The 144,179-nt window shown below is 41.8% G+C and overlaps 4 protein-coding genes across 4 annotated transcripts in view; 1 reads left to right on the top strand and 3 right to left on the bottom strand.

The window, feature by feature from the left end:
• Positions 1–27,979, bottom strand: part of cadps2 (Ca++-dependent secretion activator 2) — a 342,906-nt gene extending 314,927 nt beyond the window's left edge. Inside the window, 1 exon segment of the mRNA XM_080438413.1 lies at positions 26,865–27,979. Within this exon segment, the coding sequence (XP_080294539.1) occupies positions 26,865–27,290 (426 nt within the window). The 5' untranslated portion in view covers positions 27,291–27,979.
• Positions 27,980–33,314: 5,335 nt separating this feature from the next.
• slc13a1 (solute carrier family 13 member 1) lies at positions 33,315–71,927 on the bottom strand (the record flags this gene model as incomplete). The annotated part of the gene is made up of 16 exons (XM_080437257.1): positions 33,315–33,461; positions 38,131–38,268; positions 40,049–40,210; positions 42,163–42,257; positions 43,319–43,410; positions 45,498–45,599; positions 47,016–47,090; positions 49,469–49,588; positions 53,929–54,092; positions 58,839–58,894; positions 61,400–61,581; positions 62,299–62,435; positions 63,609–63,737; positions 68,251–68,357; positions 71,549–71,600; positions 71,706–71,927. The coding sequence occupies 16 exons, from the start codon at positions 71,925–71,927 to the stop codon at positions 33,315–33,317; spliced, it is 1,980 nt and encodes a 659-aa protein (XP_080293383.1).
• Positions 71,928–75,488: 3,561 nt separating this feature from the next.
• On the bottom strand, positions 75,489–97,353 carry iqub (IQ motif and ubiquitin domain containing; the record flags this gene model as incomplete). Its single annotated transcript, XM_080437256.1, has 13 exons — positions 75,489–75,713; positions 76,556–76,741; positions 77,613–77,870; positions 79,676–79,852; positions 81,298–81,468; positions 83,552–83,727; positions 84,904–85,114; positions 86,245–86,403; positions 91,952–92,133; positions 93,525–93,692; positions 94,372–94,506; positions 95,858–95,996; positions 97,225–97,353. The coding sequence occupies 13 exons, from the start codon at positions 97,351–97,353 to the stop codon at positions 75,489–75,491; spliced, it is 2,316 nt and encodes a 771-aa protein (XP_080293382.1).
• Positions 97,354–101,130: 3,777 nt separating this feature from the next.
• Positions 101,131–128,932, top strand: LOC308091592 (uncharacterized protein; the record flags this gene model as incomplete). The annotated part of the gene is made up of 19 exons (XM_080437254.1): positions 101,131–101,234; positions 101,362–101,414; positions 102,454–102,588; positions 103,438–103,602; positions 104,816–105,065; positions 105,693–105,860; positions 106,790–107,315; positions 109,510–109,663; positions 111,063–111,237; positions 114,635–114,811; positions 114,998–115,035; positions 115,806–115,937; positions 117,722–117,880; positions 118,968–119,213; positions 122,438–122,609; positions 124,078–124,383; positions 125,415–125,652; positions 127,479–127,632; positions 128,688–128,932. The coding sequence occupies 19 exons, from the start codon at positions 101,131–101,133 to the stop codon at positions 128,870–128,872; spliced, it is 3,537 nt and encodes a 1,178-aa protein (XP_080293380.1). The 3' UTR covers positions 128,873–128,932.
• Between the last annotated feature and the right edge of the window lie 15,247 nt (positions 128,933–144,179).

Below are 144,179 nucleotides of genomic sequence, written 5' to 3'. Positions count from 1 at the left end.
GTCGTTTGAGGACTCTGTTAAGTCTGGAGAACGAACGGCCTGAGGCCGGGATGAGGTTTCAAGATAAAGCCGAGCCTCACACGCCTGTCCTGTTGAACCTCACACCCTCGTGATAGCTTTGGGGCTGGAAGATCAACATCGAGAGGGATTTAATCGTTTAAAGAGAGAACCTCAGTGTAAACATTCTTATCATGGGTCTGGCTGTTGTTGACCCAGCCCCGTCGGGGGGGTCCATTTGTGTCATGTTCAACTAACTGCGGGGGGTTCTTTCTGTCCTGAATTATCTGTGAGATCAGATATACCAGTTTGAGGGCCAGTTTGGTTGGAGGTTAGAAGTGCCCTGAATCATCCCGTTTAAATCCAGTCTCAAAACCCTTCGATATTCACAAGCCTTTGAATCCCCCTGATGACTGAATTAGCACCATCCTATGATGCTGCTTTTAATGTTTTTCTACCGTTTGACTACTCTGTCTGTGTGTCGTTTTTTTATTGATTGTATCTTGATTGTTATGTTTTGCTGTTTATTTTGACCTGTAAGGCACTTTGGTACAATGCGAGTCGTTTTTAAATGTGCTATATAAATACATTTGATTTGATTTGAAGAGAGATGACCTGGTCTTTGGTTGGAGGTGAGAGGTGCTCTGAATGAAGAGAGATGATATTGGTATAAGACGCTCATCTGAACGGCGTCTGGGGGGGGTTTCACGCTCCAGTGCGTTTCAACCCATCAGTCCCACATTGCTGTGACTGTCTGAGAGACGCGCACAGCTACTTATTAGGGAATGTGACATGAAATCAACTTTTGATTCGATTAACAATTAATTGGTCTAATAAAATAGTTTAAATGTGAATTGAAAATAAATATATGTTTTTCTTCTTCCTTTAAGTTGCTGCTGCTAGGCAACTTTGTGTGTGTGATGTGGAATGACTTTGACAAACTAAATGAAAAAAACAAAGTGTGAAATACGCAGCGTAATGTGTGTATAGTGCATCAGTCATTGTCCATGGCAGCGCTCCTTCCTATACCTCAAGGAATTAGTCTACCCACAACCCTTTTTTCCCCCCAGCAAACATCTATGCATAATCCCTTACAGGTGAAGCAGTCTAGCAGCAATGGGAATTGGGCATCATCTCTGAGAAAATCAATGTCTGTAGCCTCATTCCCACAAACCCCTACTGACATCCTAGTACTCCTGGGTTTTACATGACATGACATGAATCCCGAGCTGAAATTCATAGAGGTGCTCCATCTGCAGGAATCATGGGAATACAATGGCATTTGAACCTTGAAGCCTTGTTGCCTGCCAGATCCGTCATGGGTAACTGAGTCAGCAAAGGTCTACTGAGGACTGGCTTTACTGAGAAGTCCTCAGAGAAACAGTGAAACATCCAGTGGATGCAGCAGCATGCATTATATGCTTCTGTCTTAACCCATTAAGACCTGAGGCCGATTCTACAAATGCCTTCTAAATCAGTAGTTCCCATACGTTTTTCGTGCCAAGTACCCCCAAAATGATATGAAATGTCGAATGCCCCCAGAAGAAAAAATAAATCTAAATTATTAAAAAATAGCAGATGTACAAGCTCGCAGCGCGGCACTAAGTGATACGCTGTGAGCTTGTACATCTGCTATTTTTGAGAACCACTTTTCTGAAAAACATATGTTGCTACAGTCAGGGTCCCCACACATTTTTAGCAATGAATTTCCAAAACTTTTCCAAAACTTTTCCAGAATATTTAGCCCAATTTCCAGGCCTATATAACAATCGTTCAGCGCAATAATGTGTCTTTTACTCCTATGTACAATGCCCCAAGATAGGCAGTGTAGCAAAAATAAAGCATAGAATAGTACAATTTCCTTCAACATTTCGTGCAAAATTAGGGCATAGCTCACTGGAAGACTCATTATGGCATCCGTAATAGCGGCTGTGGTGGAAGTGGAAAGTAACTAGTACATGTACTCAAGTACTGTAGGCCTACTTAAATACAATTTTGAGTTATTTTTACTTTAGTATTTCCACATTTCAATACTTTTACTTCTCCACTACATCTCAGAGGCAAATATTCCTACTTTTACTCCACTACACAATTATTTGAAAATTTTAGTTAGTTACTTTGCAGATTTACAATATTAAATTATAAAACATACATTAACCACTTTAGCCCAATTTTATACATTTGAAAATAGCCGATCTACAAGCTCACAATGCATCACCATGTGTTGTGAGCTTGTAGATCTGCTACCTATTTTCAAACATTTTAGTAGCCTACTTTTACTTTAGGTACTTTAAGTATATTTTGATGCCAATACTTTTGTACTTTTACTGAACATTGGCCTTTTACTTGTTGTAACAGAGTAGCCTATTTCTTCCCATGTTTGCTACTTTTACTTAAGTAAAATATGATATCTGCCAACTTCTTCCACCACTGAATAGCGGAGCTTTTTTCACTCACTGTAGCCTACTGTTTGATGGTGGTCGTTTGAACTTTATAGGCTATAAATAAAATATGAAGTAATGAGGGTCTCACTATAGGCCTAGCCTACTGTGTTTAGAACAATCCTCAAATATGAAGAACAAAGTGATGTGCAGTATAGATGATGTGTTGTCCGTCCACCATAGGTATTTGAAAATCCAAGTTCCTCCACTCTTTATAAAACGTCTGACGATAAAAAATAATAGCCTATACTATAGATGTATATCGAACAGGCACAAAGCAAAAAAAAAAATTCACTCTATGGCAAAGCAGTGTGCAGATCTCAACCAGGTCCACAATGGAAACACGTTCCTTTAGGGTTTTTTGTGTTATCCTTTTAACAACCATTGTCAAATCCTACCTCTGTACCGTTTACAAATCTATTAATAAAGTATTTAATCAATAAATAAAACGGGGGCGGGACAGCCGCGAAACCTCGCTCAAATAGAGACCCTGCGAGCGAAAATAGGAGGGGTGGACGACATCGTTGCACGGTTCGTTGTCGCTCCCGTAGGTCAGGACGGTCTCATTCAAAAACATGTATTTTAATGAGATTTCATTGCCCACTCGCGTCGCATCGCTGGCAGTGCGGATGGGTGTTACACAGCCCGTTCGGCGAAAAACTACTTATGTTACATATTTCGTTAATGTTATACATGCTTATGAAAATGTTTTGTATTAAAAAAAATCAATAGCCAAAAACAATGCATAGCCAAATATTTTTCCAGGACCCTTGATAAATTCCAGGACCTTTGATCAATTCCAAAACTTTTCCAGTACTGGATTTTTTTTATTTTTATTTCAAAATATTTCCAGGAATTTCATGACCGTGGGAAAAATGACACAGATGCTTTCCCGATTTTGATGGGATAAACACACCCAAGTGGAACACTAGCCACCTGTTATATACCAAAACAGCGAGTGTACAATAAAACAGAACTACAACAAACAACAGCTGTTCAGCACCGGATCATAGATACTGTAATGTTATCTCTTAACGTTGACCGTCTTGTATGTTGCAGACAGATTGGTGTAACACATTAAGCTGGATCTGCACACTGTCAAAGATGGTCTATTAAGGTAGTACTATGTAACTTAAATGTAATGAATACAATGTAATTCTGTCCAATTTGTATGGTAGAGTATGTTAATACAATATACCGCAACTTATACAATCAGGGTGGTTGTATTTTGTCTCCCTGCTCTTCTCTTGAGACATTTAGATCGTGTCAAAGGTCATGTCTCACCTAGACACAGGATCTGACACGAATTTTGAGCAAGCAGCAATGTCAGCGATTGCGCAGGAAACCGAGTTCGAATCCGGGGTAGAAGAGGGCAGTGCAGCTTTAAAGGGATAGTTCACCCCCCAAATGGCTATTTTTTTTTTTTTGTCGCATTCCTCAGGCAGCCAATAATTTGATGACCTGCAGCGGTTCCGGTCGGAGAGTCTCCTTTTATGTCTCCTACCGGAACCGCTGCCTACCGGTCCGCTGGTCATCAAATTGTTGGCTTAATCCATGGGGTGACTAATCGATAGGAAACAAAATAACATTTTTGCAAGCCAAAATATATGATCTTACTGGATTCTGAATCATCAACTTGCATAGTGACTGACTGGCACCCTGAACCAAAGGGCTTCCACAGTACGCTGTGTAATACCCTCTGGTGGTCTAAGCCCAGTTCGTCAAGGGGTTCATCCTGTACAGCGAGATAATGAGCCAAAACAAACATACCTCCAGGCTATGGCTGAACTGCCGCAGAATTAAAGAACAAGTCAATAGTCTTAATACCACAGAACGGCCTGCACAGCCTGCCAGACCTAACCCCCCATGGAGCTGCTTTGGGATGAACTTAGCCCTGGTCCAGAGCATTAGTGAGTTCTCTCTAACGCCCTAAAAATAAACAAAACCACTTCCCTACTCACTAAAACAAAAGGCTGTTTTGTGTTGTTGAAACTCTGTTCTCGGAGGTGGGAAGCCTCTCAGCATCCCACCTTCTCTGTAAGATACACTTTTTGGCCAGAAAATTAAATATTTCACCGGAAGTAAACATTCCATTGACCAGATCTGTAGAGGGCCAGATCTGTAGAGGGCCAGATCTGTATAGGGCCAGATCTGTAGAGGGCACAGTGGAGCAACCAACAATATTTTTTCCTTCCGGTGAAATATTTTCTTTTATGGCCAAAAAGTGTATTTTACAGAGAAGGTGGGGTGCTGAGAGGCTTCCCACCTCAGAGAATAGACTTTCAACAACACAAAACAGCCTTCGTTTTAGTGAGTGGCAAAGCGGTTTTGTTTATTTTGACTACAGATTGGAGCCCTCGCAGGGCAGTGTAATTCCTTGTCTATGAGCCGAGCCGAGCAGCTGGCAGGGCGTTAGAGAGAACTCACTAACGCTCTGGACCAGGGCTAGGATGTACAGAACTGTACAGAAGGGTGAATGAAAGGCAACACCATTTGTGGGAAAGTTTTTTCCAACAGTGTTCGGTAGAACTTTTCAAACAATATTTGATTAATATTAACCCACTCAATCCGGGAACACATCTGTGTCACTTTAGATGCCTTTGGCTATTCAAAAATAGCAGATATACAATCTCATAACGCGGCACCGAGTGCCGCGCTATGAGCTTGTAGATCTGCTATTTTTGAAAAGATATCGTGAAAATGTTTGCAAATATTTGTATACTGTATATACATTTTAACTGAAATCTTTGCTTCTGGGGGTCCCTGGAACAAAATATTTTGAGATTGGGGGGTCCGTGGACAAATAAATATCATTTTGGGGGTCCTTGACATGAAAAAAGTTTGAGAAGTCCACTGATATTATAGCAACATAAGTTTTTTTCCAAAAAAAAAATTAGGATTTAGAAGACATTCGTAGAATCCCTAGAAGCAAAGATTTTGCAGATTTGCACAAACTTTTAAAAAAAATAGCAGATCTACAAGAAACCAATGGGGTGATGTCACCGTTCCCATAGTCCATTGCTTCTCAAAGTGGGGTCCGGGGACCCCCAGGGGTCCTTGAGGGAGTTCCAGGGGGTCCCCAGCTATATGGTGGATAGTTAGGAACCAAATGGACCCTTTTGGGTCTGTAAGTCTTAAGTTAAAATTAACATTGATTTTACAATATAAATTGGGGTCCCAGAGATAGAAATGGCATTAAATGGGGGTCCGTAGTCTAATGCATGTCAAACTGGGGGTCCTTGAAATCAAAATGGTTGAGAATCACTGCTAGAGCCGTAAAAATCTTCCCTTATGGGGGTCCCTGGCATATCTTTTCAAACGGGGGTCCGCGGGCTTATAAGTGTCAAATTGGGGGTCCTTGACATGAAAACGTTTGAGAACCAGTGACTGCCCTAGTCCATGTGTCTTACAGTCTATGGCACGCACGCACGCGCATGTGTAATGTGTATATATGCCAACATGTAGATATGTGACTAGCCGTCTTACTGAATGTACCATGATGTGTGCAAGTAAGTTTCATTAGTGGAAGATGTCCTTGTACCATTATGGCATCAAGTTAAAATCCTATGTATCCTCACTGTACTATTCATATTTTCTGAATAATCATCAACATAATAGACTGACTTTCCAAAGGGACTATTTTGGGTCGCACAGTGTTGCGAGGTTCTGCGAGGTGTTCAAAGCATTTATTATATCCATCTGGCAATGATACAAGATGTCTTGTTAAGTGAAAAGAGATTCAAGGTCTGAATGACAGGAAAAGATACTCTTTACTGTACATGGAAATTAATGTTCTGCAGCAGCACACAGACCCAAGCGGATTCAAATATCGCTGAATACGCCGAGGAGAGCATTACGACCGACCGTCTCCATGTAACTTTTCCTTCTGCTTCATTGTTTCACCCGATTCTGGATGTGAACTCACTGCCTCTTTGCTTCAGGGGGATTCTACAAATGTCTTCTAAACAGTTTTCTGAAAAACGTATGTTTCTATATCAGTGGTGCTCAAACTTTTTCATGTCAAGGACCCCCAAAATGATGTGTATTTGGCCGCCGACCCCCATCTCAAAATGGTTTGTTCCAGGGACCCCCAGAAGCAAAGATGTGAGATAAAAATGTTTGCTTTAAAATAATAAACATTCAAAGATTTGCACACATTTTCACGATTTTTCGAAAATAGCAGATCTACAAGCTCGTAGCGCGGCACTCGGTGCCGCGCTATGAGCTTGTATATCTGCTATTTTTGAATAGCCAAAGTGTAAAATAATGCTTTTTTAGCTCAAATCTAAAAATGACACAGATGCTTCTTCAGGTCTTAATGGGTTAAAAGTAGTCACCTCCCCCAACAGTGTAGGACACTGGTTCTCAACGACCCCCAACAGGTCTGTAACTCTGAGAGTGTACAAATAGAACCAAATGCACCCTTAAAAAAGGTCCATTTGGTTCCATTTGTACTGAAATTATAAACTTTTTTGGTGAAGATCCAATATGCAGAACAGGCATGGCTTATTATTATTCTATAACTGATGGTACTAGAGAGAAGATGACAGTATGAAACCAAGAATAATCATCACGTTAGAGAAAGGCAGCATTTAACCACTTTCAACCTGGCATCCCTATTTTGGGCACGACGTCGTTATACGTGGGTGAAAACGTTCGAAAATTCTAACATTACCATTTCATTCACTGGCTGAGGCTGTGCATGACGTGCTGATGCACCATCTGAGACTAGCGGTCTAACAACTGCCACTCGTCTGAAGAAACTGTGGCACATTAAAAGTTGAAGTTCAATGCACTTATTTTTTTGCCAAATATAGAAATTATTTTACATTCATTCATTCAAAAACTGTTTTAAATGAAAAAGATGCATTTGCTCAACTATCCAACATGGCATATCTTGAGAAGCTGCCGGATGTACTGTATTGTATGCACTCACTGAGTGCAATCTTTCTAGTTATACTCCCTTAATCCATTTTGACCGGGAAATAATCTGTGTCATTTTTAGATTTCTTTGGCTATTAAAAAATAGCAGATCTACAAGCTCATAGATTTGTCGCGCGCGTGAGGAGGGAGCACGCACGCGCGCGCACACACACACACACACACACACGTGCTCGCCGACTTCGCACAGGGCCCCGCATTTCTCCCAGACGGCTCTGCCCAGAAGCAAAGATTTGAGTTACAAATGTTCCCTTTAAAGAAAAAAAGAAATTCAAACATTTGCACAAATGGTCAAAATCTTTCAAAAATAGCAGATCTACAAGCTCATAGCGGTGCCGCTATATTCATATTTTTGAATAGCCAAAGTACAAAATATGGATAAAGTGGTTACACAGATGCGTTCCCGGTTTGAAAGGGTTAATGAGGAGTCAGTGAGTAGTAGATTCTGCACTGTGTGTGTGTGTGTGTGTGTGTGTGTGTGTGTGTGTGTGTGTGTGTCTGTGTGTGTCTGTGTGTGTCTGTGTGTGTCTGTGTGTGTCTGTGTGTGTCTGTGTGTGTCTGTGTGTGTCTGTGTGTGTCTGTGTTTTGAAGGGGAGGGGGGCGAGGAGGTGGGCGTTTATCAGCTGAGAGCAGGGGACCTGTGGGGGAGAAGGAGGAACCATGACAAAACCTAGGAGACAGTTCCACTCGCGCTCCACAGTTGGCCAGGGTTTTTGTGCTTTTTAGCTTCCCCTTCTTTCCACGGAATTTATTTTCTCCCTCTCTGACACCGTCTCTCTGTGCCGAGCTGCTTTACTCTCACGTAAAAACCAGCTCATTATAAAGAGGAAAAGAGACTTCAGTTTTCATGGTCACAATGAATCTAACGAGTCAAAAAATGTGTTGTCACAGTTACAACACTTTGACATGCAGTGGCAGTCCGTCATTTAACCATATAAGACCGGGGAAGCATCTGTGTGTCATTTTAAGATTTCTTTAGCTATTCAAAAATAGCAGATCTACAAGCTCGTAGCGCGGCAATCGTGAAAATGTATATTATATTATTTTTTTTTGAGCGAATATTTTTTACTCAAATCTTTGCTTCTGGTGGATTCTACAAATGTCTTCTAAATCCTAACTATGCTATAATATCAGTGGTTCTCAAACTTTTTCATAATTGTCAAGGACCCTCAAAATTGTATTTGGCTGCTGTATTTGGACACCCCCCCCACCCCCCCCCCCCATCTCAAAATATTTGGTTCCATGGACCCCCCAGAGGCAAAGATTTGAGTTACAAATGTTCGCTTTAAAATAATATATTCACACATTTTCAAAATCTTTCAAAAATAGCTGATCTACAAGCTCGGTGCCGCGCTACAAGCTTGTAGATCTGCTATTTTTGAATAACCAAAGTATAAAATAATGGTTATAGCTAAAATCTAAAGTGGCACAGATGTGTTCCCGGTCTTAAAGGGTTAAATAACCACAGGCTGGATAGATGTGAACGGCCTCGCTCATCTAGAACCGGATATCGTCTCCGTTGTTGGATTGGGAAGCTTGTTATGTCCAAAAAGAACTGTTACTTTTCAGGAAATGGAAATGGAAAAAAAGAACCTGTGCTCCAATGGATAATAACTGTGGCAGCTATGGACAGTATTTCCGGCAAGCATTTCGTAGGGAGAAGAGACAGAGAGACCCCAATGCATTCAGTAACGTCCTTGGGCTTAATTCATTCTCTAGCATGTTTCCTTTCTCAAGGAAACATTTAGTTATTATTCTGTCACAAGCTATTGTAAATACTTTGAAAGTGGTTACGTTTGTCTGTGGGTTTGAGGACACGGTGTGAGCTTGCAGATCGGCTATTTTTGCTACTTTCGTGTGAGATCTAGCATGACGAAGTAGGGCGTTGATTTACGGGGGAGAAGAATAAATGAAATGTAGAGATAGGAGCCGAGACAGCTTTTGTTTACATCCACGTCCACATCGTGGCTTCCGTGGGTCTCCGTGGATCGTCAAAATAAGGTAAAACCGCTGGCCAGGCGGATTAATTAATTAATTAATTAATTCCTGGCAGTCAATGTGTTAAAGGGGAAGACCACTCATTTTCAACATTGAACTGTGTCTTTAATACACCTTAGAGCTGTTGTGTGGAAATAAGAAAAAAGTCCCCCCCCCCTCTATGTTGCCTAGAACTGGATAATTGATTGAGGTCATGTGATCAGTGACATACGCAGGGTGTACTTTTGGCTGAGGGGGCGGAGCCAAAAGTACACCCTGCGTACGTCCCCCAGTCATTCAGTCACAGCTGCTTCTTTTCACCCAAAAGCGAGAGAGTTTCACCTGGAAAGCGTAATGCATGCCGAGGTTTGCAAACAATCCCCGAATACAAACATTTCAGAAGCATCAGGAATTCAGTCTGCATTCACCCAAACAGATGGGACGACTAGGTGTGGGTTCACTCAGTGAAGTTAACTTGAGAGAGGAATTAATTAAGCCCTAAGATTATCAGATCTACAAGCTCACAGCGCGTCACTTCGTGTCACGCTGCGAACTTGTATATCTGCTATTTTTTTAAGATTTTAGAAAAATACAAATCTTCTCTTCTGGTGGTCCCTGGCACAAATCATTTTCAGGTGCCGGTCCGCGGCCAAAAACGTATCAATCTGGGGGGGTCCTCGACTTGAAAACGTTTGAGAACCACTGATATACAGGATACCATTGCGAGGCATTAGAGGACGGTGCAAAACCAACCGAACCCTGAGATCCCAGAAAGAGCTGAAAATGATGAGACAATAATGCCAGATGTGATGAGATATAGACATGATAGGCAGATAGAAATGTAAGGGTGTCACGCAGGATGACTCACTCATTACTCCAGTGAGAGGAGCAGGGCCATGATGCCACCATGAAAGACACACTGAAATAGCTCATATAAACAGAGCATCGTTTTCAATTTCACAGGCCGAGCTCTCCAGACATGGGCATTACTGATTTCGTCGACTAAAACTATGACGAATAATGTCTGTTGACTACCTTTTTTCACTTCCGAAAATTAAATAAAAACTAAGCTATGATGACTAAAACTAAGACTAAATATACTGACAATTTCGTCAACAAATAAAAACTAGACTAAAATGTTTGGGAGGGACTATAGTGGAGAAGAGATCCAGTAGAACTAAAAGACGAGTCATCATGGGTGTGCGCGGGTGTCACAGACCCGAAAATAGTTGATCTACAAGCTCACAACGCGTCGCGTCGCAGCGCAACGCGTTGTGAGCTTGTAGATCGGCTATTTTCGGCATGCAGCTAAGGGAAAATCATTTCGATGCCATCACGGCTCGACAAAAAAATACATTTTAATCGACTAAATCAACTGTAGTTTTAGTCGACTAAAATCGTATGATATTTAGTCGACCAAAACTAGACTAGAAGTAAAACATTTCAGGTGACTAAAATATGACTAAACTATACAGAATTTTATTCAAAAGACTATGACTAAAACTAAATAAAAATGTGCTGTCAAAATCAGCACTGGTTAGCGCAAATCAACACCCAATGAGATGGCATGGACAGATATGCCATTTTTTTATAATTGAATGCTGTACAAATGATGATTCTGTGAATATCATTCTACTGTATGGGAATCGAAAGCTGCGAAAAGCCACTCTAGCATTTCTTCTCAGGTTGTATTCTATTCCCCTAAAGAGAGGTGGAAGCCAAGCATGGAGTTACAGAGCGAGTGAGCAATCAATAAAACCAGGAATAGAACAGGTCCACTTTGTCCCTCGAGGAACCCTTGTGCTGTCATGTTTTGTTGTCGGCTCTCTCTATTAAAACTTGTTTTCACACTATGTTACTTTAGAAAACTACAGTTTAACGGGACTCTGCGGACATTCATTCTTGAACTCTGAGTCTGATTAACACAAATAAGTCATGTTTTGCAATTTGTAAAACTGTCCACAATGCATGATGTAGATCGGCTATATTTGGTATTTTGTGGGGGGGGTGGGGATTTGAGTTTCAAAATTGACAACCAAAAAAAACTCAATTTAAATTAATTTGACCCTAAAATCGACATGGACAGTGACGATGATGGAGGTGCGTGTGGGGAGACTGGAGGATACACACCACCAGCTGAAGTTTACTACCCGCCAGCCTCTGATACTGAGCCTGAATCTGAACCAGACCACGTTGCAGCACCCGAACTCCCGCAGCCCGTGTGTGGGTTGGAGTCTGAGTCAACCACCACTGCTGAGCTTGGTAAAGAGTTTGGTCAGACATGAAGGCCGGAGCTGGCCGTGGCAGGGCATCAAGGCGCAATCATTTCACAGACAAACCGGGTCCTACTGTTATTGTCAAGGTCAAAATTCGTGACGAGCTGAGCAGTCTTCTGTGTTTGTTGGACAACGACATGTTAGAGCTGATCAAAGACTGCACGGTTGAGATGGCCCGCAGTGAAGAAAATAATCAACATTGGAATTTGTCTGTGATGGAGCTGAAAGCCAGTCGGTAATGTCAAACCGACATCAGTGTGTTTTTCTTGCGTTCCATGCTCACCCCCGGCTGTCCCTTGAACCAACTGTGGGCCAACGAATTTGGTAATCACCTTGTAAAGGAAACCATGGCTCGCGACCGGTTCAAATCAATCATGCACAACCTGCGATTTGATGACAAGGACAAGGCCTGCCCGCAAAGAAACAGACAAGTTCGTGGCAATGACTGAGGTCTGGAATCAGTTCACAGATAACTGTAAAGTGTGCCATGTGCCTGGAATCAACATCACAGTGGATGAGCAGCTCTTTCCCTCAAAGGCAAGATGCAGATTTACACAATACAGACAAGTTTGGGATTAAGTTGTAGATTGTTGCCGACTTGGAAACTATATATTTCCTAAATGGATTTCCCTACCTCAGAAAAAGGCCAGTACCGCAGCAGGTCATTTAATGTTCTTTTCATAAACATGTATTTAAATTGTCTATACAATACACAATATCTAATAAATACCTACATTTATTGTGTTGCCCCCCCCCCCCTCTCTCTCCCTCTCATTTGCATCAATGGCAAGCCAGTTGCCTCCAAGCTGATGAAAATCTCAGATGTGACTCTGACCATTTACCACAAAAACTTTTGCATCTTGAGCACCATGCACCCCACCGTTGTGATTGGCACAGACACCATGCCATCTGATCCAAAACGGACATTTTGGATCAGATGGCATGCAACTACACGGCGAAAGTTGCCACCAGTCGCTGGCAGTGTTCATTTCGTCGACTACAACTATGACGAAAAATGTTGGTTGACTACCTTTTTTCACTGACGAAAACTAAATAAAAACTAAGCTACAATGACTAAATGAAACTAAACTAATGACTAAGACAATGTTGTCAACAAATAAAAACTAGACTAAAATGTTAGTGAGGGACTAGTGGAGAAGAGATCCAGTAGAACTAAAGTCATTTTATGTTTGGTTGCGCTCGGGTGTTGTGCTCTGAAAATAGTAGATCTACAAGCTCACAACTATTTTCAGCATGCAACAAAGTGTAAAATCTGCCATTACGACGCCATCAAGGCACCGCCAAAACACATTTTAGTTGACTAAATCAACTGTAGATAAAACTAGACTAAAACTAAAACATTTCAGATGACTAAAATGTGACTAAGACTAAATTAAAATTTGCTGTCAAAATCAACACTGGTCCCTGGCCAGTGGCTGTCTTTTACAACATTCTGGACCTGGCTGCCATCAATGCCTATGTGTTGTTCAAAAAGTGCATGGACACGTTCCCAGTTATAAATTGGATTGTATTTTTCCGCCTCCAAGCCAAATGATAAGCGTAGCCTACCTGTGAGGTGTGAGTGGGATTGAAATGCTTATCGATATTTCAAAGACAATGGTATCCCAGAGTCCCCGAGGGGAGACAGTGGCCAATAAAATCGCAGGAAAAAAAATGTCAATTTGATCTCAAGTGTGTGATAGGGCGATTTAATGCTGCCATGGAAGTGTCAAGTCGTACCGGATATGCAACTTGGCAAAAGTGAATTGATCCCAGTGTATGGCGGAGGACAATTTTACGATACATTTCAATCTCTGCGATACAATTATTATGAGCGTTTTTCTATCACGATAAATGATAACAGTTATCGCCCCATCCCTACTACTGTTGAATGAATGACAACCATCTCTGTCTCTTCCCCCAGGCCTGGTCAAGGCAGATGCCAGCCCACCCTAGGGCTTAGTTCTGCTCCATGTGTCTTCCCATGTCACTGTCGCCACATGCTTGCTCAGGGGGGAAATGTCAGGCTTCTGTTGTCTTGAGAGAACTCGATGTGTTTTGGCACTATAATAAAATTGAAATGAACTGAATTGAAGACTTCTGTAATGTAATATTTAATACTTGGGTGTGTTGAATGCACTGTGAGCGAGTCAGTTATGAGAAAGTGCATTACCCATTTACATTTCTGCTCAACACTAGCCAGGGGGTTAGGCTTTATTTACCGACATTATGCGCACAGTATTTCTACAAATATCTGAGCAAATAGAGGCCAGTGTATAAGCCTTTCCCCCAAGAGGCCCCATATTCGAGGACTGTGAATTTGGGGAGATATTTTTGTCTTTCACAAATGAACGTTTGCACTACAGTGAGTTGCACAAGTACCTCAAGCAGCTCAACAGGGCATAAATCTCAGGAAGGAACAGATGACAAATCAGGCGATTGTCTCAGCAAATGTGCAGCGTATTGAGGGGTGTTAGAGGGGGTCCTGGGGGACTTAATTAGCCACAAGAAGCAGTGACTGAAACTGAACACTGCTACAACTCCAAGATGGGGGACATGACGCCGCTTACTCAATCTGTCAATACACATTTATAACCGTTCAAACCATCAGTGGCCTTGTGGGTGTTGGAAAAGCAGATTGTTGTTTGAATGCTTGATGTAGCCTAGTTTTTATCTTGGCACTATAACCTATACTATAAAGAGAAACACGTTACTTACCAATTGAATAATTACGGCAACATTTGGCATTTTGACATCAAACAGGCTTTAGCTTACATAAGTGTCTGAAAAACAGTACGGACATGCAGTATATCATGTCTTTCACCACCGTATATTTTTCATTTCTTTGACAATTTTAATATAATGACATGCCCGAAATAGCGAAGCCAGGTTGAAATTGGTTAAAGTGTGTAAATGCAATTAATGTTGTCTGTCGTGAGCACAAAACAATGACTTGGGAGCTGAAATGTGATGCCTTCATGAGGTTCCTTTACTTGTATAGCAGTACAAATCTAGTATCTACCACAATTATGCGTCTCAAACATAGTCTCCGGCCTGGCGGAGACAACAAAACTAGCGATACGAGCTAGCAGCACAACACATTATGCTACGAAACATACTAGAAAGTTTACGTTCACTATGGTTGGTAATAATTTACCACACCATATAATTGATTGATTTTTCTTTTTAAACATTTGGTCGTATTTTAAGTTTTTAACTGTTCTATTATACTGTCATGTAATATATTTTCATGTTATGTAAATGTAATTTATTTCTGTGTGGACCCCAGGAAGAGCAGATGCTGCTAAGGCTAGTAGCAAATAAACAATAAACCATCTTACACATGATACGTTTTTTAGTTTATTAGTGACTATGAGTACATCAATTTTCTTTTTGTTAAACTTTTCAAACATTGCAGATCAGCTGTACCAACTCTTTTACACCTGTAAACTCGAGAAGTTGAGTTGAAGTGCCGTTGACGGTTCTGAGTCTGACAGAGTCTATATTGGTCACTAAGGGCCATCATCATCACTGTCCACATGGGTTTCGTTGATAGCCCTAAACTAAGTCTCACACAATAAGCTGTCATCATAAACCCCTGCTAAGGCATCCCTTCATTTCTTGGGCAAAAAAGGAAGTGGGTGCAGTGAGTGTTACATAACCCTTTAGGAGGAAGATCCACGTCTCAGAGGGAGAGGGAAAGTGACAGGGGAAGGCGACACCACAAAAGGAGGCAGGATGTCTGCCTCCAGCAAACTGCAGCGCCCACCGACATCCAACAAGAGCTTCACACAGACAGCCTTCATCAGCACAACAGGCCGCTTAACCCATTAAGACTGGGAACGCATCTGTGTATGATTTTTAGATTTCTTTGGCTATTCAAAAATAGCAGATATACAAGCTCATAGCGCGGCACTACGAGCTTGTAGATCTGCTATTTTTGAAAAATCTTGAAAGTTTGTGCAAATCTTTGAATATATATATTTTTAAAGCGAACATTTGTCACTCAAATCTTTGCTTCTAGGGGAATTCTACAAAGGTCTTCTAAAATCCAACAGTTTTTTGAAAAACGTATGTTGCTATAATGTGTGGTCCTCAAACTTTTTCATGTCAAGGACCCCCAAAATTATATGTTTGGCCGTGGACCCCCATCTAAAAATATGTTGTTCCAGGGACCGCCATGAAGCAAAGATTTGAGTTACAAATGCTGTTCCCTTTAAAAAATATATATTTAAATATTTGCATAAATGTTCAAGATTTTTCTAAAATAGCTGATCTAAAAGTTCTTGTAGATCTGCTATTTTTGAATAGCCAAAGCAATCTTAAGATGACACAGATGTGTTCCCGATCTTAATGGCTTAAAGCAGGCAGGGGAAGGAACGTGTCTATTTTTCTCTTCATTTGTGTAATCAACGGGTGCCAAGGAATTAGACAAGTGGAGGGAGGGAGGGGGGGAGGGAGGAGGGAAGCGTGGGACTTCCCATCATGTGGCTTATCTTCTTTTTGCTGTCACTAAGACATGGGGATCAAGGGGCTGGAGAAAAAAGAAGAACTGGGGGAAGGACTTGATGCTCGATCAGTCTCCTCCTGCGTGTTGGACGTGAGAGCTGCTTTTCTTGTTAACCCATTCAAAACGGGAACGCGTCTGGGTCATTTTAGATTTATTTGGCTATTCAAAAATAGCAGATCTACAAGCTCATAGCGTGGCACCGAGTGCCACGCTATGAGCTTGTAGATCAGCTATTTTTGAATTGCTCTGCATTTGTGCAAATCTTTGAATATATATTATTTTTTTTGAAGCAAACATTTGTAACTCAAATCTTTGCTTCTGGGGATTCTACAAATGTCTTCTAAATCCTAACAGTTTTCAGAAAAAAAATTATGTTGCTATAATATATCAGTGGTGCTTAAAACCTTTTTCATATCAAGGACCCCCAAAATTATATGTATTTGGCCGCGGACCGACATCTGAAAATATTTTGTTCCAGGGATTTGAGTCCAAATTTGTCCCTTTGAAAAATATATATATTCAAATATTTGCAAAAATGTTCAAGATTTTTCAAAAATAGCAGATCTACAAGTTCATATATCTGCTATTTTTGAACAGCCAAAAGTATAAGATATGGATAAAGTGGTTACACGGATGCGTTCCCGGTTTGAATGGGTTAAAAGCCAAGAAAAGGGAGCTGCCTTTATAATCTTCATGGCAGTCTTTCAAATTAAAACAAAATCCTCTTATTTCCGACGTGTTACTTCTTCATCTAGCCCTAATCATTTTATCAAACTTCCATGCTTCCCAGTTATTTTAATCAGTGATGTGAGAAGACTGCGTACGCAATGTACATGAGTAGCTGCTGCAAATCAGCCTTGATTGCCAGAGACGGCAAAAAGGAACAAGATTAGAGCAAAGAATAGAGATGGGAGGGAGGGAGGGATAAAAGCTCTTTTTTTTTACCGTTTCAAAAAAGGGACAGCTCCTTTTTAAACGTAAGTTTAAAAGAGGAAGAAAGAACAAGACATGGTGTGTGTGTGTGTCAGCAGTTGTGAATCTAAAGCTTAAGGTTCCTCGGGGGAGTCGAGCTGCTCTCTCTCCCACATTGAAGCAGAGTGATGCTCACATAATCGTCTCTGTCCGGTGGAAACCAAAACCGTGACTTTTCATGATTCGAATTCAAAAGTAGCAGATCTACAAGTTCGAAACGCGCCGCTTCGCGCCGCGTTTCGAGCCGCGTTTCGAGCTTGTGGATCTGCTACTTTTGACGCTTTTGTGTGACGCTGTAGAATGATCAAGTACGGCGTTGATTTATGAAAAAAAAATAAGAAAAGTTAGAATATGGAGATAAGAGGTTTCTGCCTCGACAGCGACGATATCGTGGTGGTGGTCATGACAAGGAACTGGAGCAAAGGTTCCTGACACAACACTAAAGTGACCTTTTCGCCCCATGAATGCCAACCCCCCTCAGTGCAGTGGACTGGGCAGGGACTCCCTCTTTCTTTGGTGTTTCGCCCAGGTGGGTGTGGTTATATGCCTAAACCTAACCGCACAGAGAATATGCCTTAACACACTTTTTTGGTCGTGACCCAGAAGAGAAATTTGATGCCTTCCCGGGGCCCAAACTAGTGAAAATATAATAAGTCAAACAACCTTCCTCTTCCCCACACCAGGGCATGCTCCAATCGTGTTAACCCATTAAGACCTGAGGCCCATAATGCCTTCTAAATCCTAACAGTGTTCTGAAAAACGTATTCAATTGGTTCAATTTGTACACTCTCAGAGTTATGGTGGTCCTTGAAGCTCTGACAGTGTGATGAAACCGGTTCCGGAAATGGTTCCAAATGTGATGGAACCGATTCCCGGTTCCTCAATGTTGGATCCGGTTCCGTATCCCAAACCTATACCTCAGAATAGCAGCAAAGTTATTTGGTAGTAGGCTGGGTTGAACTCTTCACCTACTGAACATTCCATGTGGCTGTGTTGTTGTTGGGTGCCAAAATTGAATGAGTATGAATGAATGAGAATGTCTGCAACTTGAAAACATCTCTCTCTCTCTCACACACACACACACACACAAGCACGCGCACACGCACACGCACGTAGTCCCAGAAGATAATTGATCCCAGTCTAAGCACACAAGTAAGACGCGCGAACGCGGGAAGCGAACGCAAAAAAATAAAGATAAATATGAAAAATAATATTTAAAAAAAAGTAACCAATAAAAAAATATGTAAAAATACAAAAAAAATCTGCGTTAAAAGGAGCATGTTAGAAAAATACAAATTCACAAAAAAAAAACTTTGAATGTTTTTGAACAATTCAACAAAGTGTTTGAAGTGGCTGTTTCACCCACTTCCGGGGGGCGGAGCCAAAATCCGAGCCCGAAGTATTTGTTCGTAGACCCCCACTTAGGGGGGGTAGAAAAAGTTTCGGAGCGATTCGGGCACTTTTCATTTAACATGGGGTTTCAATGGGGAGTTTGTAGGAGCCTTCTCCGGGGCGTGGCTTCCGGGGGAAGGGGCGGGCTTAAACGCAACCTTGACAGGTGTGTTCAGTTTTCAAAGACCTTTCATTTGATGTATGGTACGTCTAAATTGGACATTTACTTATCTCAGAGGAGCTGCACACAGGCAGTGCACACAGAGAGAGATTCAGAGACACAACCCGAGCACGGTTTCATAGTAAGCTCCACTTGCGCGGAGGCGCGCCTTCGGCGCGCCTCCTTCCGCTGCGTTCGCAACGACAGCTGCCACTGCCAGTCAAATAAAACCAAAGACGACTAATAAAAACGAAAGGATTGGACTGAGGCGGTCATCAACAATGCTTGTGTTTCTTCTAGCGCACACTTGAAATCAGGTAAGGTTAAATAAAATATGATCTGTTGTCTGGACGGATGTGTGTCTATAGGTTTGTCATGACCATCATTCATCAGAAACATATTGGGGGAACTGAACTAGGAAGAAGAAAAGAATACTTCTTACAGAGTAAAACATCACTTCTTACAGTGCACTAGTTACACTTGACCTGAGAGATTATTAGCCTGGTAAACCCCCCTCCCTCCGGAAATCTCATTTGCATTTGGTTTCAGGAAGGAGGGTCTGGGATTGCTCACAGAGTAAAGCTGCCCGAACCACTGCGCATACGAACCAATCAGTGGCTGCTAGGGGCGGGATCATCCAATCACCTGCCTAGTAGCTTGAAAAAATGAAACTCCGTCTGTCATCGATTCTGCGCCCGGAGTCTCAGATGCAAGTACGCTGTGAAACAAAATGTGTGTCGCAAGCTTCTTCCATTTGACGGAGTGAGGTTAAGAGATTATCAGGTAGCGATAAACTGAAGAGAGTACACATAATAAACGTCACCATCTGGTGAATTCAATGCAACAACGACTCAACTATGTAAACAAGATGAGAAAAATATGTTGCAGAACTTGTTCCTCTGCTTTGGGTTAATTTCCTTAAAGCCATTGTATGTAACTTTGGCTTGTGTTAGTGTTTACATCAGTGGTTCTCAAACTTTTTCATGTCAAGGACCCCCAAAATTATATGTATTTGGCCGCTGACCCCCATCTCAAATTATTTAGTTCCAGGGACCCCCAGAAGCAAAGATTTGAGTTACATATATTCGCTTTAGAAAAATATATAAATCAAGGATTTGCACAAATTGTCATGATTTTTCAAAAATAGCAGATCTACAAGCTCATAGCGCGGCACTCGGTGCCGCGCTATGAGCTTGTGTATCTGCTATTTTTGAATAGCCAAACTATAAAATAAAAGTGTTAAAGTGGTTAAAATGATTGTGACGCTGATTTAACTTATTTTGCTGTGGGCCCTCTGGTACCTCCCCAAGGACCCCTGGGGGTTCCCGGACCCCACTTTTAGTACCAATGTGGTTTACACACATAAATATACGCTTTTTTTTACCCATAATTTCCCTCTACACCAGCACTGGAGTAGTAGTGTGGTGGCGTTTACCTGCAGAAATGCATTGCCCTCTCTCGCTGTATTTTGGTGTTTTCACCGTTTGTTTTGGTTGGCCCAAGAGGGCAATTCAGTCTCTGCAGGTAGGGCAATGTGTCTCTGCAGGTAGGGCAATGTGTCTCTGCAGGTAAACACCACCACACTATACGCCAGTGGGTGATAACTGCTGGTACAGTATACAGTAGAAGGAAATTATTGGTGAGAAACATTATTTACGGTTTTGTTTTGTAAACGCACAGCAATGTTACATACTCATGCCTTCAAAGTCACATGGTTTATGGTCAACGTCAATCCATATCTGATCTCTGAGCCACTCGTATGATTTACACATCATATTGTTTCTTTAGAGAGAGAAAAAACAAAGTCAAACTTTTGTCTCTTTGCTGCTAAACCCATTGCAGTAGCCAAGCGAATAATATCTGAATCATGATTGGTCACGCAATTAGTGTATAACTACCAATGGCAATGCAACACCTTGAAGACAGATGGTGTCGTTCATAATCTATAAGCCAGCTTTTTGAAGTCAATATATTATGTTTGCTCATCACAAGCACAAACGTACATTTATTTTTACCTCGTATAGCGGCCCACAATCTGCATTGGACTTAAAAGTACCAATTACCTATCATCTGTAAGTCCACACACTACACATAATTGTAACTCTCCTCGAAAATCTCTTCTTCACCCACTGGTGTTGTGTGGCATCTTTCAATCGCAGTGGCGGTCTCTGTATTTAATAAGAACGATCAGTAATGAAACACTTTAAACCAGAGTGCTGTCTGTCTCTGCCTCGCCTGTTCACAGCCTGTAGGTGTGGGTGTTATAAATGGAGGCCATGTAATGAGAAGTTCAGATAGAGGACACAAATAATATAGTACAAGATTGTAGTTACAAACGATGTAGAATTGCCCCAGATCCCAGATCCTTTCCCATCCCACACTAAAAAGGTAAACATTATTGGAAGCAGTTACGCTATAATACACGTCTTCTCAGAGGATGTTTAGGCTAGTGGTGCTCAAACTTTTTCATGTCAAGGACCCCTAAAAAATGATATGTATTTGGCCGGGGACCCCCCATCTCAAAATATTTTGTTTCAGGGACCCCCAGAAGCAAAGATTTGCGTTACAAATGTTCGCTTCAAAAACATATATATTCAAAGATTTGCACAAATGTTCACGATTTTTTTTAAAATAGCAGGATAGCCAAAGTATAAAACATGGTTAAAGTGGTTAAAATAATGTTGACGCTATATTAACTAATTTTGCTGGGGATCCCCTGGTACCCCCCCCCCCCAAGTACCCCTGGGGGTCCCCCGACCCCACTTTGAGAACCAATGGTTTAGACCAGTGGAGTAATATCTGGTCATATATCAACACCGCGTTTCAAATATACATTGCCGTCGTCATTCTTCACCATTTAACCAACGTTGCATGAACGTTAATCCTTCGATTCAGAGATGGTTGATGGAAATCCTTCGTGATCCTTTTAGATTAGAGTAGATCTATTTAATCGCGCAGTGGAAATATTTGCGCACACAAAGTGCCTGCTGTTGTGACAAGTGGGCTAATTAAACGAGGCTTATCGAACAAGCTGAGAAACCTGTGCATTTAACCAGCTCAAATGGGGCGCTCGGGTGGCGCAGTGGTAAAAGTCCCTGCCCACCACCACGGAGGTTGTGGGTTCGAATCCACCGTGGTGCATCCGGGCTCTGTCGGGTGTCTGCACGAACACAATTGGCCCGTGTTCAGGAAGGGAAGCCGGGCGGGGAGGGTGATATCGGTCATTGCACGTACTCCTACGTGCTGGGGGCGGAGCCTGTCAGCAGGGAGTGTTGGGCGGGAGGAGTAGTCCTCCCAGTGGGGCTCCTCACTGGCAGGTGAGTCAGTAGGATACGACAGCAGTGACGGCACAGAAATGTGTGTGGGGAGGAATTAATTGGCATAACGACTAAATTGGGGAGAAAAAAAATATTGGCTACTCTAAAGAAAAAAAGAAAAAAAGGAACTCAAAGGAACAACAAATGTTTATGTCCGTGTTATGTGTCCTCTAAGGTTTTCTCTAGCTCAAGAACTCGGCTCTCGGCTGGCAGAGGGAGAGTAGCGCCCAGGATTACATAGGCAATTGGCACTGGGTGAAAAAAATATGGGTTACAAAATCGTGGGATAATAATTTAAGAAATTAAAAGAACTCAGCTCTCAGATGCGTCCCAGCAACAGGCATTTGTGTTGAAAATAAGTGATGTGAATGAGGCGGGGGAGCGAGGGGCCTTTTGTACTGGAACTAGAACTGGAAAAGCAGGGATGCAACACCACCACAACAAATAAATAAATAGATACTTCAGGGGCTTAATTTAAAGACATGAGGAAAGGTGGACAGCCAGTGTGGTTACGGGAGCTCAGACTGCATTATTAACCCATTTAAACCGGGAACGCATCTGTGTAACCACTTAAACCATTGTTTTATACTTTGGCTATTCAAAAATAGCAGATCTACAAGCTCGTAGCGCGGCACTAGCTTGTAGATCTGCTATTTTTGAATAATCTTGAACATTTGCATATTTTTTTTTTTTTTTCGTTTTTAACTAAAATCTTTGCTTCTGGGGGGTCCCTGGAACAACATAATTTGATGGGGATCGGCGGCCAAAAACAATTTTGGGTGGTCCTTGACATGAAAACGTTTGGCACCACTGATATAGCAACAATATTTTTTTTGTTTCAGAAAAATTAAGACATTTGTTGAGACATTTGACAGTTGTTCGACAAATGTTCGCTTAAAAAATATATATATTCAAAGATTTGCAAAAATCAAAAAAATAGCAGATCTACAAACCGACGCGGCACTCTACCGAGTGCCGCGCTATGAGCTCGTAGATCTGCTATTTTTGAATTATAGCCAAAGAACTCTAAAATGACACAGATGCGTTCCCGGATTGAATGGCTTAGGGGCATTGGAATCCAATTTGTTGTGGTCGGCTGAGCCTCCAGCAGCGGCAGCAGCATTACTTGATACGAGTGTTCTGTGGCGATCCATGTCCCTCTGGGATGTGATGGGTCATGTTTGTTTGTAATATTGGATTTTGCTTATTTGACCAACTCTCTGGGGAAAAAGGTAGGACTTGAATGTTCTTACTTTCTTTTTTATTTAGCAAACACTTGTACTGTAAACAACAGGCTATAGACTGATTTGGACCTGAGGCCGATTCTACAAATGCCTTCTAAAATCAGTAGTTCTCGAACTTTCAAGATTTTTCAAAAATGTAAAAAAAAAATGCATATATATATAATTGTATATCTGCTATTTTTGGATAGTCGACGCGACGCGTTGTGAGCTTGTCGAACGGCTATTTTCAGCGAAAGCTTTCCCCACAATAACACAGAAAATACCCTAGTATAGAGCCCTGAGGGACTCCGCTCAAGTGGTTAAGTAAAGTGTTACCCAACACCTTGACCCTTGAGTTATTTAAGTGAATTGGAATTAAACATTAGAATGGGTTAATTACAAGCCGTCAGACACCCGCCCTACATACTACAGTATAATCACATTCCACATCTCTTACTTCTCTAGGGAGATTAGACATTCCATATTCTCCTGGTGTACTATTATCCAGTATATGCAGTATCGACTTCACAAAAATGGGCGTACAGAAAGACAGCTCGTGGGTCCTTAAATAATTGATTTCCCGGCAATTTATGGCAAATATTTTAGAGAGCCTCCTCTGGTGAATTTCTGGAGAGTTACAGTACCTTGAAAAAGGTACAGTGCGCAGGGTTTGTGTGTGCTGTTTTATACATACAGGCTAAGCATGCGGAAGTTTGTGCATCATGGGACGCACGTGCCACACACACACACACACACACACACACACACACACACACACACACACACACACACACACACACACACACACACACACACACACACACACACACACACACACACACACACACACACACACACACACACACACACACACACACACACACACACACACACACACACACACACACACCCCCACACACACACACATATGAATAAAACCAAAACATTGCTACTTTTTAAGCAGGATCCAATTAAATGCAATGCTTACTTAGGAAAAGTTTGGAGAGGAGAAAACGATAACACATTCATTAGAGTCCAAGTTTTAAAAAAAATGCAAGGAACTTCAAGTGTACATCAATTAAATGCACTTGAATGAAGTTGACACTGTTTTGAAAATAGCCCCCCTCATCAGACAAGCGTTGGACTACATAAAATAATCTGTGTAATGTTTAGGCATCACACATGAAATACATTTCAACTCTCTCAGTCTGCTCTTCATCTAGTCTCGCGTACCCGGAAAACTATTCCACAATCTCAGAATGCTGTATAGACTCTGGAACTACACCTACCGAAATCCGAGGCAGAAAGCCGTCATATGTTGGTCATTACCGGTCATGAACATATATCTTAGAAAGTCCTTATATATTTTTTTTCTATTTCCATTTTTTCTAAGCCGCAAACTATATATGCTTAGATGATTATGATTTATATTCGGATTAATTTGCGCGACTGTAAAGACGAAACGGAAGCGGAGGTGTTACATCCACTTTATCGCTTGATCATTTTCAGAGCTTCAGTTGCTCCAGACTGTATGACGGAAGCATTGGAAAATTGTGGGAGGCAACAGTCTGGCTTGCGAGACTACTGTACATCCTGTACCAGTGGTTCTCAAAGTGGGGTCCAGGGACCGCTAGGGGTCCTTGCAGGGGTTCAAGGGGGGTCCTTGGCAAAGTGAACAGGTGTTTCGCCATTATTTGACCAGCTAGTTAGTTAGTTAGTTAGCCCAATGACTTAGTTAGTTAGCCCAATGAGATAATTATACAAATGACTATACAAATCATGAGTTTCATTCTGCACTGTTATCTCCCCACCCAAGGTAGACAGTCGTAGAAAGATATTTTCTCATGGTGGTGCTCGGCACAAAACATTTTCAAATGGGGGACCGCAGCCTAATCTATCTCAATTATTTGGAAGTCCTTGGCATGCTTGAGAAACACTGCACTATTTCTAGTAAAGGCATGGCTACTATTTTGAGGTAATCATAACCATAATTAATGCAGCTAGCTAATTGTTATTGGTGCTCAGATGGTAGCTGATGGTCTTCACAGTAGGTATGCCACTAATGCCAACTAGTATAATTCTGATCCAGGTTAATAACTCAAGCAGTAGAGCAGGGGTCTTCGATGTTTTTTCAGGCCAAGGACCCCTTAGGTGAGAGAGAGAGAGATGAAGCAGGGACCCCCCACCACTACATATTGGATTCATGTTAAATGTGTGTGTTCAGACATTTAACCACTTAAACACTCAATACTTTGTAAACTTGACCTTTGGCTCTGTACTTGGTCTGCTCTTTTTTTTCCCCTCTACACCAAACCTCTTCTCCGAAAATAGCAAATCTACAAGCTCACAACGCACGTCACAGATGCGTTGTGAGCTTGTAGATCAACTATTTTTGTCCCCCCCCAGAATAGGGATGCTAGCGTTCACGTGGTTAATATAAAAGTAAAAATAAAGTCCCTATCACACAAAGATGTGGCGGCCCCCTCTGCAGTGTCTCTGAGGAGTGAGGACCCCCTAGGGGTCCTGGAATCCCCCTGTTGAATACCCCCCCCCCCCCCCCCTGCATTGGAGAATGGAAAAGGTGCTTTTGTTTCCGACTTGTGGAGGAAGCACCGGCTTAGACGGTAGATGATGGTCTCCACAGTCTATGTATGTATGCCTACTAGTATTCTGTTCCAGGTTAATCATACAGTGGAGAATGGAACACAACAGGTGCCTTTTGTGTCGACTTATGGAGGGGCTGTTACTGCCTGCGGTGGCCTTTTACATTGGCTATTCAAAAATAGCAGATATACAAGCTCATAGCGTGCCACACACTTTTTTTTTAGGTGGGGGTACGCAGCCAAATATCATTTTGGGGGTCCTTGACACGAAAAAGTTTGAGAACCACTGGCTTGGATGGTAGCTGATGGTCTTCACTCTTCACAGTACACCAGGTATGCCAACTAGACAACTACAACTCTGTTCCAGGTTAATCACACAAGCAGTGGAAAAATGGAACAGATGCCAACCCGAATTAACCTGAATTAAAGTATAAGCTATTTATTTAATTAAAGCAGTGGTTCTCAAACTTTTTCATGTCAAGGACCCCCGAATTGACACTTATTAGCCCACGGACCCCCATTTGAAAAGATAAGCCAGGGACACCCCTAAGAGAATATTTTTACGTCTCTCTAGCAGTGATTCTCAACCATTTTAATTTCAAGGACCCCCAGTTTGACATGCATATTAGGCTACGGACCCCCATTTAATGGCATTTATATCTCTGGGACCCCAATTCATATTGTAAAATCAATGTTAATTTAACTCTGAAGAGTGTCCAAATGGAACCAAATGGACCCGTTAGGGTCCATTTGGTTCCATTTGGACACTCTCAGAGTTACAGACCCATAAGGGGCCATTTGGTTCCTATCCATCATTTAGCTGGGGACCCCCTGGAACCCCCTCAAGTACCCCTGGGGGTCCCACCCAGACCCCACTTTGAGAACCAATGAATTAAAGTAATGCTATGCCTGCCTATAGTCCCTACTAGTATTCTGTACCAGGTGGTTACAACAAGCAGTTGAGAATGGAACAAACAGGTGTTTCTTACAGTGGACAATGGGACACAAACAGGTGCTTTCGCCTTGTTAGAGAGAGGCTGCACTGGAGAACTCACCTTCTGCTGTCTCCTCGCCATGTCGGTGGGCTGCTTGGCGTTGAACGGGTAGGCGATGCAGCGCAGCACGAACACGTAGATCTGCAGCTTCACCTTCCTCTCCGCCTCCTCCTGGCGGAGCCGCTGCACCTCCTTCCTCTCCTCCTCCTCCTCGGCCTTGTTGTTGGTGGTGGTGGTGGTGTTGTTGTTGGGAGAGGAGGGCGGCTTCTTGGTGGCGGTGCTGGTGTTGTTGTTGTTGTTCTCCGGACGTCGTCTCTTCTGTTGGGGTTGTGGTTGTTGTTGTCTCCCTCCTGAGACGACATTAGAGGAGGTGGTGGTGGTGGAGGAGTTGTTGGCAGCTTGTTTCGGGGGGTTGTCGTCGTCCTCTTTACAAACTTCGGGGTCCGACTCCCCGCCGGTGTCTTCACTGGAGGACGGGTCCAACATGGTGGAGGAGGAGAAGAGGAGAACAGCAAGCAGGTATGAAAAGAAGTGAAGAACTGAAGAAGAGAGGAACAGCAGCAGGTATAAAGGTATGAAAAGAAGTGAAGAACTGAAGAAGAGAGGAACAGCAGCAGGTGGATGAAAAGAGAGGGGAAAAAAACTCTTCTTCGTTTGTTTAGTCGAACTGAGGAACGCAGCAGGTGCAGCAGGTACGAAGAGAAGAAAAGAAGAGAAGAACGCAGCAGGTAAAAGGTATAAAAAAAGAGGGAGAACAGCAGGTTACAGTTTATATAGGAATGGAAAGGAGGAAGAACAGAAGATAAGCAGGTTATAGGAATGAAAAGTGGAAGAACAGAAGATAAGCAGGTTGTATAGGAATGAAAAGAGGGGGGGGGGGAAACTCCTGTTCGTTTGTTTAGTCGACGTGGCGCTCGAGCGCTTCCACTTTTAGTTGCCGCTGTCACACACTTGTTGTATATCCTCTTGTGTGTGTTTTTTTTTCGGAACGGGTCGCTCGAGCGGCGTGTTTGAAGACACAACCCCGTCGTCCTCCTCCTCCTAGTCCGTTAAATAATGTTTCTTTTTGTTGTTCCTTCCTTCCTCCTCTCAGACAGGCAGGCAGTAGCAGGGTTTAGAAGGGAGGGCGGAGTTTTTCTTTTACAGGAGCTCCAGTCTCTCCTCTCCTCTCAACGCTCCTCTCGCTACTTGTGCTGGAATGAGGAGGCAGCTCTGTGTGTGTGCAGTGGAGCGGTGCCGTGTGTGTGTGTGTGTGTGTGTGTGTGCGCGCGCGCGTGATGCTGCCACACAAACAGGTGAGCAACCTGTAGCTGAGGGAGAGAAAGCAACATGTGGGAGGGGCTTCTACGGAACCAGCGTGCGCTGATTAGACACACACACACACACACGCACGCACAATGCACACACACGCACAATGTGAATGTGCATACTATACACACACACACTAAATTCTCTCTCTCTCTCTCTCTCTCTCTCTCTCTCTCTCTCTCTCTCTCTCTCTCTCTCTCTCTCTCTCTCTCTCTCTCTCTCTCTCTCTCTCTCTCTCTCTCTCTCTCTCTCTCTCTCTCTCTCTCTGTCTATATTTTTTATATAGATATATTATTATATATATACAATGATTTAATATTTTTTGGATAGGGGGCAGGTAGTAATAAGAATGTATTCTTCTTCCTGCTCCTTTTCGCTCATGGGTGTATTGGATGTAATGAATTATTGAAGTTATGAATTGTGTGTACTGTAATGCACTACCATATGCGAAATGAAATGATATATATATATATATATATATATATATATATAGAGAGAGAGAGAGAGAGAGAGAGAGAGAGAGAGAGAGAGAGAGAGAGAGAGAGAGAGAATTATATTTTCATTGTACCTTTCAACCCATTGGTGTTTTTTTGTTGCTTTCTACCCCTTTTTCTCCCCAATTTAGTCGTTATGCCAATTATTTCCTCCCCACACACATTTCTGTGTGTTGTCACTGCTGTTGTATCCTACTGACTCACCTGCCAGTGAGGAGCCCCCACCGGGAGGGTGGGGGCCTCGCGCCCAACACTCCCTGCTGACAGGTGCCGCCCATTGAGTTATAATATATCTAAAGAAAAGGTCGACCCCGCCCCCCCACCTATTCATTTCAATGAAGTTGCTCACCCAGCGCATGAAGCACCCGGAAGACGAAGACGATAGAAGCATGCGCAGTAGCCTTTTAAATGCGGAAGTCTTGCAATCCCCAGATGTGTCCACCAGGTGACGGCAGCTTCACTGTAGGGCTGCACGATTCTTGCTCAAATGAGAATCACGATTTTCCTCCATAAGAATTGAGATCACGATTCTCACACGATTCTCACACAATTCTCTTGTAAATATAAAAAAAATTAATTGAAAAAGAAATTGTCATAATTTAAAATCGAGATCGCATATGGTGTCTGAATCGAGATCACGATCTTTTTTCGATTAATCGTGCAGCACTACTTCACTGTTCTACCACGGTTCTGTGGGCTTGGTGCCACCCCAGCCCGTAGGATTACATGCAGTGACAAATATCACCCTCTCCACCCTCTTCCCTATACCCCGGAAATTGGCCAGTTGTGTTCGTGTCTATATATACGCTCGACAAAGCCGGGTGCACCACGGTGGATTCGAACCCACAACTTCCGTGGTGGTGGGCAGGCACTTTAGCACTGCACCTTTGTTTAACTTTTATTCCAATATGAAGATTATACCCATTGCTTAAATTGAGCACTTGAGGATTTTTTTTTTGAGACAACGTGGCAATAATATCACCACCATCAATTCCTATTGACAGGTACCTTTCAAGATTATTGCACTTGCTACAAAATCATTATTGTGCTTATCAGATCCCTCCCTTTCCCCCCTCCTCCTCCTCCTCCACCTCCACCACCACCACCCACCAGCCAATAATGGAGCCCAATAGTCTAGGAGAAAATGGGTGTGAATTGAATCATGGGTCTCTGACAGACATGAACTCTCGGCTCTCTGGTCCCTGGGCTGGCTGTGCTGCGTTCACACATGGCAGCTACAAAGATACAAGGCTATACAGCATATTTGTAGCTTTGTAGCTGGTAAATGGTGCATTTATATAGCGCTTTCTATCCAAAGCTCTTTACATAGATTGTGCATTACATACACCCATTCACACACCGACGGCGGAGGAAACCATGCAAGGCACCAACCTGCTCATCGGGAGCAATTAGGGGATCAGCGTCTTGCTCAAGGACACTTCGACATTAACTCTGAGCCCGGGCTCGAACTGGGAATCGAACTGAGTTTCCCAACTGGGAATCTCACGGTTCCCATCCGGCTGCTCTACCGGCCACTCTACCTCTGAGCCACTGCTGGCTGAAGTTGAAACCACCCCACCTTTGTTGTAGCTTTGTAGCTGTTGCAGCTTTTGTAGCAGCTACACACATTGGATTTATCTTTGTATCTTCATGTCGCTGGCTCCCATTGCAAGATAATGGTAACCTGTACCTTTTGTATCTGCCTGTGTGAACGCAGCATACTACACACACGCCTGCACTGGAGGGAGGTGGTGAAAGTTATTATTCCACAAGATGTCAGAGACACAGATCTTGACGCAGAGTAGATGTGAAAAGTTTGAGTTAGAATCGAACGAACGCCCCTAGGCTGACAGCCTCCTTCCCCCAAAGGATGCCAGGGTGGATATCATTTTAAAGTAGTGTGTGCAATAATCTACTCCCCTTTGGTTTACTTTTTATACAGAAGGAAATCTGAGTGACTGTAGAGTCCTCTACGTGCGGCACAAGAAAGCTTCCTCTGGGTTTGTTGTTTTTTTCCCATCCAACCCACACAAAGCCACAGCTCCTGTTTGGCAGAACAGAACAGAAGGGGACCGGTACTTTTTTTTGTTTGAGTGCCTGTCCCAGGTCAGACATGTCATCCATGTATAAATCAAGTTTGTTTCCCTTCCAACGCCCATGTAATAAAACCCTGAGTCCCAGGCACTGTTCCACAGACTACAGGACTGTGCGCCAAAAACCAGACAGGTGTTTGTACAGCGTTATTGTTCTGCCAAGCACTTCTGTCTGGGTAAACAAAACAAAAAAACACTCTCTAACACTCAGACACCGCCTTCAAGAGACATACTGAAGGAAGGAAGATACAAAGAACCTCACCCACAGGTCTCTGTGTGACCGTGACCTGTGGGGGTGAGGACTGTCTTTCAGAGCCTTCAATTGACAGAGAGAACAGGAAGAAAAGGTTAGAAGGAGAAGCCGCCTGGACTTATCATCACCATGGTGGAGAGAGTAGACAGCTTCACGTTCTTAGGAGTTCACATCTCTGAGGGCTTTAAATTGAAAGGCAGAGGATGAGTACCACATGAAGAAGATTTGATTTGAAACATCAGTTTTCTCGCTATCGGACAACATTAAAACAAATGTGTATTTCTGTTGCTGTTGTATAAAGTTATGGAATGCTCAAAGCAAGGAGTTGAAGAGTTGTTGAACGATGTTTCAGTTTAAGAAGGCGTTCAAAAGGGGGAAAATAATAAATTATGAATTGGATAGTTAATTTTCTTTCTCTTTTTTTTGCCCCTTTCCTTTTTATTTGATGGATCATGGTAGCTTGTATAGTAGTACTGTATATGTAGTGATGTACTGGTTGGTAGCCATTGGACAGATCATATATTATTTGATGACTTATGATTGAAGATATAGGGGTTGGTATAATAAGATGTATCTTCTTCCTGCTCCTTTTCATTTGTGGTAATATGTAAAAGGAAAAAATAGTTAATGAAGGTAATCATGTAAAACCATAAGTAAAAATTAATTGAAAGTGAACACTGCGTATGATGTGAAGACGGCGCCGCAATGCCTCTTCCTGAGTGCTGAGTAACTTCTAGACTTCTTCTACAAGTACTATTGAGTATTGTGTTTTATTTTATTTGTATTTATTGGAATGCAGTCCGAGGAGCCTGGGCAAATGTGTTCTTTTTGCCCTTCTTGTTACTGCAAAGTATTTGTTTTAAATGTAACAATAAAGTCTTTCTGATTCTGAGTACTGGTCCACATGTGAGGTTTGTTTACAAGAATAGAGTGAATGGTGCTGTAGCCACTAGGTGGCGTTCTTTCTCTGTATGCCTGATGTGAGATTATTACACATTCCTTATCATATAGTACAGCCTACAAGGAGTTAACACAAATATGATTTTTCCAGCAGTATAAATGATATGATAAAATTGCCAGTCAAACAGTGTCATTCACCTCCTCAGTTGAAAAAGGCATCTAATGACTTTGGCCTTTTTTTTATAGGCAGGTAATTGTAATGTTAAAGCTGCACTATGTAACTTTCCTCTTCTACCCCGGATTTGAAACCGACATTTTTGCCATTGAGCTAATAGAGCCTGCCTGCTTGCTCAGGGGATAAATTGAATCTGGGCCATCAGGTCAAAATTCGTGTCAGATCCTGTGTCTAGGTGAGACATGACCTTTGACACAATCTAAATGTTTCAATAGAAAAGCAGGGAGACAAAAAATACAACCACCCCGATGGTATAAGTTATATTGTATTAACATACTCTACCATACGGATTGGACTAAATGAAATGTTATTAATTAAAAAATGTTACATAGTGAGGCTTTAAACGTGAGGGAAAACAAAACAGAGTTGTGTAATTGACTGCTGTATTTGTAAGAGGTTTCAGAGGGTTACATGACAGTGTATTCACTCTCGTTTGCTTCCATTCGGTAAACAGAATAATGAGGGTTCATGCTTCAGTTGATAAACATTAAAAATTCATGGTTTACTGACACGACCCGACATGAACACAATTTTGTTCTCGCCGCAATACCGCCTCGTATTTACAAGACGAAAATGACTGCATTTATTTTCCCGTTGCTTTCAAAAACAGCTTTGCTAAATAAACAATGTTGCACTGCCGATGAATAAGTCAACAAGGGCAGTGAAATGAGTAATTGAATCCATTGTTTGGTTAATTACATGAATGTAATTTTGAAGGGCTTAAACTAAAGGGATAGTTCACCCCTATCATTAGTCATCCCATGGAGACTTGAATTCATGGATATTTTTTTGTTTGTGTCGCATTCCTAAGCCAATAATTTGATGACCGGTAGCGGTTCCGGTAGGAGACACAAAGGGACTCCTTTGTGTCTCCTACCGGAACCGCTGCCTACCGGTCCGCTGGTCATCAAATTATTGGCTTAGGAATGCGAAAATATCCATGAATTCAAGTCTCCATGGGGTAACTAATCGATAGAAAAAAAGTATATTTTTTGGTTGAACTATTCCTTTAAATCAGTTCCACACTAATACCCGCCGCCTGCATCCAATACTGTAACATGATTCTTCCCATCCCGAGGATTCCAGACCCAGAAATGGCTGCTTATAGATGTTCAAATCTTCTGACATTGTTGAGGATAAACCATTGTTTCTCAAAGAAGGGTCCGGGAACCCCCAGGGGTCCTTGGGGGGTCCCAGCAAAACAAGACATCATCATCATCATCATCGTCACTGTCCCATTGTTGAGTTGGAATGAGGAAGTGCAGGTGCCCAATCAGGATAAGTGTTGAGAGCAAACAGTGGAGTTCCCCACGTGGTCACAGCCAATAGGACAGCAAGGACGCCGATCACGTTCACACCAAGCCCCGCCTTCACCTGGAACAACCATCAACATGAAGACATCAACACACGCACACGCACACACGCACACGCACACGCACGCGCACACACACACACACACACACACACACACACACACACACACACACACACACACACACACACACACACACACACACACACACACACACACACACACACACACAATGAGGTTTTCAACTGACTCATACCGATAACGTGCAGATGGAATACATACTGTGTCCAGCATCTACTGTAAAAAAAAAAAGCAGAAAGTATAACATATAGTGGTAAACATCAGTTGTATAGATTTATTTGTATTGTTCACATGTGTGAACTGTAACATGTACAGAACAGTACACGCCTGGTTTCCTTGCTTTAATGATGATCATTAATAACATTACTGGCTTCTCTCTTCTCTGCGTTTTGCCCAGAACATTATCAGTAAAAAATATATATATATATTGCCTCAAGCGACAATTAACGGAATCAAAGCAGAGAAGATGATGACTGTGAGAGGATGAAGAAGATAAAGATGAAGGAGAGATGAAGATGAAAAAGAAAAACATATTTTGGTTGTTCACAGTGAAATTTCAACTCACAACCCCACATGTATCACTGCTGTTGCATTTATCACAATATTACTTCATTAATTCATGGTTTGGGAGTGGCTGCAACAGCTAATCGGACTAATCAATTTAGTCGATTGTAAAAGATAAATGTTTTGGTCAATTTGTTGGTATATATAATTAAAATAAACTATTAAAAAGTGTGCATCTCGATTATTTGATTAATACAAACAAAGTGATTGATATAATAATCAATAGTTGAAGCCTTTTTTGGAAAGCTGGTGCATTGTCGAGCTCTTTGGTGGTCTTTATGTCCAAGAATATTGTTTGCCACTAAATTATAACTGACAGAAGCCTTGAAAGAACAAAATTGATATGTATTTGGCCGCGGAACCCCTTCTGAAAAAGTTTTGTACCAGAAGAGAAGATTTATGTTTTAAAAAATTCAAGATTATTCAAAAAATTTGAAACATTTTCGATAGTGCGGCACCAAGTGATGTGCTGTGAGCTTGTAGATCAGCTATTTTTGTATTATTATTTTTTAATAATTTTGTGTCGACCCCAGGAAGCCTAGCGACCACTTTGTGGAAGCTAATGGGGATATATTCTAATAAAGAATAAGCTCAGCTCATTGACATGTGTACAGAGTGTCAAGAGGCACATGTATGAAACACAGTCCGATGTGAAGTTCTGGATGAGTTGTCAGGCAGAATCCCCAGAGCTTACAGTAAAAGCAAAGTGGTTTTCTTTTCTCCCTTTTACAACTATGTAGGTATCTGTGAGAGTGTTTTTTTTATTTTGTGAGAGTTTGGAGATGTGATTTTCTCTCTCTTTCAATCACAGTTCCTCTGGAAAGTTTTGATTAGGGCCCAGCTTCCTTATCGTCGCTGTCGGGTAGAGAAACCTTGTAAGTCCAACACCCTTACAGTTCAGGAAATGAAAAAAGAAGACGTAAGTGCACCAAAGAAATTGATAATACTTTTCAGTGGTTCAATATTTATAAAACCCACTGACACACTTAACCACTTTCCCCTTAATCTTTTTCCAAAATAGCAAAAGTAGCAGGTCTACAAGCTCACTATATGCGTTAGATCCGCCCATTTTCGCTACTTTTACGCGTCACTCTTGTATGACGAAATACGGCATTAATTTATAATGCCCTATTCTGTGTCATTTTAGATTTTAGCGTTGGCTATTCAAAAACAGCAGATGTACAAGCTGAAGCTTGTACAAGCTTGTGCATCTGCTATTTTTGAATCTTTTTAGAAAAATCTTGAAAGTGTGAGAACTACTGATTTTTGTAGAATCGGCCTCAGGTCTTTAATAAAGTTGAAAACACAGAGATACAAGGTTTCTGCCCGGCGACAGCGACGTCATTCAGATACAGCTGCCATCTGGATGGAGGCGGACATGAAGAGACTCAATTGCACCACGGCTCTTAGTGACAAAGGAAACAAACTGGGAGATGATTGGTAGGAAGGCTTCAAGGACTTCCTCTTCATCAAAACTCAGGACATGAGTTTTGATGAAGAGGAAGGCATATTAATAATGAGACATATGAGTCATCATCATTCATCTCATTATTCTCATATAGATGTGACAATAAGCCTGCAAAAAAGAAAAACCCAGCTGGGGCCTGAATGTGGTGAATGGATGATGTTATTTCTTTGTGTCCTGAGAGGATGTTCAGACCATTCTGTAGGAACTTGTTCAGAGCTGATTCACTGACTGTCTAACTCCACTTTGCTGCTTTTTTTTGGGTTTGGTACAGGAGTGCAGCAGACAGTGGTGGAAGAAGTACTCAGATGATATTTCATGCATTTAAAGGTTAAGTAAGTAAGGTAAGTGATATTTTTTGATTAAGCCATTTCTTTTGTTAAAATGTTAAAGCACTACATTCTGATATGAATCATTGCTATAGTGCTTATTCAGTAACAGGCGTCTCCCTGTCTCTCCAGCTCTTTAATAAACAGAAAATACATTTTCAGGTAGGTGTCAGCTAAATGTCAGCCAATCAGGAGAGAGTACCCATTTATCAGCTTCATTCTTATTGTGTTCCAGGTCCAATTCTGTCTGCTCATTTCTTTGTGTCATCATTTCCAATTTCACTTTTTTAATCTGTATCCTGGCTGAGTTCTCTATCCTGATTGGATACAATTGGTGTCCCGACCTGAAAATGCATTCTCTGTTTAATAAAGAGCTGGGGGACACGGAGACTCCTTTTACTGAACAAACACTCTATAGCAATGAGTACTATCAGAATATAGAGCTATTTAACACTTATTTTAACCAAATAATATCACTTACCCTACCTTTAGTAAAAGTAGCAATACCACAATATAAAAAATACTCTGTTACAAGTAAAAGGCCTGTGTTCAAAATGTTACTTGAGTAAAAGTACAAAAGTATTGGCATCAAAATATACTCAAAGTACCAAAAGTAAAAGTACTAAAATGTTTGAAAATAGCAGATCTACAAGAGTTGCGAGCTTGTAGATCTGCTATTTTCAAATAGCCTATGTATAAAATAGGGCTGAGGTGGTTAATGTATCTTTTATGATAGAATAATTTATGTCTGCAAAGTAACTAGAAACTAAAGTTTTCAAATAATTTTAGTGGAGTCAAAGTACAATATTTGGAACCGAGATGTAGTGGAGTAGAAGTAAAAATATTGGAAATTGGAAATACTCAAGTAAAGTACAAATACCTCAAAATTGTACAGTACTTGAGTAAATGTACTTAGTTAATTTCAACCACTGGCAGCAGAGACACGGTGCCACAGATTCAACATTAAAGATTGCTTTATTTTAAATTTGTTTTCCATCTGCAAGCAGCTTCGGGAAAAAAAGAAAAAAAAATTAAGTTTCTCGTAATTAAAGACAGCAAAGATTCATAAAAGAATAAATAAATAGTGTGGAAAAACCCACTGTCATACCCTCCTCATATCATCACCATCCCATCAATCATGGGCCTGTCAACCTGTCAACCTGTCAAGTGGCAGGAGGGTCATAAATCACTCACTACCTGTCAATCACGTGCACCTGAACTCATGTACACACGCACGTATGGTTTATTGAATCTGTTAGTGAGCAGAAAACAGATGATACAGAGTATATTTAGCATAATAATAAGACTCACCGTTAGGGCTGTCTGTCACAGTCATGACATTGTACAGCCATATTTAACTCTTTCACTGCCAAGAGTATTTTCATAAAGTACTCCCCCAGTGCCAGCAATGTGTTTTTTCAAATTTTGTAATTTTGTAATTTTTCATTCAAATAAATGATCTGATTGGGTTTTTAAACCCATAATACAGTTCTACCAGTAGAGAGCAACAAATCGACACATTGATGACCTCGCTGGCTCACTCGCCCCCTCCCAAACAGGCACACGTCACATCCGGTCATAACCGGATGTTGACATTTTCGACAATCGTTGATCGGGCTAAATTACGATGTGATACACGACTACGATGACTGATCGTCACCCAGACCAAAGAGAGTAGACGTGGACCTCTCCGTTCGTTTTTTATACCATGTGAAAAACCGTGACTTTCCCTATTCTGGCCGAAAATGATCGCGGGAAAAAAATTAGAACCGGAAACGGAATCTGCGTCATGAAACCGGAACCCAATGAGTCTGAAGGAGTCAGGAAGCGAAAGTGATCATGAAAAATAAACAGCATAGCGCGACCACAGTCAAAAGTAAAAACTCGGGATTTCTCGTGCTGGCACGGAGGGTACTCGGGAAAAACTCGGGATATCTCGGGGCGTGGCACTGAGAGAGTTAATAATGTTATATTTTCATATTTTACAAGTAGCAATACCACAATATAAAATATAAAATCTGTTACAAGTAAAAGGCCTGTGTTCAAAATGTTACTTGAGTGAAAGTATTGGCATCCAAATATACTTAAAGTACCAGAAGTAAAAGTACATTTTTTTTTAAAATAGCAGATCTACAAGCTCACAACGAAATGTGAGCTTGTAGATCGGCTATTTGCGCTATTTTAGAAAAAAAAAAATCTACATAGAAACGATCATGACGATTATGACGATTTAGCAAAAATAACTGAAATTAAGTTATTATGTAATAATCTCGACAGGCCTAAAATACTCACCATATCTATGGTGTTCAGGTGACCGTAGGCGAACACCACAGCGTTGGGAGGGTTGGACACGGGGAGCAGGAAGGAGAAGGATGTGCAGAGGGTCGTGGGTATCAACATGTAGAGTGGGTTCACTTGTATGGTTTCTGCCTGCCAGACACAATGCATAAAAAACAGTGGTGGAAAAAAGTCAAAATGTACTTAAAGTACCAAAAGTAGAAAGTACTCATTAAGCAGAATGTCCCATTTCACAAGTTTTCAAATGCATAAAATGTATACAATGATCTACAAGCTCACAATGCGTCACATCACGACGAATTGTGAGCTTGTAGATCGTCTATTTTCAAATGGCCGAAATGTATATATAGGGCTGAAGTGGTTTGTGTATGTTTTGTTGTAATAATGATCAAAATCTGCAAAGTAACTACAGTAGTAACTTAAGTTTTCAAATAGTTGTAGTGGAGTAGAAGTAAAAGTATAGACAATAGAAATGGAAATACTCCAGTAGAGTAAAAGTACCTCAACATTGTACTTAACAACACATTGGGTGCCAAAACCGTATATATACTTCTTTTCAAATACACGTGTTGAGTGCCAAAACCGTATACATACTGTTTTTTTTCCTTCACAGCACCAGGAGATATCATTTTTCGAAGATTTAGACTCCAATCCACTTCCTGGTTAACTTATGACTTCAAAAGCCTGTATCTCGGCTCCTGTGTACTTTTTTTTTTTACAATGTATTTTTGACTATTTTCAACTGGCTGCAACTATGGAACGGATTACCGAATGTTTTTAATTTTTCCCCCCCGATTGTACGAGACCTCTATGTGTGTAATGAGGGGATCACCGTGATCACTGAAAATATTTTGTGACTACTTGAAAAAGGTTAAAAAATGGTTAAAATTTCAGGCACTCAACGTATAATATTTTAATAAACCTCTGGCACCCAATGTGTGCAGTACTTGAGGCGAAAATTTAGCAAAAAAAGACGATCCACAAGCTATTTTTGGCAATGAGATTTGGTGTACACTAGGGACCAACTATGGACCCCTGTATTAGGACCCCGGTCAGGGATGTACATTAGGGTTTAAGTGGTTAATTTAAAAGTGTACAAATGGACCCGTAAAGGGCTGGTACACTTCTCCCTCAGTAGCAGTATTCTACATAGGGGGAACCCCTCGTGTTTCTGACACTAATGCTCTTTTAATAGCCGCCCCCATTAGTGACTCTACATTCCCTCCAAACAAAACATCACACGAAAGGTTTCAACGACATTAGACAGGTTTGGATCTCGTCCAACAAACAGAAGTTAAGTTATGTAACACTGCATACTATAGGCTATATAAAGGTTATGTGTGTAACGTCATTAAATGTCAATTAACCACATTGTCCCTATTGAACCCCAACCTCTCAATCTGCAGGACACTAACCACGAGACCATTGAGCTGGTCCTCTGCCAATGCATCGAGCATACTGTCATTATGTGTGAACCAAGGCGCTAGCATCCGGATTGTAATTTGAGGCTACATAGGAAGTGACAGTTCATATGAATGGCCTGTTACGTCTCGCTGTTTCACCCCTGCTGGTGTCAGAAGCAATTAGGCTCTATTCAAGCGGATGGGTTTTTGCCGAACTTTACACTTGATTTTATTGCCTTAATAAACATTGTCATAAATACTATATACTTCCAGTCGCTAGTTTAAAGTCTTCTTTCAATCACCATGATATGCGTTTTGGTCAATTATGGTCACATATATTTGACAATTTAGGATAAAGTAGGGTATACTGTAGGAGGGGCGTGGCTACCTTGTGAGGATTTTGATTGACAAGCTACACAACCAATAGCATTAAATCCCCACCCCCAGCTCTGGTCCCAACCAATAGCATTAATTTCCGATGTCGATATTTTTTTGCGGTCTGAACCCACCAGAGGTGCGAGGATGGGGAGGAAGATGGTGATGGTGGCAGCGTTGCTGGTCACTTCTGTCACCGAGGTGACGATGACGCAGGCCACCGTGACTGTGGCCAAGGCTGGCAGATGACCCAGAGGAGAGAGTAGACTGGACACCCAGGAGGAGAGACCAGACACCTAGTGGTATACAGTAACACAGTGGTTCTCAAATACCGCTGGCAAATACGTACATATTATTTTGGGGGTCCTTGATATGAAAAAGTATATGATATATCACACAGACATGCAGACACCCACGCCAGTGGTGTAAAGTAACTAAGTACATTTACTCAAGTGCTGTACTTAAGTACAATTTTGAGGTATACTTTTACTTTACTGGAGTATTTCCAATTGTCTATACTTGTACTTTTACTCCACTACAATTATTTGAAAGTCTATACTTGGTCCTCTACTTTGTCTCCTCTACACCAAATCTCTTCACCGAAAAAAGCAGATCTACAAGCCCACAACACATTTGGTTGTTGTGATCCGTTGTGAGCTTATACATTTTGTAGAATATTTGCCTATAATGACATGTCCAGAACAGGTGGACTTCTGGGGGTCCCTGCATGCACTAAACATTTTCAGATGAGGGTCTGTAAATTGTCTGAAAATGTATTGTTATCAAAAAGGCTACATATCATCAATTTGGGGGTCGCTGACAAGAAAAGGTTTGTGGTTAACAGCATGCAATCTGCACAGTGATTCACCTGAAGTAGAACAAAAACAAAACGTGTTGACCTGAAAGGATCCCGACCATAATAGTCCAGCACATTGTTTCACTTTTCATACAACAACAACAACAACAACAACACAGTGGCAGCGCAGTTAACATGTAACCTTGGCAACCAAACAGAAGCACAACAAATGCTGTCATTATATGACTGAAACTAATTGTTCTAATGCTGTGCGTTCCACGGAGCCCGCCGACTGCAATCATTCTCCTGTCCGATTTTTCTATTAACTTCATTTGAGATTACAAATGGACTGAATTAACTTAATCAGAATAGCCTTTTTATGAATAAGGTGATGAACTATTATCTACATTTAAGGTCAATGCTATAAAACCTAATTAAAAAAGAAAAAGAAAAAAAAACTGTAATTACACAGTAATATCACGGGCAGCATAATACTGACTGACAAACACTTGAGAAGCCAGTTTTCAAAAGGAATGCATTAGCAGGTGTGAGTCATTCAATAAAGGAAGGTGGTAATGTGTATAGAAATAGAATGCCTCTCATGTTTATTTCAATGTGCTTCAATAAAATGCAGTCAAAATGCTAAATGAAGTCAATGCAGTTGCATCTCTCAGGTTCATCAGTACAACTTTTGTTTTATTTTACTTCATATTTACTTTTTTTTAACCACATGAAGCCTATAGCATCAATATTGTGACGTGCTGTTCAATCAATCAATCAATCAATCAATCAATCAATCAATCAATCAATCAATCAAAACAGATCTGTGAAGGTTCCATTTGGTTACTAACAGTGGTGTAAAGTAACTGAGTACATTTACTCAAGTACTGTACTTAAGTATAATTTTGAGGTATTTTTACTTTACTGGAGTATTTCTAATTTCCAATACTTTTACTTCTACTCCACTACATCTCAGAGGAAAATATTGTACTTTTACTCCACTACAATTATTTGAAAACTTTAGTTATTAGTTACTTTGCAGATATAAATCATTATATTATAAAACATACATTAACCACTTTAGTCCTATTTTATACCTAGGCTATTGGAAAATAGGCGATCAAGAGGTTTGTGGTCTACAAACAAGCTCACAACGATCTACAAGCTCACAACGCGTCGCGATGCGACGTGTTGTGAGCTTGTAGATCTGCTATTTTCAAACATTTTAGTACTTTTGCTTTTGGTACTTTAAGCATACTTTGATGCCAATACTTTTGTACTTTTACTCAAGTAACATTTTGAACACAGGCCTTTTACTTGTAATTTTTATATTGTGGTATTGCTTTTACTTAAGTAAAATATCTGAGTACTTCTTCCACCACTGGTTACTAACTATCAACAGTTTAGCTGGGGTCCCTGGATCATGCTCTTTACGACCCCGTAGTTTTTTACCTGGGTTCCCTCTGCCAGGGCGAAACCTCCCCCCACCAGCAGTGACACTTCCCACGGCATGGATCGCTGGAACTCCTTCCAGGAGATCATGGCATCTACAATGATACAATGTAGACATTTATCTACAATGATACAATGTAGACAATTATACAATTTAGGCATTTAGCAGACGCTCTCTATCCAGAGCGACCTTCAATAAACAAGGTAATCGCATACATAGAATGCAGAGACACAGTGTGACACAGTGCCTCGGGAAACTAGGATCACAGGTAAACCAAGAACCAGGCATCAGTTTAAACAACATATTCATATCAAAAATAATAATCTGTACATTGAAACTATAGGACAGGGGTCTTCAACAGGGTGTCCGGGACCCCTAGGGGGTCCTCAGAGTTACTACAGGGGGGGGCTGCCAAATCTTTGTGTGATATGATTTATTTATTTTTTACATTAACTACTTGAACCCTAGCAGCATCCCTATTCTGAGGAGAACTTTAGCCAAAAATAGGCAGATCTACAAGCTCACAACGCCTCGCGCTGCGAGGCGTTGTGAGCTTGTAGATCGGCTATTTTTGGCAAAGAGGTTTGGTGTAGAGGGAAAAAAGAGCAGACCAAGTAAAAAATAAAAAAGTTTAATCTGAAACTGAAACACAATTGTACTCAGCTAGGGGGTCCTTGGCCTGAAAAATGTTGAAGACCCCTGCTATAGGACACCAGCTAAACAATGTACCTAGCATCTGTTGAAATAACATGCTATCTAAATTATATTCTAACAATTTAATACAAAAATTTCAATAAAAAAACATGTCAAATCTACGTTAACGCCAATCGCCAAATCGTTAACGCCATCGATATTATAGCCTGGCATGGCCAGGCTATAATATCACTGCGTAGATATTAGTCTGGAATCTCTTTGTGGAACCTGCATTTCCAAGGGGCGGATTAAAAATAAAGTGCCTCTGGTGATAAACCTGCCCAACATTTGCATACTGGTTCCTGATTGGTGCCCCACAACTTCGGGGGCGGCAAAATCCAATCACAACCGAGCGGGGCCAGACCAAAATCTGCCGAGGGTAATTATATATATATTTTTTTTGCACTGGCAGATTGGTCTGGTTTCCAGGCTAATCTGGCTATAGGCCAGACTAATAGTTACCAGATTTGGTGGAGGGACCGTGGGCAGGAATGATGAACATCAGGAGACCCAGGAGCAGAGCCACTGTGGCATCGGTGGTGTAGCCTGTGTACCTGTGTTCAGAAAGGATCACATTCAACCATGGCAAGATGCCATCCACAAACTTCCACCGAGGAGGAGGATCTACGAGCAGATTCCTCCTCGATGTCCCTGGTACCAATCTACATACTATGGGGGACCGTGCATTCTGCTCGGCAGCGCCGCGCCTGTGGAACAGCCTTCCTATTGATCTGAGAGCACCACAGACCCTGGACTCTTTTAAAATAGGCCTGAAGACTTTTTAGTTTCGGAGGGCATTTTCGTGTTGAATTGATTAGCCTCTGTTTTTAAACCCTGCTTTTTTAACCTTATATGATTGATGATGTGTTTTTACCATGTGGCACTCTGAGATTCCTTGTGCATGAAAAGTGCATTACAAATAAAATGTATTATCTTACTACTATATAATTGACAAAAGCTCAGAAAGTTCGTCCGGGGTAAGCAAGCACAGGATCACTCCATTTGCCCCGAAACTTGCCACAGACTGTTGATCAGAGCTATGGCTATGTTTTAGGCATCTTACCCCACCTCGATCTGTGATCAGACTCTCGGCTTGATTGATTCTCTGATTTGCCTATCAGACCCTCAGCCTGATATGGCAGGTTGCCATAGCAACCATATACAGGAAGTTTGACCTCTTTATCACACTGTACTAGCAGACATACCTGACCCACAGAAGGAGCCACTCTGCGTCAATCCATGCTACATGGACCCTGTGGGACAGCCAACCCTAACAGCCCCTGCATTGTCAATAACAGCTTCCCTAAAGACTTCTGTGACAACACTTGACTGCCTCATGATGGCCATGGTTACCCACAGTACAGGCGGCCTAATGACCGAGGTTGGGAGGTTGGGACTAGAGGTTAGGGCCGCAAAGCAAAGCGGGGAGGGAGGAGAGGAGAGGAGAGGAGAGGAGAGGAGAGGAGAGGAGAGGAGAGGAGAGGAGAGGAGAGGAGAGGAGAGGAGAGGAGAGGAGAGGAGAGGCCAGAGGGGCTGGACTTCGCATGACGTGTGTGCAGAGTGACTAGGCCAGTGTTGTCTGGACCAACCTCGGATCGGGCGTAGATGTGAGGGCCGCGACATCTAGTTATTATAAGCTGGCAACATATCGTTGCTGTCGGGCAGAAACCTCTTATCTCCATATTCTAACTCTTTGTGTTTTTTTCGTAAATTAACGCCCTACTTGATCATACCACAGCGTCACACACAAGCATAGAAAAAGCAGCAGATCTGCAAGCTCACGTTGCGTTGTGTCACGTTGTGTCGCCTTGTGAGCTTGTAGACGAGCTATTTTAGCGATGAATTTACTGTGGGTGTTCTCGAGCAAGGAATTAAACCACAAAACATCATCATCCAGTGCTGGTCACCCCCCATGCTTTGACTTATCTACTGAAGTGCATCTCCAGGAAGCTGTGAGTTTATTTCCAAGAGAGATAAACGTCACCTGTAAAAAATAAAAATAAAACAGACATTTTAACCCATGAAGACCGGGAACGCATCTGTGCGTCATTTTTAGATTTCTTTGGCTATTCAAAAATAACAGATATACAAGCTCATAGCGAGTGCCGCGCTATGAGCTTGTAGATCTGCTATTTTTGGAAAACAATCGTGAAAATGTGTGCAAATCTTTGAATATATACATTTTTAACTCAAATCTTAACTTTGCATCTGGGGGGTCCCTGGAACAAAATACTTCGAGATGGGGGTCCGCGGCCAAATATATATCATTTTGGGGGTCCTTGACGTGAAAAAAGTTTGAGAACCACTGATATTATAGCAACATACTGTAGGTTTTTTCAAAAAACTGTTAGGATTTAGAAGACATTTGTAGACCCCCCCCCCCCCCAGAAGCAGAGATTTGAGTTAAAAATGTTCGCTTTAAAAAAAAAATATATATAAATAGATTTGCAGACATTTTCACGACAAAAAAAAATAAATAGCAGATCTACAAGCTCATAGTGCCGCGCTATGAGCGTGTATGTCTGCTATTCTTGAATAGCCAAAGACATCTTAAAATGACACACAGATGCGTTCCCGGTCTTAATGGGTTAAATGCCTCTGTGTGTTACGTGATGATGACAGAAGAAGTTGGATGTCTCACGTGGGGAAGAGTGAAGCCCAGCCAGGCATGAATCCTGGGTCCCTGGTCAACCACAGTGCAGCCATGAGGATGAAGACCCCCAGGGTGACCACCTCCTGGGAGCTGGGGAGAAATGGGGACAGACAGGGGAAGTCAACCAAAACCATGGCTTCATCAAAAATAGAAAGTGACACACACGCAATAACCAGACCCATAGAGAGAGAGAGTTATGACACGCTTTGATCTGGCCGCAAAGAGGGCCGCTATGGGCTATAGTTCCAAACATTGGAACTATCTCATTGAGATAGAACGAGCATTTCCGCATTCCATTCTTACAATAGGAATCAACGTATTCGATCATATTCGATCACGCTGGCAATAACAGGACACACACATGAAGTTTTAAAGGGATAGTTCACCCCCAAAATGACTTTTTTTTCTTATCAATTAGTCACCCCATGCAGACTTGAATTCATGGATATTTTTTGTCACATTCCTAAGACCATAATTTGATGAACCGGCAGCGGTTCCGGTAGGAGACACAAAGAGTCTCCTTTGTGTCTCCTACCGGAACCGCTGTCTACCGGTCTGCTGGTCATCAAATTATTGGCTTAGAAATGCAACAAAAAAAAATCCATGAATTCAAGTCTCCATGGGGTGACTAATCGATAGAAAAAATGTATTTTTGGGGTGAACTATGATTTGTGAACTTTAACATTTAGAGTATTAGGAGCCAAGCACACACCATCACCAACCAAGCACCTCAAGAGTGACCAATGTATGACCAGTGTACAGTGTACTGTTTTTTAATTTCTTCTTATTACTACTGTTATTCTTTGTCATTGTTTATTATCTCTGCCAGGCTGAAGGGCCACAGGCGGAGATTAACGTTTGTTTTTTCCCCCCTTTGGCAGACGATAAACCTGAATCAGTGATCAGCGTTGTTTGCTTGATTGTTGACCATCCACCCGATGCGTGTTGCCATTATCTGGTAAGCACACATGTTCTCATCAACCAACTGTGTGTTGACTGGTTGAAGCGCATGTAGCGCAACATACAGTACTGACTGTATGGGTGAATGGGGGTTTGGTGGGGGTTGGGGTTTTTGCATGTGTTAATTGGCTCACTCCCTTGTTTGTTCTCTATTTAGTGGTTGTGTTTGCCGTTGGAATTGGGAGTGCGGTTCACCGCAACCCAGTCGGCAATTACGTTGAGCGCTTGTATGTCATTATCTCTGCGAGGCCACAAGCCATGGGGACAGAGACGATGCTTTTGACCCGTGTGTGTGTGTGTGTGTGTGTGTGTGTGTGTGTGTGTGTGTGTGTGTGTGTGTGTGTGTGTGTGTGTGTGTGTGTGTGTGTGTGTGTGTGTGTGTGTGTGTGTGTGTGTGTGTGTGTGTGCGCGTGCGCGTGCGTGTTGCATACCCATGATGCAAATACATGTCATCTTTAATGCACATCAATAAATACCCTGTGCTCTGAAGTCCATTACATGGCTCTATATTTCCTAAACACACTTGTGTGGAATGGCTGACCTGACCTCATTGGCCCCAGCGCCTTGTATTCCTCCTCTATCAGTCTGGCAGTAGTCTTCTCCGTCTCCGTTCGCTCTCTTCTGCAGTGCCGCAGGAACCTAAAACTGTTGTGTGCGTGTGTGTGTGTGTGTATGTGTGTGTGTGTGTGTGCGTGTGATTGTTCATTGAATATAAACACATGAGGTTATTGACAGATCACAAACATGCACTCTCATTCACTTGGGTCATTATTACTCATTTCCTCCAGCAAAGTTCTCACATTCTTAAACAACAGTATCAAGAATCATGTCGGGTCTCCTGGTTTTAAAGGTTTCATGACATTCAAGTCTTTGTCATGGTCCTTCAAACGTGTATTAAAATGTTTTAACTGAAAAATCCACTCCAGTGATCCATGGCAGGTTTTTTTCTCTCTGTGTTCTGAGGCCTTTTCAGCTGCAATAAAAAAAAAAAAAAGATTTGCCTGCGGGTGTCGCTGTTGAGGGATTTTGCCTCTGCCCCGCCCCCCAAAGGAGAAGGATTGGCAAGGGGAGGGGCGGGGAGGAGAGGGGGCGGGATTAATGGACTATGACGTCAAAGTCCAGGGGCCAATCCCAGCACGTTTTTTTTGCCTAATTATTCAGAAAATCCACTGAATGATCAAAGTTCAGTTTTTTTGGGTGTAATTGATGTCATTAAAAAAAAGAAAAAGAAAAGAAATGTCATGAAACCTTTAAAGAAATCCAGTATAAACATAAAAACTATATTAATAGCATAGTATGAGTGGAGCAAATCCCAGACAAACGGTGAAACTGATACTGCTGGACAATGTAATGATTTCTGAGTGCCTCCAAAAGGTCATCTCTGCTGATAATTAACCTGTCTGCCCTTCTTCCACCATCATAATACTGTCAACCCAGACTGTCATTGTGAAATTCCTCATCGTTGCTGTCGGGCAGAAACCTCTTATCTCCATATTCTAACTTTTTTGTGTTTTTTTCGTAAATTAATGCCATTGATCATGCTACAGCGTCACACAAACATATCAAAAGTAGCAGATCTACAAGCTGCACGTTTTGAGCTTGTAGATCTGCTACTTTTGCTACTTTAAAAAATACATAGTGGAAATAGACAGGAAACAGGGGGAGAGAGAGAAGGCCAGCGGGCGCCCCTACTTTTTTTTTAATCCTGAAAAGTGGACATGAGGTTTCCACCCAACAGAGACACATTGTGAAATTCCTCATATTGAAATGACTGTTGTGGTCTTATCTATCTCAACCCCCCCCTCAACCCCCCGAAACAAATCCACTTATTTCATAATGCTGCTGTCAGGGCAGGAACCTTGCATCTCCATATTTCACTAGCCGAATCTACAAGCTCACAATATGAGCTTGAAGATCGGCTAATTTAGATATTTCTGTCAAATCTTTAAAGTGAAAGTGGTTAAGTGTGTCTGTGGGTTTTATAAATATTTTAAACAATGAAACGTATTAACTTTAGAGCTTGTGATCCTTTCTTTCCTCTATTTCCTGAAAAGTAACAGTTTTGGACATACAAGGTTTCCAGCCTATACAGCAACGATAGTTGAATGGAGAGATCAGAGTAATTGGACCAGAAAGACCTTATGTGACACCCAGACTGAATCATTAGACTGGGAACTTAAAGAGGCGGTGCACGCAGACAGATTTGATTTAATAAAAGACAAACGGAGATATGCGGTGTCATGACCACCAACGGCTGTTTATGACAGTGGTTCTCAAAGTGTGGTCTGGGGACCCCCTGGGGTCCTTGAGGGGGGTTCCAGGGGGTCCCCAGCAGAATGAGCTAATATAGCATCAATATCAGTTTAACCACTTTAATGCGTTATGTCGTTAACTTGTAGATCTGCTATTTTCTTCATTTTTGGAAAAACCTTGAAAAATGTTGATTTGTTTTTTAAATAAAAAATCCAAGTTCACACCCCCCCCCCCCCCCCCCCCCGGAAACAGTGGAATAGAGCAGTGGTTCTCAAATTGTGGGTCGGGGCCTCCAGGGGTCCCCAAATGATTTGGGGGGGGTCCCCAAATGATTTGCAACATTGTTTTCTCACTCAACAGTAAACAAAGGGTTTACACGCGGCAAAAGTAATCAACAAATTGTACCATAAAAAAATGTCTAACAGTTGTAGAACCGAGTCAAACTAAGGGTGCGTTCGGAAATATAGCACTGAGCGCACTGGCCAATACAAACTAATAGGCGAGTGCGCTCCCGGTGCGCATTTCCGAACGCACCCTAAATGTAATGCATCAACTCCTACAATTCCAAGTGCTTGTGTGTGTGTGTGTGTGTGTGTGTGTGTGTGTGTGTGTGTGTGTGTGTGTGGGGGGGGTCCCCAGTTCAAATATTATTTTGGGGGGTCCCCAGTTCAAATATTATTTTGGGGGGTCGTGGCCTGAAAAGTTTGAGAACCACTGGACTAGTCACTAGAGGGTTGTTCACTCACTCTGAACCAATGAACATCCAGTACAGCCATATCCATGACAACAGCAGCATGATGATGCTGATTGGCAGACACAGCAGCAGCCAGTTCCCAAAGTTAATGCTGTTGCATCCTGGGTAAAACCTATGGGATACAAAACAGTTTCATCTCTGTCAGCATCACTGCCCTAAACATGTAGTGTTGTTGTTAGGAGGAATAAACACACTACTGCCCTAAACATGTAGTGTTGTTGTTAGTAGGAATAAACACACTACTGCCCTAAACATGTAGTGTTGTTGTTAGTAGAATAAACACACTAATGTCCTAAACATGTAGTGTTGTTGTTAGTAGAATAAACACACTAATGTCCTAAACATGTAGTGTTGTTGTTTAGTAGGAATAAACACACTACTACCCTAAACATGTAGTGTTCTTGTTAGTAGGAATAAACACACTACTGTATTAAACATGTAGTGTTGTTGTTAGTAGGAATAAACACACTACTGTCCTAAACATGTAGTGTCGTTGTTTAGTAGGAATAAACACAGAAGCACCTGGGAGGAAGTGGACCAAGAAAGGGGAGGAGCCAAACCCGAGTTCCTGTTTCTACACAAAAAAGGGAGGTGGTGCCCCCCAGAGGCAAAAACAAAGGCCCACCAAAGGGCCCCGGCGCAAAGGTTTTGGAATCGCTGATTTAAACTGCAGTCCTGAAATGCTCATCGCACAATTGAACCAAGGATGAGAAGAAACTATCTCTCATTTACTCGCTCCATTAACCTCAGTGACACACAATCCCAGAGCACTTACTTACTCCATTAATCATCGATGTCAGGCAGAAACCTTGTATTTCGTATTTTGTGTTTTTCTTTTCGGAATTGAATGCCCCTACGTCATCATAACAAGAGTGTCACACAAAAGTGGTGAAAATAGCAGAGCGTTGCAGATCGGCTGCCTATTTTTTTTTAATTGCTGTTGTTTTTAATAACAATAAAAAGGAACAGTTTTTGGACATATGAGGTTTTCACCAAACAGAGACGTAATGGATCATCATTGTTGTTTGTTTTATTTAACTGCTTCTTCCTTTATCTCTATATACTGATCAGCCTGTGTGTCCAGGGGTCTATTTCACGAAAGCGGAATTAAATTATCCTGGTTTGAAAGGCAAATCCAGGTTTGACAAGCCTGCACTGTTCAGCCTGGTTTATTCAGTTCCACGAACGCCAAGCCGGGCTGAGAAGGAGAGGTTTGTCGAGCCAGGATCGTTAAACCAGGCTGAATGTGAGTTCACATATTCCTATAAAAGACCATGAAAGTCGATAGCAGAATCCTTGAACTTGACCAATCATGGAGCCCAAAACCAGAGCGGCGTTCTTTTCTGTGGCTGAACAGCAGCACTGCAGCAGCTCATGGAATCATACAAGGAAGTAAAATGTATAATAAGCAAGAAAGGAAACACGGCCGCAATAAATATAGATCCAGGGAGAAAGTGTGGCAAAGTATTGCCGACAAATTAAATGCACAAGTTGTCCAAAAATATGCAATTAATTTATATACAAATCCATAAATATATAATTCAGTTAGGCTTAAACAAAGGAGTTTAAGTGAATGTTGGAATTATAATTATAAACACTTAGAATAATTTTCTAATTTCTAATTTCTAAAATCGAAGATCTACAAGTGAAAAGTTTGCCTTTTGGCGGCCGGGGGTCAACAGGGGTCCGGGAGTACCCGGCCCCCCGTGTACTCCCGGACCCCCGTTGACCCCCAACAGAGGTCCGGGGTATACGGGGGTCCATGGGGGCGGGGGTCCACGGGGGTCCGGAGGTATATGGGGGTCCGGGGGTCCACGGGGGTCCGGAGGTACACAGGGGGCCGGGGGTCCACGGGGGTCCACGGGGGCGGGGGTCCAAGGGGGTCCACGGGGGCGGGGGTCCATGGGGGGCCGGGGACCCCCGGCCGCCATAAGACAAAAACATTTCGGGCTTGTAGATCTTCGATTTTCGCATAAGAATTGAATAAGTGTGGAAAAACTCATTGGTTTATGATTGGAGTCATTGGACTAACAGCTATTTCACAAAACTTGAAGAACAAGGCACTGGATTAATAAAGCTTGGCTGTTAGCCTGGTCCGGACCAGGCTAACTTCACAGCTAAATTGCCATGGTAACTAAGGCAGGATTGCTTCAATTTTCTTTCGCGAAACCGGATCATGGATAAACATATCCAGGTTTACTGGCTAAGTTAATCTGCCGAGCTAACTCAACTTTTCGTGAAACCGATTCCTGGATAATTTAAGCCAGGATAGCCGATTAAACCCGGTTTAAACCCGGTTTATCCCTAATCCAGGTTTCGTGAAATAGACCCCTGGTAGGATAAACATTGTTACCGCCACTGGAGTTACGAAGATTGTCAGGTGCAAATAAAAAAAGGTTTTTGATGGTTCAAAAGCACAGAGGTGTATTATACCTACAGTTGAACATTTGTTTAAACCCCTTTATGGAAACCCCAAACCCCATGGAAAAACAAATATGCACTCATCACAAAAACCTCCGACAGCTACACTTCATGGAGTACATCTTTTGTACCAAATTAACCAAATTAACCGCATTAAAGTAACAAAAAAAAGCCAAAAAGTAACAAACCCCGGGAAAAAAATGAAATTTTCGCATAACACATAAATCCCCTGCCTGAATTAGTCATGGGTGTGTTTGGGCGTTACTTTAACCAATCACGGTATCGGCTGCCATTCCCTTTAAGATCAGCACAAGACGCAGCGCTATTTTCCGTGCATTAAAGGGATATTTCACTTTCAAAAAAACTTTTGGTAATTTTATCGTCTACTCAGGCTTTTGTGAACCCCCCAGACAGTTTTTAAGTTGCTTGATTCAGTATTTAGATATTTGATATTCATTTTAACAGACACGCCCCCTTCCTATACAAACCCATTGTAACTTCAAACTTCATTTTAACCATGTTAGATTCATCAAAAACACCCGTCCTTGGTTCTGGTGACTCACCCTGCCCTCCTAATGCGTGAGGGGGCCGTGTTTTTCCGAACATTTTTTTCATTTATTTTATTTTATTTTTTTATTGTATTTTATTTTTTTCATTTTCCAAAAAACATATAAAAAATAAATGAAAAAAGTAATTGAAAAAACACGGCCCCCTCGCGTATTAGGGGGGCGATATGAGTCACCAGAACCAAGGACGGGTGTTTTTGATGAATCTAACATGGTTAAAATGGAGTTTGAAGTTACACTGGGTTTGTATAGGAAGGGGGCGTGTCTGATTAAATGAATATCAAGTATCTAAATACTGAATCAAGCAACTTATAAACTGTCTGGGGGGTTCACAACAGCCTTAGTAGATGATAAAATAACCAAAAGTTTTTTTGAAAGTGAAATATCCCTTTAAGCGGTGAGACCAAAAGAGAAATAAACCTCACATTGAAAGGAGAGATGATGTCCAAGTGCCATCACAATCACTGTAACCTGTAACCTCTCTGTCTAATTATGTGACCGTCTCATGTCCAAAACACATCTGTGATATCTCTTGACAAACCAACAAATATTCACATTCTCAGTTGCCTATTATTAAGCATGTCTATTAAGCATATGGTATATATTGTACGTTGTATATTGTATCTTTTTGTATTGAAGGTGTTGCATTGAATTGTGATGTCTTTCTATCATACTGTGTCTACAATACCTTTTTTCCCCCTTGCCCTGTTATCTGCATCTTAACTGCTGAGCTGTCTTCGGTGACTAAATTTCCCTTGTGGGATGACTAAAGGTAATTATCTTATCTCTCTCACACACACACACACACAGCGGCTCACACACACACACACACACACACACACACACACACACACACACACACACACACACACACACGTTTGTTTTACAATACTTGTGAGAACATCAACATTTTAGGAAGCCGATTTTATGATTGATTTATGATTTGTTTGGGGGCATTTTTAACGTCTAAAGCCGAAAAAAAGCAGATCTAAGCTCACAACGTGTCGCGCTGTGAGACGTTGTGAGCTTGTAGATTGGCTATTTTCCAGTGTTTGACATCGCCGCACAACTAAGTATGAAATACGGAAAAGCATAACCCTCTAAACCTAACCTCTAAATGTCTAATCCTAACCCTAACCTCAACCTGAATCTTGTTCTAATTGTAAACGTATCTCTGAAAATTATTTCAACAAAAACAATTTTTTTTCTTGCGAGGACCAGGAAACTGGTCCTCACAATGTCTATTCCTCCAATTCTACTATACTTGTGGGGATGTTTGGTCCTCACAAGTATAGTAACACACACACACACACACACACACACACACACACACACACACACACACACACACACACACACACACACACACACACACACACACACACACACACACACACACACACACACACACACACACACACACACACACACACACACACACACCCCCCCCAAGCACTTGACTCACTCATTGATGTACTGTGAGAAGATGAGATTGGGGGAGGTTCCTGGCAGGGTGGCGATGCCTCCTATGTTGGAGGAGTATGCAACCCCCAGACACAGAGCCTTGCACAGCATGCGCTCTCTGATGCTCCTCCCATGGGGGCTCTCTGTGGTGACGGGCACCGTTATCTGCAATACACCATGTTTTATTAACACTGTTTACTCACGTTCACCTTGAATTAACCCATTTAGACCAAAAACGCATCTGTGTCATTTTAAATTTATTTGGCTATTCACAAATAGCAGCTCAAGTGGCATGCTATGAGCTTGTAGATCTGCTATTTTTTTTTTAAGAATCTAGAAAATGTGTGCAAATCTTTGAATATATACTGTATGTATTTTTAAAGCGGAATGTGGAAAATGTGTGCAAATCTTTGAATATATATATACATTTGTAACTCAAATCTTTGCTTCTGGGGATTCTACAAATGTGTTCTAAATCAAAAACAAAATTTGGAAAGAAACTTATGTTGCTATAATCAGTGGTTCTTCTTTTTCATGTCAAGGGCCCCAAAAATGTATTTGGCCGCGGACCCCCATCTCAAAATATGTTGTTCCAGGGACCCCCCAGAAGCAAAGATTTGAGTTAAAAATGTATATATATATTCAAAGATTTGCACACATTTTCCACATTTTCCCCCCCAAAAAATAGCAGATCTACAAGCTCAATGTTCGCTTAAAAACATTTATATATAGTCTATATTCAAAGATTTGCACGAATTTTCTGGATTTTTCAAAAATAGCAGATCTACAAGCTCATAGCGCGGCACTCGGTGCCGCACTATGAGCTTGTAGATCTGCTATTTTGTATAGCTAAAGTATAAAATAATGGTTAAAGTGGTTACACAAAAGCATTCCCGGTCTTAACGGGTTAATCCTGAAATGCTGCGTTGTTGTTAGTAGGAATAAATTCAGAAGCACCCCGGGAGGAAGTGGACAAAGAAAAGTTCCTGTTTTACACAAAAAAATGTAGGTGTTGCCCCAAGAAAGAGGCAATTTTTTTGTATCGAATAGGTTCCCAGATCGAAAAGCTCACAACGCGTCATTTTTTTTTTTTTTTTTTTTTTTTTTCAATACTGGGAGCGCCATGAAAGACGGCCGCATCCGTACGCGCTCTGTAACATCGCAACGTTTTTCCATCTTTTTAGTATTTTTTAGCCTTCTCCTTTTTCCCTACACCGTCGCGTGTCTAAGGAGTTATGACAGACAAGCACTTATGGACATCAGCACAGCGATTACACACAGAATTCCGGACTTTTTCGCTGAAAACCTTCCACTCGGCTGGGAGGGGGGAGGGGTTCCCTTTGTTACGGCTGGAACAGAAAGTTACCCGAGGCGACGAAAAAGACCGTGGCGTCGAGGGACAAGAGCAGGTCTCCTCGTAAGGACAACAAAACGTGGATATAAACCTGCACTGCCTTCAATCCTGCTAGCGAACGTTAGATCTCTGTGTGAATCAAGAACTGTGACCACTATGGACGACTTACTGGCGCGCGTTAAATACAACGCAGAGACGAGGAGCAATTGTATTGTTGTGCTAACAGAGACGTGGCTAACGGAGTTAGCATCTGATTCTTCCATCACTCCCCCTGGTTTCACCGTGTATAGAAAAGACAGAGACACTGTACTAAGCGGTAAGCAACGTGGGGGGGGAGTTTGTGCCTTGATCAACAACAACTGGTGCAAAGATGTTAAAATCCTAGATAGTCACTGCTCACCAGACCTTGAACTTTTAATCATAGCCTGCCGTCCTTTCTACCTACCACGCGACTTCAGCATTGTGATTGTAGCCGTTGTTTACATTCATCCTGGAGCTAATAAGGACACAGCTATGAGGGAATTACACCAGGCGATCAGTGCACAAGAAAATCGCCACCCGGACTGCGCAGTCATCTGCCTAGGCGACTTCAACCGGACAGACTTAAAAAAGGTCTTTCCCAAATTCCACCAGCATGTCGCCTGCAGTACCCGTGGTGACAATATTCTTGACCACTGCTACACGCCCTTCAAGGATGGATACAAAGCCCTCCGACGCCCACCGCTAGGAAGCTCTGACCACGACGCCATCCAGCTGCTACCTGCCTACAAACAGAGGCTAAAAAGGGAGCCGGTCGTTGAGAAGGAAATCCGAATCTGGTCTGAGGACACAGACGCTATGCTACAATCCTGCTTCTACCAGACTGACTGGGGGATGTTTAAGAACGCCGCTGGGAATAACATCAACGAACTCTCAGACTCAGTCACTGGCTTTATCAGTAAGTGCATAGATGACATAGTCCCAAAAAAGACAGTTCGGATCTATCCCAATCAGAAACCATGGATGGACAGCGGAGTACGTGCACATCTGCATGAACGGGATGCTGGTTTCAAATCTGGCGACGTGGAAACGCGCAACACGACGCGCGCGGCCCTAAACAGCGCCATCAGGAAGGCGAAAAAGGCCTACACAAAAAAGATGCAAGACAAACTCAGCAATGGCGACATCAGGAGCACATGGCAGGCGGTACACACCTTGACAGACTGCAAAACAAGAACCAGAAGCGAGGTGAACCCGCCTGCCTGCCTCCCCAACGAACTGAACACTTTCTACGGCCGGTTTGAGATCAGCTCCAACCGCGGCAGCCAAGCGGGGCCATCAGCAGCACCAGCAGAGGACAACCCTCTAACCATCTCGGAGAGAGAAGTGCGTACAGCCTTCACACGGGTCAACATCCACAAGGCAGCCGGACCTGATGGGATTCCAGGCCGGGTCCTTAAGACATGTGCAGACCAGCTGGCGGGTGTCTTCGCTGACATCTTTAACCTCTCCCTCTCCCTGGCTGTGGTCCCTGCAGGGTTCAAAATGTCAACCATTGTGCCCATTCCCAAAAAGGCCAAAGTGACATGCCTGAACGACTGGAGACCTGTTGCTCTCACCCCGATCGTCAGCAAGTGTTTCGAGAAACTGGTGAGGGAATACATCAGCTCCACGCTACCTGCCTCGCTGGATCCGTGGCAGTATGCATACCGCAAAAACAGATCCACCGACGACGCTATTGCCATGGCTCTCCACACCGTCCTCTCGCACATGGACAACAAGCTGCTGAAGGACAAATATGTACGTATGCTGTTCGTGGACTACAGCTCAGCATTCAACACCATTGTCCCAGCAATACTTGACAAAAAGCTCAGAGACCTAGGGCTACACCCAAGCATGTGCGACTGGATACAGGACTTCTTGTCCAACCGACATCAGGTGGTGAGAATGGGCAGCATCACATCCGACCCCCTGACCCTCAACACCGGAGCACCCCAGGGATGCGTGCTGAGCCCCCTCCTCTACTCCCTGTACACGTATGACTGCATAGCCACACATGTCTCCAACACCATCATAAAGTACGCGGACGACACGACAGTGATAGGCCGAATCGTCAACAACGACGAGTCTGACTACAGAGAGGAGATCAAATCACTAGCACGCTGGTGCCGGGAGAACAACCTCTCTCTTAACGTCGACAAGACCAAAGAACTGATCGTGGACTTCAGGAGGCCGCGGAGAGACCATGCGCCCATCCTCATCGACGGTGCTGCAGTGGAAAGGGTCAGCGAGTTCAAGTTCCTCGGAGTACACATCGAGGAGGACCTCAAATGGGAGACGCACTCCACACACGTGAGGAAAAAGGCTCAGCAGCGACTGTACTGGCTCCGCCGCCTGAAGAAGCTCGGAGTAGGACGTCGCATCCTCAGGCTGTACTACAACAGTTCTGTCGAAGGCATCCTAACAGGCTGTGTCACGGCCTGGTACGGGAACTGCACTGCCCGAGAAAAGATCAGCCTACAACGAGTAGTGCGATCGGCAGAGCGGATAATGGGAATCGAGCTCCCAGCGCTCCAGGAACTGTACAAAAAGCGGTGCGTGCTCAAAGCCAAGCGCATCATCAAGGACAAGCACCACCCAAGTCACAGACTGTTCAACCCCCTACAACGACCGCGACCGGGCAAGGGGCTCTACCGCAGTATCAAGAGTTCCACCACCAGGTATTGGTGTAGTTTCAATCCGGCTGCTGTCAGAATGCTGAATGGGGAATAAGCCTGGATGAGGCATAGGCCTTGTTCAGCAGCCTTTTCTTTTTTCTGGCTCTTCCTGAACACACCTGTGGATTATACCAGGGACAATGACTTGGACTTTAGCCCCCCCCTCGGACACACCTGTGGACTACACCAGGTACAAATGACTTTTTGTTGCACTCTCTCATGGAGCTACTTGCGGATTATACTAGGGTCAGTCCACTCTAGGTGGACACGCACTGACCTTTTGCACCTTAATCCCTTGTATAACGCACTGACTTTTTTTGGTCTTTTTTATTGTGCTCCTTTTCCTCTAAGCACCTTAACGTCCATTGTCTATCATGCACAGTATAAGTATAACATGCACAGTATACAATACATTGCTGCTATGCTCAGGCACCTTAGTTTAGTTTTTTTTAGTTTTTATTATCTCAGGTAATTTGTAAATATGTAGATAACTTGTCTGGCCTTCTGTTGCTCTCTTGTTTTGATCTCCTTCCCACTTACCCCCAACCCTCTTCTTCTCCCCCCCCCCTCTTCTTTCTATGGAAACTAACGTTGCGATGGGAACGATGTACAAAAAAGAATTTCACCCACTCTTTTACCTTGTAAACCTGTGATGTGACAATAAAACTGATTCTGATTCTGATTCTGATGCGATCATGTGACATGGCTATTTTCGCCCATGTGACAATACCGTATGAACAGTACAATTAAGTGGTTAAATAATTTGATCATAAAACACATAAAAACTAGTTTTAAGTTATTATGTACTCTTGTACCTGATAGTATAATTGTATTACAGTACTCTGGTTAGGGGTTATTCACCTCGACATGATGATGGTTCCTCACAGTGACCTTGTGCTTCTGGATACTGATCTGTACTGAGAGAGACAACAATGCTTGATCCAGGCCAGGGGTGATGCAACTTTGATGATGGAGAGGGCCACTATATTTCCTCACTCACTCCAGAGGGCCACATTGCATATATTCACTCATTGCACCTCTTATCTCCGTATTTTAACTTTTTTCGTGAATGAATGCCGTACTTCGCCATTCTATGTCACACAAAAGTAGCAAAAATAGCCGATCTACAAGCTCACAACGCGTCGCAGTGTTTTGAGCATCTAGATCGTCTATTTTTGCTATTTTTGAATTGGAATCCTGAATTCGTTTTAGCTATTTTTGAATTGGAATCCTGAAAAGTAACATTTTTATATAATTTCAAATGCATTTAGTTATACTTATGGATCCTTATGTTAAAGGACGACTTCACCGCTTTTCAACCTATCTTCATATAATTGGTCCTCACTAATACTCATGATAAAATGGTACATTTTTTTCTACTCGGTCTGTGTCTCAGAGGAGGGCTGTGGACAGTTCAGAGTTCCGTCTACCAGTGACATCATCAATGGGGAATCCAAGCTAATAGAAACTGCAGGCTTTCTATTCCTGGAAAGTTGCAATGCAATAAAAGAAGCCATTGTTCTCGTGTTAATAAAAATCGAAATAAAAAATGTGAAATCTTGTTGGGAAAAAAAATCATGCCTAACGATGATGTCACTGGTAGACAGGTTTCTGGACTGTCCACAGCCCTCCTATGAGACACAGACCAAGTATTAAAAAATTGTACCATTTTATCATGAGTATTAGTGAGGACCAATTATATGAAGATAGGTTGAAAAGCGGTGAAGTCGTCCTTTAACTTTTACTAGTCATTTAAGCTACTAATATAGACTGAAGCAATCAAAGCGGGTCATGTTTGCATGTTTGGAATTGCAACAGCTGAGATCAATAATATGTCACTATTCCGATATTAACCTGCGGGCCGCATTAAGTGAAGGTGTGGGGGCCGCATGTGGCCCCCGGGCCGCCAGTTGCCCATGTATGATCCAGGCCGCGTCTCCAGGCCAGTCAGCCAACCAATCAAAGCTGTGGGACGTTAATGACGTGTTGTTGTTGAGGTGCTAGACATTTCAGGAGCCAAGTGGCTGTGGGCACATTCCAAAAAAATACAACGTCCATGGAGCCAAAAAAATATGGCACACGGAGGGGTTGTCCTACACAGTATGAATTAATTTAGCTTAAGATTGAATAATGTACTTCACATACCTCATGTTCTCCTCCATGTCAACATGCCCAGCGGTCTCTGCACAAATTACAGACATTAGTCAGTTAATGACTGATGCTAATGGCCGTCATTACAGACTCCAATTGTAGCCATTCTGGTCATTAACAGAAACACACTGAGAGCATGTACATCCTCACATAGCTCTTCATTCTCATTGAGACGTTGAAGGTGGTATGAGTTGTATATTTTTTATGTTGAATTAAGTCTTAAATATTAATTATAGTAGGCTAATCGTTGCTATTATAGAGTGTTTGTTCCCGTCTCTCTCCAGCTATTTAGTAAACACAAAATTACATTTTCAGGTCAGGACACTCATTTCCTCCAATCAGGATAGTGAGGGAGAGAACTTATACAGGATACAGATTAAACAAGAGAAATTGGAAGCGATGACACAAATAAATGAGCTGGAACTGGAACTGGAACACTATATAAAAATTAAGCTGATAAATAGATACTATCTCTCCTGGTTGGATGAAATTGGTAACCCACCTGAGACCCCTGTTACTGAACAAACACTCTATAGGAGTTCTCATGATTGATGGGCTAAATGATTGATAGTGAGGAACCAAATGGACCCTTGTCTGTGATTCTGAGAGTTATGGGGTCTGTGGCCTTCATGTATGCCAAACTGGGGTTTGGTATGCAACCAGTGGTGGAAAGTAACTAAGTACATGTACTCAAGTACTGTACTAAAGTACAATTTTGATTTTTTTTTTTTTTTACTTTACTGGAGTATGTCCAATTGTCAGTACTTTTACTTCTACTCCACTAGATCTCACAGACAAATATTGTACTTTTACTCCACTACAATTATTTGACAACTTTAGTTACTAGTTACTTTGTAGATTTGGATTATTATTACAAAACATACTACATTAACCACTTCAGCCCTATATACATTTCGGCCATTTGAAAATAGCCGATCTACAAGCTCACAATGCGTCGCGATGCGACGCATTGTGAGCTTGTAGATCGGCTATTTTCAAAAGATTTGAAAACTTGAAACTTGAAACTGCATAATGAGCACTTTCACTTTTGTACTTTAAGTACATTTTGATACCAATACTTTTGTACTTTTACTCGAGTAAATGTTTAATTCCGGACTTTTACTTGTAACAGAATATTTCTACATTGCAGTATTGATACTTAATATATATATTTTTTTTTAAATAACTTTTTCCACCACTGTGTACAGCAAACCCCACAGGTAATTGAGTTAATAAAAAGTGAATGTTTTGTAGCCATGGAGTGGCTATACCGTTGAGCTCCAGCCCAGGGTTGTGGTGCTGGTGGGTGCCTGGTCGTGTCACCTCTGCCTCCTCTGGCCTCACAAGGTGCTGGATGACGGCCTCCACGATGGGCATGACCATGGTGACCGCCGACGTGTTGTGGACCCACATGGACAGGAAGGAGCACCCCGCCATGAACCCCAACAACAGCCTTATTATGGAGTGTTGGAGGGTTGAGGAAGGTCATATAGGGTTAATGATGAAGCAATAATAGTGCAGCAGATAACATGCAATATTTATGGAGAATTGTTGAAATGGTGATACATGCGTGACATTTGGTACAAATCATCTTTGGAGGTCACTCTTCGATTTAACCCATTCAATCCGGGAACGCATCTGTGTCATTTTAATATATCTTTGGCTATTCAAAAATAGCAGATGGTGTAAAGTAACTAAGTACATGTACTCAAGTACTGTACTTAAGTACGATTTTGAGGTATTTTTTACTTTACTGGAGTATTTCCAATTTGCAGTACTTTTACTTCTACTCCACTGCATCTCAGAGGCAAATATTGTACTTTTACTCCACTACAATTATTTGAAAACTTTAGTTACTAGTTACTTTGTAGATTTTGATTATAATTACAAAAGATGCATTACCCACTTCAGCCCCTATATATATTTCGGCCATTTGAAAATAGCCGATCTACAAGCTCACAATGCATCGTGATCTTGTAGATCTGCTATTTTCAAAATACATTTTATTTTTATACAAACTTGTGAAATGCGACATTCTACATACTGTACTGAGTAGCCTACTTTAAGTACATTTTGATACCAATACTTTTGTACTTTTATTCAAGTAAATTCAGAATTTCTGACTTTTACTAGTTTTTTCTTTTTTTTCCCACCACTATGCATGACTCACCATGCAGGGTTGACCCCGACCAAAGTGATCAGCTTGAGAGCGATCCTCCGGTGGAGCCCCCACTTCTCTATGGAGGTGGCCAGGCAGATGACTCCTATCAACAGGAAGTGGAAGTCTTTGAAGTACACCCTCGCCACCTGAGACAGAGAGGGAGAGGATAAGAGACAGGAGAGGAGCCATGTAAAACACAGAGGGAGAGAGAAGAGACAAATAAGGAAAGAGATCGTGAAAGGGAGAGATGGGGGGAGGGGAGGTTTATCAGGTTCCGATTCTACAAATGTCTTTTAAATCCTAACAGTTTTTTGAATAAACTTATGTTGCTATGTCAGTGATTTTCAAACTTTTTCATGTCAAGGACCCCAAAATGTATATGTATTTGGCCGCGGACCCTCATCTCAAAATATTTTGTTCCAGGGACCCCCAGAAGCAAAGATTTGAGTTACAAATGTTCGCTTAAAAAAGTATATTCAAAGATTTGCACATATTTTCTCGATTTTTCAAAAATAGCAGATCTACAAGCTCGTAGCGCAGCACTCGGTGCCGCTCTATGAGCTTGTATATCTCAAAGTGTAAAATAATGCTTTTTAGCTAAAATCTAAAAATGACACAGATGCGTCCCAGGTCCATTTCCAAGCTGTTGTCTCAATTTTGGGCATGTCATTATAGGCGAACATTTCCAAAACATTTCAAGAAATAAAAAATAATTATATTTCTTTTGTTGTTCAAAAACAATAGCAACAACCTCACAACACATCACCATGCGACACCTTGTGAGTTGTAGATTGTCAATTTTCGCTATTCATTATGCAACTAAATATATAGGGCTTAAGTAGTCTGGCTACTGTAATAGAATCTTTAGAATGACAATCTGTTCTATAACCATTGCTGCTCTATCTGTGTATTTGGACCATAGAGTTAACTTCACTTCACTGCAGGAGTCTTGTCACAGATAGCTAGTCAACAACTGTTCCAAGCAACAAAACATGTCCACCACTCTATTGTCTTTCTAGCTGGTTCAGCAAGACCATTGTTGTTGTCTATACGTGTACCATGCCTGCCCTGTACATAGAATATACCATTCAAGGACAGCATTTGTTAGAGTGGAACACTATAAGAATGGACTGAGAATGTTTTAATGCTCAGAATCTTCTTCAATAAATTGTACACGTCACCCTATGTCTGGAACAGTATTATGTTCCATAATACTAACGCAAGACTATGTCTCAAGTGGTTAATGTTATAACATTCAAGCAATGATTTCTTTCCCTATAGAATAACTCCCTTTCAGGGAGTTATTTTTTTTCACTCACCTCAGAGGACGTCATGATGCCAAGGAGAGGGAAGAGCAAGGCCGGCAGCAGGGCCGTCACAGAGAGAGGCAACGCCTCTGTCACCCAGTAGACGGCCATGAGAAACAGCACAAACGCACATTCTGACACCTACACACACACACACACACGCACACCCACACACCCACACACACACACGCACGTAATACAAGAAACAATACAAGGACACAAATATTTACAAGGTACTGTAAAAAATGTACAGTGAGTAAATCTTGGACAATTAACCAAACACCCCTCAGGGTTTACAAGTGACGGCGTCTTCACCATATTTGGCGGCTGCCAATAATAGAAGAGATTGCACAGAAGTTTGCAAGCTGTATAGCTGCTTTTTTCGTTGGAAGCCTCTTACAACCAACCTATACGCACATGTCCTAGGCTGCCAAAGTAGATTGCACCTGTGTTTACCAACGCACGCACGCACGCACGCACGCACACACACACACACACACACACACACACACACACACACACACACACACACACACACACACACACACACACACACACACACACACACACACACACACACACACACACACACACACACACACACACACACACACACACACACACACACACACACACACACACACCCCTAGTTATAGATCACTGTTTCTCAAAATCAGGTCTGGGGACCACCAGGGGTCCAAAATGTTTTACTTTTTGGGGGTCTAACTCTGAGTGTCAGTGGTGTAAAGTAACTGAGTACATTTACTCAAGTACTGTACTTAAGTGCAATTTTGAGGTACTTTTACTTTACTGGAGTATTTCCAATTTTCAGTGCTACTACTCCACTACATCTCAAAGGCAAATATTATACTTTTACTCCACAAAAATTATATACTTTGTAGATTTTGATTACTATTATAAAACATACATTAACCACTTCAGCCCTATATACATTTTGACCATTTGAAAATAGCCGATCTACAGGCTTACAATGTGTCGCGACGCATTGTGAGCTTGTAGATCTGCTATTTTCTAGATTTCTATACACTTTATACAGTACATACAAAACTTGTGACATGGCATAATGAGTATACTTTTACTTTTGTACTTTAAATATATTTTGATACCACACTTTTGTACTTTTACTCAGTACATTTTTTATTCCAGACTTTTACTTTAACAGAGTATTTCTACATCGCAGTATTGATACTTTTACTTGAGTAAAGAAATTGAGTAATTTTTACACCACTGGTCAGTGTACAAAGGGAACCAAACGGACCCTTAATAAGCCCAATGCATACTACACCAGAACAGGCGAAATATTCTGTTGTACAACAGTGTTGACTGTTGAGTGCTGCAGTGTCGAGTACTGAAAGCAGCCCGATCTACAAGCTCACAAGTGTGGGCTTGTAGATGGACTAACCTGTAAGGCCACTGTACTCGGTATAGCCTGTAACTGTAACTCAGGTTAACTCAGGTTAGTGGACTCAGTCAGGTTTATCCTACAGCCAGTAATCCTGACTGATACTATATCAGTCAAGACTGCACTGTTGACCCGATAGCACACACACTGCCCTCATCAGTGGGACTTCGTCGACTAAAAAACTATGACGAAACATTTTCGTCGACTACCTTTTTTCACTGACGAAAACTAAATAAAAACGAAGCTATGGTGACTAAAACTATATGACTAAAATGCATGTTGACAATTTCGTCAACAAATAAAAACTAGAGTAAAATGTTAAGGAAGGGCTGGTGGAGAAAAGATCCAGTAGAACTAAAAGACAGGTAGTTTTACGCTTGGTTGCGCTCATGGTGTCACGTAGATCAGCTATTTTTGGCACGCAGCTAAGTATGAATCAGCCATTAAGACGCTATCACGGCCTGCTAAGATGCATTTTAGTCCACTAAATTAACTGTAGATTTAGTCGACTAAAACCGTATGATATTTAGTCGACTAAAACTAGACCAACACTAAAACATTTCAGATGACTAAAAGGTGACTAAAACTAAATGAAATTTTATTCAATAGACTATGACTAAAATTAAATAAAAAAATTATGTCAAAAGTAACATTAAATTAATTGCAGTTTTTGAATGACTGTGTCATCCCTCTGCTATCTGTCCGCATTTCATGTCTCTCTCCTCTCCACTGATATTGTCAAATAAAGGCTTAAAGGGATAGTTCACCCCCAAAATGACTTTTTTTTCCTATCGATTAGTTAGTCACCCCATGGAGACTTGAATTCATGAATATTCTTTAGTTTTTGTCACATTCCTAAGCCAATAATTTGCTGACCGGCAGAAGTTCCGGCAGGAGACACAAAGAGTCTCCTTTGTGTCTCCTACCGGAACCGCTGGCTATCGGTTCGCTGGTCATCAAATTATTGGCTTAGGAATGTGACCAAAAAAAAATGTATATCCATGAATTCAAGTCTCAGTGGGTGACTAATCAATAGAAAAAAAGTATTTTTTTGGGTGAACTATCCCTTTAAGGGGCCTCCTGAACTACTGCCTGTCACGCTTGTTGAATGTTAAGTGACGGAGCTGAAGTAATAAAAGCGTGTATATTACAATGATGGGAACAGTTATTATTGCCATCTTGTTTTGGTTCTTTTTGGCCTTGAAAAGAATAATCAAACTGAATTCATACCAGCGGGAAACTGGCTTGGTAATTCGCTGCACCCTGCAAAAACAATATCAATTTCAGAGGATAAGTGGAATTCAATCCAGTTAATGAAATTGACCTCCAGCTGCCTAGGGGCTGTAATTGAAAAATGGCCTCGGTTTATTACAGTCAAACTAAATGGGATTTTGTTTTCCCTTGGGGGGAAAAACGTAGAACACATTATTTTCTTCTTCCAGGAGGTAGATCAATAGATGCCTACAGCAGGTGTATCTGCAATAAGTAAGTACATTTTATTTATTGAGCTATACCTTTACAGTAATAGTCACAAAGTGCCTGGCATGTTTTAAAACACAAAAGCATATCATGTAATAAATCAAAAGACAAAATTCATAAAATAATCAATATTTTTTACAACCGACCAATAGATGGGTTTCCTGTTTGTAAACATGAGAGGATGATGCGTGCGCAGAGGAGGGATGAGCCTATAGAGGGCGCTATTACCCGCAGCAGCTCTGGCCATTGTACATTCATAAAAGAAATGGTCTTCACCGGGTTTAATGAAAGTAGATTAAATTATGCAGTTTGTAATATCTTCTTTACTCAATAAAAATGATTTGTCGGAAGTTGGATCTGTTTGTATATAATAGCAGCATTATGCCTATTATGCCTATAATAGCAGCATTATGCCTATCTAAATCCCGAACAAAACAACAGAGTGAAGGGCGCTTCCGGTTCGTTCTACCCCAAGCATGCGCAGATTGCGCACTCTGCTCTGTGATGACGTCGCGCGGAAACCCATCTATAAGAAGACAAAGCAAATCACAGAAGACAGGACACACAAAATAACTAAAAGCCTGTTTTAAACAGGTGAGCCTTTAGGGCGCGCTCCCACCAAGAGTTGGCTGGCCGCTGTTAAACGCAGGTTGTGCGCGGTCACAGTTTTTTGCAGCCAGCAGATTAAAAAAAACGCTGTGACGCACCTGTCACTCACACTCAAGATCGTCCCCGCAGCCCGCACGGCCTGCTGCCTTGAGCACCATGTTGCTTCCTGAATCTTGGGACGGTCCGCCTTCAACTCACCCGATTGGACAGAGGGAGAAAATCAGCGCCTGCCTCCAGCAGTTTTATGCTTAGTCGCGGAGAGCAGATAAACGCAAGGTCTGCGCGACAAGCGGAAAAATCTGCTCTTGCGTGAATCAACGCATTTGCATTGACAATGCATTGGCAGATTCTGCAAACAGCGGCCAGCCAACTCTTGGTGGGAGCGCGCCCTTAGCGGTCTTTTAAAACTGTCAACAGAGGACACCGCTCTTAGGTCCAAGGGGAGATTATTCCATAGTCTAGGGCAGTGGTTCCCAAACCGGGGGTCGAGACCCTCAAGGGGGTCCCCAAATTATTTTGGGGGGTCCCCAGATGATTAGCTTTATGTGCAATATTGTATTCTCACTCAACAGTAAACAAACCAACATACAGTATAAGCAGTGGTGGAAAGTAACTAAGTACATTTACTCAAGTTTGAGGTATTTGTACTTTACTTGAGTATTTCCAATTTCCAATACTTTTACTTGTACTCCACTACATCTCAGAGGCAAATGTTTTACTTTTACTCCGCTACAATTATTTGAAATCTTTAGTTACTAGTTACTTTGTAGATTTTGATTATTATTACAAAACATACATTGACCACTTTAACCCTACAGTATATACATTTCGGCCATTTGAAAATAGCCGATCTACAAGCTCACAATGCGTCGCATTGTGAGCTTGTAGATCGGCTATTTTCAAAAGATGTTTATACATTTGAAATAATGAGTACTTTTACTTTTGGTATACTTTAAGTACATTTTGATGGCAATACTTTTGTGTTCTTACTCAAGTACATTATGAATTCCAGACTTTTACTTGTAATTGAGTATTTCTATATTGCAGTATTGATACTTTTACTTGAGTAAAACGTTTGAGCACTTTTCCCACCACTGAGTATAAGTGTATACAGGGTCTGCCTGTGTGTGAAGACGGTCTCACCTTGGTCCCGACAACCAGAGGCAGAGGAAGCAGCAACAGTGGGGTGAAAACAAAGACAAGGACGTCCCGATAGTTCCACAACCTTCTCATAAATAACTGCCACATCTCTGCAGCATGTCACAACAACTCCTCCTCAACTGTAGAACAACACAATGCCCCTGGACTGAAGCCTTATCTGTTCTGTTCCATGTATCATCCACCAGTTAACCTCTCATAAAAGTTTATTAGACACTGAACTTTTCAAGGAAAAAAACCAAGGGAAAAGAAAACAGGTCATCATCCTGGACACACAAGGATTGGATGTCTTTGCTGTCCCCTTAGTTTGACCGGCATTTATTATCACTCTTGACAATAAAATAAATCATCAATCAATAAAAAAAAAAAAATTTTATCCCACGATTTTGTAACCCATTATTTCACCCAGTGCCAATTTCCCATGTAATCCTGGGCGCTACTCTCCCTCTGCCAGCCTGGGGAGAGCCCAGAACTGAGCTCATGCCTCCTTCAATGCATGAGGAGCTATAGCAAGCCGCTTCGTATCACCTGACAGGGGGGAGTGTCCCCCGGTTGGACGTAGCGCGTGGTAATTGACTATATTAACACGGAGGGCGTTTTGTAAGAGCAAAATGACCACTGTGTGAATCAGTGGTGGAAGAAGTACTCAGATATTTTACTTAGGTAAAAATAAGCAATACCACAATATCAAAATACTCTGTAACAAGTAAAAGGCCTTTGTTCAAAATGTCACTTGAGAAAAAAGTACAAAAGTATTGGCATCAAAATATACTTAAAGTACCAAAAGTAAAAGTACTAAAATGTTTGAAAATAGCAGATCTACAAGCTCAAAACGTGCCGCGATGCGACGCGTTGTGAGCTTGTAGATCGGCCATTTTCAAATAGCCTAGGTATACATTAGGGCTGAAGTGGTTAATGTATGTTTTATAATACAATGATTTATATCTGCAAAGTACTGTAACTAATAACTAAAGTTTTCAAATAATTGTAGTGGAGTAAAAGTACAATATTTGCCTCTGAGATGTAGTGGAGTAGAAGTAAAAGTATTGAAAATTGAAAATATTCCAGTAAAGTAAAAATACCTCAAATTGTAAGTACAGTACTTGAGTAAACATACTTAGTATACTTTATACCATTATGGTCACTGGTCAGTAGACCCTGTATAATGTTAAATGATTGCAACGTGGTGTTTCATGTTTTGCACATGCTTATTATATGGTTGGTTGGGCAGTAGGAGACACATTGGGCCCATTTAGTTCTATAAATCAGTGATTCTCCAACTAGTTTTTTTCCATGGCACCCCTAAATTGCGTTGTTACTTTATATAGCACTTTTATGTCATATTACAAAACGTAATATGTAAATCTTACACACTAAGATACAGTATATGTCATGAGGAAAACTTCATAGTATCCGTTTCCATTAAGTATACGTTATACTTTTACATTTAACCCCTTGAACGCCGGCATCCCGATTCTGTGGGGAACGTTCATCAAAAATAGCAGATCTACAAGCTCACAACACATCGCAACGTGACACTTGTAGATCTGCTATTTTTGGCAAAGAGATGTGGTGTAGAATGAAAAAGAACGCACCAAGGACTCCGGTCCGTTTTACTAAGTACAGAGGGTCTGAGTGGTTAAACTGAAGTGATATTGATTAATTAAAAATATTATCAAAGTATTCTGCGGCATCCCTGGACTTACAGTATGTCACGGCACCCACTTTGAGAAACCCTGGTGTAAACCAGTGGTTCTCAAACTTTTTAATTTCAAGGACCCCCAGTTTGGCATGCATAATTAGGCCACGGACCCGCTTAACTCAGGAATGGAACCAAATGGACCCGACATTCGTACAATGTCAGAGTTACAGACAGTAATTAAATGGGTGAAGTCATCCTTTTAAGTATTTTAAAGCGTGCACTCCGATACTTTACCTCAAGTACCAATTCAACAGAGCAACTTTCAACATAATAATAGTAATATAGTAATATTTGACCAGCATACTTTTACTCAACTACTGGGGTTGATTCAGTACTTTTACTTTTAATAAATCTTCTAGTGTATGATCTGCTGAATGCTGACTGTTACAAACACACGTCTGACTCACTTTACTCTCATCATCTTTAATAAGATCAAATACATCAACAGACATCATCACTGTCACATAGAAACTATAGCATTCAAACCTGATTCATAAATGACAAACATTACAATATAAAACATGTTATCAGTAATAATCATATCAAACATGTCACCATTATACCAATAGAATTACAAACTGATTGTTTACAGTTATACGCTACAACATAAAAGTATGTTATCAGGAATTATTTTTATCTGTTAAACAATCGTAAAGCATGATCTGTCTGTCTGTCTGTCTGTCTGTCTGTCTCTGTCTGTCTCTGTCTGTCTCTGTCTGTCTCTGTCTGTCTCTGTCTCTGTCTGTCTCTGTCTGTCTGTCTATAATACCAACGTTCTAACTGTACAGATCTTCCCTGGTAACATCTTCAGAGACATACCATCATCATCAACAGTCAAAATGAATGGAAACAGTGTCTCAGTGAAAGTGTGTGTGAAGGTGTATAGGTGTGTGTCAGAATCAGGATCAGAGAAGGACAGCTGTCCTCTGTTCCACTCCAGCTGGACTCTGTTCCAGTCCAGCTGGACTCTGATCCTCCGGGGTTTCTGATTCACTGAGAGAACAGTCCACTGATAAGGCTCTGATGAGAATTGTATGTATTCACCCTCAATGCACCGTATAAACCATCGTCCACTCCCTCTCCCTGCCTTCCTCTGGTGAGACTCCACACACACACCTACTTCCCAGCATGTATTGTCTCCAACCTCAACATCCCAGCTGTGAGACCCTGAGTTAAAGCCCTCAGAACCCAGGACTCTGGACCAGCAGTCAAACCTCTCTGGGTTGTCAGGAAGATGCTGTTCCTCTCCACATCTCACACTGGTCAGATCACCAGACACCATGAGTCCAGGACTAGCAGTGTTGGGGTCCAGGATGACAGGAGTGTAGGAGACAATGTCCTTCATCTTGTCCCAGACTCTGAAGGTCAGGTTCTTCAGGTGTTTGGCCTCGTCTATCAGCGCTCCTGTGACCGGCGGTGGGTCCTGCAGGCTGAGCTGGACTCCCTCCATCGTGGTCTTGTAGTTCTGCAGGAATGAGACGTGGTCGTCCGCTCTCAGCTGGTCCTCAGCAGCTTGGATTGCGTTGGAGAGGGTTTCCATTTCTCTGCTCAGACCCTCAATCCTCTCCTTCATCTTCCGACTCTTCTGAGCCTCTTCCTCCCGCAGAGCGGCGATCCTGGCCTTCTCTTCCTCCTGTAGGAACCGATGAAGATTCTGAAACTGTTCCTTAATCTGCGTCTCTGTGTTCCTGGCCTGAACCTTGATGTGATTTTCCGTTTTGTCGTAATTTCTTTTTACTTTATCAAAGACCTTCAGTTTCTCCTTTAAATGCTTCAGTGATTTCCGGACATTCTGTTTGCAACGTCCAGACGCTGTGTCCACGGGTACGACCTTGTGTCCGGCGTGTTTCTCTGAATCGCGACACACGACACACACTGGCTGTTGGTCTTTAAAACAGAAGAGCTTGAGCTTCTCACCGTGTGCGGTGCAGAGGACCTCAGAGCTCACCGACGAGGCCATTTTGTCTGCCGGTCACACTCTTGATTTGGAATGTTCTCTGAGGCTGTTACACCAGAGGAATACTAGAAGACAAAACAACAACAATAACATTATGAGTATCAACAGTATTAGTAGTTATAGTAGTAGTAGTGTTTGTAGCGGTTGTAGCATTCATAGTAACAGTAATAGTTTTAGCACTTTTTACCCCATTAAGACCTGGAACGCATCTGTGTCATTTTTTGATTTGAGCTAAAAAGCATTATTTTACACTTTGGCTATTCAAAATAGCAGATCTACAAGCTCATCTACGAGCTTGTAGATCTGCTATTTCTGAAAAATCGAGATAACTTGTGCAAATCTTTGAATATATATATATTTTAAAGCAAACATTTGTAACTCAAATCTTTGCTTCTGGGGGTCCCTGGAACAAAATATTTTGAGATGGGGGTCTGTGGCCAAATACATTATACATTTTGGGGTCCTTGACATGAAAAAGTTTCAGAACCACTGACATAGCAACATTTTGTTGAATCGGAACCTCAGGCCTTAATGGGTTAATAATCTTCCTGTTCTTACCTCAGTGGAGACTGTATCAGATAACAGTCTGTCGCTCTGCCAAATGATCCGTCCGTCTATTAATTGATCTATTTATTGACTGAATGATATCTGCCTCATGGTTTGTTTTGCGTGTCGCAGTCTCAGACGAGTGGATCTCAGTCTCATAAAAAGGCTGAACGGCTGAAAAAGGAAATGGACTTTGATTAATTTTCTTCTGCTAACAGGAATGTCACACACACACACACACACACACACACACACACACACACCCCCATGTAAATGTATTTGCGTAACCGAGTTAGCGGACACAGCTCAGACCCGTGTCTTTGATGGTTTTATTATACTAACACACAATACAAACACACTAACACTTTTAGGCCAGTAGGCCAGCAAGCCATTAGTAGTTTATAAACATAAGAAAAGGAAACAACAGCAACACAACGACAAATTACTGAGATTAAATATACACTCAAAACTATAAAACATATCAGAAACATATACATTTATCGTAGTGTAAACACGCTCTCAATTCTTACCGTCAGTCTCTCTGAGCTCGCAATGGAAAATGACGAACGCAGCAATAACACCCTGGTAACACTGATGCATGCGTAGAATACTTTGTCCTGTTAGTGAGCATCATCTCTATTCATATGGGTTTGGCCTACCCATGTGGGTGTAACCTTCTGTTGATTAATCATGTGACTTGTGTATTATTTCCCCAGCTCAGACACTCTCATGTGACTCTCATGTGACACATGCAAGTCCCCGGCTGTGGACCCCAGCACCACAGGTCAAAGCAGTGGCCTTTAGAATCTGTATGATATGTGTACCTATTATGATTAAATATAAACTAGAAAGGTGTGCTCCTCTGAGTGCGGGTCTCCGCCAGGCCGGGTTGTCTACCTAGGAACCGCAAAATTGGAATGGCCAATTGGAATGAAATCTGAAAAATCTGACCATTAGGCTGACTTGAAGAATTCGGGGCTTCCTTGGCCTACTGGGAGTGTGCGTGCAAAGTTTCAAGCGATCGGTCCAACAGTGCTGGAGATTCCATTCCAATTGGCTATGACTGCCTTCCAAATGTTGCGGGCCCTGGGTACACAACCCGGCCTGGCGGGGATCTGCGCACCGAGTGCACTTTTCTAGTTGTATTATTATTACCTTACTTAGTATGCTGATGTCACCGTTTCATGGCTTCCATTCAGTGGTGGAAAAATTACTAAATTTTTAAGTAAAAGTATCAATACTGCAATGTAGAAATACTCTGTTACAAGTAAAAGTCTGGAATTAAAAATGTACTTGAATAAAAGTACAAACGTATTGGCATCAAAATGTACTTAAAGTACCAAAAGTAAAAGTGCTAGTTATGCAGAATGTCCTGTCTAAAATGTGTGAAAGGCTTTTGAAAATAGCAGATCTACAAGCTCCCAACGCGTCGCCATGCGGCACGTTGTGAGCTTGTAGATCTGCTATTTTCAAATAGTTTACATAGGCCTGAAGTGGTTAATGTATGTTTTGAAATAATTATCAAAATCTACAAAGTAACTAACTAGTAACCAAAGTTTTTAAATAATTGTAGTGGAGTTAAAGTACAATATTTGTCTCTGAGATGTAGTGGAGTAAAAGTAAAAGTATAGAAAAATGTAAATACTCTAGTAAAGTGAAAATTCCTCAAAATTGTACTTTGTAGTTGAGTAAACATTTACTGAAGTTAAAAACTTGAGTAAATGTACTTAGTTACTTTACAACACTGCTTACATTCTGCTTTTTGGGCGGGGAGACAAGTATAGCAAATACTCTTTTTAGTGTTTCCCAAGAACTGACACTAAAACAATTAACCTTTTATCAAAGTTTTGGGGAAACTGGGTTTTATAATGTTTTTCCCCCATTCAATCTTTTGTCACAAAGTGATAAATGAAAGCAGCCACTTGCCCTTTATTCTTTTAATTACTAAATCCCATTCCGTTCCACTGTTAATTTCTCATCCGTGACAACGAATTTAAATGCTTTGAACTTTTCCACAAAAAAGCCAGCCTAAAATCAGCTTTCAAAAGGCTTAACAATGTGTGATAAGCTCTATGTTTTATTTATGATTATTTTGGCTGTGATCAAAGCGGTCTGCCTTAGACCTCTGATGCTGATCTTTGAAATACATGTATGGGAGAGTCTGTCAGATATTAACCCATTCAGTCCGGGAACGCATCTGTGTCATTTTAGATTTGAGCTATAACCATTATTTTATACTTTGGGCTATTTATTTTTTAAACGTGAAAATGTGTGTAAATCTTTGAATATATATATATATTTTAAAGCGAACATTTGTAACTCAAATCTTTGCTTCTGGGGGTCCCTGGAACAAAATATTTTACAAATGTTCGCTCAAAAAAATATATATATTCAAAGATTTGCTAACATTTTTACAAGCATTGTACATGCTCGTAGCATGGCACTCAGTGCCGCGCTACGAGCATGTATATCTGCTATTTTTGAATAGCCAAAGAAATCTAAAATGACACAGATGCGTTCCCGGATTGAATGGGTTAAGGTGTAATTGGTGTGGTGCAATTATTTTCTTGTGTGTGTGTGTGTGTGTGTGTGTGTGTGTGTGTGTGTGTGTGTGTGTGTGTGTGTGTGTGTGTGTGTGTGTGTGTGTGTGTGTGTGTGTGTGTGTGTGTGTGTGTGTGTGTGTGTGTCTGTCTGTAATTGGTAAAAACTGATGAAAAGTATGTCAAGAATGTTTGTGTCCATCTCTGAAATATGTGCACGTTCCAGCAGTAAGCCAATGCAATCAAATAAAGTCAAAACTCAAAGCAATCATCAGCTTTATTTACATTATTTTTTTAAATAAAGGCAATGCTTCTGAGAGCATCTGAGTTCGAGGAGAGGAGAGGAGAGGAGAGGAGAGGAGAGGAGAGGAGAGGAGAGGAGAGGAGAGGAGAGGAGAGGAGAGGAGAAGAGAGGAGAGGAGAGGGCCAGAGATAGAAAGTGGAATGAAAAATGATTTGGTCTCAGAGTTTATTAAAATCACAGTCCTGCTTTATTGTGAGCTGAGAACGACACAGCGTTGGTGGTGGGGGGGGGCTTGTCTGTCTCCGTGGTGATGGGCCTGGATACCAGCTGGTTGCCGCGGGCGACGGGCTGCGATTCCACATTGCGGAGGTAGCGGGCCATGACGGGGATCTGGGCAAAGTATCTCTTGGCCATGGTGTGTTTATGCTCCACGTTCTGCACCAACGCCAACCCGTAGGCCTGCAGGCAACAACGGACACTACACTTCAACTCTCATACTGGGGGGACACGGAGACCCGAGTACGGAAAAGTTAAATCCCCACTTGTTATGACCTTTCTGTCCAGGCTAAAAAATATATCTGTTAAAGTGGTCCTGAGCAAGGCACGTGTTTGGATAACAGTGGCTGATGGATTCATGAAAATGTTAAATTTAAAGAGGTGACGTCTGCAAGGTAAAGGCATAATGACAACAGTATCCACATTGTGCAAGTAAATATTAGAATACAATTTGATACAGTATGTCGTTGCTGTCCGGCAGAAACCAGCTAACTACATTTTTCCGCTTTTGCATTTTTTTCCATAAATCAGTGCTATTGAACACCCTTTACGTCTGTGTGTTGATTACAAATAAATTGAAGCAATGAAAAGTATTAAAAAGCGCTTCTGACAAAACCAGCTAACTCCATTGGATCCTCAAACTTTCTGCTAAACCAGCTAACTCCACCAAAGGGGGGTGGAGTTAGCTGGTTTTGTTGACTCCAAGCTCCACCCCCTTTTGACCTCCAACCTCATTGTGAGCTTGGAGGTCCATTCAGCTGTTCTTATCAATGATGAACAAAACCTCCCAACTCTTTTTTTTTGTTTTTGTCATTTCCTGAAAAATTAACATGTTGGAGTTGGTTTCTGCCGGACAGCAGAGATATATAATGTGTGAGTTAATAAATAGGCCGCCTACATATTTAAAAGGTTATTATCGTGACGTAACGCTCCACTAGTTAAAAAATCCCCAGTACACCCCTGACCACGGTGGATTCGAACCATCATGGTGGTTCGAATCCATCGAATCCTGCTGTGTGCCATACCTGGCTGACATCGTCCAGCTGGCGGTGGGCTGCGGCCTCGTCCTTGGTGAGCAGGATGCAGTTCCAGGGGCTCCAGTCCCTCCGCCGGTCCCAGCGCACCATCAGCAGCTCATGGAGGTCCCTGCAGGCGCACAGCGCCGACTGGCACCCCCACACCACGTCCACCAGGTGGCACACGTCCTTCTCCTAGGATGGATGTGGCACAGAAGGAGGCAAACAGGGTTTGTATGGTTTACAGCAGTGGTTCTGAAACTTTTTCATGTCAAGGACCCCCAAAATGATATGTAATTGGCTGCGGACCCCCCCCCCCATCTCAAAACTATTTTGTGCCAGGGATTTTTCAAAAATAGCAGATCTACAAGCTCTACAAGATCTAAAAATGCAGATCTACAAGCACCGAGTGCCGCGTTATGAGCTTGTAGATCTGCTATTTTTTAATAGCCAAAGTATAAAATATGGTTAAAGTGGTTAAAATGATTGTGACACTATTCATTAATTTTGCTGGGCACCCCCTGGTATCCCCCCCCCCCCCCCCAAAGGACCCCTAGGGGTCCCTGGACCCCACTTTGAGAACCAATGGTTTACAGTGTATAGCGTATACAACCATTGTATGGTTTACACCATTGTTTCCCAAACAGTGGGGTTGGGACCCGCATGTTTTGGGTCGCGGACCCATTTTTATGGGTCACGAGTAAACATCCCTTTTTTCGCGTTTTAATCGTTATTTGAATTTCTTTTAAAAAAATAACAAAACATAATAATAATCCAACATTTTCAGAAATAAAAAAATGTTTTTCATTAAAAAAAGAAGAAAAAAAGACATTCCAGCGACACTTGTAGATCTACGTTATTTTCACTAGTTTGGGTACCGGAGAAACATCAAATATCTATGTTGGGTCGCGAGCATTAAAGTTTGAGAACAACTGGTTTACACCATTCGAAGCTGCACGCAGCACGCAGCACGCACACGCACACGCACACGCACACGCACACACACACACACACACACACACACACACACACACACACACACACACACACACACACACACACACACCTGCAGCAGGTAGGTGATGCCGGTGTCCGTAGTGAGCAGCTCCTCGTCGTGGCGCAGCCTCTCCAGGACGGCGTGGTACTTGGAGAAGTCCTGGCGCCGGCGGGCCTGGTTGTCCAGCTCGCCACACTGCCGACACTGTCCGGCCACGCGGCGGGCCGTGGCCGTCAGGGAGAAGTGGGTGGAGGGCAGGTAGCGCCGACAGCCATGGCAGTAGTACCTCTTCTCCTCCTTCATGCGGGCGGCCGGGTCCTTGGGCACCTGCAGCAAGCGGTGGCAGGTAACTGAGTACATTTACTCGAGTACTGTACTGTACTGTACTTGACCCATTAAAACCGCGGGACCGCATCTGTGTAACCACTTTAACCATTATTTTATACTTTGGCTATTCAAAAATAGCAGACATACAAGCTTCTAGCGTGGTATATCTGCTATTAGTATATCTGAGTAAAAGTATCAATACTGCAATGGAGACATACTCTGTTACAAGTAAAAGTCCGGAATTAAAAATGTACTTGAGTAGAAGTACAAGCATAAAAATGTACTTAAAGTACCAAAAGTAAAAGTACTAAATGTTTGAAAATAGCAGATCTACAAGCTCACAACACGCTGCATTGCGACGCGCTGTGAGCTTGCAGATCGTCTATTTTCAAATGCCAAGGTATAAAATAGGGCAAAAGTGGTTAATGTATGTTTTATAATATAATCATGTATATCTGCAAAATAACTAGGAACTAAAAGTACAATATTTGCCTCTAAGATGTAGTGGAGTAGAAGTAAAAATATTGGAAATTGGAAATACTCCAGTGAAGTAAAAATATCTCAAATTGTGCTTAAGTACAGTACTTAAGTAAATGTACTTGGTTACTTTACATCATTGCGCATAAATGATTAAAACTGAATGTTCTGGGTGTAATTAAAAATGGGAACAGAATCTACACGAGCGTGAAATCCAAACGTTAATAGGATTAAGTGTTAAAACATGTCAGTATCATGTGTACCAGCTAGCATAGCAATGTCTCCACTTATCACAATGTAAGATCTTATATAAGTTAATTAGATGCCATGTGATACATGTATAAACACCCTCTCACATACTGTGTAGTCTGTTATTGCTCTAATTCTTTTTTTTAAATTTATTTAACTCTGAGAGTGTACACATGGAACCAAATGGACCTGTAAGGGTTTGATTGATTGATTGATTGAATACTTTATTAGTCAGAAATGTAAACAGCACGAGGTACAGTCAGACATTAAAGGGATAGTTCACCCAAACAAATACTTTTTTCACTTTTTTTATCGCATTATAATTTGATGACTGGCGGACCAGTAGGCAGCGGTTCTGGTAGGAGACACAAAGGAGACTCTTTGTGTCTCCTACCGGAACCGCTGCTGGTCATTAAATTATTGGCAAAAGAATATCCATGAATTCAAGTCTCCATGGGGTGACTAATCGATAGGAGAAAAAAAAAAGTCATTTTGGGGGTGAACTATCCCTTTATGGCTAAAGGGATAACACCAAAAAGTCCTGGGGACTTGTTTCCATTGTGGTCCCATGTATTCAATTAATCAACAGGGTCCATTTGGTTCCATTTGTTACAGACCCAGAGTTACATAGTTACAGAAGTCTCAGAGTTACAGACCCGTAAGTGTCCATTTGGACGACCTGAACCAGTGATACTGTGTAGGGTTCTTCAACGGGTGGTCCAGGACCCCTAGGGTTCAACCACTTGAACCCTAGCATCCCTATTCTGCGGAGAACTTTAGTCAAACAACGCCTAGCAGCGAGCGTGTAGATCGGCTATTTTCCGTCAAAGAGGTTTGGTGTTGAGGAAAAAAATAGAGCAGACCAAGTACAGTAGATCTGCTATTTTTGAAAAATCGTGAAAATGTGTGCAAATCTTTGAATATATGTATTTTTAAAGCGAACATTTTTACCTCAAATCTTTTCCTCATACAATATGTAGTGGGGGGGTGGGGGGGGTCCCTGCTTCATCTCTCTCTAAGCTAAGGGGTCCTTGGTCTGAAAAACATTGAAGACCCCTGCAGTATACTGTATACCGTACCTTGAGCCATCTGGCCACCTCGGGGTTAAAGGTGGGTGTCTTGATGTACTGGAGGAAGAGTGTGGAGATCCTCTTCCTCAGCCCTTCCAGATCGGTCTTCTTCACCCCTCTCATCATTAGGTCCGCCTCCCTGTCAATCAACTCCACCATGTCCCGCGTCAGCTTACAGTCATGCTCCTGTATGTCCACCATTAAAGGTTTGTTAAAACAAAAAGGGTTTTGTTAAAAGGTTTGTTCAGTAACAGGAGTCTCCCTGTCACTCGAGCTCTTTAATAAACAGAAAATAAATGTTCAGGTGGGTTGCCAATTTCAGCCAAACCCCATTTATCAGCTTCAATTTTATAGTATTCCAGGTACAATGTTGTCTGCTCATTTCTTTGTCATCACTTCCAATTTCACTTGTTTATCCTTAACACATTGACTGCCAGAGTTTATTCATAATGTACTCACCCCTGTGCCAGCAATCTGCGTGTTTTTTATTTTTTTATATTGTAATTTTTCATTCAAATAAATTCTCTGATTGTGGTGTTAAGCACATACGACAGTTCCACCAGTAGAGAGCAGCAAATCCACACATTGATCACCTCGCTCGCTCCCTCCCAAACAGGCCCACGTCACATCCGGTCATTCACCGGATGTTATGTTTTCGACAATCCCTGATCCGCTGATCGGCCTGAAAACGATGTGATACACGACGACGATGACTGTTAGTCACCCAGACCAAAGAAAATAGAAGTTGAGCTGTCCGTTCGTTTTTTATACCGTGTGAAAAAACGTGTTTTTCCCTATTCTGGCCGAAAATGACCGGAGAAAAACAATGTGACCCGGAAATGAAATCTGCGTTATACATCCGGCTCCGGGTGAGTGTGATGTAAGTGGAAAACGAAAGTGCTGATGAGAAATAAACAGAGCCGTGCGATCACAGATTAAACAATGAAAATTCAAAAGAACGCATCAATGCGTTCTTTTGAATTGCTGGCATGCAAGCGATGGATTTGAAAGAACGCATCAATGCGATCTTGGCAATCAATGTGTTAATGAGTGTGAACAGTCTTACTTTGACAGTGTGTTTGAGTGTGAACAGTCTTACTTTGACAGTGTGTTTGAGTGTGAACAACAGTCTTACTTTGACAGTGTGTTTGAGTGTGAACAGTCTTACTTTGACAGTGTGTTTGAGTGTGAACAACAGTCTTACTTTGACAGTGTGTTTGAGTGTGAATAGCCTTACGTTGACAGTGTGTTTGAGTGTGAACAACAGTCTTACTTTGACAGTGTGTTTACTGTTTGAGTGTGAACAACAGTCTTACTTTGACAGTGTGTTTGAGTGTGAACAGTCTTACTTTGACAGTGTGTTTGAGTGTGAACAACAGTCTTACTTTGACAGTGTGTTTGAGTGTGAATAGCCTTACGTTGACAGTGTGTTTAAGTGTGAACAACGGTCTTACTTTGACAGTGTGTTTGAGTGTGAACAACAGTCTTACTTTGACAGTGTGTTTGAGTGTGAACAACAGTCTTACTTTGACAGTGTGTTTGAGTGTGAACAGTCTTACTTTGACAGTGTGTTTGAGTGTGAACAACAGTCTTACTTTGACAGTGTGTTTGAGTGTGAACAACAGTCTTACTTTGACAGTGTGTTTGAGTGTGAGCAGAGCGTCCAGCCGGTCCTCCTGGCTGCAGGAGGTCAGGGTCAGGCTGGTGTACAGGTCTCTGAGCTCCTTGGCCCGCAGGGTGGACGGAGTGTCCATCTGGGTCGTCTGACCGTCCAGTGCACACCACCTCCTGGGGGCCGCACACTGTCCCAACAACCAGACATATACAATCACATAGTAGATATACTGGATATTACACAGTGGTTGGTGGTTCTTATAATAATAATAATGATAATAATAACTTTATTTATATAGCACATTTCTAAACAGAAGTCACAAAGTGCTGTAGAGAGAAGTTACACATTAAAAGGATGCAAATAGAAAATGAACAACTGATCCAGACATTCAACATGAAAAGAGGGGAATTACTGTAGGCTGTATAGGAAAAGAAAAGGGGTGTTATATAACATGGACGGGTGCTTTACAAGAATGCTTTCTGAACCTACTGTATAATAATAATAGACTCTGGCAGCAGACAGCACATGATGCTTGTGTGGCATAAATCTCTTTTAATCTCCTGATGTGTAATTCCTTCTTTCTCGTTTATTTTGAGTTCATGTTGATTTATGCTTGTGTATAATGTTGTATATTATTGCATGCATGGAAATGTTTTGTTAAATTGGCAACGCAACGCACGCCATCTATTGGCTTATATAGTGATTTGTTTGCACATTTGCGCGCTTGTAGATCTGCTATTTTTGAAAACCGTGAAAAATTGTGAAAATCTTTGAATACATATTTTTTTTAAGCGCACATTTGTAACTCAAATCTTCGCTTCTGGGGATTCTACAAATGTCTTCTAAATCCTAACAGTTTTTAAATTTATTTTATTTATGTTGCTATATCAGTGGATCTCAAACCTTTTTCATGTCAAGGACCCCCCAAAATGATATGTATTTGTCCCCCAGAAGCAAAGATTTGAGTTAAAAATGTATATATATACTGTATATTCAAAGATTTGCACACATTTTCACGATTTTTCAAAAATAGCAGATCTACAAGCTCGTAGCGTGGCACTCGGTGCCGCGCTATGAGCTTGTAGATCTGCTATTTTTGAATAGCCAAAGAAATCTTAAAATGACACAGATGCGTTCCTGGATTGAATGGGTTAAGAAAGGAGAGAGATGACGGAGGGAATGATGTTGGCCTCTTCGTAGCTGGAGTGCTAACGGACAGCCCAGACGCTAACGAAGGTCTAGAAGAACAAGGGGACCAGATTCTCAGGACAAATCATTTTAGAGTTTGAAAACCTAATCCGAGAGAGAGGCTATTATACTGTTCCTCCTGGATGTCCCCAATAAGGGGGAAGAAAGAGGCCACAATTTTCACCCAGAAAAAGAAAGATGTGCAGTCAAATGCAGCCGACTCTTTCTGTATATCCGGACACACATGTTTAAATTGAGTAGAAAAGCCTGGTGGTGGACATGGTTGGTTCCAGACCGCTGAGAGAAAGTGTGTGGAGTGGAGTGGAAGGACATAATGGAGGACACAATCACTGTAACACTACAGAGGGCACCAGCAGGGCTTGGCTTTAGGGTATAGCCATCAAAGCAGATCAGGAAAATGCTCATTTTTTTGGTCAGCTCAGATGTGATGAAAGGAAGCGCAGCAGAAGGTAAATGACTCGAGTGAGTCAATGTGATCAACAATGTGTCCATGGAAAATGTGGAGCCTGCATTGTGCAATCCTGCTACTTCGCAAGCTCACATTTAGACGTAAAGAGAAAGCTTCACCGCCCCAGGGACCATCTGAGGGAGAGGGAAGCCATTTCTGACCATGAACATTACAGTTCTGAACTGTTTTTGGGCCGGGGGGGGGGGGACACGATGGCCTAGCCCTAGTGGTTAAAGTTTCTATTGATTACACACCCCATGGAGACTTGAATTCATGGATATTATTTTGTTTTTGTCACATTGCTAAGCCAATAATTTGATGACCGGCAGTGGTTCCGGTAGGAGACACAAAGAGTCTCCTTTACAGAGAGAGAGTTACAGACCTGTAACTCTCAGAGTTACAGACCTGTAAGGGTCTATTTGGAACCCCCTCAAGGAACCCAGAGAATCCCTGGACCCCACTTTGAAAGCCAAGTGTCCTAGATTCTTTTTAAATGACACACTGGTGTCGTATCGGTACTCGGTATCGACCGACACGCAAGTTATGGAATCGGTATCGGGAAGGAAGAGATGGTATCGGTACATCTCTACTTCGTCATAGAGTGACCTCTGACCTTGTCCAGGAAGGCGTGCACGGCCTTGTCGTAGTTGTTCTCGTGGGCGAGGAGGCGGTGGCGTCCGATGGAGGAGATGAGCAGCGTCTCCTGCTCCAGCAGAGAACACAGAGCTGCCTTCCTCTCTGCTCCACACAGGGTGGAGTTGATGAGCTCCAGCTCCTCCTGCCTCCACTCTGTGATGCACACACACACACACACGCACACACGCACGCACGCACGCGCACGCACGCACGCACGCACGCACGCACGCACGCACACACGCACACACACACACACACACACACACACACACACACACACAATTAAAGTTTAGTTTTAGTTTGTTTTGATTATTTTTTTTCTAATTCAGCTTTAATTCGTTTTTAGACCCGATTTTCTCGTTCTATTAGTTACATTTTTTCTTAAACTGCTTTTAGTAAATTTCTTATTAGTTTTAGTATTAGTTTTAGTTTTTTTCATACCTTATTTGTCAGGTGCAGGATTCAAAAGGGTCAGAATAATTATTGTGTAATAATGATAATAATTTAAAAAAACATTGCATCAAGATTTCACGTCAACCCAAAATGCTTATACAAATACATTTACAAAAACTAAAACGAAGGGCATTTTGACTATCATTTCAGTTAGTTTTAGTTAGCTTTGTAAACGCACAATGCAGTTCCAGTTGGTTGCCGCGCAAATTTGCTTTAATTATCGTTTTTATTTATTTCAGTAAAAGAAAATGTTTTTTAACTTTCGTTATTTCGTTAGTTTTCGTTAACTATAATAACCTTGGTAAATAGTGACTTTTTTTTGGTACTGCCATTTTATAAACTAGACAGGTGCCTGTTGGGCCCCGGCCTACTCGGGAATGATGCAAATAGTTCATATGCATCGACATGATTTTGGGGGCCGTCCCCAGATGACAGTGAAGTGACAATAAGGACTTTTAAGACCTTTTTAATACCTAAAAAAAAGAAGAAAAATACCATTACTGTATCAAAAGTAATCAATAAACAAAAACAACATTGGCCAAATTGTCAAATAGTGGAAGAAAGAAGCCAAAAGTGTGAAAATAGCAGATCTACAAGCTTACAACGCTTCCCAACGCGAAGCGTTGTCAGCTTGTAGATCTGCTATTTTCACAATATTTCTCTGTGAGAAAACAAAATGGGGCGTCCTGAAAAGGTTGAGAACCACTGATATACCGTAAGGGCATATGGGGGGGATCGGCGGTTGTGGAAGGTCCTTGTGCCGTGGTAAACGTCTGTGGAGAGTGTGTGGAGAGTGTGTGGAGAGTGTGTGGAGAGTGTGTGGAGAGTGCAAACTGTGACTGTGGAAAGTATACTGTAGCAATCCCCTCTCCTTACTCTCCAGGGCGTTGTAGAGCAGGGCGAAGTCCTCCTTGCTCCTGGGGTTCCTCCTGCGCCTGTCCTCCGCTCTGATCCGCTCCTCCTTCTCCTCCTCCCTCCTCCGCTGCTCCACGTGTATCCAGGCCAGCCGGCGGTCCCTCGCCGCCCTCAGCTCGTCCACGCAACACTTGGCCAGCCAGCGCCGCACGTACTTCTGCAGCGTGATCACCTGGGGGGGAGGGGTGCAACAGTTATGAGAAGTGTACAAAAGATGAGCCAGGGGGCAGTGTTGATTTTGACAGCAAATTTTGATTTAGTTTCAGTCATAGTCTTTTGAAAAAAAATCCATTTAGTTTTAGTCATATTTTAGTCATCCGACTCCGACTAAATATACGATTTTAGTCGACTAAATCTACAGTTGATTTAGTCGACTAAAATGGATTTTGGCGGTGCCTTGATGGCGTTGTATTGCCTGATTTTACACTTGGTTGCATGCTGAAAATAGCCAATCTACAAGCTCACAACGCGTCGCGCTGCGACGCGTTGTGAGCTTGTAGATCGGCTATTTTCAGAGTGCAACACCCGAGCGCAACCAAACATAAAATGACTTGCCTTTTGGTTCTACTGGATCTCTAGTCCCTCCCTACATTTTAGCCTAGTTTTTATTTGTTGATGAAATTGTCAATATATTTAGTCTTAGTTTTAGTCATTGTAGCTTTTTTTATTTAGTTTTCGTCAGTGAAAAAAGGTAGTCGACGAACATTTTTCGTCATAGTTTTAGTCGACGAAATCAACATTGCCAATGTTTGTACTGGGTGTGAATGGAATAAGCAAGGGATAATTGACGGCGAGCCGGTCATCGTTGAGAAATAAACACCCGACAGGATGATTAGATGTGAAGCGGAGGGGTCTTTATCATCCTGAAGGGGTCTTGAGAGCAATGTTTAGCTAGCCTGGGATCCAGCCTGTTTGCTACGTTCTGCGTTTTTTTTTTCTCACTTCGCTTGACAGTCTGGAAAGATATCTCTGTGCCCACGGGAGAAAACAGCCCGCGGCTTCTGATTGGTCTGTAGCAAATCAATCACGTCAATCAATCAATGAAACACCAAATCTCTTAGCCGATCTACAACGCTCACACCGTGTCGCATCACAACGTGTTGTGAGCTTGTAAATCAGTTGTTTTCGATGAAGGTTAGAAGCTACTAAAGTGTATTATACACACACAACTCACAGAGGCCAGTCTAGTGCTGTGGAGCTGGGCTGCAGTAACATAGTATTATACACACACTACTCACAGAGGCCAGTCTAGTGCTGTGGAGCTGGGCTGCAGTAACATAGTATTATACACACACTACTCACAGAGGCCAGTCTAGTGCTGTGGAGCTGGGCTGCAGTAACATAGGTGCCGGTGGGGGTCAGCAGCTTGTCCTTCATGCAGGAGACGTAGCAGCCGACGCTGGTCATCTGAGTGGAGACACTGTGGGAGACCTGCTGGGCCTGGGTCTTCACCATCACTGTCTGGAGGGGAGGACACACGCACGCGCACACACACACACACACACACACACACACACACACACACACCTCTTATTTCCATATTTAAACGTTTTGTGTTTTTTCGTAAGTTGGCGCTCTTCTTGATCATTCTACAGCGTCACACAAAAGCATCAAAAGTAGCAGATCTACAAGCTCGAAACGCGCCGTGTTTTGTTTGCATCGTGTGTTCTTTTCTTCTTACCTCTCCTGCTCTACCCTAGTCTCTTCTCTCTGCACCCGAGTGCACCAGTTCAGGAATGTTATTACGGGGCCAGGCTCTGGCACAGAGCAAGGCGCCGTCTTGATATTGGCAGTTTTTTTCTTCTCCTCCTGCCGTTTTTGGCAGTTCTGACTTAACCGTGCATACGCTTTTTACGAAACTCGGCCATATGGTAGTGCAGAGGTCTTCAACAGGGGGTCCGCGACCCCTAGGGGGTCCGCGGAGGTACTGCAGGGGGTCCGCGAAATTGTTGTTTGATTAAACAATATTTTTGTTTGAATTATTATTATTTTTCCCAAAATGTCAAATTGTCTTTAAACATAACATGAATCCATAGCAAACAGATAGATGGAGGCACAATGCACAATAACATGGTTATTAATAACATGGTTTATACATATTTTGTAGAGAATTTTTTTTCCGCACACCTACTGGGGCAGGTGCGTATAGGAGCAGGCAATATAAAACACAATTGTATACATAAATATACAATATATGTGGTAGCCCCCCCTACCCTACGAGGTAGGGGGTCCCTGCTCCATCTCCCCATCAGTTTGGGGGTCCCTGGCCTGAAAAGGTTGAAGACCCCTGTGGTAGTGTGTCATGAAAAACTATCAAGAAATAAATCTCACAATCTTTCATCAAAAGGTGGCGCTATAGCACTCCATTGAAAGTGCCAACTTTGAACAGGTACAACTCATGCCCTGTTTGACCAACAGCCATAAAACGTCGATACACACATGCGTCTACCGTCTACTCACGATGAACAACTTTCACACTCTGACTTTTGACCTCTGACCTTTAGATCTCCCACCATTTTGAATTATATGAAAAGCAGTTCAAATCTATCTCCTCCTGGGATTTTTGAGCAATCTGCACGAAACTTTGGACCTATGCCAACAAAAGTGTAGTGGCGGATTTTCCATAAGTGAAAAAATTAAGCTTTAATGAGCCAATGAAAATTGCAGTTTTATGACAATTATTCAGGCCCTAACACATTTCTTTGAAACTTTGCAGTAATGTAGAGGGTCATTCCAAATATCACTGAAACCGATCTTACTCCAATTGGCCAAAGGGGGGCGCTATAGCAAATTTCTTGAACATGCAAACTTCAAACAGGCATGAGTCATGCCTCGTTTGGCCGACAGCCATGAAACTTGCTTACACATGTGCCTTGACTCATGACTCATGAGGAACATATCTATCACTTTGACCAGTAAGCTCCGCCTTTAGATTGTCCACAATTTTGAGCAGTTTGAAAAACACTTAAACCCAGGACTTTTCAGCTGTTTGCGTGAAACTGTATCATCTGTGTGAGCTCCTTTTTCACTGGTTCTGGTCTGTTGGTCAAATGGCTTCTCTCTACAGCATCTGCCTTTCAACCACAAGGTCACCGGTTCAAGCCTGACCTCATACAGTATTTGAATTGCATTGCAAACAACATGACTGTATCAATGAATTCATGTGCAATTGAGAGTATGTTTTTTCAATGTATGACATACTTCATTCTGAAAATAGCCGATCTACAATCTCACAACTTTTCAGATAGCAACGTGTTTCTGAGCTTGTAGATCGGCTACTTTCACTAGTTTCGGTTCCGAGGAGACGTACAATTTCTCAATTGGTAAATGGTTTGTGAACGAGTGATCTTAGTGTTATTGAAACAGGGGCTTGGTTCATGACAGAAGGCAAAAGTTTATGATCTTCAACAGACAACTTCAGCCTGGACGAAGCTATAGCGGTACAGGTAGTGTCTCAGCCTGTGAGTCCGAAGGTCGGGAGTTTGATTCCTGTCAATGGCAATAGGTTGAGGTGTCCATGAGTGAGGCTCTCTCTCTCTCTCTCTCTCTCTCTCTCTCTCGTATAATCGCTGATTGCAGCTATATTTGCTTTTGTAATTGTTTAGATTAGAAGCTTCTTGCGTGTGCTTATTGTAATTGCATTATTGTTGTGGTTTCTCGGAAACCACAAGTATCTGTATCTGTCAGCACACAGGTCTGAGAAAGAGGCAGACATTCTCAGTGTGTTCGGGAGATTGTATGCATCGGGTTCCCTGATTGGCCAACCCAAACCGTCGAGTTCACGAATTGGCTGAGCATAGTCAATATAAATCGAACGACTTGCATTGTTCCTGACATGCACGGCCCCAAGTACAGGCCACTAGGCCAGCTTGCTCCGTCCTCTTGTACCGTGTAATTCACACATTCTCTTGTAAATGCAGATTAGCCCTCATATCAGTGTGATTGACAGGAGAGATGATCAGGGGAGCAGGGTTTGTACCAGCATAGTTTACATCTGGACCAAAGAATGGGTAAAGGTTCTCAGTGAAGGTGCAGCCAGTGAAAGAGTAGAGATGAACTCTGGTCTCCACATCATAAAAGGAGACTAGACCCTCCTCATAATCCACAAACACTCCCACTTTCTGGATCTCCTCTCTTACAGGGAGGAGGACATCACGGTCAGAACCAACAAGAGCCGTGTACTCATTTCCATTCCTCAACCATATAGCCCAGTAACCTTCATCGTGACACAGAATGATGTCTCCCTTCCTGTTGATGGAGACTGGCCACTCCTACATCCCAGCCAGTGTTCCCTCCAACCTGAACCTCATAGTAAAACCGTCCGGAGGAGAAGCTTTGTTTTCCTAAGACGCCGGAACATGTAGAGAATCTCTCTGTGTTGTCTGGGAGATTCTTCTTTACGTTTCCAGTTCCACAATGCACTTGTTTTCCATCATCAGACAGGATGAGCCTGGGATGTGCTGTATCAGGGTCCAGAGTTACATCCACCGTGTATTGCTGAATCCTCCTCAGCTCAGAATCACACAGTTTCTCCATTTCTTTGGTTTGGTTTCTCTCTCTCAAGCTACTGCTCCTCACACTGTGTGGAATCAGCTTTTAAGCCGTCGAGCTGCATTAGAATCTCACCTCATCAGATATGACGTCAGGTTTATCCAAATATGGAGTTCCACACAGCTCCAGACTGGACTCCATGAAGTACCCTGGTCAGAAATATGGACACAGTGAGATGCCTTTTTGACCGGGGTAACCAGTCATACATTTAACCGGCAAAGAAGGGGCGTTTCTTCAAAATGTGAGCATTTCACAGTAGAGGAGGGGCTGGAGGGGCGATTCCCATGCTCTGGAGGGGCGGTTCCCATGCTCTGGAGGGGCGGTTCCCATGCTCTGGAGGGGCGGTTCCCATGCTCTGGAGGGGCAGTCAGGGATTTCGATGCCTTGAAGCAAGAAATTGCCGTGCACATTTCACTGAACCGGATGATAGCAGCAACAATGTCATGAGATGTCGGAAGATCCTCTGCAGGCTTTCAAAAACGTTATATCTCAGGTCTCAAGCATGTGTGCTTGTTTAGCTTTAGCGTATATAGACGTTAGCATTTGATGCAATGCTAGTGTGCTACCATACAATCTGGTGCACAGTGGCCGGCCAGAGTGCTCCTCAGAGCGGACACAGGCGGCTTTCGCTGGCTGGTGCTTGTAGATCTACGCTTTTCGGCTTAAAGCGGCTCCAGGCTGGCGAGGTGCATTCCAACGCTGCCCAGTACATTTTTAATTCCGGACTTTTACTTGCAACATATATTTCTACATTGCAGTATTGATACTTTTTACTTAAGTAAAACATTTTAGTACTTTCTCCACCACTGCTGAAATCAGTGGTGGCGACTGAGAATCCACGAGAATGGCACTGACTCACAATAACCGTCCTCCTTTCGCCAGGCTTGGGCGTAACAATGCACGTCCACCTACGTCCATTATGTGCTCAGCGCCGCCGGCATCCTGTTCCAAGAAGGAGTAGCAACGTGTTCTGTGTGTCAAAGCAAAGCTGCTTTCCCACCTGACGTGTCACAAACAGTTAGCAGCATTCACTGGACTGGACTGGCTGAATGCAGATGAATGGATAAGTGATAGGATTCCATAAAATGCTAAATTCTAGGGGATTAAAGTCAAACAAAAAATAAAAGGCTGTGATGAAAAACACCTGCTATAAGAAATGAATTTAATTCACGTATAGCTGTGAGATGCCGGCACACATGCCAAAAACAATACCCGGCCTACCTGTGATTAAATGTTGGAATCTGTGTGGACTGATTTAACATCTACAGCACATTTTGGAGGCTAACTGTAAGGTCCTTTTGTCCCAGTAAACATTTGGGGGGAGCCGTAGATTAGTGGTTCACCGATAAGCCTCCCCCCCGGCCCACCCACCCAGCATACATGTTCCTGAGCAAGACACTTAAAAGTCGTCATGAAATGGCTTTATTGTAGGGATGCACGATTTATCGGTCATCATATCGGTATCGGCCGATGTTGGCCTTAAAATTCAATATCCGTATCGAACCGACATGAAAATAATATATCGGTTTTAGCCAACATTGTATTTGACAATAATTACAAAATAAAACATCATACTACATACTGTCAACCAATTGAAGAAATCCCAGACTGAGGCTTTAACCTTTGCGTTTATGAAATATCCGAGACCATTAGGGTTGTATGGAAAATGCTTCTAAACATAATTGCTAGTTTGACCACTTCAAATGCTCTAATCTTGATTATTTTATTTTTTTTCTAAAATAGCCAATCTACAAGCTCTCAATGTGTCGCAGATCGGCCATATTCGCTGTGCAACGTGCTTCCATATTAGACATGCTGGCTTCTATGGAATCCACAATACTCATGACTGTGATGATCAATTTCAACTCATAACTGAAATCAGTCGTGGCGACTGAGAACTTTAACCCCTTGGTTCTCAAAGTGAGGTCTAACTCACTAAGCTCATAGCCAGGGCCGCTTCTCCCTACACGCACACTACGCAGGCTGCGTAGGGCCCCGCCTTGCGTGGGGCCCCGCCTACCCGCAAAAAAAATTAAAAATTAAAAATTAAAATTTTTTTTTTTTTTTTTTTTTTTTTTTAAACCCAATCTGCCCAGAACTGCGAAAAAAACGGACCCAATCCGCCCAGAACCGCGAAAAAAACGGGCCCAATCCGCCCAGAACCGCCAAAAAAAATCGCGCGCGCGCGGGGGAAACATGACATGTGTCCCGTATCATGCTTAGGGCCCCCGTGGAGTCTAAAGCGGCACTGCTCATAGCGCGGCACCGAGTGCTAAGAGCTTGTAGAGCTGCTATATTTTGAAAAATAGTGAAAATGTGTGCAAATCTTATATATATATATATATATTTATTTTTAAAGCGAACATTTTTAACTCAAATCTTTGCTTGGGGGGGGGTCCTTGGATAAATCTTTTTGAGATTATATGCCAAATACATATCATTTTTAACCCATGCGTACCTGTGTGTCGCGGCTGAAGACGGCCACGCCCCTGTCGGGCCGCCTCCTGGCCGCGGTCTGCACTGCAGCATGGTGGTACTCTGTCCCCGTCACCGTGTGCCTGTAGCCGCCCAGGAAGGCCTTCCGCTGGGTGGCACGCTCGATCTCCACCACCACCTCCTGGAACTCGTTCTGCTCTGCATCTGTGTGCGTGTAGCAATAATGATATTTATCATGGGAAATATGAATACTTTAAAATATTTTACTTTAAATATATTAAAAAAAAATAATTGTATAAAATATGTTAATACAAATTATGGAATTAAGCGAATTAAATAATTCATTCGACAATTAACATACTCATGAAGACTATTGAGATCTTGAAACAATATGATCTCAGGTTGGTAAAAATTTGATTGGAAATACATTGAAATCAAAAGGCAGACAACTTCTCTAAAATTAACATGTGTTTATTGATATAATTCCTATGTAGATGCTAATAGAAACAACCAATGGAATGGGGGGAAACAATAATATGTCATAAATCAACAGATGATGAAACTGGGTAAGAGAGAGAGAGAGAGAGAGAGAGAGAGAGAGAGAGAGAGAAAGAGAGAGAGAGAGAGAGAGAGAGAGAGAGAGAGAGAGAGAGAGAGAGAGAGAGAGAGAGAGAGAGAGAGAGAGAGAGAGAGAGGAATGTGATGCAGAGTAAAAGAAAAAAACTAACTTCAACGTTCAGGTATTATATCTGAACTTAAGTAAATTTTTTTCTTCTATATTTTATAAGTGGTCATACAGTTCGTGGTCATTGTAAAGACCACTTAAGAGTCGTGGACCCCATATGAAAATATGTTGTGCCAGGGACCCCCAAAAGAGACGATTTGTCTAGTTAACAATCTTATATTAAAAATGTACTTAAGCTACAAGCCGTGCTATAGTCATACGCCGTGTTGTTGATGCTCAAAACCTCTTGAATCTTGCATGCACACATACTGTAGTGCCAATATACTGGAGTTGCTGATGCTGACCTGAGCTCGTGACTCCATGTTAAGAGCATAGCTCTGACACACTATGGGTTTAGGAGATTCTATCCCCCCCATGCTATAAATACATGCACAATGGTACTTGCTTTGGGATAACAGCAACAACACACCAAATGGCACATGCTATATAAATGGTACACTGTATGGATTTACTGCAGGCAAGAATAGACACCGTCTTATATGACATCTTTCCAGATATAATACCCTGGATCTCAAAGTCGGGTACAGGGAGACAGTGATGACATCATACAGTACCTTGTTGCACCCTGGCTGACAGTGATGACATCACTACCTTATTGCACCCTGACAGTGATGACATCATACACTACCTTATTGCACCCTGACAGTGATGACATCATACACTACCTTATTGCACCCTGACAGTGATGACATCATACAGTACCTTGTTGCACCCTGACAGTGATGACATCATACACTACCTTATTGCACCCTGACAGTGATGACATCATACACTACCTTATTGCACCCTGACAGTGATGACATCATACAGTACCTTGTTGCACCCTGACAGTGATGACATCATACAGTACCTTGTTGCACCCTGACAGTGATGACATCAGGCATGTTGTAGTCCTGCTGGGGTTTGGCGGGCCGGACAGGGTGGTTAAGGGGGTCCGTGGAGCTCAGCTCCAGCTGGGTGGTCCCGTTGGGTTGGACCCCGAGGTCCATCAGGGTCATGTGATCCTCAACCACGTTACCTGGTAACAAAAAAGAAACCGTGTGGATCTGGTGATCCACAATAGGAACACCGTGACTCCAATGTGGATCTCAAGACTTCATGTGATCAGCCTCTGACATGACATCAGTCGTCTATGAGACAGTGGGTTCTCAAAGTTATTTACTGACAAAACATGGAAAGGAGAGAGAGAACACACGTTCACCTGTGCACTCGTCATGGTGTTTCTTTCCTCTCTCTCGCAAAATGTCAGCGCGCACACACACACACACACACACACACACACACACACACACACACACACACACACAGACACACACACACACACACACACACACACACACACACACACACACACACACACACACACACACACACACACACACACACACACACGCACACACACACACACACACACACACAGGACCGGTAACCTCATACAGAGCCAGGCTTGTAAAATAAATGACAGGTTCTCACTGACTACTGTTACAGTACATTGTTTTTAATCCTATCTATTGTGTGGCCTGGCTATTGAATGGTTAAATTTAGATGGTTTAAATCCTATGCTTGGCCCCAGCGATGGAATCATAAACTTTGGCTATTTTAATCCCATTTAAAATTCTGATGCAATTTAACCCTTCATTCATTTATTGTGAAAGTGATGGTATTAGTGACGGTATTAGTGACAGTTGACAGCTTACTGTTCCAAGAAACGTGCAGGACTTCTGCAGGAACCTTGAGTTCCTCAGCAAAGTGGAGCTTCAGTTCTTCAATGCTGAGTCCAATGGCGAAGGCCATGGTCATCACCTGGCCCTCAGGCACCAGGATGATCTTCACTGCAGGCAAACACATTGTCAGAGAAAGAGAACATATACACAACAGAGCTATTATCTCAGTTTTGTGGTGGTGACTAATTCTTGTTTAATCAGAGTTTGATTTGTAAAAATAGAGAAAACAGCACAATGTGTCACATCACTATTCATAGTGATGTGACACATTGAATTGTGACAGAAGGCCGTAGAGGCCGAAACGTTGTGTTTTTTTTTTGCTGAAGAAATAGCCTACATATTTTTGGGAGCATTAAAGGGATAGTTCACCCAAAAAAGTACGTTTTTTTCTATCGATTAGTCACCCCATGGAGACTTGGGGCGGCAGTGGCTCAGGGGTAGAGTGGCCGGATGGGGGTTTCCAGTTCGATCCCAGGCTCCCCCAGAGTAAGTGTCGAAGTGTCCTTGAGCAAGACGCTGAACGCCTAATTGCTCCCGATGAGCAGGTTGGTGCCTTGCATGGTTTCCTCCGCCATCGGTGTATGAATGTGTGTGTGAATGGGTGGATGTAATGCACAATCTATGTAAAGCGCTTTGGATAAAAGCGCTACATAAAATGCACCATTTTACCTTTTTTCTTTTTTTTTTTACTTGAATTCATGGATATTTTTTTGTTTTTGTCGCATTCCTAAGCCAATAATGTCATGACCAGCGGACCGGACCGGATCAAATTATTGGCTTAGGAATGACAAAAACAAAAACAAATCCATGAATTCAAGTCTCCATGGGGTGACTAATCGATAGAAAACTGCTCAAAAAAAGTTTGGAAACGTAACTTTGGTCAATTATATGTCTCCCCTTTAATACTACCATTTGGTATTGTGTTTTATATCATGTTTATCGTTGATTAGTCACCTTTACAACGAGGTACAGCTTGTAAGGATCGGACATTCGTGGAATGAGGTAGCGCCTCCCAAAAAATTGCCAAAATCACCCAATATGCTTCTGTTGGTAATCGCTCTTGTTTTGAGCAACCTGCCAGCACTGCCTCACAGGTGAGTGACTGGCACCTGAACATGGGTTCTGCAACTTTGTTGAGTTTGTGTATGCTCCAAGCAGCAACACTGCCCCCATGGAAAGATGCCACGTTTGTCCCTTCAGGATAAGGCCCGTGCAATAGGGCAAGTGAAGCTGGTGTTCCGTTACGCAGATCACGCATTATTTGATGCCAGCCCTGGTACCATTTGCAGGCAGGGAGGTATAATTGACCGAAGTTACGTTTCCAAACTTTTTTTGAGTAGTTTATATGAATGACCAAAGGGGGGATATCAAAAGGAGACGTACGGACACCCCCTCAGAAAATGTAATCCTGTGTATAATGGTCTACATTGTGTGGATTACAGAGGTGGGAAAATCTCACCGGTTGCTGTAGAGTTTCCAACATATGTAGATGTTTTCTTAGGTGCCTCTCCTCCTTCACTGTCTCTGGGATGATTGTCGGTCTGGGAAACGGCCTGTTCCCAACCCTGACCTGAACGTGGGAAGATGGTCGTGTCCACCTACAATGCAGTTTACCATTAAGGCATTAAGACCGGGAAAGCATCTGTGTAATTTTAAGATTTCTTTGGATATTCAAAAATAGCAGATATACAAGCGCATAGCGTGGCATGAAGTATATCTGCTATTATTGAATAGCCAATGTATAAAATATGGATGAAGGGGTTAAAATGACTGATGCTGTATTAAGACATTTTGCTGAGGACCCCCTGGAACACCCTCAAGGACCCCTGGGGGTCCCCGGACCACACTTAGAGAACCAATGCACTATACTATAGCATCTATCAAAAATAAGTGATAGGCTACAAGGAAGGGAAAGAGGAGTGCTGGGGGCTTAAAGGGATATTTCACTTTCCTATTTCATTTTATCGTCTACTCAGGCTTTTGTGAGACCCCCAGACAGTTTTAAGTTGCTTGATTCAGTATTTAGATATTTGATAGGGGACACGCCCCCTTCCTATACAAACCCATTATAACTTCAAACTCACATGTTAGATTCATAAAAAACACCCGTCCTTGGTTCGGGTGACTCACCCTGCCCTCCTAATAAATACGCGAGGGGGCCGTGTTTTCTCGATTTTTTTAAATTGTATTAGGCCTACGTTTTTTTCATTTTCCAAAAAATATATTAAAAATAAATGAAAAAAGTAATTGAAAAAACACGGCCCCTCGTGTATTAGGAGGGCAGGGTGAGTCACCAGAACCAAGGATGTTTTTGATGAATCTAACATGGTTAAAATGGAGTTTGAAGTTATAATGGGTATGTAGAGGAAGGGGGCGTGTCTGATAAAATGAATATCAAATATCTAAATACTGAATCAAGCAATTTAAAAACGGTCTGGGTCCTCTGCAGAGGGGGTCCTCTGCAAAAAAAATTGTTAATTTTAACTACTACTTTCACCATTATTTAATAGTTTGACTATTCAAAAATAGCAGATGTACAAGCTCACAAGCTCATATGTCACTTCATGCCGTGCTATGAGCTTGCAGATCTGCTATTTTTTTTAATGTGAATAGCTATACACATATATGATGTGTTCATTTTTATAATTTTTTTGTGAACATTTTAAACTCAAATCTTTGGAGGAGGGTCCCTGGCACAAAACCTTTTCAGATGGGGGTCCAGGGCAAAATGCAATCCATTTAGGGGTCCATGACATGAAAAAGTTTGAGAACCACTGCTGTAGAGGTGTGTTGTTGTTGTTGTTGTTGTTGTTGTTGTTGAATCACCTGTAGTCCATTCATTCCAGACTCCTGGTTCTGCTGCTCCTCTTGGTTCTGAACTGGATCACCAGAACCTAGCTCTGTGTTCTCTGTTCTATCATCTGGTTCTCCCTTTTCTCTTCTTTGCTCGGACATTCTCACCTCGACAAAAAATAGCGTCCGCTGGTGTAGCCTACAATGAATTAACTCTAAGCGAATGGGCAATCAATCAATCAATCAATCATCAAACAGGCAGCGCAGTAAAAGTATCAATAATGTTGTATCCACTTAGTCTACTGGCAACATGCTGCTAACTGTGGCTTGTTGTGTCTCACACACACACCACCAGTAGTGTGTGTGTGTGTGTATGTTGCCATGGTAACTTCAAACGGGACCAGTGGTGGAAAGTAAGTAGTACATTTACTCAAGTACGTATTTCTACTTTACTGGAGTTTTTCCCATTTTCAGTACTTTTACTTTTACTCCACATACATCTCAAATTCAATTATTGTACTTTTACTCCACTACAATTATTTGAAAACTTTAGTTACTAGTTACTTTGTAGATTTTGATTATTATTACAAAACATACATTAACCACTTCAGCCCTATATATAGGCATATGTTGGCCTTTTGAAAATAGCCGATCTACAAGCTCACAAGATCTTCTATTTTCAAATGATTTTTATACATTTGAAAACTTGAAATGAGACATTCTGCATGATGAGCACCTTTGGTAGCCTACTTTATTATTTTGAATGATACCAATAGTACTTTTGTAATTTTACTCAAATACATTTTGAATACGGGACTTTTAGTATTTCTATATTGCAGTATTGATACTTTTACTTAAGTAAAACATGTGAGTAGCGGCAGTGGTGGAAAAAGTACTCAAATTCTTTACTTAAGTAAAAATCCAAAATAAAAAAATTACTTTAGTAAAAGTACAAAAGTATTGGCATCAAAATGTACTTAAAGTACCAAAAGTAAAAGTACTAAATATTTGAAAATAGCCGATCTACAAGCTCACAACGCGACGCGTTGTGAGCTTGTAGATCTGCTATTTTCAAATAGCCTATGTATAAAATAGGGCTAAAGTGGTTCATGTATGTTTCACTATATCATAGTTTATATCTGAAAAGTAACTAGTAACTAAAGTTTTCAAATAATTGTAGTGGAGTAAAAGTACAATATTTGCCTCTGAGATGTAGTGGAGTAGAAGTAAAAGTATTGGAAATTGTAAATACTCAAGTAAAGTACAAATACCTCGAAATTGTACTTAAGTACAGTACTTAAGTAAATGTACTTAGTTACTTTACACCACTGAGTAGCGGACTACTTCTTCCATCACTGGATGATATAGTCCAGAGGGATGGTTGGTTGTTAGGCAGGTAGCCCAGACAGACAGACAGACAGACAGACAGACAGACAGACATTGATTGAATACCTTTTTAGTCAGAAATGTAAAACAACACATACAGTAAGACATTTAGGCTAAAAGGATAACACAAAAAAAGTCCTGGGTACTTGTTTCCATTGTGGTCCCCTATCAATGTTTTCAATTCATCAAGGATGTAAAAGTTTGATTACCCCACCAGGGCTCTTAACAAGCCAACCATAACGTGACTATAGCCTCTGAGCTACTACAGGATTTAGAATCATCTGAAGGAAATGTAGCCATGAGTGGTTGTTAAGTCAAGTGCTGGGTTTCTATACTGCAGGGACTTTGAATCCACTGGCAGAGTGGTGCTTCAGTGATGATGACCACCATGGGCCTCTTTGGCAGCAGACTCACTGCATTGAAGTATACACTGAAGTAACTGCACCACTTTATACCAACTCTACTCGTGCACATCATTTGTAATCATTGTTACAGTCTCTCAAAGGGATTTACAAACCCACAGGAAACTTTTGTTATCCCTGCATGTGCAATTCGTTGCACAGCCCAGCATAGATCATTTTATTGACAAAAATGCAATACATTTTACTATTCGTCCCTGTTGAGGCGGAAAAACCTCATTATGTCCAAAACTGTTACTTTTCAGGATTCAAACTAAAAAGCATGTGTGTGTGTGTGTGTGTGTGTGTGTGTGTGTGTGTGTGTGTGTGTGTGTGTGTGTGTGTGTGTGTGTGTGTGTGTGTGTGTGTGTGTGTGTGTGTGTGTGTGTGTGTGTGTGTGTGTAAACTGACTCCCCCCCATGTGTTGGGGGAGCAGTAAATGCAATCATCATCAACAATCAAGCTACAGTACGCAAAGTACAACTCCCTCGCCCGCCACTACATGTGTGGAATTATATATATATACTGCTATTTTTGAAATTATGCTTACAAAGCCCGGATCTCACAGGGGTCACCTTCAGTTAACCTTGTGGAGGATGCGACACAGTGGCTCCTCCCCAAAAGCCATGTTAATCTTCTAGTGAACCCCCATGCTCCAGACTGGACTCATGGACTGTCTGCAGCTGCATCTATTGTAAGTTTGTAGCCCAAAACGTGATCATAGGTTGATCTCTCTAAAGTGATTGAAAATATAACAAAAATGCAGTTGTGGACAAAGTATACTCAACCCCAGTAAAAGTATAGATAGATACTCATGGTCAAATGTTACTCAACTACAAGTGAAAGTTGCTTTTGTATCCAAAAAACACAAATACTCAAGTAAAGTCCAGATGTACTTAAGATGGACTTCAGCCATTTTCAACTTATCTTCATATATGGTCCTCACTAATGCTCATGATAAAATGGTACCCTTTTTGTCTACTCACTCTCAGAGGAGACAGAGGTTTCTGAACTGCTTTGGACGGTTCAGAAACCTACCTACCAGTGACATCATCGATGGGGAATCAGAGCTAATAGAAAGTACAGGCTTTCTATCATGGAAAGTTAACATGCTATAATAGAAACCGTTGTTCTCTTGTTAACACAAAATGTAATTAAATGATATCACTAGGCACCTCTGAGACACAGAGTATATATATGAAGATTGAAAGATTGAAAAAGGTTGAAAATGGGTGAAGTCGTCCTTTAAGTACAGTACTTGAGTACATGTACTTTGTTACTGTCCACCACTGCAAAGGAAGGTGTGGGCGCATTGGGGGGAAGAGGGAGGATTTCAGAGGAATCACTTTAGGTAAACAGGGCTTTCTCCATCAGCCTATTGTGTCTGGTCCCATCTCGTTACGATGCCCAGTTTGCTATCATGTTCCTGGCATAAACACTCCCTGGTGTGGACCAAACAAAGAGACGCTTAACTCTCAATTTCAGACAACAATCCATCATCTCATATGTCTTGGATTGGAAAAGGATGGGGGGTTGCAAAAAGCATAGGCTCATTTTTTTACATCCACGAAACAATGGATGACAAAACCCACGAGCGTGAGTCTACCATAAGCCCAGGGAGGCTCATGATATGACTGTGGGGATCAACATAACAAAGACCCCTGCTTAAAAACGCCCAGTGGTATATCTATAACTGCACTACTATACTTAAGGGAAACAACCAGGTGCCTACAGTCCCGCGCATACAATGCTTGGTTAGTTTTTTTCTTTTTATTACTGGCAGCATACACAATCACAACAGGCCATCTGCGATATGCCAGTGATATGGCAGGCATGGCTTGCATTCCCTGAATTTATTTGGCCGTGGTGAAAGCAGGTCAGTCTCTAAATATAAAAATGCTCTCCTGTTTAGTGTGAGTGGGACGTGTTTAGTGCGACCGGCAACATACCTCCAAAGAGGTGAGAATTTCTTTAGTATCCTACCTTCAGTGAGGTAGAATTAATAAGGAGAAAAGAAAGTGAGGATTTGTGTTGAGTTCTAGGATGTTTTTGGACTAAGCTTCTCTACTAATTTTTTTTTTGGGGAAACCAAACATCTTCTTAGCGCGGCTTTGCAATTTAACGTTTGGAATAATTTGACTTCATCGAGGGAGTTATGAATTCGTATGAGAACTTGAGTGACTATGAGCTCAGCGACTACATCTTTCAACTAAGTATCCAAGAGTCTTGCCAAGATGCTTTTTTGAAGTCTAACGCCAGGTATGGATGACAATATTAATATTATATGAAAAAGAAAATAGAAGTATACATGCTGATGACGTTACTAGTGCTTAAACACCTATCCACCAGAAATGTTAATTTACATGTTTCCCTTCCCGTGTATTAGTTTAGAAATGGAGACTGATGACAATTTGAGAGTGATCGCTGCGATCGAGCAAGGTATGTGCAACACAATGCTCAAATGCTCTGATAAACATCTCGTGTCTGTCGGGCGGAAACCTCATATGTCCAAACCTGTTACTTTTCAGGATTCAAATTCAAAAATAGCAAAAGTAGCAGATCTCCAAGCTCTAAACACGTCACTTCGCGCCACGTTTCGAGCTTGCGGATCTGCTCCTTTTGATGATTTTGGGTGACGCTGTAGCAAGTAGGGCGTTAATTTACGGGGCAAAAAAAACACAACAAGTTAAAATATGGACATAAAAGGTTTCTGCCCGACAGCAACGATATGTTTTTGTGTTTGCATGCTCCCCACTGCCATCCGCCTGTCACACGCCAGGCAGCTGTTTATGAGAACCGCCTGGCATCATCACTGCCAACCATGGCTGGCAGGGAGAGATAGACAGACAGACCTAGTAAACAGATTGATGGGAGAATGGAGAGAGTGAGAGACAAAGTACAGTACGTTATAGTATACTTTATGGGGAGAGGAGAGGCAGAGGTGAGGATGTGGGTTTAGGGTCAGTTTATGCGTTATAGGTCAGTCTACTCATCAGCCAGGAGGTCAAGCACATTTTGCTCTTAAATTGTCTGTCCTGTTCAACGGTTGTAGACATCTTGGTTTGGTTCTTCCGCCGTAGTCTGAAGACTCACCTCTTCAGACTCACCTCTTCAGACTCACCTCTTCAGACTCACCTCTTCAGACTCCACCTCAGACCGTAGCACATTGCCCAGCTAGCCTTGACGACCATGCAGGCTTATGCAAAGGCTAAAATATAATTTAGATAGCATGTTATGTAGACAGATGCCAGATTCATTTGTTGACCTGGCATCCTATATAGTTTGTATAGTTTCAATGTACAGATTATTTTTTATATTATGCTGTTTAGACTGATGATAGGTTCTTGGTTTATCCTAGATTACTATTTCTATGCATTTGATGCATTACCTCGCGTTTACCTTGCTTACTGTAAGTCGCTCTCGATTAAGAGCGCCTACTAAATGCCTAAATTGTAAGTCGGTTCCTTCTCGTGTCCAGGTAAAGTGGCGGTGCTCAGGGACATGCTGCACCAACACCCGTGTGCCTTCAGCGAGTCGGACAGCAGAGGATGGCTTCCTCTGCACAGAGCTGCAGCGCAACCCATCCTAGCGGTTTTGGAGACTGTGCTGCATGGTAAAGGATTTAACTGTGATGAAGAAGGTAGTGCACGCACATCCATGGGGCCAGGTGCAAGACAACTAATGTATCATACAAAATAATCTGCACACTGGTGATGCTGAAAAGCTCCTCTGTATTTTGATTGTGTTTTTTTGTTCGATTCAGAACTTCATCAGGACATACTGCACATGTATGTATGTACATGTATATAATAAAAATACAGCGGCGCTTTTTCAGCACCATCGTGTGCAGACTATTATTTTTTAAACGATTTAACTGTCCCAAAGGTCTTTGTTGAACTTTCAATTGGATGTACTCAGTTTGAGCTCTGAATCGTACAATATCCATGACCATGTCTTGTTACTGTATGTCATTTGTCCAGTGTCGTCCCAGATCAAATTTAACTTATTTTGTTTTATGTACTCAATTGAGCTCTAAATATCACAATATCCATCTATACCTTGTTATGTAATTGTCCAGTGTAGACCCAGAAAAAAGTTAACCGTTTCGTTGATGCATTTATTCAAATCTGACGCTAGAAAGAAACATTATTTATCAAGGCAAAGAATTACAGTTAAGTGTTAAGTTAAGTGTTAAGATTCAAAGTTTACAGATACATTTTCAAGTGATGCTATTTTACAAATGATGTCATTTGGTGCTATAAAGGCAACTATACTCTGTGGCAAAAGTAAGTACATTCCTCTGCTTGTCTGCGAGACCCTCAAACCCCAAAATTCAGATGCCAGCCAATGGTCGAGGCAGCGCTGGCTTATCGGGCCGGTTCACACAACTGTTGACCTGACATCATCATGAACACCAGGAATGTCCCCGGTGACCTTGGCTTTTTTTCCCCCCTTCTTTCAGTGGCTTCATGTGGGCTTAGTCTGGAGGAGAGGACAACAATGGGAGGAGAGACGGCGCTAACTCTGGCAGCTAAAGCCGGCTTGGTGGAGAATGTGAAGAGTCTGCTGGTGCATGGGGCTTCTCCACACAACACCAACAGCAAGAATGAGTCCCCACTGCTGCTGTGTAAGAGCGTGTGTCCGTGCCGGTGCGTGCGAGAGATAAGAGAGATTCAAGATAGGGTTAGGGTTAAGATTAGGCCTTTAGAGGTTAGGTTTAGGGGTTGGAGTTGGAGTTATGGGATGATTTACACTTAGTTGCACGCCAGTGTTCGCATGCTGAAAATAGCATAACGTGTTGTTACGTGTGTGTGTGTGTGTGTGTGTGTGTGTGTGTGTGTGTGTGTGTGTGTGTGTGTGTGTGTGCGTGCGTGCGTGCGTGCGTGCGTGAGAGAGAGAGAGAGAGAGTGTCCACGGGGGAGCAAAATACCCACAAGGATAGCAAAACCAGAAAGAAATTGACTCCATGAGGAAAACGATAATTTTTGGTTATTTATTTTATTTTAGATTCTGGTTGGGACCCTGCATTTAGGGGTTTGGTTTAAGATTAGGCGTAGAGATTAAAGCCTCACTATGTAACTTTTTTTAAATGAACAAAAAGTAATGATGTTCATACAGTTGGGGTGGTTGTATTTTGCCTCCCTGCTCTTCTATTGAGACATTTAGATCGTTGTGTCAAAGGTCATGTCTCACCTAGACACAGGATCTGACAACAAATTTGACCTGATGGTCAAGATTAAATTTATCCCCTGAGCAAGCAGGCAGGCTCTATTAGCTCAATGGTAAAAAAATGTCAGCACTTGTGCAGGAAACCAGGTTCAAATCCGGGGTAGAAGAGGAGAGTTAAATAGTGCAGCTTTAAGGTCAGTGCTAGGGTTGTAGGAAAATGAATCCAGTGTTCTCAAAGTGGGGTCCGGGGACCCCCAGGGGTCCTTGGGGGGATACCAGGGGGTCCCCAGCAAAATGTGTTATTAAAGCGTCACAATCATTTGAATCCTTTATCCATATTTTATAGTTTGGCTATTCAAAAAAGCAGATCTACAAGCTCAAATGTGCAAATCTTTCAATCCTTTTTTTAAAAGGGGACATTTTTAACTCAAATCTTTGCTTCTGGGGGTCCCTGGCACAACATATTTTCAGGTGGGGGTCCGCGGCCAAATACATATCAATTTGGGGGTCCTTGGCGCGAAAACGTTTGAAAACCATTGGTGTAAAGTACAGTACATGTCTCTCTCGTATTAGACACTCCTAAATCAACATTTAAATGCACATGCATATAATAATTATTTAAGCTATATTTTTGACTGAGATGTGTGTGTTGTCATCATGTCATACTGAAGCGGTGAGGTCAGGGTCTTATGAGATGACCTACACGCTGATCGCCCATGGAGCCTGGGTGGACCACGTGTGCAGGAAGAACTGGACGGCCATCCACGAAGCGGCCAAGTCCGGCAACGTGGACGTCATGATGCTGCTGCTACGGCACGGGGCTCAGGTCAACCAGAAGGACATCATGGGGGTCACGCCTCTGGCCGTGGCCGCAGAGCACGGACATTATCACATGACCGAGATTCTACTTAATTATGGTAAGTAGGAAGTACCCTGGTTTGTCTTCTTGAGCCCTGAAGCAATTAACCAATTGTCAGCCTTTCTGTTTGACCAACCAGCAGGGCTTCCACCCAGGTTCTACCTCCTTATGCTGTTAAATGTTTTGAAAATCTAAACGTTTTTTTAGAGATTTTTACCTTTCTAAAATGTATAAAGGCGCCTGGTCGAAATTGGTCATTAAAGATGATTCTCAAAGCATTTGCTTCACAACACATGATAGAAACATGAGACACTAAGCCTCTCCCTCAACCCATTCATTGTCCCTCCTAAAGCAGTGGTTCTCAAGGTGGGGCCCGGGGACCCCCAGGGGTCCTTGAGGGGGTTCCAGGGGCTCCCTAACAAAATCAGTTAATGTAGCATCACAATCAATTGAACCACTTTAGCCCGGTTTTTACTTTTGCTATAAAAAAAAAGGCCGATCTTCAAGCTCACAATGTGCCGTGACGCAACAAGCTTGTAGATCTGCTATTTGGGGGAAAAAATGGAAAATCTTGAAAAAGTGAAAAATGTGAAATCATTTATAAAGTTTTTAACACAAACTTCGCTTCTGTTGGTCCCTTTAGATGTCCTGATGATGTGACTTGATATTCTGTCCATGTCCACAGGCAGCAGAGTGAACTCCCAGGCCTTCAACGGGGAGAGCGTTCTCACGGACGCAGCCGGCTCGGGGAATCTGGCCTGCATCCGTCTTCTCCTGGAGAACGGAGCCAACCCAAACCTAGCCAGCATCACCGGACATCTGCCTATCCACAAGGCTGCGTACGCAGGCCACTATGAGTGAGTGAGTGAGTGATAAACATATTAGGGACTACTGTGTAGGTCAAGGGTTCCCAAACCGGGGTCATTTTATCGTCTACTAAAGCTTTTGTGAGCACCCCGGACAGTTTTTAAGTTGCTCGATTCAGTATTTAGATATTTGATATTAATTTTATCAGACACGCCCCCTTCCTATACAAACCCACTGTAACTTCAAACTCCATTTTAATCATGTTAGATTCATCGGAAACACCCGTCCTTGGTTCTGGTGACTGATATTGTCCTTCTAATACGTGAGGAGACCGTTTCCATTTATTTTTAATATTTTTGGGGGAAAATAATACACTTAACAAATTTAATACAATAAATGAAAAAAGTAATCGAAAAAACACGGCCCCTCACGTTTAGGAGGGCAGAGTGAGTCACCAAAAGCAAGGACGGGTGTTTTTGATGAATCTAACATGGAGTTAAAAATGGAGTTTGAAGTTATTATGTCTGATTAAATGAATGTCAAATATCTAAATACTGAATCAAGCAACTTAAAAACTGTCTGGGGGGCTCACATAAGCCTGAGTAGACGATAAAATTACCCAAACTTTTTTGGAAAGTGAAATATTCATTTAAGTAAAACATTTGAGTACTTTTGCCACCACTGGTTACATAGTGTCAGCGTGACGGCCTGTGGGCTCAGCGCCTGTTCAGCTGCCTGACACCTGGCTGTGGAAACTGTTCCTAAAGCCACAGACTTTATACTTGGTTGTGCATGAAGTGTTGTCGTGAGATTGTAAATCTGCTATTTTGGTTGGATTAAGTAGAATATAAATCAGGCGTTAAGACTTTCTTTTGTTTTTTTGATACAGCAGAAGAGATTTATGAATCCATGATTATGATTATTATCATAACCACATAAACCTAAACATTAACCTTGTTTTTCCATTTCCTGCCCTCAGCTCTTTGAAGATGTTGATACCTCTCACAGCCAAGAAGGCCGTCAAAGAGGCGGGTCAGAGCCCGGTGCACAGCGCCGCGGAAGGCGGTCAGAACCACTGTCTGGAGCTGCTCATAGCGCACGGCTTCGACGTCAACTACCGCATGAACGCGCGCAACTCCGAGAACTACCGGGACATGAGGCGGAGCGCGCTGTACTACGCCGTGTCCAACGGGGACTTGGCCTGCACCAAAGCCCTGCTGGCGGCGGGGGCCAAAACAGACCTGGATCCTCTCTACTGCCTCCTGGTGGCGGTGCGATCGGGGCGGTACGACATCGCGAAGCTGCTGCTGGCCAACAAGGCGGACGTGAACTGCTACTTCACGGTGGTCAGCGACACCGTGTTCCCCACGGCGCTCCAGTACTGCCTGAAGGACGAGGTGATGATGCGCCTGCTGCTCAACAATGGCTACGACGTGGCCAGATGCTTCCGCTGTAAACACGACGACCCTCTGGATCCCAGCGATACCGTAGACGGCAAAATTCCAGTGAGCTCTCAACCAGTGTTTGATTTAGTTTTGGTCCTAGTCTTTTGAATAAAATTCCATTTAGTTTTAGTCATCTGAAAAGTTTTTGTTTTTGTCGACTAAATATCCTAAGATTATAGTCGACTAAATCTAGGGTTGATTTAGTCGACTAAAATGTATTTTGCCGGTGCCTTGATGGCGTCATAATGGCGGCCTGAAAATAGCCAACCTACAAGCTCGGAACGCTGTGAGCTTGTAGATTGGCTATTTCCTAAAATGTTGCCTCATTCTTATATTATTTCATCATTTGGCCAATGTTTGACCAGTTTTTATAGTATAGTTTTTTGATGCAGATGCAGTAATGGTCTTTTTTCTTTTCGTATTAAAAAGGTCCTTAAATTGTCACTTCACTGTTATCTGGGGACCCCCCCCCCCAAAAAAAAAAATCATGTGGGGACCCCTGATCTACTTTACGAACACAATTGGCCGTGTTGGAGGGAGGGAAACCGGGCAGGGAGGAGGGTGGTCTTTGTCACTGACTGCACGTACTAGTCAGGCTAGGGAGGCACCCGTCAGCACCGGGGAATGTAGAACGGGAAGAGTAGGACGTATAGGTGCTACCTCCTCCCGGTGGGGGCTCCTCACTGGCAGGTGAACCAGTAGGATACAACAGCAGTGGCAAGTAGTGGAAGGAATTAATTGGCCTAACGACTAAATTGGGAGGAAAAAGGAGGTAAAATAATTGGCTACTCTAACCTTCTAATAACTAACAAACTCACCAAATAACTAACTAAATAAATAAAAACTAGACCGCCAGGTCAGGTACGTTATTGTGGCCTCCTGGTGGCGCTATAATAGGCCAATGTGAAAAGGGTGCCATTTATTCTTAGGTCTTTCACGGCAATCAGACACTGCATTCATGATTTGAGGCATTTTGTTCCAAAAATGTGTTTTGCTAAATTAGACCTGCTGGTGGCGCTATAACAGGCCAATGTGAAAAGGGTGGCATTTCTTCCTTGGTCTAGTGGGAATGTGCGTGTGCAAATTCACGGAAATCGCAAGCTGCGTGCATAGTTTGAGGCTTTTTGTTCAAAACGGACCAATCCTGCAAACTTTGGAAGCCAACCATAGGCAATGAGGATGGAATATGGGAAATCGGACAGATTTGTGTTGATCACATGACTATAGAGATACTATGTACCGATTTGCATGACGTTTGGATAAAATCTGTAGGAGTAATGTAAAAAAAAAAGGGTTTTGCACAAATCGGCCTCCTGGTGGCGCTATAACAGGCCCATGTGAAAATTGGGGCAGTGGTTCTGAATTGGCATCCAGGGAGTATGTGTGCACAGTTTCGGAGCGACCGGGCCAACGGTGCCAGAGATTAGCTGCTAACACACAGAACAGACAGGACACACGGACGGACGGACGGACGGACAGGGGCGAAAACATACTCTCTCGCCATGCCTTTCGGCCTGGCGGAGACAATAACTTGGCCATATATAAACACCTGTAGTTTTGGTTAATTCAACCTTCAAACCATTTGGCGAATGGTTACAATAACCACTTAAACTTACCCCAGGGGTCTGCACTAGGCCCCCTCCTTTTTTCCCCTCTACACCAAATATCTATGCCAAAAATAGCTGATCTAAAAGCAATCTGCTCATTTTGCCCCAGAATAGGGACACTATCCACAAGGATAGGGCGTTGTGGGCATCACATCCTGTCGATTTGATCTCTGGTATTTGATCCCTGATCCCTGATATACCTGATCAAATCGACAGGAAGTGATGCTTGTGAAACTTGTGGATAGGTTCAAGCACAGACTGTAAAAAAATATGGACAACGGGAACCGTCACGTCACCTTTTGGTTTCTACAGACCCAGTTTTGCAGCCGCTTTTTCGTCGAATTCGAATCCGCCATCTTGGAACCTCCGGTCCCGAAAAGCAACCGGAAACAACTGCTATTGGCTGGAAGGGCAGCGGTGGGCGGGTCTTAACTCAGTACAACCAGTAGAAATTTTTAATTAATGGGACCATAAAGTAAAAGTATCAATACTGCAATGTAGAAGTGATCTGTTACAAGTAAAAGTCCGGAATTCAAAATATACCTGAGTAAAAGTAGACATGCTTGTTTTTTAAGTGTACATTCCTATAGCTGTAACTTTATCCCATCTGTCTCCTTTCAATATTTCCATCTTTTCTGTCTCTCCAGTTCTGTGAGTTCATGAGCCTGTGTTGTCTCATGTATCTGTCTGGTGGAGTCACAAAGATCCTCCTGGACTACGTCAGCCACGTAAACATCTGCTCCAAGTTCACACGCCTGCTGGAGAAGCAGAACGAATGGCCAGAGATATGTAGCATTCTGAGTAAGTTACTTTAAAAAAAATCTATATACTCTTCCCCTAAATTAATTCCATTGCAGTTATCCAATTTGCATGGATCTGTGACTTTGACATCTTGATTTGCTTGTTCGTTATATTTTCCATGAGACCTCTGCAGTGCATAATTAGTCTTTGTGTTTTTATTCATAGCATTACAATTATAATGTTCTTAACTACTTACAGTAAGCCCTATATACACTCGTAAAAAAAGCGAAAATAGGTGATCTACAATCTCACAACCAGCCGCGATGCTGGTTCAAAAATAGTGAAAGCACAGTAGTTCATTCACAAGCTCACAATTTTGTATATTAAAGATAATAATGAACTGAAGTTCTACCTGACAGAAACTATATCCCTCACTGGACATAAAAATGACTGATCAAAGGGTGGAGTATCAAAAGCAGAGACATGGATTGTCCTCCCTGTAACCCCCAGCAAATTGAGCCCTGACTAGGCTGCATATCACATAAAGTTTAAACCGATCACAAGTTGTCAAAACTTGTTTCAACTGAAAATGTACAAATGTACAATGGGAAGATTTAGTATAGAGGAAATAAACGTAATGGAGGAAAAAAACGCTTGAGATAACAGAAACGTAAATTGAAGACAAATGTGGATAATGCAATGTAAGAACTCTAATAGCGACGAGGACTATGGAGTCTTAACACATTGACTGCCAGAGTTTATTCATAATGTACTCACCCCTGTGCCAGCAATTTGCGTGTTTTTTAATTTTTTTGTTTTGTAATTTTTCATTCTAATAAATTCTCTGATTGTTGTTAAGCACGTACGACAGTTCCACCAGTAGAGAGCAGCAAATCCACACATTGATCACCTCGCATTCACCGGATGTTATGTTTTCGACAATCCCTGATCCGCTGATCGGCCTGAAAACGATGTGATACACGAAGACGATGACTGTTAGTCACCCGGACCAAAGAAAATAGAAGTTGAGCTGTCTGTTTCTTTTTTTATACCGTGTGAAAAACCGTGTTTTTCCCTATTCTGGCCGAAAATGACCGGAGAAAAACAATGTGACCCGGAAATGAATTTTATACATCCGGCTCCGGGTGAGTGTGACGTAAGTGGAAAACGAAAGTGCTGATGAGAAATAAACAGAGCCGTGCGATCACAGATTAAACAATGAAAATTCAAAAGAACGCATCAATGCGTTCTTTTGAATTGCTGGCACGCAAGCGATGGATTTGAAAGAACGCATCGATGCGATCTTGGCAATCAATGTGTTAAGGATGTAAGACTCTTTTCATATTTTTTGGTTTAGTTCTTTGTGTTTGTTTGTGTTTTTTTTGTTTTGGACTTCTTGTCTGTAGCTAAAACCAATAAAAAATGTGACCAAAAAAAACAACAACACTTGTTTCTACAGGGAGCCCTCGGTCTCTGAAGCATCTGTGCAGACTGGACCTCAGGAGACGGATGACCCTGAGGAGGCTGAACAACCCTGAGTACATGAACTCTGGACAGTTCCCACCCAGGCTAAAACACTACCTGTTGTACCGGGAGCTGGACCTGTACGGCCGCACTGCGGACGTGTGGATCATGTAGGAGGACAACGTCTGTGGTCCTCAAACATCAATAAGACAAGATTTGTGTTAAAAAAAATCAACCGTATTCCAGCTTTTTTACATTTTTTTCCAGATCTTTCCAAATGTTTCGAAAATAGCAGATCTACAAGCTCACAATGCATCACATCATGATGCGTCATTGTGAGCTTGTCGATTGGCTATTTTCAAACAGCTGAATGAAGTAAGATTTAAGTGAAACACAATTGATTTAGATGCTATATTAAAAGTAATTTAGGTGAGGACCCCCCTGGAACCGGCTCCTCAAGGACCCCTGGGGGTCCCCGGACCTCACTTTGAGGAACCACTGATGTGGGACAATGTCCAACTTTAACCTCATTAAAGCTGCAATCTGTAACATTTATGTCCGTCCCGGGACTCGTACCCTGGTGTCCCACATGGGAGATCACATTTCTACCACTCAACCCAGATGGCATGGTATATGAGCTTCAGGCAGTACTACGTGTCAACCAGTAGGTGTCCTACCTGACACCAGGGTCTAAATGTCTCAATGGAAGAGTAGAGAGACCACCTCCAACCACTACAGATGTATTGGTTATTTTTTAACATAATTTACCATACAGATTGGTTAAAATCATGTTTAAATTAATCAAAATAAGTTCTGGATTGCAGCCTAAAAGGTAGGGCAAGTGATATTTGTTTTGCTTAAAGTAAGATATTTTCTAGCATAATAGATTAGCGTAATTCTTTTAAACTTTGAATTGATTATTCATAGCATGTAACATTGTTCTTTTGTATGCATTTGTTTTACACCAGCTTGTGAATACTGAATGTTCCACTGTCTTCATGAATACATGTGAATGGAAGAAGATAAAACTTGAAGAGTTGCTAGAATGTTTGATGTGAGTTCTTTTGTGAAGCCACTGCAGCTTTCTGTTGCAGATAGATGTATGAAATGTTTTCCTTGGATCCAGTGAAAGAAGCTGCTCAGGTGACATTTATTTAACACTTTCCAAACAAGCCCATGTTTATAATGCATTATAAACATACTTATAATGCATTATTATAATCCGCTTATGACACTCACTGTGTACGTCTACTCTAGACAGAATGAATGAAGCTGGAGCATCTCGGGAAAATTAATTGCCTTTTTATTTACAAGGTGCTAAATATCAATGACGTTGTGACGCTGGTCAACGTTTTGATGCCGGTTGCATCTTTATCATGTCATGAAGCCATGTAATTATAGTTTTAAGAACAGTAGGACATTGAAGGACATTCCAAACCGGATCAACAAAGCACACACAACCTCCATAATCTGTAAGTCAAATCAATAGAGCACCAAAACAAAACTCTGAATCTACCTAAGCTGCGTACTATCGACACTACGGTGCAGAATGCCTGTAAAACCACAGAAAGCGACATCCATAAACTATCCACTTTCCACACATCATGCCTGCGCAAAAATCCTGCACATATTCTGGCCCAAGACCATCTCAAACAATAAACTTCTCAGCCTCACCCAGCAAGATGACATGCACTGCATAATCAATAGACACAGTGGGTGGACCTGGACTGGCCATGTCCTCAGAATGGACATCAGCGCGATCCCAAGAGTCGCATTACCAGTGGTGGAAAAGGTACTCACATGTGTTACTTAAGTAAAAGTATCAATATTGCAGAAATATGTAGGAATTCAAAATTTACTTGAGTAAAAGTACAAAAGTATTGGTATCAAAATATACTTAAAAGTACAAAAGTAAAAGCATTCATTATGCAGAATGTCCCAGATCACAAGTTTTCAAATGTATAAGAATCTTTTGAAAATAGCCGATCTACAAGCTCACAATGCGACGCATTGTGCGCTTGTAGATCGGCTATTTTCAAATGGCCGAAATGTATATTGGGCTGAAGTGGTTAATGTATGTTTTGTAATAATAATCAAAATCTACAAAGTAACTAGTAACTAAAGTTTTCAAATAATTATAGTGGAGTAAAAAGTACAATATTTGCCTCTGAGATGTAAAGTAAAAATACCTCAACATTTTACTTAAGTACAGTACTTGAGTAAATTTACTTAGTTACTTTCCACCACTGCGCATTACACTGGACCCCAGAAGGCAAAAGAAAGAAAGGGAGGCCTAAAACGACATGGCGTGGGACGATAAAGAAGGAGGCTCCAGCAACAACATCAGAGCTGGGGGACCATAATAGAGAAGATGGCCAAAGAGAGATGGAAGTGGAAAAACTTTGTTGCTGCCCTATGCGCCAGCCGGCGTAGTGGGGATAAGTAAGTAAAGTACTCATAATGCTTCATTATAACTAATCACAACACAACGTGGCATCATTATTTTTATAAAGCATTACGAGTGCTTAAGAGTGCTTATAATAATTGCAGTGTTATAATCTGATTATAATGCATTATAAGTATGTTTATAATTCATTACACACAGGCTTCATAGAAAGCGTTGCAGCATTAATTACCACAAGTGACTGAATAGATATCCATATAAAATACCATATGGTATGTTATTTTAATTTGCCATTAGCACTGGAACATGGGCATGCATACATACATACATGTCACATAGCACACCATTAATAACACAGTGAAACCCCTGAGTGTTAATTTATCAGTGTCAGAGTTAGATTATGAGCACTGTTTTACAGTGTAAAGGCATTGGCTCAGCGAGCACAGCAGGTGAGAGCTATAAATAGCATTATAAGTGTGTGGGTGCATGTCAGAGGGGTGGGGGAGGGGGGGTTGGGGGGATTCCATTGAGCAGAGATACAAACAAACAACCAACCTCTACGGTGCAGTTGGCCTGGGTTCTGCAGGACTCGTGCTCTTTCCACAGAACTGTTATCTTAACCAGGTGAGCCGGTTAGATCTGTTGAACTTTGACTTGTTGTGCCCCTTGTCCAAGTACGCAGATGTCTTAATTAAAGGGATATTTCACTTTCTAAACATGTTTGGGGTCATTCTAATGTCTACACAGGCTTTTTGTGAACACCCCCAGACAGATATTAAGTTGCTTGATTCAGTATTTAGATATTTGATATTCAATTTATCAGACACACTGGTGTGTCTGATAAATTCTTATTTTATTTTATTTTCCCAAAAAAATAAAAAAAAAATAAAGAAGTAATTGGAAAAACATGAACTTAGAAGGACAATATCAGTCACCAGAACCAAGGACGGGTGTTTTCAATGAATCTTTCATGGTTAAAATGGAGTTTAAAGTTACAATGGGTTTGTATAGGAAGGGGGCGTGTCTGATAAAATGAATATCAATATGTAAATACAGAAACAAGCAACTTAAAAACTGTCTGGGGTGAAACACAAAAGCCCGAGTAGACGTTAAAATGACCCTAAACATGTTTGAAACTAAGTGAAATACCCCTTTAAAATAAGAGCTTCATTCATGTGGCTTGGAGAGGGTGACTTGACATTTCCACGCACCACCTCCTCTGGTTTCAAAGGCAACGTCATGGATCCCACTGAGGATACGGATGAAGACGAGCTTCTTGACTATGATCTCCAAATGAGCATTCAAGAGTCATGCCAAAAACAACATCTATCAACAGAAAGGTATTAACATTACTGTGGAACTCTGAGAGAGTGTTAGGACACTCTCAGTGCATGTTAACACTCAGACATACACTAATACTTCAGATTGAATACGTTACATATTGCTGTGTGGTTTTCCTTCTTTTTTTTGTGTCCCATTTGTTTTCAAATGTAGATTCAAATCAAATCTTCCTTTGACATATTCAGACAGCAACATTTGAAGGTTGTGGAGGCCATTGAACAAGGTAAATGCAGTAATCATATACTTCTTTCTGTACATTTACAATACAAATAATAGTGATTCTGGATTCTCTAAACCTGCTCTTACAAAAGAGAGGGGAAAAAACAGACGCATGGCCAATCAGTGATAGATAGATACTTTATTGTCCTTGCGGAAATTCATTTTGTACCAAGCAGCCATCAGGATACAAAAGAATCACAAAACATAACATAGATACACAATTCATAGATATACATGATGGTAGAGAAATACTCAATTTTTTTACATCAGTAAAAGCATCAATACCCTATTGTAGAATATAGTATAGTATATACTGTACTAGTCTGTACAAGTTCGGTATTCAAAATTTACTTGAGTAAAAGTACAAAAGTATTGGCATCAAAATGTACTTAAAGTACCAAAAGTAATAATACTCATTATGCACAAGGTCCCATTTCACAAGTTCAAGTGTATACAATGTATACAAATCCTTTGAAAATAGCAGATCTACAAGCTCACAACACGTCGCAAAGCGACACGTTGTAAGCTAAAGTCAAATAATTATAGTGGAGTAGAAGTACAATATTTGCCTCTGAGATGTAGTGGAGTAGAAGTAAAATGATTGAAAATTGGAAGTCCTCCAGTAAAGTGAAAAATACCTCAAAATTGTACTCAAGTACAGTACTTGGGTAAATGTACCTGGTTACTTTCCACCACTGTGGCCCATAGAGCTTAAACAAAACAACTGATGTGCAGTAGTGTCCTAATCTCTAATCACCCGCCACCCCATCCTAGGTGACATGTTGGCCCTGCAGGCGCTGTGTGATTTCCCAGAAGCCTTCAGCCAGGCTGATGACAGGGGCCGGTACCCTGTGCACAGGGCTGCCATCCAACCCCTGCTGCAAGTGCTAGAGATAGTGCTGTATGGTAAGATCTGTCCTGCTGACATCATAAACCGTGAACACCAACCAACCCCACCAGTGTTGGTTTCATCGACTAAAAACTATGACGAAAAATGTTCGTCGACTACCTTTATTCACTGACGAAAACTAAATAAAACCGAAATAAAAACTAAGCTATGATTGATGACTTAAACTAAGACTAAATATATTGACAATTTCGTCAACAAATAAAAACTAGACTAAAATGTTAGGGAGGGATCTAGTGGAGAAGAGATCCAGTAGAACTAAAAGACAAGTCATTTTATGTTTGGTTGCGCTCGGGTGTTGCGCTCTGAAAATAGCAGATCTACAAGCTCACAACGCGTTGCGCTGCGACGCGTTGTGAGCTTGCAGATTGGCCATTTTCGGCATGCAACCAAGTGTAAAATCAGCCATTACGACGCCATCAAGGTACCGCCAAAATCCATTTTAGTCTACTATATCAACTGTTAGATTTAGTCGAGTATAATCTTATGATATTTAGACGACTAAAACTAGACAAAAACTAAAACATTTCAGATGATTCAAATGTGACTAAAACTAAATCAAAATGTGCTGCCAAAATCAACACTGCAACCCACAGGGAACAGGATTACTGTACTGTACTGCCATCCTCCTGGAATAACATAAGAGCCTCATGCATATGACTCCATGCACTGTACACTGTCAAATCCTCAATGTGATATTTTTTTTTTTAAATGACCACTCAGGATACTTTAAGTGTATCTGTTTGGCAGCATTTATGTCAGGGTTTCCCACCTTGGGGGGGTGTAAAGCCACATCTAATTTGAGGTAGTTAAATTTTTTTAAACATGTTCATCGAACTTTACATAGTACATATTAGTACATAAGTAATATCATTGTGAAGTACAGTAGTAATACTTTAATTTAATCACATGAAACCTACTCCTAGCATCCCCTATTCTGGCCCTATACAGTAGGTAAACATTTGGTGAGAATAGGCGAATATTTTGTGAAAACAGCAGATCTACAAGATCACCTCACATTGTGTTTTGCGACAGGTCGTGAGCTCTGCTATTTTCACCAAACCTTGGCAAAGAGGTTTGGTGTAGGGCGGAAAAGAGCAGACCAAGTACAGAGCCAAAAGGTCAAGTTTACTAAGTATTGACCGTTTAAGTGGTTAAATGTCTGAAAACACACATTAACATGAATCCAACACTGTTGACAGTTGCTGTCAAACAAGTCTAAAACGTTGATGCTGCAAGTTGGGCAAGAAAGTAAATCCCCAAATATATTTTTCACATAATATTGTGTACCAGTGTTAGCCAGACACTCTGACACTCGAATTTTCATTTCGTTTCGAGGCTAGCGATTCAGGGGCCGGAGCCAGGCTATACCAGTGTAGATTTTGACAGCAAATTTTAGTTTTAGATTCAGTCATAGTCTTTCGAATAAAATTATTTTTAGTTTTAGTCATATGAAATGTTCTACCGTCATGCCGAAAATAGCCGATCTACAAGCTCACAACGCGTCGCGCTGCAACGCGTTGTGAGCTCTCCACTAGTCCCTCCCAAACATTTTAGTCTAGTTTTTATTTGTTGACAAAATTGTCAGTATATTTAGTCATAGTTTTAGTCATCATAGCTTAGTTTTTATTTGGTTTTTCGTTTTCGTACGTGAAAAAAGGTAGTCGACAGACATTTCTCGTCATAGTTTTAGTCGACAAAATCAACACTGTTGTGCACAGGGTACATATTGTGCACAGTGCAGACTAAGAGACTCTCAACTCTCTCTCTCTCTCTCTCCCAGCATCCTTCAGTCTGACCCTGGAGGAGAGGACAGAGGAGGGGGAGACCTTGTTGACTCTGGCGGTGAAGAAAGGTTTGTTGGAGAACGTGAAGATGCTGCTGGACCACCATGCTTCTCCACACACCACCAACAGCAAGAACGAGTCCCCTCTTCTTCTAGGTAAACCTTATTGCTATTGCTGCTGGCCTGCTAGATACAGTAGATACTGTACTAGTATGCGTCCATCCATGTTGTCTGAATAGGAAAATAAAGGAGACTGGATTCAATACAGTGGTTTGTGATGAAGAGAAACCAGTTATCAAATGTATGCTACAAACCTTTATCTAAGAATATATAAACCACTCAAAAACCATGCATAGCCAATGTCAGGCGTACATACAGTAGACTTAAACTACAAAAAACAATTAACTGAACTAAAAAAAAATTTAGAGAGCTTGAATATTCAAATGAATGAAACGGTAAATTCCTAGCTCATTAAATCTAGGGACATCCAGGGGGTTCTAGGGGGTCCCCAGCTTAATGACTGATAGCTACAGTAGGGACCAAATGGACCCCTTATGGACCCCTAATGGACCCCTTATGATTCTGAGAGTGTGCAGATGGAACCAAATAGTGGTTCCATTTGTACACTCTCAGAGTTAAATGAACACTATCCATCTATCTGTCTATCTATCCATCTATCTAGGTAGCAACTAGGTCAAAGCGTGTGTCTTATGTTTATGTCCAGTGGTGTAAAGTAACTAAGTACATTTACTTTTACTTTACTGGAGTATTTCCAATTTTCAACAATTTTACTTCTACTCCACTACATCTCAGAGACAAATATTGTACTTTTACTCCAGCACAATGATTTGAAAACTTTGTAGTTACTTTGTAGATTTTGATTATTATTATAAAACATACATTAACCACTTCAGCCCGATATACATTTCGGGCCATTTAGCCAATAGCCAATAGCAGATCTACAAGCTCACAATGCGTCGCGATGCGACGCATTGTGAGCTTGTAGATCTGCTATTTTCAAAAGATTTTGAGATGTGAGAACTTGTGCAATGGGACATTCTGCATAACGAGTACTTGATAGTTGACACCAATACTTTTGTACTTTTATACTCAAGTAAAACATTTTGAATTCCAGACTTTCACTTGTAACAAAGTATTTCTACATTGCAGTATTGATACTTTTACTTAAGTAAAGAAAAAAAATGGGGTACTTTTCCCCAACACTGTCTATGTGTGCGTACAGCGGTGCGAGCCGGGTCGTACAGAATGGCCTCCGCTCTGGTGACCAGAGGGGCCCACGTGGGGCAGGTGTGTCTGAAGAAGTGGACCTCTTTGCACGAAGCCGCCACGGTGGGCTGCGCGGACGTCATGGAGCTCCTCCTGACCCACGGGGCAAAGGTCACGGAGACGGACCAAGACGGGGTCACTCCCCTGGCCATCGCCGCCGAGTACGCCCACTTTGACGCCCTGGAGCTCCTCATTAAACATGGTACCATTTATTTTTTATAATTAAAAAGGTCAACTGTGTAACTTTTAGCCTAATTTTTATTTATGTATATACATATTTTAGCCGTCATTTCCCTCTATCAGTCACTATATTATTGTGCTGTATTTTTCTGTGCTCTTTGGCTGTATTTTGTTTTCCTTCCACTGCTTAATGTTGATCAGGGCAGAGGGACGGAAGGGATTGTGAGCCGAGTTGATTGATGAGCTTGTAGATCGGCTATTTTCAGCATGCAACCAAGTGTAAAATCAGCCATTACGACGCCATCACGGCACCGCCAAAATACATTTCAGTCGACTAAATCAACTGTAGATTAGATTTCAACTGTAGATTTAGTCGACTATAATCTTATGATATTTAGTCGACTAAAACTAGACAAAATCTAAAACATTTCAGATGACTAGAATATGACTAAAACTAAATGGAATTCTATTCAAAAGACTATTGACTAAAACTAAATCAAATTGCTGTCAAAATCAACACTGGTGCTCTCTCTAATCAATTAATGCATCAAAGACAGACACCTGTTTGATGTCTCTCAAAGAGGGGAGGGGGGGAGGGAGTGTGTTTAACAACACACCTTTCCGTGTGTTGTTTGTACACACACAGACAAGAAATCTTGCATAATCGAGCTTTAAAGGAGAATTCCGGACAAATTAAGTGTAACACTGGATGCTTGTTTCTTTCCAGAACCTGGCAACTCGTGTTGCCAGATTCTGGAAACAAGCAACCAGTGTTAAATCGTTCGCCATTAACGGCAGGCTCGCAGGAATTTTCAGCGCATGTTTGACTATCATGAGACTCTACAATGAATCGTAGTAGAGAAAAAAATAACATTGCGTCGGTTATAATAGACGAACTTCACATAACCCACGCGCTCCCATTATAACAACGGAGGGTGTTTAAAAAATGACGACAGGGGAATATATGGAAAAAAAGAACGCCACTTTTTACGTCGCTAGGTGAGTAACGAGACATGAAAGATAACACTTAATTTGTCCGGAATTCTCCTTTAATAAACCCTAGCATCCCTATGGGGCGAACATTCGGTGTAAATAGCACAAGTGACACATTGTGAGCTTATGTAGATTCAGCAAAAATATTAGGTGTAGAGGGAAATACTACGAAAAAAGAACAAGTCTGTTGTCTCTGTATCTTGATGGAGAGATGTAATTGCAACAAACCAAATTTAATTACAGTAAAGATAGCGGTGTGTACAATCCAGAGTACCGTCTGCTTCAAATAACTTCAGTGACAAATGTCAACCAGCAGGTGTCCTACCATGACACCAGGGTCTAAATGTCTCAATGGAAGAGTAGAGAGACCTTGTCCAACCACTGTAGAAGTACTTAGATTATATTAACATACTCTACCATACAGATTGTATAAGTTATATTGTATTAACATACTCTACCATACAGATGTACTAGTTATATTGTAACATTCTCTACTATACAGATTGTATAAGTTATATTGTATTAACTTACTCTACCATACAGATGTACTAGTTATATTGTAACATTCTCTACTATACAGATTGTATAAGTTATATTGTATTAACTTACTCTACCATACAGATGTACTAGTTATATTGTAACGTGCTCTACTATACAGATTGGTTAAAGTATGGTTTTATTATGTTATGTTATGGTGTTGAAGTTTTGTTGGCCCAAGTTTTTCACTCCCTTGTGCGTGTACAGTATAACGGTGATGTGAAAGATGACTTTTGACCCAGGCCTGTGGAATTTCATTATTTTAGGGGTCAAGGCCAGTCGTTGGTGTTTTCAATTATTTTGACAACAGGGCACAAAGGCCAAAGACCAGGGCAGCAAGCCCCATCTGGTGGAAACCTCATATGACAAATTCTAAAATATAGCATAAGTAGCAGCTCTTTAGCAGTAACAAGCTCAAAACGCGTCGCTTCGCGCCCACGTTTCGAGCTTGTAGATCTGCTACTTTTGTGTGACGCTGCAGTATGATCAAGTAGGGCGTTAATTTACGGGGAAAAAAGACAAAAAGTTAGAATATGGAGATAAGAGGTTTCTGCCCGACAGCAACGATATATAAAACAACGTTGTTGCCATCATAAACAGCCTGGTTTTCCCGCAGCTACTGGTTATGTGCACCGCATTTTATTCGATGTTGTCCAATAAGAATTCAGAATCTCAACACAAAAGTCACGGGTGTCAAAACCATATTGACAGGAAAGAGGCTGAGGAGAAAACGACTAAATCAGCTCCGGCGGTGTGGGAGGGGCATCAAGCTCACTGTGACAGCAGGGCTTTTTTTTTTGTATGAGCTTGAGGCCATACTGAGGGAAAGTGGTGGAAAGTAACCAAGTACATGTAATTAAGTACATGAGGTATTTTTACTTTGCTGGAGTATTTCCAATTTTCAATACTTTTAGTTCCATTCCACTACATCTCAGAGAGAAATATTGTACTTTTAGTCCACTACAATTATTTGAAAACTTGAGTTACTTGTTACTTTGCAGATTTTGATTATTATTACAAAACAAATACATTAACCACTTCAGCCCTATATACTTTGGCTATTTGAAAATATCCGATCTATGCTCGCTGCTATTTTCAATGGATTTTCATACATTTGAAAAACTTGCAAAACGGGACATTCTGCATAATGAGTAGGCCTACTTTAACTTGTGGTGCTTTAAGTTTCTTTTGATGCCAATGCTTTTGTACCTTTACTCAAGTACATTTTGAATACCAGACTTGTACTTGTATCAGAGTATTTCTACATGATGGTATTGATACTTTTACTTAAATAAAACAATGGAGTACTTTTTCCACCACTGCTGAGGGGTCACGATGACCATGGCCTTCACGACCTCCATCCCTGTCCTGCTTTGATCTGAAGTTTTTTTTAGAACAAGTTCAGAAAGCATTCTGCATTACGGTACTATGGACATAGAGAACCCAAGTCTGACATCACTGCCGCTAGAGGCCGCTATGCACAGAGTCATTTTCTCTGTTGAAAATACCATAGGGTCTCAATAGTATCGTGGCATTTATGTGCTCCAAAAATAAACAAATGAGCCCGGCGACTTAACTCATTATGGATATGAAGCATCAACTGACGGTGAAAAGTACAAATTTATCGTGAATTTCTTTTGCAAATCTTTTAGTATATATATGTTTTAAAGCGAACATCTTTACACATTGTTGTGTCATCATCATCATCACATGAAGGTGCTGATGTGAACGCCCAGGCGCCCAACGGTGACAGCGTGCTGTACGACGCAGCAGGCTCAGGGAATCCAGACTGCATCGACATCCTGCTGCAGCACGGAGCCAACCCCAACATCCCCAGTCTGGCCTCACAGCTCCCCATCCACCGGGCTGCCTATGAGGGACACTACCTGTAAGTGTGCATTCATCAGTGCATCCATGGCAACGCTCCGTCCTACCTCAAGGAAAACACTAACCTCCTAAAAAAAAAACATTCTCATTCACTGCCACGGACGTAATTAACGTAATTTTTTCCAATTACCAATTCTGCCAAGGACGTAATTAACGTATTTCTTTTTTAATTTGATAAAAGGATCACACTGTTCTTTATCTCTCGCAGTGACCATTTTCACTGTAACACACCCGGATACGGAAATAACGTCAATCCAAGATTTCCGTTTCCGTCTGCTCCCTGTTTAACTCTGTCATTGAAACGGCTTTTTCTCGAGTTGTCTTTTTTTCCGCCTTGCTCCGTCAGACGCGCTGTTTACAAACTGCTAGTACTAGAGAAGGGAATGTCGCGGATTGAAAATGTGTTCTCTGGGCCACTCACCCACCTACCCTGTGTGTCTACAAACAGTTGGACACGCGATCATAAGGATGTACATTTTCTGTGGCGAGCTGAAAAAGTAAGCAAACTGTCCAATTTTGACGAGAAATGGCGTGTTTACACGGCTGCATGAGAAGGACTCCGAGCCGATTGGAATGTTTGTTGTCTGGGCGACGTGCACGGATAGCCTGTGTGTTTACAAACGATTGAACTTGCGATCATAATGAATATCATTTTTTGTGACCTGTTGAAAGTTAAAAAAAAATACGAAAATTGCAGAAATAAATCTGGCAGTGATTAAAGGGATAGTTCACCCCCAAAATGACTTTTTCTCTATCGATTCGTCACCCCATGGAGACTTGAATTCATCGAGATTTTTTTAGTTTTTGTCCTAAGCCAATAATTTGATGACCGGCGGCGGCTCCGGTAGGAGACACAAAGTGTCAACTTTGAGTCTCCTACCGGAGACATTAGCATCTTTCTGCCGGTCATCAAACTATTGGCTCAGGAATGCGACAAAAACTAAAACTTCCCATGAATTCATAGTTTCATGGGGTGTATAATTGATAGAAAATAAGTATTTTTTGGGGTGAACTACTCCTTTAAGTTAATCGTTTTTTAACCCATTAAGACCTGGAACTGTGTCATTTTTTGTTTTGAGCTAAAAAGCATTATTTTACACTTTGGGCTATTCAAAAATAGCAGATATACAAGCTCATAGCGCGGCACCGAGTGCCGCGCTACGAGCTTGTAGATCTGCTATTTTTGAAAAATCGTGAAAATGTGTGCAAATCTTTGAATATATATTTTTTTAAAGCGAACATTTTTAACTCAAATCTTTGCTTCTGGGGGGTCCCTGGAACAAAATATTTTGATGGGGGTCTGCGGCCAAATACATGTAATTTTGGGGGTCCTTGACATGAAAAAGATTGAGCACCACTGATATAGAAACATACGTTTTTCAGAATACTGTTGGGATTTAGGAGACATGTAGAATCGGCTTCAGGTCTCAATGGGTTAAGAGAATCCTCTGTGTTTTCCCCTCCATCAGGGCGTTGAGAATCTTCATCCCCATCACCACCAGGAGAGCCATCAGGCTGTCGGGTCAGACCCCCGTCCACTCGGCGGCCGACGGGGGCCACCTGCAGTGCCTGGAGCTCCTGGCGCAGCGGGGCTTCGACGTCGACGCTCTCCTGGACGCTCACGTCTCCGAGAACTACGGAGACATGAGGAGGAGCCCGCTGTACTTCGCCGTCTCCAACGGAGACGTGAGCTGCACCAGGATGCTGCTGAGCTCGGGGGCCAAACCGGACCTGGACCCCGTCAGCTGTCTCCTGGTGGCCGTCCGCTCGGGGAGGTACGAGTATCAGCGGTGTAAAAGTAACTAATTACACCTTTTGTAAGTACATTTGTACAATTGTGAGTTTTTTTTAAACTTTACTGGGGTATTTCCAATTTTCAATACTTTTACTTCTACTCCACTACATCTCAGAGGCAAATGTTGTACTTTAACTCCACTACAATTATTTGAAAACTACAGTTATACTAGTTATTTTGTAGATTTGTATTATTATTACAAAATTAACCACTTCAGCCCTATTTAAAATTGTGACGCGTTGTGAGCTTGTAGATCTGCCATTTTCAAAAATATTTTAATACATTGTTTACATTTGAAAACTTGTTTAATAGGACATTCTGCATAATGAGTACTACTTTTGATACTTTTAAGTATATTTGGATGCCAATACTTTTGTAGTTTTATTTTCCAATTTTGAATAACAGACTTTTACTTGTATTTCTACATTGAGGTATTGATACTTTTACTTAAAGGAGAATACCGGACAAATTAAGTGTTGCCTTTGATGTCTCGTTACTTACCGACCGACGTGAAAAGTGGCGTTCTTTTTTTCCATAGATTCCCGTGTCGTCATTTTTTAAACCCCCTCCGTTGTCAGAATGGGAGCGCGTGGGTCAGGGAGATTCGTCTATTGTAACCGAGGCAAAGTTGTTTTTCTCTCTTCTGCTCGTCTTTGTGGAGTCTCATGATAGTCAAACGTGCGTTGAAATGTCCTGCGAGGCCACCGTTAATGGCGAACGATTTAACACTGGATGCTTGTTTCTTTCCAGAACCTGGCAACTCGTGTCTAAGTAACGAGACATCAAAGGCAACACTTAATTTGTCCGGTATTCTCCTTTAAGTCAAGAAACAACAGGCGGGGACTTGACAAAAGGGTCAATTAGTTTTGAAGTAACATATCGTCTCTGTCGGGTGGAAACCTCATGTCAATTACTTTACAGGATTCAAATTCTAAAATAGCAAAAGTAGTAGATCTACAAGCTCGAGCTTGTGGATCTGCTAGTTTTGATACTTTTGTGTTACGCATATAGGTACGAGATCTTGAAGCTGCTCTTGGCCAACAAAGCGGACGTTAACTGTTACTTCGCGGTGGTCAACGACACCGTGTTCCCCACGGCGCTCCAGTACGGCGTGCAGGACGAGGTGATGATGCGTATGCTGCTCAACAGCGGCTACGAGGCCCGGAAGTGTTTCTGCTGCCTCCATGAGAGAGACTGGGATGAATACAGTGACATGGACCACTCTTATGACCAGGAGGAGAAAGTTCCTGTGAGTTATTTTGTTAATAAGTAATAACAAAACGTGCCTAGACCAGGGGTCAGTGGCAATTGCCCCCCCCCCCCCCCCCCCCCCGCCATATCTCTGCTTTTCAGGAAATGACCAAAAAAAAAAAAGGTTTTGTTCATCATTGATAAGAACAGCTGAATGGACCTCCAAGCTCACAATGAGGTTGGAGGTCAAAAGGGGGTGGAGCCTGGAGTCAGCTAAACCAGCTAACTCCACCCCCCTTTAATGGAGTTAGCTGGTTTAGCAGAAAGTTTGAGGATCCAATGGAGTTAGCTGCTTTTGTCAGAAGCACTTTTTAATGCTTTTCATTGGTTCAAAATATTTTACCGCGGTGAAACCGCGGTGAAATCGCCCCTATATGTGAGGTTTGGATATTTGCACACCAAATCCTGCGCTGTGATTGGCCACCAGTGTACCCCCCTAACCCTGCACCGTGATTGGCCAATCACAGTCTATTCAGGACTGTGATTGGCTAGGGAAACATGACACATGTGCATAGCCCTATAAATAGGACTATGCACTTAAACATTTATGTTTTTTTTAAAGTGAATCACACATTGTGGGTGGAAAGGGTATTACACATCGGAATATGACTTTCATAAAGAGTGTTTCAATAAATGTATTTATTTTTTGTACATGATTGGTTGACTCCATTCAGTATTGTGATTAGCTAGCAAGACACCGCCCACTTCACACTGGGTGTGATTTTTTTAATCAACACACAGACGTAAAGGGTGTTCAATAGCACTGATTTATGGAAAAAAAATGCAAAAGCGGAAAAATGGAGTTAGCTGGTTTCCCCTGGACAGCAACAATATATAAAAACATACATGTTCATATATTTCCTTTGCCCCCTCTGCTGGCAGAGGCAAAAATCGCGTACTGTATGCCAGGGGTCTTCAACGTTTTTCAGGCCAAGGACCCCTATAGCTGAGAGATAGACGATGCATGGACCCCCCCACTACATATCGTTGCTATCGGGCAGAAACCTCTTATCGCCATATTCTATGTTTTTTTTTCGTAAATTAACGCCCTACTTGATCATACTACAGTGTCTCACAAAAGTATCAAAAGTGGCAGATCCGCAAGCTCAAAACGCGGCGCGAATCGCAGCACGAAGCGACACATTTTGAGCTTGTAGATCTGCTACTTTTGATGTTTTTGAATATGAAAATATGAGGTTTCCACCCGACAGACGCGATATGTTAAATATTCATAGATATTATACGTTTTCCATTAATTCAATAAATAGGTTCATAGACTTGTTGGACAGCACTATCATCACAGTGTTTCATGTTTTTTTTGTGAATGTGCATTTTCAGAAATATAACCACTTAAACCCTCAATACTTGGTCTGCTCTTTTTTTCCCCCTTTGCACCAAATCTCTTTGCCGAAAATAGCTACAAGGTCAGGTTAAAGTTCTTCCCAGAATAGGGATGCTATAGGGTTCAAGTGGTTAATGTAAAAAAGATTTGCCCCTGATTTTTGTTTGTTTTCCAGTTCAGATTGAAAACTACAGCAGATTATATATTTTTTTTTTAAAACGATTTGAAGAATTGTGAAAATGTTTGGATGAAACCATTCAGATGGAGAGTCTGTGCCGGCGAAATACATATCAATTTGGGAAGGTCCTTGACACGAAAATGTTTGAGGACCACTGCATGTAAAATGAAGAACCATGACCTATCAATGATGTCATCATCATCATCTCTCTTCCGTGCGTGTGTGTGTGTGTGTGTGTGTGTGTGTGTGTGTGTGTGTGTGTGTGTGTGTGTGTGTGTGTGTGTGCGTGTGTCATCCATCCCAGTTCTGTGACTTCATCAGTGTTTCCTATCTGCGTCACTTGGCCGGCAGAGCGGTCTCGATCCTTCTCGACTATGTCAGTCACGTGACCCTCTGTGGCAAACTGACAAAGATCCTCAAGAGACACAAAGAGTGGCCCGACATCTGCCAGATAACAGGTACGTATGCTGCTGCAAACAACATACGTTATTCACTGAAAAGTGGACCGGCAGGCAGCGGTTCCGGTATGGAGACACAAAAGGAGACTCTTTGTGTCTCCTACCGGAACCGCTGCCGGTCATCATATTATTGGCTTAGGAATGCGACAAAAACAAAAAAAATATCCATGAATTCAAGTCTCCATGGTCGTGGCTAATCGATAGAGAAAAGGTAATTTTGGGGGTGAACTATCCCTTTAAGGCGGCAATCCAGAATTTATTTGAAAGGTGCAGGACAGGCAAACACAGGGGAGGGAGCGCACAGCAGCGTTGATGAGGTGCTGACCACGGCAGATTGTAACGTTGAGAAGGAGGAGGCTGCACAACTCTTAGCCACGATGCAAAAATCGAACAAAGAAATTCAGGAAACCAACGTTTCGACAAGATAGTCTTCCTCAGGGTTTTGTCCTAAGGAGCAGTTCTGACCAGTGTTGATTTTGACAGCAAATTTTGATTCAGTTTTAATCATAGTCTTTTGAATAAAATGTAGTTTTAGTCATAAAACAGTCATCTGAAATGTTTTAGTTTTAGTCTAGTTGTAGTCGACTAAATATCATAAGATTAATAGTCGACTAAATCTACAGTTGATTTAGTCGACAAAAATGTATTTTGGCGGTGCCTTGATGCCGTCGTAATGGCTGATTTTACACTTTTGGTTGCATGCTGAAAATAGCCGATCTAGCGCGACGCGTTGTGAGCTTGTAGATCTGCTATTTTCAGAGCGCAACACCTGAGCGCAACCAAACATAAAATGACTTGTCTTTTAGTTCTACTGGATCTCTTCTCCACTAGATCCCTCCCTAACATTTTAGTCTAGTTTTTATTTGTTTACGAAATTGTCAATATATTTTGTCTTAGTTTTAGTCATCGTAGCCTATTTTTTACTTAGTTTTCGTCAGTGAAAAAAGTTAGTCGACGAACATTTTTCACCATAGTTTGTCGTCGTCGAAATCAACACTGGTTCTGACTAATTCACAGCGACCCACCAACCCCCCATCTTCTCTTCTTACCTATAGACAACCCCCGGTCTCTGGCACATCTGTGCAGAGTGGTGATAAGGAAACATCTGTCCCCCAGCCGACTGTCAGACCCGTGCATCAACAACTCCATGCAATTACCTCCCAGACTCAGAGACTATGTACTGTTCAAGGAACAGGATCTGTACGCCAAGTTTATGTGCACGGAGGAGGAGGAGGAGTAGTGAACGGCTAAAGTGTCTCGTCATCGCTTGAGGGAAACAAAGGTAACAATATCGTTGCTGTCGGACAGAAACCTCTTATATCCCATGTTCTAACTTTTAGCGTTTTCTCGTAAATTAACGCCCTACTTGATCATACTACAGCGTCACACACAAACGCATCGAAAAGAAGCAGATCCAACTACTTTTGCCGTTTTTGAATTGTAATCCTGAAAAGAGATTTGGACATATGAGGTTTCCACCCGACGTCAGTGATATCCACGCAGAAACCTTATATCTCATTAATTCAACTTTTTACATTATTTTTCTTCATAAATGAATGCCCTACTTTGTCATAAAAGTGTTGCACAAAAGTGAGCAAAAATAGCCAATCTACAAGCTTGGTAATACGCTTGTAGATCTGCTATTTTCCTGCTATTTTTTGCTACAACTACACCTAAAATGTGAATGCCAAAAGTTCTGTTTTGGCTGGTGCTGCTTAACATTAGGAAGCAATTCAAGATATCTGCGCTAAGGAAATGACATGTGATGATGAACGTCACTTTGTCACCTTTTTACCATTATTTTATGGACAATTAATTGCATGGATTCATTGAATAACTGAAAAGGGATCATAGATTGAACTCAATTGTTGCAGCTCTGTCAAAAATCTGTGAAAAGATAAAAGCACTCTTAAAACCGATTGGACGCACAAAGTTCAAACTATGGACGGCGGTTTGTTTCAACTCAATGAAGACGTAGATCAGCTATTTTCTTTTTTTTAAAGGTGTGATGTGTGATATGTGTTAAAACAAAAAGTATTTTGTTTAGAAGTTAAAGAGCAATCTTTGAGTGCTTGTTCAGTAACAGTGGTCTCCCTGTCTCTCCAACTCTTAAGAAAACAGCAGGGGAAAGAAATTTAGGCGGGTTACCGATTTCATCCAATGAGGAGAGAGAACCCATTCATCAGCTTCAATGTAATTGAATTCCAGTTCTAACTGCCTTCTCATTTCTTGTTTTGTTTCTTCACTTCCATTTGTTTATCCTGTATCAACTCTGACCTGATTGGATAAAATTGGCATCCCGACCTGAAAATGTATTTTCTGTTTACTAAAGAGCTGGAGAGACGTGGAGACCCCTGTTACAACACACGCTCTATAGAAATGATTGCTGTTGGAATGGCTGTTTAACATTATTTTAATTAAAAACTTTTGGACCACAATGCAAACAAGCCTGTCTGGCTTTTTTTGGGTGTTTTTATACATTTTAGCTTTTTTTTTTTATTGTTGCACTGTGTACTTATTCAATTCAACTGTAACTCAGAGAGCGTACAAATAGACCTGTGCCATGTATTCAGTGGTGGGAAAAGTACTCACATTTTCACTAAAGTATCAATACCACAATGAAGACATTCTCTGTTCAGTGAAAGTCAGGTATTCACTATTCAGAGTAAAAGTATTGGCATCAAAAGTACCAATAGTAAAAGTACTCATTATGCAGACTGTCCCATTTCACAAGTTTTCAGAAGTTTTCTTTGAAAATAGCAGAACTTGTAGATCGGCTATTTTGCAAGGCTGAAGTGGTTAATGTGTATTTTGTAATACTAGTAACTACAGTAATTGTAGTGGAGTAAAAGTACAATGTTTGCCTCTACATTAAGGGGTTAAAAGCTTGTAGATTTTTATACATTTGAAAACTTGTGAAACGGGACATTCTGCATAATGAATACATGTACTCAAGTACTGTACTTAAGTAAACTTTTTGGGGTATTTTTCCAATTTTCTGTACTTTAACTTCTCAGAGGCAAATATTGTACTTTTACTCCACTACAATTACTAGTTACTTTGTAGATATTCATTATTATTACAAAACATACCACATAACACTTCAGCCCTGTATAATAGCCGATCTACAAGTTCTGCTATTTTCGAAGAATGTTTATACATTCTGAAAACTTGTGAAATGGGACATTCTGCATAATGAGTACTTTATACTTTTGGTACTTTAAGTACATTTTGATACCAATACTTTTGTACTTTTACTCAAGTACTCATTTTGAGTATTTCTACATTGCAGTATTGATACTTTTAGTATAAGTAATTTGTCCACCACTGGCGCTGTGACGCATTGGAGATCGGCTATTTTGGAGGAAGAGATTTAGGGAAAAGGAGGGAGTCTAACACTGCTTTAGAGCAGGGTTTCTCAAAGCGGGTGCCATGGCACCCTAGGGTGCCGTGATGCAAGACCAGGGGTGCCGCAGGACACTTTGATAAAATATCACTTCATTTTAACCACTTAGACCCTCTATATTAAGTGCACTGCACTTGGTGCGTTCTTTTTCAATCTACACCAAATCTCTTGGCCAGAAATAGCAGATCTACAAGCTCACAACGTACGTTGTGAGCTTGTAGATCTGCTATTTCTGTCAAATGTTCCCCGCATAATAGGGATACTGGGGTTCAAGTGGTTAAACGTCAAGTATTGAGTTATTTTCAATCTGTCATAATGGAAACAGTTTTACAGTTTTTAGGGGGAAATATTTACACATTTAGATACAGTAATATGACATGCTGTAAAGTAACAATGTAATTCATGGAAGAATTATTTACAGGGGTGCCCTGAGCTGAAAGATGTTTGAGAAGCACTGCTATAGAGCCCTGTATGGGCTATAACAATAAGGTTCAAGTAGTTAAAAGGTAGGGTAAGAGATATTTTTGTTGGTCAAAACAAAAAGTTTTTTGTTAAAAGGTTAAAGCACTATATTCTGATAGTAGTCATTGCTATAGAGCGTTTGTTCAGTAACAGGAGTCTCTCCAGCTCTTTGATAGACAGAAAATACATGTTCAGGTAGGTGACAAAATCTCAGCCAATCAGGAGAGAGTACCCATTGATCAGCTTCATTCTTATCCACCTGTTTCCGCGGGAATTTACTGGAGCAAAAATCCTGTGTGGGAAACATCCTGCGGGGGGACCGGAAGTAGGAAATAGCGGCTCAGTGTGTTTACATTTGCCAGCAGAACGTAGCTGTACTGCGAACGGGCCTTTTGCATGTAGTTGAAGCGCAAGGGGGCGGGGGGCGGGGGGGGGAGAGAGTCAGCGCACTGAAGTCAAGGCACAGACTACTGTGTTGTTGACGGACAACGGATGCACGCTTATGAGAAACAACACAAATAAAACCTGGCAAAACAGTTGCGTGCATTAGCGCAAGATGAGGATAAATGAAACATTCAGCCTAAATGTCCAGCAACTACTACCAATACTTTTGTATTTGAAACCTTACATTTCTCTAAATATTATAAACTCTTAGGACAGCCTAATACAAATATAATTTATGAAAAGGCTACTATAGGCTACAGTGAAGTCGGACTGAATGACTGAAACGTTTTTTCTTTTTTAACTCTCTTGGTGATTATCTGGCACAGTAGTTGTGGATTAGCAAACTGGACATTAATGCTTCCTTTTCGCGTGCGAATTACTGGACATTTAGACTGAATGTTTCCTTTACCCTCATCTTGCACTAATGCACGCAACTGTTTTGCCATGTTTTATTTGTGTTGTTTCTCATAATAAGCGTGCATCCGTTGTCTGTCAACAACACAGTAGTCTGTAGTGTGCCTTGACTTCAGTGCGCTGACTCTCTCCCCATGCACCGCCCCCCCGCCCCCTTGCGCTTCAACTACATGCAAAAGGCCCGTTCGCCAGCTGCGAACGAGCTACGTTCTGCTGGTAAATGTAAACACACTGAGCCGCTATTTCCTACTTCCGGTCCCCCCGCAGGATGTTTCCCACTCAGGATTTTTGCTCCAGTAAATTCCCGCGGAAACAGGTGGATAGAGTTCCAGTTCCAATTGTGTCTGCTCATTTCTTTGTGTCATAACTTCAAATTTCACTTGTTTAATCTGTAGCCTGTCTGAGTTCTATATCCTGACTGGATAAAATTGGTATCCCGACCTGAAAATGCATTTTAAAGAGCTGGAGAGACATGGAGACTCTGAACAAACACCCCATAGCAATGAGTACTATCAGAATATAGAGCTATTTAACACTTATTTTAACCAAAGAAAATCACTTGCTCTACCTTTAAGTCAAGTCAAGTCAATTGTATTCATGAAGCACATTTAAAAACAACCAGAGGCCGACCAAAGTGCTGTACAGCATGAAAATTGTATACATATATCAACATATACATCAACATCAATGTTTGAGTTATAAGACAGCATAACTCTATTCTAACATGTAATGGTGGCAGTGACACACATCCAACAAAAAAAGGCGCCAACAAAAAGGCAGACAGACATGTCAGAAAACTGTACAGATACCACATACTATTTCTGGAAGGGAGTGTGTGACAGACAAACACATGTGAGCAGGTGTGTTCAATAAACTGCTGATTGCACCTCTAGTCTAATCTGAGTTCCCAGAAGTTTTTCGCCTCGCATACAAACGGGAGCGGCGGGGAACTTCTGGGCCAAAGCCCTGGTATTTCTGGGCGGGATGTAACTTACGCTCAGAATCTGAGCGGACACGCCTCTTACCGGTCTACTCGTCTAAAAAGTCAGACGAGAGGCAAACAGCAGTACACAACAATGGCGGCCGCAATTTCTCAAGGGGAAATTGCTTCCCGTCGCTCCTATTTACATGTAAGACCCACTGCATGTGGATCCCGCCCCCTTTTCTTCATTGGCTGTTGATTTGAATCAGAAATCAGTGGCCGCGCCCCTGCTGTCCAGGCTTTGAGCCGAAGCCTCCCAGACTACCTCTAGTCAGGTTGAGGCTGGGCAGAGCTATGCTGACAATTTCATGAAGTCACAAAAACATAATATGGACCAATAAGAATGATGAGAAGGTAGGTAAATTGGCAGTGTAAAGCAAGGGTTCCCAAACTTTTCAGTCTGTGACCCCAAAAATAATTATATTTGAACTGGGGACCCCCAAAATAACCAGGGACCCTTACCCTGACAATCACTTGGAATTTTAGGCATTACGTTTAGTTTGACTCGGTTCCACAGATAAATATTGACAGAAAATAGCAGATCTACAAGCTAACAGCGCCTCGCAGTGCAAGGCGTTGTGAACTTGTAGATCGGCTATTTTCACAATGTTTGCCTCTTTCTTAAGTAATATTTGACAGTTTGGCCAATTTGGTATTAAAAGTCATTACATTGTAACTTTAGAAATGTGCAGATACCCTGTATACACTTACACTGTATGTTGGTTTGTTTACTTGAGTGAGAAAACAATGTTGCACATTAAGCTAATCATCTGGGGACCCCACAAACATAATTGAGGGACCCCCACTGGTGTAATGGAACTGTCAATCAAAGCTAGTTTGTACACGCCCACACACTAAGGCAGCAACTAACGATTATTACCATAATCGATTAATCGGATTATCGCACTTATTTAGCAATTACCTTATCATTTTTATTTTAGGTTGTTTTAGGCATGTTCTATCTAACAATAAAGACAATACAGATGAATAATTAATTAAAAAGTACATGTTATACAATTTTGCTCAGCTGCTGATTAGGCTACTACCCATTAAAATACATAAATACATATCAAAATAAATAAAAGCCACCTTATGGTAGCTTTTCTCTTCTTCTGACTGCTTGATTTGATTAAAAACTAGAAAATGTGCTCCTCGGAGCACAAGTCTCCGCCAGCGGGTCGTCTTGGTAGAACGGGTCGTCTTGGTAGAATGCGCGTGGTTTTTGGTGTTCTGCAGGGGCGACTGAATATGTAGTGTCTGCATCTAAAAAAAAATCTTCTTGAAGCAATGTGTCATATGGGAGTCCTCGTAATTGAGATGAGTATGCTGAGATGAGTATGCTTTCTTAGCTTTGGCCTTCTGCGCCTTTGCTTGACCAATGTTAGGTGTTCTCAGAGGGACACACGCACGGACGGGTGATTTGTACTGGAAGGTACTGTTCCAATCAAGACTGATTGATCCTGTCTTACCTCACTTCAAAAAATATAAATGGCTTTTTGAAGTGACACACCTATTTATAGGATTTTATTTCGTCATGCGTCCCTCTAGCCAATCAAAGGCATTGGTGTCAACATATTGACACGTGTCACGTGGAGCTTGACCAATGTTAGCTTGGCTAGGAGGGAGGTGAACACACGGCGGGACGAAGCGAAAACATACTCTCCGCCTCCGGTGGAGACAAAAATATTTTAGGCTAAAGGGTAACAGTACTCTTTTAAATGGATACATGATAGCTGGGCACTAGGGACATCTGGGCACCTGATGAAACATAGCCTATTTTATTCAAAATATTAAACATAAAAATATTAGAAAAACGGTCTTAAGTAATGTAAAGTATACATGAAGTGAACATGCACAGTACATCATTATCAGACTTCATTTTATCCTTCAACTTCTCTTGTTTATTCCCCAAAACGACTAGGTTTTGCAGCAATTTGTAGTAATTGTAGAAATATTAGACCTTAATTGTCAAATGTTAAAGCATGTTCTAATCCAGGGGTCTTCAACAGGGGGTCCGGGACCCCTAGGGGGTCCTCAGAGTAACTACAGGGGGTCCGTCAAATGTTCGTGATAGGATTTATTTATTTTCTACATTAACCACTTGAACCCTAGCATTCCTATTCTGAGGAGAACTTTAACCAAATATAGCCAATCAGTGAGCTTGTAGATCGGAGGTTTGGTGTGAAAAAAGATCAGACCAAGTACAGAGTGAAAGGTCAGGTTCACTAAGTATTGTATTGACAGTTTAAAATACACATTAACATGAATCCAACATCATAGTGCAACATCTATGAAATCTATGAAAAAGTTTAACCTGCAACACAATTTTATGCAATATGTAGTGGGGGTCCCTGCTTCATCTCTCTCAACTAGGGGGTCCTTGGCCTCGAAAACGTTAAAGACCCCTGTTCTAATCATGTATACTTTAAAAACGTTTCCCAAATATTAAACGTTTTTTACATTTTGGACAAAATAGCCAATTTTACTTCGAGGTGCCCAGATGTCCCACTCCCTAGCTATAGTGCCCACCTATCCTGTTACCTTGCAACCTTGCAGACCCAGACCCTACAGTAGTTTAATGGGTGTCTATTTACCGAAGTCGGCGCGGTGGGGAGTGGCAGTGGGGAGCTCTATGATCCTCAGTGCTCGGATCCGGTGTACCCATGGACACAGGGACTTTCTGCACTATGCCCCGTAGACACTCCAAACATGTACAAATTGAAAATAAAGGTGCTTACCCCCAAGCCCCAAATGTTAACTGTCTCTACGCGGTAGTAGTTTAATGTAATAATCCATATCTTTCAATAAAGAAGTGTTTTAATGCCGTCTGTGGCCGAACGCCATTTTTTCACCCTCGTTTACTTCCTGTTTACATTTAGTGTAATTCCGGGTTTCACCGGATGCGCCCCGTCACTACCCACTGTCCATCTGGAACTTCCGACAGAATCGGCCACAGACGGCATTAAAACACTTCTTTATTGAAACATATGGATTATTACATTAAACTACTACCGCGTAGAGACAGTTAACATTTGGCGCGTGGGGGTAAGCACCTTTATTTTCAATTTGTACATGTTTGGAGTGTCTACGGGGCATAGTGCAGAAAGTCCCTGTGTCCATGGGGGGTGAACCCTACAACTCTCGTAGATTGAAAACGTCAGAATCATAAATACGTCTGCGAGAGTTGTATTCTACAGCTACTACGAGGCCACAACGAGGCGATCTACTGCATAATGCAACGTGCCTGCTCTTGAAATGCTCCCGCATTACATTGTGGACTTAATTCCATGCCAAGCAAGCGCACAGTAATACTTAGTTGTTTTCTTTTTGCTTCGCGGTAGTTATTGCGCATGCGTCGGATTGTAAGGGAGCCGAGAAGGTTCATTCCATAGCTTTAGCAACAGCTAGCGCTTTACAAAACAGTATATTAAACTGGGGAAACAGCCGCGATTGTAAAAATAAAATAAACGGCGATTTGTTGCCAATTAATAATCCATGATCAAATTCGTTGGCAACGAATTTAGTGATCGATTTAAATCGATTCATTGTTGCAGCCTTACTACACACACACACAGCACCTGATAAGAAGAGGTGTAATGAACAGTAGAAGTGAAAACACCTGGAGGATTTGAACAGTAGAAGTGAAAACACCTGGAGGATTTCAGTCTGTTCAGTAACACATTGAGCTGGGAAAAAAATGGAGCAGCAAGGTCAGCTGAATCCACAACACTTCTGCTGTTCCATTTGTCTGGAACTACTCAAGCATCCAGTGACTGTTCCCTGTGGACACAGCTACTGCAGAGGCTGCATCGAGGGCTACTGGAACCGAGGAAACTACGACGAGTACGTTTGTCCACAATGCAGAGAGACCTTCGACCCGAGACCAGTTCTGAGGAAGAACATCATGTTGGCTGAGGTGGTGGAGAGCCTGAAGAAGAAGCCGGCGGAAGAAGAAGGACTCCAAGCTGATGTTCCTCCGGAACTAGCCTCTATCTCCAGGCTTTCTCCGGAACCAGAAGAACCCAAGACCAGAGCCGAGTTCTTACGATACACGCGTCCGGTCACACTGGATCCGAACACGGCACACCGACGCCTGTGTCTGTTTGAAGACAGGAAAGTAGCTGTGATGGACAAACTGCAACCGTATCCTCATCACCCTGAGAGATTCGATAAGGTTCAGGTCCTGGGTAGAGATGCTCTGACTGGGCGCTGCTACTGGGAGGTGGAGTGGAGTGGGAACCGTGTTGACATAGCGCTCTCATATAAAGAGATCAACAGAAAACAATTCTTAAATGAGATGTTTGGCTGCAATGATCAATCTTGGTGCTTGGGGTGTTATACATCTTATAATGGAGGTTATGTATTCAGTCACAGAGGCAGCAGCACTTATTTCCCAGGTGGTGTGTCCTCCAGGGTAGGGGTGTACCTGGATCACAGTGCAGGTACTCTGGCCTTCTACCAAGTCTCTTACTCCACCATGAGTCTCCTCCACAGAGTAGAAACCACATTCACCCAGCCCCTCCATCTTGGATTTGGGTTTTCCTCATTTGGAGCCACTGCTGAACTGTGTGACTGGAACTGAACTGATGGCGCTTTAAACAATTTTGTTGGTGGTTTTATATTTGCTATATTATAACAGGCATGTTTAATAAAGGCCTTGAAGAAGAATGCCTTGGATCTCTTTTCTTGTAACACATGAATGTATTTTATTAATCAATTGGGTATTGTGTAGTTTTCTAGAATGGGCTGCACTGGTACTAAAAGTGGTGATTTGGCTCATAATCATAGGGGAAAGTCTTTTTGGTGCCATCTTGTCTTGTTGGGTAGAAACAAACTCTTACTACTTTTACTGTCCCAAACTCTTACTTTTCAGGATTCAAATTCAAAATAAATGTACTTGTATTTGGCCCTGGATCCTATCTGAAAATATTTACAATTTTAGCATAAAAAAAAATTGTTGCACTGTGTACTTTTAAAAACATTCAATTCAACTGTAACTCAGAGAGTGTACAAATAAACCTGTGCCATGTATTCATCGGTGGAAAAAGTACTCACTTTTTTGGGGCGAAAGTATGAATACTGTACCACACCATACTGTACTCCTTTACAAGTAAAAGTCAGGTATTCAATATTCACTTGAGTAAAAGAACAAACGTATTGGCATCAAAAGTAAAAGTACTCATTATGCAGACTGTCATTTCACAAGTTTGAAAATAGCAGAGCTTGTAGATCGGCTATTTTACAGGGCTGAAGTGGTTAATATATGTTTTGTAATAATCAATTACAAAGTACAAAGTAATTGTTGTGGAGTAAAAGTAGTACCTCTGAGAAGTAAAAGAACAAAATTGGAAGTACTCCAGTAACGTGAAAATACCCCAAAAGTTTACTTAAGTACAGTACTCTGCCGAGATAACTCAGCTTTCATGAAACCGATTCATGGTTGATCCTGGATAAATTAAACCAGGATAGCTGATAAATCCCGGCTTAATCCCCAATCTAGATTTGTGAAACAGGCCACTGGACTGGCAGGACAGCCCAAATCTGATTTCCTATCCAGATTAAAGTGGCTTTGGTTTTATACAGTCTGAACAAGGCTAATAGTTCTCTCACTTTTTTTGTGCCATGGACCTCCCAAATAGATATACATTTGGCCGCGGACCCCCATCTGAAAACGTTATGTGCCAGGGACCCCCAGAAGAGAAGATTTGTGTTATTAAATTGTTTAAATTTTTTCATAAAATGTTCAAAAATAGCTGATGTACAAGCGAGCTTGTATATCTGCTATTCTTAAATAGCCAAGGGAAGACATTTAGCTGGGACCCCCTGGAACCCCTCCGAGGACTCCTACTTTGAGAACCTCTGGACTCCAATCTGGATAGGCCAGGGATGTCAGGTAGGAGTCAGGACACCTACTGGTTGATGAGTAGTACTGCCTCAAACTCATGACACACACACCACTACACCAGCTGCTAGCATCAACATTCACTAACCACATGAACTCTAGTGTCCCTATTCTGGGCATAAATTAAATTAGCCCTCATAGTAAATGTAAGGATTAGTCTAATCAGTGTGATTGACAGGAGAGATGATCAGAGGAGCAGAGTTTGTACCATTATGGTTAAAATGTGGACAGAAAAATGGGTAGAGTTTCTCAGTGAAGGTGCAGCCAGTAAAATAGTAGAGATGAACTGGTCTCCACATCATAAAAGGAGACCAGACCCTCCTCATAATCCACACACACTTTCTGGACCTTCTCTCTTACAGGGAGGAGTACACCAGGGTAGCCAGTAAGAGCCTTGTACTTGCACATTTCTCAACCCTATAGACCAGTAACCAGTGTTGCCAGATTCTGTGAGAGAAACAAGCAACCAGATCTAGGAAAACCAGCCCAAAAGAAGCGACTATATGGGCCACATGAGTACTTTAACATGTACATCAGCTATTTGAAAATAGCAGATCTACAAGCTCACAACGCGTTGCGATGCGACGCGTTGTGAGCTTGTAGATCGGCTTCATGAAGCCTTGAATTCATGGAGATTTTTTAGTTTTTGACGCATTTCTGAGCCAATAATTTGATGGCCGGGTGTAATTCCTTTGAGTCTCCTACCGGATACATTAGCGTCTTTCCGCTGGTAATCAAATGATTGGCTCAGGAATGCAAATTTTTTCTTTTGGGTGAACTACTCCTTTAACCTTAACCTCATAGTAAAACCTTCCTGGAAGAGAAACTTTGTTTTCCTTAGACACAAGGACGATAAGAGAATCTCTCTGTGTTGTCTGGGAGATTCTTCCATACATTTCCATCACTCACTTGTTTTCCATCCTCAGACAGGATGAGATGGGGATTTGCTGTATCAGGGTCCAGAGTAGGCCTGCCATGATTATTACATAATCGCCTACTCGCTATTATTTGAGATGGTCACAATTATTTTGCATAATCGTCATAATCGTTTCCATGTTGAGAAAGGTTCATACATTTTGAAAAAAAAAAAATCTGAAATAGTGGAAATAGCCGATCTACAAGCTCACAACGCGTCGCGTTGTGAGCTTGTAGATCGGCTATTTCCACTATTTTGTTACAAATCTTTAGTATGAAATATTAACCCATTTAGACCTGTTGTAACCTATACGTTGTTATACCTTTCCATCCGGGAGCCACCTCTGTGTCTCATTAGTTGTTGCTATACATATAGCAGAATAATTAGTTTTTTTTATTTTTTATAAGAATTTGAACGTTTTCAGAAAACCTATGTTAGGTTTTAGAAGGCGTTTTTAGAATCGGCCTCAGGTCTTTAAATATGGCGTACTTTGGCCATAATACATCATTTATTTTGATTATTGGTACTAATTTCTTTGTGTATTTAATCTTTTTTGTCATATCTGGCCCCTTGCAACTTTAGTTTACAAGGCCTAAAAGCCATACAATTAAATCGTTAATCGCAATTACTTGTATGACAATTAATCGTAAAATTTCACAATCGTGACAGCCCTAGTCCAGAGTTAGCCTGGTAAACCCCCCTCCCTCCGGAAATCTCATTTGCATTTGGTTTCAGGAAGGAGGGTCTGGGATTGCTCACAGAGTAAAGCTGCCCGAACTGCTGCGCATTCGAACCAATCAGCGGCTGCTAGGGGCGGGATCATCCAATCACCTGCCTAGTAGCTTGAAAAAATGAAACTCCGTCTGTCATCGATTCTGCGACCGGAGTCTCAGATGCAAGTACGCTGTGAAACAAAATGTGTGTTGCAAGCTTCTTCCATTTGACGGAGTGAGGTTAGTCCAGAGTTGCATCCACCGCATATTGCTGGATCCTTCTCAGCTCATCATCACACATGTGTCGTAACCCGGGGCCCCCTCTGTGCGCCCCCTCCGTGCACCACGTTGTATAACCCAGCTTACTGCTGCCAGTCGGCCACAAGTGGTCGAGGCGCACTGTTGCTCCAATCTGCACATTCTATTTTAATGCAAATTGGCCCTCATAGTAAATGTAAGAATTAGTCCTTGTCAATCGGTGTGATTGACAGGAGAGATGATCAGAGGAGCAGAGTTTGTACCATTAAGGTTCCTACATGGAGCAAAGTATGGGTAGAGTTTCTCAGTGAAAGTGCAGCCAGTGAAAGAGTACAGAAGAACTCTGGTCTCCACATCATAAAAGGAGACCAGACCCTCCTCATAATCCACAAACACTCCCACTTTCTGGACCTCCTCTCTTACAGGGAGGAGGACATCAGTGTCAGTAAGAGCCGTGTACTCATTTTCATTCCTCAACACTATAGACCAGGAACCATCATTGGGTCTCGGAAAGATTCGTCTCTTCCTGTTGATGGACTCTCTGGCCACTCCTACATCCCAGGCAGTCTTCCCTCCAACCTGAACCTCATAGTAAAACGTTCCTGATGAGAAACTTTGTTTTCCTAAGACATCGACCCACAAAGACGATCTCTCTTTGTTCTCTGGGAGATTCTTCCTTACGTTTCCACAACTCACTTGTTTTCCATCCTCAGACAGGATGAGCCAGGGACTTGCTGTATCAGGGTCCAGAGTTACATCCACCTCATATTGCTGCATCCTCCTCATCTCAGCATCACACAGCTCGTTCTCCATCTCTTGACTGACTGAGTGTCTTCTCCAGGAATGGTGTCCAGGAATGGTGTCTTCTACCAGGAATGGTCAGTTTTGACTTCTACTCGGTGCTCTTCAGCTTCTCTTTCACTAATGTCCTCAAACTGTGTGGAATCAGCCTTTAAATCCAACTCCTCTGATCTCGACTCTTCAAATATGACATCAGTTTTGCCCATATATGGAGTTCCACTCGACTCCAGGCCGGCCTCCACATACTTTTGATTGTAAATATAAGGTAGCAAGCTATATTATGCTTAGATCATTTTGATTTATATTAAGATACATTTCCACGACTGTAAAGACAAAACGGAAGTGGGGAGGAGGCTTTACTTCCGCTTTATATTTTAATCATGATCAGAGCTTCCGAGTCCCAGACTGTATGATCGGAAACATTTGAAAATTGTGGGAGGCAACAGTCTGGCCACGCAAGACTAATGCTAGATTAATTGAAAACACAGTTTAAATTGATACATTTTCTAACATTGGACATTTAAAATGGAAAGAAAATTACTTCTTCACGCATTACCATATCAGTCACCAGAACCAGGGATGTGTGTGTTTTAAATGTCACAATGCATTGTGATGCGACATGTTGATTACATTTATTTAACAACTTTATGGTTTTGTTATCACTGGCTTCTGCACTTTTTGTATTCTTTTTTGCACTTGATTATTTACTCTAGTAAAAGAATGTTAATAGGACTTATTTTTACGTGTTAACACATTGCCTGCCAAAGACGCGTCCTTTCAAATCCAACGCGTCCTTTCAAATCCAACACTTCACCGCCAAAGACGCATAATGTGTTCATAAAAACAACATCATGTGCAGTTTTTAATCATCATGTGGGTCAGTAATGTGTTTTGATGATGAAAAACATTATGGTTATCACCACTCGCACTACTGATGCCAGCCATGTACACCCAGACACAGACCAGAGCCCTGTCCGTCTGACACCAAAACACTTCAGTCAGGGGGCATGACCTGAATTGTCTCATTGACAGCTACAGAAAGCGGGTCGCCTCTAAATAGAACCTCTCTAAATATGGTTCCTGTCGGGCAGAAACCTTGTATCTCCATATTTCAACTTTCAAATGTTTTCATTCATTTCTAAATTAATGCCTTGATTTTTTCTTTTTAAATATTTACCCAATGAAAAGAGCTTGTGACTAAATGATAACTAAACTGGATTCATTGGAACACAGGTTATTTTTCCCCCCCCATTTCCTAAAAAGTAATGGTTTTGGACATACGGTACCAGGTTTCAGTCCGACAGCGATGATGACATACTCATGTGGCCTCTGGAGACAACAAGCATGACCTACAATGATCATGATCTACAAGCTCTATGAGCTTGTAGATCTGCTATTTTTGAAAAAAAAAGAAAACAATCGTGAAAATGTGTGCAAATCCTTGAATATATATATATATATACAGCGGCCAAATACATATAATATTGGGGGCCCTTGACATGAAACAGTTTGAGAACCACTGATTATAGAAAGTTTTTTTCCCGAAAAACTGTTAGGATTTAGAAGACATTTCTCTGCTGTCCGGCAGGAACCAGCTAACTCCAAAATGTTCATTTTTCAGGAAATGATAAAAAGTGGAGTTAAGAGGTTTTGTTCATCATTGATAAGAACAGCTGAATGGACCTCCAAGCTCACAATGAGGTTGGAGGTCAAAAGGGGGTGGAGCCTGGAGTCAGCAAAACCAGCTAACTCCGGTGGACTTCGCTGGTTTAGCAGAACATTTGAGGATCCAATGGAGTTAGCTGGTTTTGTCAGAAGCACTTTTTAATGCTTTTCATTGGTTCAATATTTTTTTTACCAACACACAGACGCAAAGGGTGTTCAATGGCCCTGATTTATGGAAAAGCGTCAAAATGGAGTTAGCTGGTTCCAGCCGGACAGCAACGATTTGTAGAATCCTCCAGAAGCAAAGATTTGATTTACAATTGTTCGCTTTCAAAAATATGTATTCAAAGATTTGTCCCAAATGTTCACGATAAAAACAAAACAGATCTACAAGCTCATAGTGCGGCACTCGGTGCCACGTTATGAGCTTGTTTATCTGCTATTTTTGAATAGCCCAAAGTATGAGATAATGGTTAAAAGTGGGTTAAACCAGGGATGCCATCCTGTGGACTTGACAAGTCAAATAGCGTATTTCACATGACTTTTTAAAGAACTCATATCAAACGTGGCTGTATAGGGCCTAC

Source organism: Gymnoscopelus braueri (genome assembly GCF_963280865.1).
Source record: "Gymnoscopelus braueri genome assembly, chromosome: 9".
Classification (NCBI taxonomy): Eukaryota; Metazoa; Chordata; class Actinopteri; order Myctophiformes; family Myctophidae; genus Gymnoscopelus; species Gymnoscopelus braueri.
Note: the sequence above shows the minus strand (reverse complement) of the source record. Positions and strands in the feature narration are given on the sequence as shown.